Below are 144,179 nucleotides of genomic sequence, written 5' to 3' on the forward strand. Positions count from 1 at the left end.
CTCTCTCTCTCTCTCTCTCTCTCTCTCTCTCTCTCTCTCTCTCTCTCTCTCTCTCTCTCTCTCTCTCTCTCTCTCTCTCTGTAGACATACAGTACTTTCACTTGTGAGTGGCCAGGTCCTGTGGTTGATCCTGCAAGTACTCCATCTCATTTGTCATTGCTGTGGGGCTGAGACAATACTTTAACTTACATAATCTCTTTAAGGACACATATCAAGTAGGTCCTGGAGACCTATCCCAACAGGAAAGGACTGGTGCGTTCTGCACGGGTGAAGACAAAAACGAGCACACTGGATAGACCAGTAACTAAACTTTGCTTGCTTCAAGAAGCTGCAATTTAAAGCTTCTAATTCAGATAATAGTTTTTTGAGTTCTTTTTTATGAATGTATTGGCTCCATTACGTAATTATTATTTTGAATTGTTCCTGGCCTCCTGCCATTCTCAATTAGGGGCTGGTGTGTTGGAGCCAAAAAGCCTTTCTGTTTATTTCGTTTTATTTGTACTCACGGTGCAGAGGTGTGGCATTTTTAGTCACCATGGCAACCACCACAGGGGTTGGTTACCCATTTATACTGATCAGTGGGTGACGAGGCCGAGGTGTGCAAGGGGAATAGCCAAACCGTTTTTGACCGTGTTCGTGTTGATGTGCCGTATAGGTCAGCGTTCAGTGTAATTAGTTAAAGAGTTTTTTGTATTATATCACTTGGTGGAAAAAAGGTCAATAAAAGGATTGGCATATCGAAAATGATACGAGCACTCTGGACATTGAATTCTTCAAGCACAGCAGAAGCCAGCCCACTTGCCCCTCGCAGTAGGCTTATAGGTAAATGCTCTACGCAAGGGACTAAACACGTTTCGCAATTATGCCACATCAATGTGGAACGCCCTACCCAAAGCTGTAAAGCTGTGAATCACTACCCACTTTCAAAACCACTATTTTTTTTTATCTACTTTTTCTCCCCATTTTTCTATTTTTTCTCCTGTCCCCAATTTCGTCCAATTCTACCCTCCCCTGTCTCGAACGTTGTTAGGCCATGCCTCCCACAAGCCGGCTGCAATGTGGACGAAGCCTTGCATCACGTGTCCCCTCTGGTACTCGAGGAGGCAGCCGTCGCATCTTTTCACCTGCACAGCGCAATCTCTCAGCGGCGAGGGTCTGCGTGGGAGGGACACGCCACCCTCGTCGCTTCCTGATTCTACTGCGCAGGCGCACCAACCGACCTGTAGGAGTCGCTGTCGACAACGTCCGATCCCCACCCACCAGCTTCCCACTCCCTAATACTGCCAATTTGTATTAGTATGAACGACCAGCCAAGCTGGTAGCAACGCAGAGAGCTGGGCTCGAACCCTGCATCTCCTGCGTTGGTGACGAGCGCCTTGCCCACTGCGCCACCTAGCCGCCCTTTCAAAACCACTCTCGAAAAACACCTACGGGAGACTGCAATTTGAAACTGGCCCCTGTAAATGTCCTAACCCAACCCCCTACAATGTACAGTAAATGACCAAGTATGGTTGTCAATATTCCAATGTACAGTTTTGCTTGTACAGTTGTACAGTGTCCCCCACCCACCCCTCCTACCCAACCTACCCAACCCCCCCACCCACCTCCAATGTACAGTTTATTTTTTATAAATCAACTCAGTAGATCATCCTCCATGTGTGTGTGGTCTTACAAAGTTTAAACAATTGGAAAGCATTAAACCGATCATCTGTCTAAACTAGGGGTGCACGATATAGATGTTTTGACCCCGATACCGATAACTTTATGCTCCTCAAGCCCGATACCGATACCGATAACCGATATTTATTGTATTATACATATTATAATTTTTTAAAATATATTATATTATTGGAGCTATTAATAACGTTATCGGGTTTATCGGGATGACGTCATAATTGCTGATATCGGCCCGATAATTATCGTGCATCCCTAGTCTAAACCTCGTAACTCTATTCGCCCGCAAATCTGTGTTTGTTTCTTTCATCTCCTGAAAAGTTAGTATAAAAGCAGGTATATTCAGACAGATATGGATAGGCCTATATATATATGCGGTATATAATAAATGTATACGGTAGGGATGGGCGTGAGTAATCGATTCGTAGCTATGAGAAAAATCGAAAAAAATTGAAAAATTAAAATTATATCTATATTTTTTTACATATCTTTTCACATGTATGTGTAAGATTATAACTGTTTGTTGGTTTCCTTAAACATATATACGTGAATGAAAAAAAAAATAAAAAAAAATAAAAAATTTATTTTTTTAAGTTTGTTTTCCCTTTTCGAGTAATACACGATCAATCGAGTATATGTAGCACTTGTGTCACTAACAGTAACAGCTGTTCGCCACGGGCACAGTTCTAGGTTCGAATGAGGAGAGGAGTAATATGTAAGGGATAATGTATAGCTACGAGGTCATTGTCGCAAAATAATTGACCGACACGTAGTTTAAAATACCGAGCCGCCTCGGCGAGGTGTTTTAAACGTCAGTGAAGGTCAATTATTTTGCGATGATGACCGAGTAAAGCTATACATTATCCCGCTTATTACATGGCTAACTTACTAACAATATACCTAATTCATTTGACAAATCGCAGTTCTGTGGCTCTGTCAGCCCAAATAAAGTGATTATTATTATCGCGGGCAGCCTCTGTTCTGGCTCCGCTGTAATCGTCACACACACTCCGCTGTCAGTGCAGCCGCGGCAGGTGTGTCTGATTTGCTGCACTGATGTGGGCTTGATTGCGAACAGCTGCGCACATCGGTCATTATTGTCCCACAGCGGTCATTATTGTGTAATAATGACTGCTGTCGGGGGGCTATTGACCAATCACAAGCAAGCATTTCGACGAATGTGAAAACGCCATGTAATAAGCACAATTAACAGAATAGTAGACCAGAGGCAGAGTTATAACAATAACCGGTGTTTTAATTAAAAGCGCGCTAGCTAAACAGTAATAATACATGCAGACGTAAAGTACAAGTAATGCTTTGAAGTATCCCTTTTAGGTTCTTTCAGTAACCTCTCCTTTCGGGAGGGTTAGTTCGATATCAAGGCCTAGGTCGATTGGATCAACACATTGGGGTTCATTCAGACGTCTCTGAGGTTATCATCGGTAAATCTATATCAGTTTATCAGGGAATGCAAATACCTTATTAGGTGAATTGGCCCTTTAAACCCTCTTTCTTTACAGGAAAACGATCAGGGATTCAGCTATAATCAATATGTCATCTAGAATGGTCTATTATGACATCACCACAAACGTTCTAGAAGTTTCAATGTTCTAGAATGGTCTATTATGACCGCACCCCAACCGTTCTTGAAGGTTCTATGTTCTAGAAGGTTCTATTATGACATCATATGGTGGTTAAGCATTTACCCTCTAATTCCCCCTTCGTATAGGAGAATATCCTTACACGTGGTGATGGGTGGTCTGGACTGCTCCAGGATGCTGGTTGAGACTTGCGGGTTTCAGTCGGTTGGTTAGTCCTGTCCGTCTGGTCGATGTTGCTGGTTCGGATGTCGAGGAGAAAAAAGCTGGCTGTGGGACCCGCCTGTTTTTATAGGAATCCAAGATGTTCCGGAACGTTCTATATGACATCATACGATGACATCACAAAGGTTCCAGAATCTTCTATCATGACATCATACGCTGGTTCTAGAATGTTTTACGTTCTAGAAAGTTCTTACCTAATAGCATTAACTATTTATGTCCCTATGATAGTTATGAATCTGAACCCTGGGTTACATATAGCATGCAATCAATCGATCTGGATTTTTCTTTAAAATGCCCATCCCTAGTATACGGTATACAGCACAGCACTATTGTACATGCTATCATACAGAGTTAGGCTATTATCGCGGGCAGCCTCTGTTCTGGCTCCGCTGTAATCGTCACACACACTCCGCTGTCAGTGCAGCCGCGGCAGGTGATGAGGTAGGTTGTTATGATTATTATGTGTCATGGTTTCGGCCTGTCAGTGCTCCTTCCTCTCTGTTCTCTTCCCACTTCTCCCGCTCTCATTATGGTCAAGTAGATGCAGCTGGTGTGTCAACGAGGCAGCTGATCTGAGGTCTGTGGGCAGAGTATATCAGGGTATATAGACCCGCCCCAGACGTGGAGAAGCTGTCAGATCGTAAACTCTCGTACCATGTTAGTCACGTTCTTATGCTCTTGTTCACTACTCTGATGCTTTAGTTGTTTGCCTGGATCTCTTGTTCATTGACCTTATCCTAACCTGTTTTCTCATCCTCTCTCCTAGCCTGCACGGCGAAGACCTGGAGACACTGACCTGCCGGCTAAGACCTGGAGACACTGGCCTGGCTGCGTGTAGTCTTTTACCAACCCACTTTCAGTTCCGCGTTCGGGTTCGCAATCTGATTGGCCACTGACGTTTCTCTCCGCGCCAATCGCGTTACGCCTAGTTCTGCCTCTAACAGCCTGCTAGCTAGCTAACGCCTAGTTCTATCACTGGTTAAGCTTGGCGACTCTTTCGAAGTTGGTTAAGGTTAGAGTTTGGAATCAGGGCTGGTGGTCTATCGCCAGGGAGCGAAATTAACTTTTTGACTCACCGGCCAGTGGCGGGTAGATGGGAAGAATCTACCCGCCAAGCATATTTCTTACCTGCCAACTTTTTTTTGATTAAAAAAAATAATTATTATTTTATATATTTTTTTTAATAAAATATATATATTATATAATCATACTTGTAGTTGTATTATCTGCGAGACATTGCCGCCTCGCTGTCTGCAAACAGCTCCACTGTCTGTGTGTATACTCGAGTGGCCTCCAGCTCCAGCAAGGATTCTCCGGCGCTGCAGCTGGACCCTAAACTCTACATTCAGCATGAAAGGATTCTCCTGCGCTGCAGCTGGACCCTATTCAGCAGCCCTCATGCGATGTAAGCCAGGGGCTCGAATACACATGTTGTAGGACATTGATGTCAGGAGCTATCTATAGCTACTGCTGGATGGCGTTGGGACAACGCCTCTGAACTATTTAGTTTACTGGGACATTTCGTAGTGACTAGTGAGCTAACGTGGGCTAACATGAGCTACCTAGCCAACGGAGGTATTATGCACTGGACACTTGCTGGAGCAGTTGTTGATGTCGGGAGCTATCAGTAGCTAGCCGGCTGGATAACGTTACACAATGCCTCATGTATTAAACTAAAAGTGAATAGTTGACTGGGTCATTTTGTAACAGTAGCTAACATTAGCTCACGGAGGTCCCTCTGACTAGACTAACGTAACGGTGACTGTCCGAGGTAGGCCTGCCGCGATAAGCAATAAATCGATTAATTGCCGCGATAATTAAAATTAATGCAATGATTTTGACGGGCGCGATTAATTGCTATTTGCGCATTTGTTTTAATGAGGCGGAACCAGTGCCCCTTGTCAGTCACTGTCCGTGTTGGGAGGCGGGCCGCTGGCTTTACTACAGAGCACAGCACAGGAGCTCCGTGGGGCAACGCCACATAGCTTAACTACATTTCTCAATAGTGTTGCTCCTTTTAACCAAGTAGCGTTATTTATAGTGTAACGTTAGCTATTTTTAGACCCAAGTAGTTACTCGCTACTGCCCGGAGAAACTGGACTGCTAAATAAAGATGAAAAATCGAGTGTTGATTCTCATTCAATGCTAACAACATTAGCTAAATAGCTAACAAACGAAATACAACGTATAGCATAGCTACAACACAGAATAACGTTAATACAATTACATGCATCATTGTTTACAATGAACGGGTGGGGCTAGTCAAAGGACTGGACACGGGGACAAGTTAAACATGAATTAATTTATTATAACGTAGTAGGTAGTTTCGAGTCGTGCTGCAGTGCCTACGCACCACAGCTATTCTATTATATACTGCTTTGACGCTTCCTCCTCATCGTTGATTGCCTGTAGTAGCTGCATCTAACGTTAGTAGCTAACGTTAAAACTAACCTAAAGTTAGTTGTTCACCAACAATCTCAATATTTGTTTTATCATTAGCTCAAAAACACAGAACCGGACGAGACAAGTTGTCGGCTCATAGGTTCTGCTAGGATAATCACAACAATACTTCCGGTCCGGTCGGTGGGCTTCAAAATAAAAGTCTAAAACACCGGAAAAGACAGAGCGGTGGGCTTCAAAATAAAAGTTTTGGGAAATAAATTTTTTTTTAAAAATTCTCTAACCGGTCGCAATAATATCGCTTATCGCAATATTTTCGGGGGCAATTAATCGCCCAGCAAAATGTGTTATCGTGGCAGGCCTAGTCCGAGGCAATAGCCTCTGTTTACATGCAGCATACAGAAACAGGTGCGGGAGGGGTAGGAGGAGAAGTGCGCGGTGCGCTGCATGTCTGTGCTGGATCATGATTTTCGGTTTTCACATGACTATTTGATTGCCCGCCACACGGCGGGCAGACCTCTCAGTGGGAGTCGCCAAACGTAAAAACTGACCGCCAATGGCGCTTGGCGGGCTCTAGTTTCGCCCCCTGTCTATCGCCCTGCTCTAAGACAAACTCTAACCATAACCAACTTCAAAAGAGTCACCAAGCTTAACCAGTGATAGAACTAGGCGTAACGCGATTGCCGCTGAGAGAAACGTCAGTGGCCAATCAGATCGCGGAAAACTGAAAGTGGGTTGGTAAAAGACTACACACGGCCTGGCTCACAAAGAACTGCTCTGACCTATGCCCGGTTGACGACACCTGCCCCTGCTCTGACCCCGTCTGTCTGACTCTCCTGCCCCCGTAGATACCCTGGACATTACGAGAAACAACCCTGTGTACAGACCCATGCCTGGACTTTGACCATCCCATTAAATACACCCATATTGGGTTTTATCCAATTCTGCCTACCGTCACTCCTTGTCTGCATTATGGGTTCAATTACACAACCGTGATATTATGATTACTATGATTACAGTGTAGGGCAGTTGTAGACAGTGAAAGCAGTAGGTACCGGTAGGTATAAATTAGGGATGCACGATAATTATCGGGCCGATAATTATCGGGCCGATATCAGCAATTATGACGTCATCCCGATAAACCCGATAACGTTATTGATAGCTCCGATAATATATAATACATTTTTTGGTTAAAAGAAATCCGTTGTGGGTGGATTGGGTTGAAGGGCGCTTGTTTTTATTATAGCCTCCTCCCGTTTTGCCAGTACTGTATTACGACTGATAGCGTGTGGTTTAGGAAGAGGGAGTTTTTCACAAATCCAGCGCTCCCTTTCTTGGCTGTGACGTAGTCAGGTGACATTCAGACTGACTGAGCCGGCAAGATAGTAAAAAAAGATGGCGGCGTCGTCGGACTTTTTCAAAGTTTCAGAGGAAAACAGTTTGCTTGCTATTTTATTTTTAATTTTTTTTATCTTTTTCCCCCTCCATTTTCCTCAGATTTTCTCCCATCCCAATGTTAGTTGTATGCCAATTCCCAAACCCCTTCCTGGTCGCTGCGCACTTACCCCCCCACAGTCAAATCATCTGGGAGAGTGGAGGCTATCACGTGCTTCCTCCGACACACGTCCAGCCAATCAACCGCTTCTTTTCACCTGGCAGCGCGGATCCTCCCCGAGAGGGCGTAGCGTGTGGAAGGATCACACTATCCCACTCAGGTCCTATCCGCGCTTAGCAGGCGCCCCGACCGAACTGTAGGAGTCGCTGTTTACAACGACCCAGACCCACCCCGCCAGCTTCTCCCACCCTCTAATACAGCCAATTGTATTAGTGTGAACGGCCAGCCAAGCTGGTGATAACCCCGGAGCTGTGAGCTGGATTCGAACAGGCGAATCCAGCTCACAGCTCCGGGGTTGGTGACGAACGCAATCTCCGCTACGCCACCTAACCGCTTTGCTTGCCATTTGTAACAAATGCAGAAGTTCCACGAGGAGGAAAAGGGGCAACAAGCGATAACACATCCAACATAATAAGTCACCTGAAACATCACCACCGCTACGATGGTGTATTAAAATCCGACAACGCCGAGCAGCTAAAGGCTAATGCAACGCGGCATAAGCTAATCCAAAACCAGCTGCTGGCGGGAGGTGGGACATTTACCGAGGACCAGCACAAAGTGTGGATATTATGATTTAAAAAGTCTATCTGTCCAGGACGATGACAACATTATTGCAGGTAAGCAGGCAGCCTAGCCGTTTCTAACTACTAACGTTATCACGCTAGCTTGGATGCTAACTAACGTAATTACGCTTGTCATGGTTCATGGTGAGCTGTTTGTGTTATAACGAGACAGCAAATGAATGAATGAAAACTTTATTTAACAGATTGCAGAATGGGTACAGTACAGTACAGCTCAATACATACAATTGTTAAGGGGATGCAGACCAGAGAAAGACTTTCGTCTTGTTTACATCAGGGTCCCCCATTTACAATTCATCATAACATAATGACATACAGATAGACAGTACTGCCTACATCTATACATGACATACCAGATTTGCAAATACAGTACTGTTTGTGATACGAAAAGAGTCCAGAAAAGAGGGTATATACATTTGACGTATTATTATTGTATTGTGATATGTTTTGTTTCATGTTGAATTTTTTTTTTTCTTTTTTTTTTAATGTGATCAAAATATTTTTTTAATAATACAATAAATATCGGTTATCGATATCGGTTATCGGCTTGAGGAGCATAAAGTTATCGGTATCGGTGTCAAAAAATCAATATCGTGCATCCCTAGTATAAATTGAGTATAGGCAACAGAGTTCAATGTTTACAGTATAGGTAACAGAGCCTACTGTACCTAGGGTAGGCCAGGGGTTCTCAAACTTTTTTATACCACGGCACGACCTCATTTTATTTAGGATTTTTTTTTTTACTTGATCATGCATATTTATTAGAAGATTTTATTACAGCACTATGTTATCAATACACATTTATAAAATGAGGCATATTTTGCCAAAATATGTTGCCAGAACATTAAAAAGTTTTTATAAACAAATTGATTATTATTTTAATTATTATTACTAAGCCAATGCGCTGTTACCTACCCACGACCCCACTTTGGGTCATGACCTGTAGTTTGAGAACCGCTGGTATAGGCAATGGAGTTCAGAGTTTATATGGTATTGGGGGGGGGGGGGGGGGGGAGGGGTTGTCATCGTGATACAGAGTTCAGGGAGATGAAAGCTGAGGGAAAGAAGATCGTTTTTGATGAGGGCCCGGCCACAACCGTTGTGTTGTCTGCAAACTTTATAATGGGGACACCGGTTTTCAGGGTGAGGGTGGGGTCTCACCCTGGGGTCTGTTAGTTAGGAAGTCATGTATCCAGTTGCAGACAGAGGGGTTAATGTTGAGGTCCCTGGTTTCCACAAGGTCACCAAGTTTGGAAGTTTGGAGATGAGTTTGAAGGGGATGATGGTGTTGAACGCTGAGCTGAAGTCGATGAATAGCATTGTCACATGGGTGTTGCTCTCATCCAGGTGGGAGAGGACGGAATGTAGCGCTGAGGAGATTAGCGTCCTCTGTGCTCCTGTTCTCACGGTAGGCGATTTTGGTGTCAGTCCAGTGAGGGTGAAAGGTCAGATCTGAGGTGAGCCAGGACCAGCCTCTCAAAGCACTTCATAATGATGAGGGTAAGTGCAACAGGGTGGAAGTCATTGAGGCTCGTGGCAGAGGAGTGTTTCAGAACTGGCACGATGGAGGTGGTTTTAAAGCACACTGGGACAACTGCCTGGGCTAGTGACAGGTTGAAGATGTCAGTTAAGACCTCGGTCAGCTGCTCAGTGCAGTTCCTGAACACTCTGCCGGGGATGCCATCAGGGCCAGCTGCCTTATGTGCATTAGTCTTGCTCAGTGTGCGGTACACAGTACACATTGGTGGGGGAGAGAGTGAGGGGTTGGAGGTTAGCAGGGAGAGCGAGGGCAGTTGTTGGTGGGTTGAGATGTTGGTGGGTTTATAGTCTGTGATGGCCTGGATTCCCTGACACATGTGTTTGGGGTTGGAGTTGAGTTTTTGTGCATTAATGCAATAAACTGCCACATGATAGACCTATCTACTATGACTATGAGAAGTTATTTGTTACCAATTACCATGCCAAATTTATTAACTTAATTTAAGCTGCTGGAGGAGGAAGCACGGCCTATGATGTGAACAAATAACATGAGAAAACAAAACATAATTACTGGCTATAAAGCTCTTACCTCCAGGCCATATTGTGTCATAAAACGTTATTTAAATCTATCATTTCTAGGACATAGATTTCTTTGCAGCACATTAGGCAGTAGGCAATGTTTTGGGGACAAGGACCACTATCTAAGCGTGCCCTGGCTGGTTCCCAGCTATACGCTATGCTTTGCTTGCTTCATATCACAGCCAGACAAATTAACACACAAATGTATTTTTGATTTCTCGGGCAACGGTATGTCATGTCACTCAGAAGCATTTAATATTACCTAAACATAAAATCTGGGCCACTTATTTGTCAAACGCTTACCCTGAAGTTGTCGAAATGGTCCAACTTCTCAAAATGTTAATGGCGAGTCTGTCTGCTTACTGGGCACTGCCACGATGAATAGAAAGCGATTTGGAGTGAAGATAACACATTTACATTCTAATCAAGATGTCAGCCCGAAGTAAACAGACAGACAATGACATTTTGAGATGTCGGACCATTTCAACAACTTCAGAGAGACTGGACCAAAAGATTAAAGGTTTTACTAAAAGATGTGTATGAATTGCGACTGTCGAGGGGAGGGGGGCCCAAAGACATAATAAGAGAGAGAGAAACTACCAATGACAACAGAGACACTCCAATGTACAGTTTCTACGTCAAATGTATATACTCTCTTTTCTGGACTCTTTTCGTATCACAAACAGTACTGTATTTGCAAATCTGGTATGTCATAAATGTATAGATGTAGCAGTACTGTCTATCTGTATGTCATGTATGTCATATATGTTATGATGAATTGAAAATGGGGGACCCTGATGTAAACAAGACGAAAGTCTTTCTCTGGTCTGCATCCCCTTAACAATTGTATGTATTGTGAGCTGTACTGTACTGTACCCATTCTGCAATCTGTTAATAAAGTTTTCAATCAATCAATCAATCAATCAAACACACTCACTGGCAATAACAATACCACTGACTTGGTGGTGCAGTATCTTGCCAACGCACACGCACACACACCTCTAAGAAACAGAGCGTTATATACTTTATCAAGAGATCTAGCTAGATAAGGCACAAACTAGGGCTGGGCAATATGGTAATAAATATTGCATCACAATATTTTTCAGTTTGACATGTTCCTCCTCATAGGATTTATGTGCAGACACTGGCACTGGTGTGTTAAGAGTCGTAATGGCTGACATTGCTGAAACTAGCCTATAGGTAGACAGATTAAAGTAGTGATATAAAAAAAAAAGCACTGAAAGAGGATTTGCTCCAATCATATCTCTAAATAGTAACCATACCTGGGAATATTATTTGTCTGTATTTATTTATGTATCTATGTTGTATGTATGTAAGTAGGTAGGTATGTAAGCCTATCAATGTTATATGTATTGTTTTGTTGTTTGTAGGGCTGTCTTAAATGCTTCGAAGCTTCGAACGTTCGATTCGATGGCACAAGCTTCGAACATAAAAAAAAATCGAAGTTTAAAAAAAAAAAAAAAAAAACATTAATTTTTTTTTCAATTTTTTTTTTTCAAATTTTTTTTTTTACTTTGATTTGTGTGTGTGTAGGTGTGTGTGTGTGTGTGTGTGTGTGTGTGTGTGTGTGTGTGTGTGTGTGTGTGTGTGTGTGTGTGTGTGTGTGTGTGTGTGTGTGTGTGTGTGTGAACTACCCATCCCAGTTAGGACAGCCGAATCCCGTCCAATCTTTCGCCGTCGACTAAAGACTCACTTCTTCAACCATTATCTGAAATGATAAAAAAAAAATAAAAAAATCTAACCGTGACTAACCTTACTGTCATGCACTTGTCCTAATAAACTAACCTACACTGTAACACGCAACACTTTGATGAACATTGTTACTCAGCTGATAGAGTTGTACCCTTCTTGCTGTCTTGTCGTACAGAACTTGTAAGTCGCTTTGGATAAAAGCATCAGCTAAATGACTAAATGTAAGTGTGTGTGTGTGTGTGTGTGTGTGTGTGTGTGTGTGTGTGTGTGTGTGTGTGTGTGTGTGTGTGTGTGTGTGTGTGTGTGTGTGTGTGTGTGTAGGTGTGTGTGTGTGTGTGTGTGTGTGTGTGTGTGTGTGTGTGTGTGTGTAGGTGTGTGTGTGTGTGTGTGCGCGCACCTTGTAGAATTCCACACATAAGAAAGAAAGATACTGGGATGAATAAACAAAATAGGAAATAAAATGTAGAAATGCATGCAATACATAAATAAATATGAATCTCCATATATGAAATATAACATTTAGATAAGGTGCTACTGAGATGTTTTGGTGAGTTCTTTGTTTTTTTGTGGAAGTTGCCCTTCTTAAAAATGCATGAACATTCACTGATAATTGGTCTGTAGTGGAGTCTACAAGGTCTACATTGCCGGACCATGTAGAATCCGGACCTTGTAGACTGACATAATTCTGTGCATAGTTTAGTCTACACAGGCCATATTTCAAATAATCAAAATCTTACTTCATTCATCTTAAACATTCTTGATTTGGGGGATTGGTAGTACTAGTTCCCATGAAATCTGAAGTTGTTCAAACGACAACAGCGATCCACCTTGAATTAAATCACACAGCCGAGTGAAACCTTGTTGGATGCGTCAGTCACGAAAGGGGCTACTTAATTAATTAATCCAACCCATTTTATTTATAGAGCACATTTAAAAACAACAACGTTTACGAAAAAATATAAAAAAAAATATATAAAAAATATATTTTTTTTTTTATTTTTTTTTTGAAGCTTCGAATTAAAATCGAAGCTCGGCCCCGAAGCTTCGATTGCCAAAAACAGCTTCGAAGGTCAGCCCTAGTTGTTTGCCTCTGTTTGTGTTGTGATCAGGCTCCCTCCAAAAGCTTTAAATAGCTTCTTGGGAGACCTGGCACTTGGCACACTACATAATTCCGATGATGATGGTATTCATTGTATTGTATCGCGTGTGTGTGCGTGTGCGTGTGCGTGTGCGTGTGTGTGTGTGTGTGTGTGTGTGTGTGAATAAATTAAAATTAAAATGCAAATATCTGGCATTTTGAGATAATCTGCAACGGCCAATGACCACACCCCGCATGGCCGATTTAAACAAAATGCATGTATGGAGGGTATCATTTGATTAATTCCAGTCTTTCAGTGAAAATGTTTGATTACTAGTTGGCAAATGTAGGCTAATATTTGCAAGTGCAAACCTAGCTGTTATCAACCAGCTAAGCTATAGCTAGCAAATATAGCTAACATTTGACAACTTTATGTCGCAGCAATGTTGTGTCTCATTTGTTATTATTAAATTGTTGTATTTTATCAGATGAAAAAAAAAATTATATCTGCCATCAGCTGCCCTGTTCTCTAAATATCGGTATGGGCATCCAGTCCACCATTGAAAAACCCATATTGGTCGACCACTACTCAAAAGCAAACATCTTCCAGTACTTCCTGGCATCATAATGCAGGCTATCGAATCATTTATAATGACTGTAAATGGTTTAGCTGCCTGCAACTGAAAGCAGGGCTGGGTTTTGATAGTCTATCAGTGAGCTGGATGCAATCCTACCTTGAGGGGAGGGAACAGATGGTGGAGGTAAACGGTACCCTATCCCCCCCCCTCACAGTGAGCTGTGGTGTTCCACAAGGAAGCATACTAGGACCGCTACTGTTCTTAATTTATGCAAATGACATGTCGTCAGCTTGTGACTGCAACTTGTTCCTGTTTGCGGACGACTCAGCCCTGCTGGTCTCTGACAAGAACAAGTTACAGGTTGAAAAAACCCTCAGCTCGGAACTAGGCAGAATCTGCATATGGCTCGCTGATAACAAACTATCATTACACATGGGCAAAACAGAGTCCATTCTCTTCGGTTCAAATAACAAACTCAGCAAGACCGACGGCTTCTCAGTTACAGTGGGTGACAATATTGTCACAAGGAAAGATGAAATTACCTACCTGGGTTCCATCCTAGAGGCTAATCTCTCCTGTGACAAAATGGCATCCAATGTAATAAAAAAAGTCAACCAACGAACTCGATTCTTGTATTGGATCTCCTCTCTGGTAAACAAGAATACCCTGAAGACTCTGGCAGGAGCACTCATTCAGGGGTACTACGACTATGCTTGCACCTCATGGTACCAAAGCACCTCAAAGGCGCTAAAAACAAAATTACAAACATCTCAAAACAAACTGGTCAGACTACTGCTTGACCTTACTCCTAGAACCCACCTCACCCCTGCCCACTTTGACAACCTAGGATGGCTTAGAGTAGACGACAGAGTACAGCAACTTGCAATGGGCCTGGTCTACAAGATACACTACACGACCAAGGTACCCATGTACATGTCAAAATACTTCCCAAAGGTCAGTGAATACCACGATCACAACACCAGAGGGAGCTCCACAAATCATGTTAAACCCAGATTCGGCTCAAATAAGGGACTAAACACGTTTCGCAATTATGCCACATCAATGTGGAACGCCCTACCCAAAGCTGTAAAGGAATGTGGATCACTACCCACTTTCAAAACCTCTCTCAAGGGACACCTACGGGAGACTGCAATTCAAAACTGGCCCCTGTAAATATCCTAAACCAACCCCCTCCAATGTACAGTCATTTTCCTAGTATGGTTTTGTCAATAGTCCAATGTACAATTTTGCTTGTTTGTACAGTGTCTCCCCCCCCCCCCCCCTCAATTGTACAGTTTTGCTTGTTTATACAGTGTTTCTCTCCCCCCCCCCCAACCACCTCCAATGTAAATTACCCAGTATGGTTGTCAATATCCCAATGTACCCCACCCCCCCCCACCCAACCTCCTCCAATGTACAGTTTCTATGTCAAATGTATATACTCCCTTTTCTTGACTCCTTCTGTATCACAAACAGTACTGTATTTGCAAATCTGGTATGTCATAAATGTATAGATGTAGCAGTACTGACTATCTGTATGTCAAGTATGTCATATATGTCCTGATGAATTGAAAATGGGGGACCCTGATGTAAACAAGACGAAAGTCTTTCTCTGGTCTGCATCCCCTTAACAATTGTGTGTATTGAGCTGTACTGTATTGTACCCATTCTGCAATCTGTTAATAAAGTTTTCAATCAATTCAATCAATCAAGTAACATGTAGTAATCTGATTATTACAAACAACTGGTAGGCTAACTGTAATCTGACCACAACTTGTTGTATTACTATTAGAAGCAGGGGTGTAAAAAGCACCCAGAAATGATACTTAAGTGAAAGTATGGTTACCGTCTCAAAATCTTACTCAAGTAAAAGTCAGAGTATCTGGCTAAAAACACACTTGAGTAAAAATCAAAAAGTTTCTACTTTTAAATGTACTTAAGTACTAAATAGTAAAAAGTAAAACCTTTTTTTTTATTCCGGGGCAATGAAATGTTCCGTTTCGTCCTCTTCATCACTCGTACTATGTGGCCATCTTCTGTAGCTTGTCACTCTGACTGTCTATTCTTCTGATAGCAGGTGTTTAATCAAAGATCCCCGCTTTCTAGTCTTGCACAAGGACCAATCAGCATGGGTATGGGCGGGTTCATTTTCTATAGATGGGGATTTGTTTTTAAATAAAGAGCGGCCGCAGGATTAATAACGTTAACGTTAGTTCGGCCAGAGAAACAAATATACTAATTAAAATGGTTGGACCTGCGAGATTTGTACTTTGTAGGTCTGTATTTTAAATGTAAGGAGTAAAAAGTATGTTTTTTTTCTCTGAAATGTAATTGAGTGAAAGTACAAGTATACAAACCTAATAATACTTGAGTAAAGTACAAATCCCCCAAAAACAGTACTTAAGTATTGTAACAAAGTACACTTACTCAAGTACTTTACACCCCTACTAATAAGTATATTCGAAGGTAAAAAGGCAAGAAATATAATTTTATATTTAAAAGGAAATTGAACAGATAACATTATAGAAATTTCAATACATTTAGAATAACATCAAATTAGAATACATGTTCTGTATAGCTTCACATTTGGATGGGGAAATAATTCAAACGTAATCAGATTGTTGGTGTACTGCGGTGAATAACTGATTTGAAAACAAATTAGTAAATCATAAAGCACCTCCTAATCCTGCCTCCACAGCCTGAATTGAAAGAAAACAGAGAAACCTGCCGTTTGCCTAAAATGTCTGAGATGGCGGTAATCGAATAGGTATGAATAGGCTCAAACCAACATCTAAACGAGCCAAACAAAATAGTTATTATGGGCCAGTAAACAGAAATGACAAATAGTCTACCCAAATTCCACCACATAGAGGCGCCATTTACCAAGGCATTGGCTCTTATTTGTCAATACAATTAGATGTGTTTTGTGCCTTAATGCAATAAACTGCCACACATAAACCAGTGAGAGAAGTGTGAACGAACGAATAATTCTGAACGTCAATTTAGGTAACGTAATGCTAGCGAGCGAGTCATTAAGCAGCTGGAGGAGGGAGCTAGCTAGGTATATGAACACATTTACAGTGTAAAAACAAAAGATAATTGTGAGAAAAGAAAACTTACCTCCAGGCCACATTGCGTCATACAACTCTATTTAAATATATGTCTGGGGCATAGACCTTCTTGCAGCACACAGTGTAGCTTAACCCAACATGCACACAAAAGTGACATGTATCCCCCAGTAGGCAAGTTTTGGGGACAAGGACCCCTGTCTGGGCATGCCCCAACGTATTCCGTGGGATCTCCCACTACGCGTCACTACGCAGTTTGCTCTTCATAAATAAACAAACGTAATGACCTTCTCATGCAAAAAATAATAATAATTTGAAAAACATCAGTGTCACACTAAACACAAATGGTACCAAACAGTACCAAAAAGTGGTTATTTGGCTCACAGGGAATCATGGAGAACGCACCCTGGTTCTTTATGATGAGGGGACATATTATGAATGAATTTGTTTGACAGAATAAAATGTATTTTATTTTGACATAATTGTGTAGGCTACTCCTTGCTATGGGCCATGATTTGAAGAACAACATTTTAATTATATCTATATCCACTAGACCAGCAGTCCCGGCGCCATGGGCGGGCATTAGGGGGCCGGGCCCGCCCACTGAGTCAGCTGTGCCCACCCTGGTAAAAAAAAAAAAAAACGTTTTTTTTTTTTTTTTTTTTTAATCAAAGTCAACTATCCAAATCCTTAGTCGGGGACATCCCTAGTGGGCACTGATGTCAACAACAACACTACTGAAGCTAGCACGGCATTCTGTGAGAATTCGTTTTCTACCCTCAAGAACGTCTTTACAGAACATCGCCTTAGTATGCTTCATCGACGCAACTAAGGCCAATTTAATTCAGTTTTAGAAGGACTTAACAAAAAAGTTCAGGAATGAGTGGAGGGGCAGTGTTTTAAGAATATTTCACTCTGTCCCCAAACACCGCTTGCCGCTCTACTTATGATGGTGAGTAGCCTGTGGAGGAATTTTGTTTGCTTTATTATGCACCTTATTTTTGTCAGTTCAGTTCAGTTTGTCAGTGAATTCAGAAGTGTTGAATAAATGGAGACTTTTCAAAGATATAGAATAGAATAGAATAGAATAGAAATGTATTATCCTGACACTGCAAATCACTCAACATTAAACATTTAGACAGAACAAGTCACAAATAAGAATAACAAAACAAATGGCCTAAGAATAGAATAAAATGAAATAGAATAAACATAGAATAAAAGATACAGTAAATAAATACAGTAAAAATATACTGAAGTCTACAGTAGGTGTAATATTGCACAGTGCTGTTTAAAAAGTAAGAGTCCAGGAAGATGGTAATTGTCACTCTGTGCTCAGTGATGCAGTGAGGCACAGTGATGCATTGTATAGTCTGATGGCTGTCGGAATGAAGGACTTCCTGTGCCGTTCAGTGCTGCATTTAGGTAGTGTGAGCCTATAACATGCTCCTCCTGTCAGCCAAGTCTGTGGGAGGGGTTTTCCCTGATGGCCTGGAGCTTAGCAAGGCTCCTCCTCTCCGCCACCCTCGCTAGAGTCCAGCTCCACCCCAACCACGCTTCTGGCCTTCTTGACCATCTTATCCAGCCTGTTTGTGTCCCCTGCTCTCAGTCCGCTGCCCCAGCAGGTCTGTTATATATATCCGTTCAGTCTGTTTTTGTATAAGTGAAAGTTCTTAAGATAGAGAGAAATTAGATTTTTCAATTGCCTCTCTGCTGTTTAGTTCAGCACCGTGGGCAGCGCCAAGCAAGCCACAGCACCGCTGTCCCAGCTGAAACGTATAAAAGGGAACCTGTGTTGAAAAACCATTGTGCCCCCCCGAGAAAATTTTATGCCCCCCCACTCATTTGTTTCTGCAGCCTGGTCTGTAGACCAGTGTGGTTCTCAACTGGTCTAGCCTCGGGACCCAACATTTTCCTTCATTAAGTCGCGACCCAAAATTTTGAACCACTATGATTTATGTAGAAAAAATTAAAGTTTGCAGTAATACGCAATCTTTCAAAACATGAAGTAAACACAAAAAAGTGCAACAAAAGTGCAACTATTGCTAAAAAAAAACAATGAAATAAAATAATAATAAATAATATGCTTCTTAGCAGATTTCTTAGCTTAACATAACAGACCAAAATTTGGGGGAACTAATGGGATAACTGGGGTTGCAACAAAAGTGCAACTAGGGCTAAAAACCCAATGAAATAAAATAATAATAATAATAATAATAATAAATAATTATGCTTCTTAGCAGACTTCTTAGCTTAACATAACAGACCTACACTAAGTTTGGGGGAACTAATGGGATAACTGGGGTTGCAACAAAAGTGCAACTAAAGGCTAAAAACACAGTGAAATAAAATAATAATAATAATAATAATAATAATTTTAATAATAATAATAATAATAATAATAATAATAATAATAATAATAATAATAATAATAATAATAATAATAATAATAATAATAATAATAATAATAATAATAATAATAATAATAATAATAAATAATATATCCTTCTTAGCAGACTTCTTAGCTTAACATCCCAGGGAACTAATGGGATAACTGGGGATGTTGTTTGCTCCTGACAAGAGTCTCAAAGTCTGGGGTGATGGACAAAGCAACTCTGAGGTCATGCTCAATGTCCAATCTGTTCCTCCGCTTTGTCTTCATCTGGACCAGAGCTGAGAAGCCACTTTCACAAAGATAGGTAGTGCAAATTATTATTATTTTTTTCTCCACACACACATCCGCGACCCACTCAAAATGGCCCCGCGACCCACTTTTGGGTCGCGACCCACCAGTTGAGAAACACGGCACTAGACCTTAACCAGGGTATGTCATATCTTAATATTATAAAAAAAACTTTAAAAAAATACTATAGCATTAGTTAAATTGAGTGTTTATGTGTTATTGTTTACAAAAACACTCACCAAATAGGTTAAAAATAACTGGTTCTCTCATTTTCATCTGGTGGATGAATCCAACAGACCAGTTTGAGCTGGTTGTATTGGGAACCAGCCAGAGAACATCTAAAGAACCATACAGGGGCTTAAATGTTCTTTGTAGGCCAGTATAGGCTTTAAATAGTATTTCAAACCACTAAAGAACCAACCTTTTTTCTGTGTAGATTTCCAGAATGTTAGGCTGCTTTGTTTTAATTTCTTGAAAATACCCTATTTTCATGGATTTCTATGATTAACTTGAAAAGAAAAGAGAGTGGTTTGAGGCTATTCAGTTAGATCCCTGTGAGAGCTACATTCTCACATCAACTAAAAGGTTGGTACAAATAGGTGTAGGCTATGTTTATATTCCTTTTAATTAATCCCTCTATCCTGTGACCCCCATCCCTGAGGGCTTGTACCCAAGACTCGAGACTGCTGAAGTGGAATGACTGCATCTCGTGATCTCTCATTCTTGGTAGAGCGGACCTTAAAAGATGCCTTCCTCTCTAGTAATCCCTCTTGCAGCTCGTAGCCATAGTGTAGTGGTAGATGAAGATTTTACAGCCTTTAACCCGCAGGATATTGATGTTTTTAAGGCTTTTATAGAACCCGTCTCATGACTCCCTGTAATAAGTGATACATTTCAACGTTTTGGAACCAAATTACCATGCATACAGCTGCAATTACACACAAGAAGAAGAGAAAAGATTTTATACCTTATTTCCTGGGGCTGGTGTTGGTTTTGTATTGCACTGTTCACCTTGTGTCATTCACCGCAACGGCAGCACAAGAGGGCCGTCCTGCGAGAGTGCGTCGAGCTCTTGGTAAGTTATTATGATGTTGCTGTTACAAAGTGTGAATAATCAATTGCTTGTGGAAACCGTGACAGTGTTTGCACTACTAATGCTTGTGACTTATTGGCATGAATTACCAATAGCCAAACAATAGCCTTATTGATGTGATTCAGCAAGAGGCTGGATATTTGGTGTTTTTTCTCCCTCAATTTAGAAGTTATATGTTGTTATTTCAGAAAACGAGACAGAGTGCATCTCTCCACATTCATCTGAGTTTCCTGACGGCTTCTTCACTGAGCAAGAAAGGAAGGATGGAGGCCTGGTTATATATTTCATGATCATTTTCTACATGTTTTTGGCTGTTGCAATAATATGTGATGATTACTTTCTGCCATCCCTGGAAGTGATCAGCGAACGTAAGTCATTTATCAATATGATGTATATAATATTGTGTGTGTGTTGCTCATATTCATCATTACATATTATTCACACTTGTGTGACCTTCCATGTGTTTCACTCAGGACTGGAGTGGCCCAGCTCTCTCTCTACACATTCTCTCTATCTGATTTGTCACTGGTCGTTTCAGTCTCTGCAACTCACAACAGTGTTTCGTCTGTAAGATATTGGAAGCAGAAATTGTGAGCAAGTAGACGTTTATGGGGACAAACCCATATGTCTATATAAAATATCATATGCAAGTCCTTTTATGTGTAGTGAAAGAGTTCTTTCAGAACCGAAGCTGTTCATGTTCACAAATGCTGATTCTACCTATACCCAGTGTTTTTACAGTGCTTTATACCCAGTCTATGAATGTTTTTACATTTGCTGTTCTTGGTTGTCTAAACACTGATGTCTGGTAGGACATATCTGTTCTAAACACTGATGTCTGGTAGGGCATTCCTGTTCTAAACACTGATGTCTGGTAGGACATATCTGTTCTAAACACTGATGTCTGGTAGGACATATCTGTTCTAAACACTGATGTCTGGTAGGACATATCTGTTCTAAACACTGATGTCTGGTAGGACATTCCTGTTCTAAACACTGATGTCTGGTAGGACATTCCTGTTCTAAACACTGATGTCTGGTAGGACATATCTGTTCTAAACACTGATGTCTGGTATATTTTATATATTTATATTTAGTCATTTAGCTGACGCTTTTATCCAAAGCGACTTACAAGTTCTGTACGACAAGCCATCAGGAAGGGCACAACTCTATCAGCTGAGTAACAATGTTCATCAAAGTGTTGAGTGCTACAGTGTAGGTTAGTTTATTAGGACAAGTGCATGACAGTATGGTTAGTTAGGGTTAGATTTTTTATTTTTTATTTTTTTTATTCAGATAATGGTTGAAGAAGTGCGTCTTTAGTCGACGGCGAAAGATTGGACGTGTTTCGGCTGTCCTAACTGGGGTGGGTAGTTCATTCCACCATTGTGGGGCAAGGACTGAGAAGAGGCGACTTCTCTTTGATGACCCTCCCGGAGCTTGGATAGGAGTAGGTCTGAGGCGGCCAGAAGATGCAGAGCGTAGGGGTCTTGAGGGTGTGTAGTTAGAGACCATTGACCGGAGGTAGGCGGGAGCGGTTCCCTTTGCCGCACGGTATGCTAGGTCGAGGGCCTTGAAGCGGATTCGTGCAGCAATGGGGAGCCAGTGCAGGTCCCTAAGAACTGGGGTGACATGGGCCAACTTCGGTAGGTTTGAGATCAGGCGGGCTGCTGCGTTCTGAATGAGTTGAAGAGGCTTAGTGGCAGTGGCCGGGAGGCGTGTAGCTTTATGCCAAGCAAGCAGTGCAAAAATTTACCGTAGTGGCATGCAGTAATGCGCCTTTCATTTTCCGCCGCCCAGCGCCCAGGTCGCGCGGAAATAGGCTGTCTGCCATTCTCTTTGACAAACTCTAACCTTAACCAGCTCCTTAACAACGCCTAAACTTAACCGTTCTAACCTTAACCAACTCCGAAACAATGCCTAACCTTAACCTTAACCTTAACCATGCCTAACCTTAACCATAGAAATTATATTGCCATTCTCTTTGACAAACTCTAACCTTAACCAGCTCCTTAACAGCGCCTAAACTTAACCGTTCTAACCTTAACCAACTCCGAAACAATGCCTAACCTTAACCTTAACCTTAACCATGCCTAACCTTAACCGGCGAAATAATACACGTTAAAAAAAAATCACGTTAAAAAATATTTTCGATGGGATTCGAACTCGCCAGCAAACAAGCCATAGGATCCACAGCCATGTGTCCTTGCCAATTGAGCTATTGCTAGATACTGAATAAGGGGCGGTGACTTATATATATTGAGCTCCGCTCGTGTCGAACCAAGGCGCATGCGCGGGCACCTCGCGCGAGCACGCCGGCGCACGCACGCACCTGAGCGAGCACGCCGCCGCCGGTGCACGCACGGTAGCATTTGTCTGAAAAGAAGGGCGCTTTACCGCACTAGCGTGCGGTGACGAATGCGGAAGCATTTTTGCACTGCTTGCTTGGCATTAACGTACAGGCGGCCGGGAGGCCAGCGAGCAGTGCGTTGCAGTAGTTGAGGCGGGAGATGACTGTTGATTGGACGAGGAGTTGGGTGGCTTCTTTTGTCAGGAAGGGGCGGATCCTTCTGACGTTGCTCAGAGGAATCGGCAGGTTCTGGTTGTCGCTGCGATGTGAGCAGAGAAGTTCAACTGGTCGTCGAGGACAACACCAAGGTTCTTGGCGGTCGGGGACACGGTCACAGCTGCATTCTCGACTGTGATGGAAAGGTCAGGGGGGAGGATTTGGCCGGCAGGTGGAGCAATTCTGTTTTGCTTAGGTTCAGTTTGAGGTGGTTGGTCGTCATCCAGGCGGAGATGTCAGACAGACAGGCCGAGATCCGCTCAGAGACGTGGATATCTGAGGGAGGAAAGGAGAGGAAGAGTTGAGTATCGTCGGCATAACAATGGTAGGAGAAGCCATGAGACGTGATAATGTTACCCAGTGATTTAGTGTAGAGGGAGAAGAGAAGAGGTCCTAAAACCCAGCCCTGGGGGACACCCGTCCGCAGGGGGCGGGTGGCCGACAGGGTCCCTCTCCATGACACTTGGTAGGAGCGGTCATTGAGGTATGATGACAGCCATGTCAGCGCAGAGCCAGCCACTCCCATTCCTGCGAGGGCCGCGAGGAGGATCTGGTGGTTGACTGTGTCGAAGGCTGCAGATAGATCTAGGAGAATCAGGACAGAGCAGAGGCCTTTCGCTTTTCCTAAGTGAAGTGCCTCTGTGACCGCAATGAGGGCTGTCTCTGTGGAGTGACCAGTCCTGAAGCCTGACTGATTAGGGTCTAGGGCTAGGAGGTCATTCTGTAAGAGGAAGTTGGTTGGATACAGCACGTTCAAGTGTTTTAGAAAGGAAGGAGAGAAGAGACAGGACGGTAGTTGCCTATGACGGTAGGGTTCAGGGATGGTTTTTTTATGAGGGGCGTGACTCTGGCTTGTTTTAGGGAGGTGGGGACCACCCCCGAGTTGAGTGAGGAGTTGATGGTTGCAGTTAGGAATGGGAGGATGTCTGGTGCTATGGTCTGGAGGAGTGGGGAGGGTAGCCGGTCCAGCTGGCATGTAGTCGGACGGTTCGACGTTACCAGTGTCAGGGTCTCGGCTTCTGTAATGGGTGAGAAAGATGACAGAGTGAAGGATGAGGTTCTTGATTCAGCATTTGGAATGGGTGGGGGTTGGGAGAAGGAGATGCGGATGTTCTCCACTTTTTCTGGTAGGACATATCTGTTCTAAACACTGATGTCTGGTAGGACATATCTGTTCTAAACACTGATGTCTGGTAGGACACTGATGTCTGGTAGGACATATCTGTTCTAAACACTGATGTCTGGTAGGACATTCCTGTTCTAAACACTGATGTCTGGTAGGACACACTGTAGCACCCACTCCACACACTTTATAGCACACACCCACTTAAACAAACACACTGTAGCACCCACTCCCCACACTTTATATTTATGGATGAAGGATTGCACTACAACTCGTACACCTTACTGTAAATTGTACCTAAAATTGTACCTCATCCCATTTCTGCTTTGCACTAGATAGTACTGTACATTAGTACACTGCATAGTATTGTGTATTGTATATTATATGGTAACTCAGAACATTGTACATATGTCTATACCGAACACTGTGACCTCATTTTTCTTCTTCTAAATTCATGCTATATTATGTTATTATGTTATTTGATACTATCTTGTCTAGCACAGTCCCTGGAGCGTAACAGTAAGAAGCATTTTGTATGAAAGTATTCTGTACTTCTGTATGACAACTATTAAAGAACTTGACTAGGACATATCTGTTCTAAACACTGATGTCTGGTAGGACATTCCTGTTCTAAACACTGATGTCTGGTAGGACATATCTGTTCTAAACACTGATGTCTGGTAGGACATTCCTGTTCTAAACACTGATGTCTGGTAGGACATTCCTTGGAAAAGGACTGTCAGAGGACTGACTCAGTAGTTAGCATGGGTTTTCAAGATGGAAAGCAAGTCAATACAGTTCAACAAAAGTGCAACAGCACTGATCGCTTATCACCAATAGATGTTGCCAAAACAAACAAAAATGTGGATCTTGCAGATTAGAGAATGGGCTATGAATTCTTAAATTGAGTCATATTCCCCTTTAAGTAGAAGTTGTGCGTTGTACTTCCGCTATTAACTATTACGTCATGTCTGGTTTCTCCTGTCCGTCCTAGGCCTGGGACTGTCTCAAGATGTCGCTGGAGCAACGTTTATGGCTGCTGGGAGTTCTGCACCAGAACTGGTCACAGCCTTTCTGGGTAATAATGCGTTCATGTATTAGAATAACCATTTTTTATTTTCTTAAATCTTTTTAGAAGTTGATGTTTTTGAATTATGAAAAGACTGGAAGTTGTGCTGTTGTGTACATTCATAGTTAAAGATAACAGAGGTGGATCTCAGAAATGGTGTAGTGGGTAAGACCACACCTGGACTTGCGTTAAATCCCCTGGGATTGGACTGCCCTCTCTATAAAAGATAAGAGTTTTACTTTCAGGTGACATTCACACCTTTTATAACTGCAATTTCAGGGGCTGTTCAATGTTGTTGTTTTTTAAATAGCTTATATGGTTCTTCATAGTTACTATAAGAAGGTGTGCCGAACTATGATGGCACCAATCACCTTTGTTGTTATTGTCTTCATGCCCATGAAGATGAAGGTACTCACCGATACTGAGTAGGCCTACCGATACTTGACTTGATAATGACACTTTTTTTACAGCAACCAAACGCAGAGCCCCTATTTCATTTTATAATGTAACTGATTGATAATCCTTTCATTATTATTAATTACCACTGTGCTAGTATCAGTTCTTGTTAATGAACTGTCAATGCAGAGTATTTTAGCTTGGTATTGGGCCAGTATACCTGATACTGATATTGGTATCGGACTATCGGTACACTTCTACTCACTACCATGTGAAAACACAAAGAGACTGTTAATTTATTTTCTCTTTTTTTTTTTTACTAAGGTTTCTTCTTGTCAGCTCCTTGTTCAAATGTGTCTTGTCAGCCTTTACATATATATATATATTTTATGTAGTATCGTTACCTCAGAAACATCGTCTACATATCACTGCTGTTTTCATGCGAGCCGAGTCACATTGTGTTTGTCAGGTGTTTTTGTGACAAAAGGAGACATTGGGGTGAGCACCATAGTAGGATCAGCCGTGTACAACCTCCTGGGAATCTGTGGTGCATGTGGACTCTTGGCCTCTGCGGTATGTATAGGAACACACACACACACACACACATACACACACATACAATATTCTGAGAGATTATCCAACTTTCAGCCAACCATCCATTACAGCAGAGCCTTTTTTTTAGGTCAAGGCGGAAGGATCATTGTGGCTGTCGTATTATGTGAGCGATAAACCATAAAATGCCCCTCTCTTTAAGGCGGGTCGGCTGAGCTGTTGGCCCCTATTCAGGGATTGCCTGGCATATGCCATCAGCGTCTCTGCTGTTATTGCCATCATCGCTGATAGCAAAGTGTACTGGTGAGTGTGTGTGTGTGTGTGTGTGTGTGTGTGTGTGTGTGTGTGTGTGTCTGTGTGTGTGTGTGTGTGTGTGTCTGTGTGTGTGTGTGTGTGTGTGTGTGTGTGTGTGTGTGTGTGTGTGTGTGTGTGTGTGTGTGTGTGCGTGTGTGTGTGTGTGCGTGTGTGTGTGTGTGTGTGCACTGATTGCTCACAGGTATAATGTTTACATGACCTCGTACAGTGCATGGCTACTGTACTAAGCCAGGTGTAAAACAAAATAATATACTACACTTTGTAGTGTGCCTTTACTGTGAGGACAGAAGAGGAAACTAGAACATCATAAACAAAACACATCCTCAATGCAGTACAATAAAACAGTGCAATAGTCAAGTCATAAATGACAGTACAAAGGCTTCCACCATGATACGCTTTCAAGATTGAATTCCTTCCGTATTGGTCATTGCACTGCGAGTGAGGTGTACATGATGAGACGAGGTGTACATGATGAGGTGTACATGATGAGACGAGGTGTACATGATGAGGTGTACATGATGAGACGAGGTGTACATGATGAGGTGTACATGATGAGGTGAGGTGTACATGATGAGGTGTACATGATGAGGTGAGGTGTACATGATGAGGTGAGGTGTACATGATGAGGTGTACATGATGAGGTGAGGTGTACATGATGAGGTGAGGTGTACATGATGAGGTGAGGTGTACATGATGAGGTGAGGTGTACATGATGAGGTGAGGTGTACATGATGAGGTGAGGTGTACATGATGAGGTGAGGTGTACATGATGAGGTGAGGTGTACATGATGAGACTAGGTGTACATCATTACACTCTGATAATGTACACCTCCCAGGACATTACAACATCTTGAACTCTGATAATGTACACCTCCCAGGACATTACAACATGTTGAACTCTGATAATGTACACCTCCCAGGACATTACAACATGTTGAACTCTGATAATGTACACCTCCCAGGACATTACAACATGTTGAACTCTGATAATGTACACCTCCCAGGGCATTACAACATGTTGAACTCTGATAATGTACACCTCCCAGGACATTACAACATGTTGAACTCTGATAATGTACACCTCCCAGGGCATTACAACATGTTGAACTCTGATAATGTACACCTCCCAGGACATTACAACATGTTGAACTCTGATAATGTACACCTCCCAGGACATTACAACATGTTGAACTCTGATAATGTACACCTCCCAGGGCATTACAACATGTTGAACTCTGATAATGTACACCTCCCAGGGCATTATGCCACTCATACCATGGCCAGGTGTCAAAGATTCAAATTTAAAGGGGAATGCCACCCAACTTAGAGCTCCATTCACTGTCCCAACCGACATACCGACAGATCGACTTATACTAGCTGCTTGGTCACAGCTAATAAGCAGTGTTGCAAATTATTTTGCTCTAAATGTCCACCTAGACATACTTTGTCTTGTTTCTTGAGTCAGGATGTATGCCAAAAGCACCATATTTTTCTTAAGACACGTAGCACTTCTTTTGTTGACAGTTCATTTGATTTTCAGGTACGACTCGGCCTGTCTGCTGTTGGTGTACGGCGTCTACATATTGGTTCTATGTTTCGATCTGCAAATCAGTGAGTTTGTCCTGAGGAAGTTCAGCCCATGCTGCGCCTGCACCTGTCTGGGTAAGGGCGATGGGGAGCGCACTGAGACACAGGCTCTGATTGGCTGGAGCGATGGCACCGGTTTGAGAGTCCACAGAGGCTCCAGGACAGACAGTGGAATCTTCCAGGGTGACTCTGGCTACTCACACCTGTCCCTCAGCCTGCACAGCCTCAATGACACTCCTGAAGGTAGATATAAACAGTGACAATGGAGCTACGTTGCTAGGGAACAGCTTGGACTGCAGTTAATATCCTCTTGCCGTGTTCACTAACACCAGCCGCTGACAGGAAATCAAATGTAGTCCATTTAGAATGTTTATGTTGTCAATTTGTTGTCTATAGAGCTCATACATATTATGCAGTAGTGGTGTGCACAGTTCTTCACTATTTTGGACATGGATGTGTTCAGCTTGAGATGCTGTGCCCTGCTATGTACCCATTATAACTAATACACTGAGGTGACACTGAGAGGTCTATCAAGTACATGTCTGTCTGTCTGTCTGTCTGTCTGTCTGTCTGTCTGTCTCGCTGACCAATGTTCCCTCTAAGCCGCCCCTGGTATCATTCCAGATTGGACCCCTGCACACAAGACTTGCTTTTGCCACGCAGACTAGATGACATGCACAGAAATGAACACGAAACACACAATAATTATGTGAACTGTGAATTTGAAAATGTAGGTTTGTTTATAATGTATTCTATGAGTTGATCTCTGTTTTCTATGGCTCCAGTGATGGCAGGTTGTGCCATGTATAGCCTGTTAAAATGTCTTTGAATAAACAAATGTGCTCCTCTGCAATAGGTCTAATACTCTATGCAGAGGTGAATACAATCATCAAAGTTCAAAGTCAGCTTTATTGTCACTTCTCATAATGTGCAAGACAGAGAAATTAAATTACATTTCCCCCTTCCCACGGTGTATATATATATAAAAAATAAAAATAAAAGATCTAATATAAACATAAAGTAACATATAGGACACTATAAAAATAAGTAACATATGGAACACGATGTAGGCTACATACACTATACAGGATTATATATATACAGTATAAACAGTGGTTAAAAAATGAATGTATGATTGAAATAAATGTAGGAGGTAAAAGAGAACTTAGTGCAAATAATTTTTTTAGCAGCAGTGGTACATAGTAAGTATAACTGATAAATAATGGCAGTAGAATACAATAATGGCAGTAAAGTGGCAGTGAGATGAAAATCATAGATTTCAACAGAAATCCAACACATCGAAGCAACATGGACCGTCTCCCCACACTCGCTCTCTCCCTGTTCACACAGATAAGGCAGATACTTGTCAACTGATAATCTCAGTTCAACTAGATCAGTGGTTCTCAAACTACGAGTCGTGACCCAAATTGGGGTCGCGGGTAGGTGACTGCATTGGAAAGTAAAGAAAAAAAGAAAAAGAAATAAAAAAAATGTTCTGGCAACATATTTTGGCTAAATATGCCTAGTTTTATAAATGTGTATTGATAACATAGTGCTGTAATTACATTTTCTAATAAATATGCATGATCAAGTTCAACAACGTGTGCTTTTATTTTGATATTCCTTAATTACACTTTGAAATTACACGATACATTAATGTGGGGTCCCCAAAAAAAGTCCTAAATAAAATGGGGTCACGGTATGAAAAAGTTTGAGAACGCCTGAACTAGATCATGCATATGTGCTGCCTTGCACTAAGTCTAGTCTACTGAATAAAGCGGACTAATCGTTTTGCACATACCAGAAAACAAAAGCCCCTGAAGACATGCCTCCCTTCCCTATGCCCCTACCTCCCTGTCCCATGGAATTGTCTAACCCGCCAGATGGTCTGTCCTTTGAAACGGTTTGGAATAGGGCTGGCACTTAAAAAAAAATAAAAAAAAAAGGCACCTTTGCCCTTAGTTCCTCAAAGGACACTGGTTGGTCCGAACCACTGTGGTTTAGGCACGAGCGCATAACTTGAAGCCTGACAAGATGGATCCTCAAGTGGTCTCACAATGCCAGCTGCTGTGCAATGTTAGGAATTTCCTCCGTCTTCAAAACGGCCACTATGACCACAATCCTGAAAAATATTGGTGTGTGTGTGCGTACACATGCGTAATTACTAATTAGATATGTTTATGGAGAGAACTGTGGTATTGGCCATGATCATGATTTGCAATAGGCCTACTGATGTAGAAAAAGAAAAAAATAGTACAAAATATTGTGTGCTATACATGAAAACGTTCCACTGATGTCTGGAAGAGGGGTTTGTATGGTGAAGGCCCATGCTGCCCATGCTGCTCACACTGCCTAGCACAGCACAGACATTCAGAGTTTTCTCAACAGGTTGAGAAAGTAGAGGTAACATTGCTACCTGTCTTTCTGTCTCTGTCTTAGAGTGTAAAAGTGTGTTTGCAATGCCGGAGCACGACCTGAAGCGGATTATCTGGGTCCTGTCTCTCCCAGCCATCCTTCTGCTATTCTTGACCATCCCGGACTGCAGGAGAAGGTTCTGGAAGCGGTGGTTCATGATAACCTTCCTCATGTCAGCTGTCTGGATCTCAGCCTTCACATATGTGTTGGTGTGGATGGTCACCATAGTTGGTAAATACACCATTTGCTGTGGATGGTCACCATAGTTGGTAAATACACCATTTGCATGAAGAATTCTGGGATTATGTCAATCACATATTACTTTTTGAATGTATTGCCACTCTGGTTTTAAAGGTAATAGTGTAATGGGCCTCATATCTAAACCTGGCATGACCATGAAATGTGTAAGCTGTATGTTTTTCTTTCCCCATCATGAGCTCAACCTTTATCTGAAGCTTCCTCTGAAGAGGAACGCATAACATGTCTTTTATCTATAATTCAGTTGTGATTTGGTATAAATCAGTCAGACACAATGTTATGGAACTTCACTCACAGATTATGAGTTTGAAACTTGTGAGAAAATGTATGATGATGCAGAGCAAAATCACATGTTGGTCTGCTGGCTAATTCCTGACATGCCATTGTCCTGGAAAGAGAAGTGGGGGTCAGAAGGGGGTTAGTGTAGTGTAGATCTAGTGGACCATGTGCACATATCAGCCCTGCCAACCACCGTAGGATTAGCAGTGGTGGAAAGTCAAGAAGTATTTTTACTCAGGTACTGTACATAAGTACAAATTGGAGGTACCTGTACTTTACTTGAGTATTTCGATTTTAGGGAACTTTTTTACTTTTACTCCACTACATTTATCTGAAACCATCAGTTATTAAATACTTGAAGAAAATGATTTTGCAGGGGGAAACATGGCAAAGATGTATGAAAGATAAGATACTTTCAAACTTGAAGCCTGCCAACTTCAACAGGACGTAATCAGAGTAGCATAACTGGACCACATAACACTACCATAACCTTTTAGAGGTCAATCGGTTCTAGGATTAGGGCCTACTTCACCCCCAAGGCAACAGTCATGTGAGCCAAAGCACGTACTGAATAGCCAATAGGCAGTTCCCAGAACAGCTTACCTTCCAAACTGCATCAGAGGAGGAAGCCATGAATCAGAACTCAGCTCCATCATGTGATGGTAGTAGATCCTACTGCAGTATAATGGGATTTATTATCCCATAGTCGTCAGAAAGGCTCATGAGAGAACAGTGAAAGAGTGGGCCTTATGAAGGGGCAGGCACGGGACAGAGCAGGTCAATCCCAGCCCTTTGGGAGATAATGCTGAATAGTGTTGTAGTGTTCCCCAACATCTCTGGTGTACCATCAGCAACACAAGCATGATGCTCATGCAGAGAATAGATGAACAGCACGGGGCAAGAAGTGAAGGGTTCATTTAAAAACCTTTCTTTAATGGTGGGTAGATAACTAGGGCCTAATGATACAGAACTTATACTGAGATGCGGCAAGTGTATTAACTACCACACCAGAATGATGAAGAATTTCTGTTCTTCCCTACCCTCCTTGACTGCTATATTGTGTTTCTGGTCAAATCTGATATCTATGCTTTTAGATTAGTATTCATAAATTGTCTCATTTCATCTTCCTACCAACAGTGCCTACTATTTGAAGGTGGCACCACTGATCTGATTGTGTCCGTTGTGTCTATGCAGGGGAGACACTTGGCATCCCAGACACCGTGATGGGACTGACTCTGCTGGCCGCTGGGACCAGTATACCCGACACCATAGCCAGCGTGATGGTGGCCAGAGAAGGTAACACCCTTAGGGACTGAACAGATTAAAGGAGCCCTTTATGTAAAATCGGAGAATCCCGAAAATGGTAACCATACTTAATTTAAGTTAATGGAGCAGTCATAGATGAAGCAGTCATTTTGTTATTATGCTCATCAAGAAAATTAAGGTCCTTCTTTTGCCTTGTCAGATTTGACTGGGTGGAAGAACTGTTTATTATTTGAACCTTTTATAGGGTAGGTTGACTGAGATATACATACCTGGGAGCTGCCCTGCAGTCTTCAATGAAGCAGTAGGCTGCCAAGCGCCTTGCTCAATGGCACATGGTCAGAAGACAGCACTACTTCTTTGTGGATCTAGCCCAGGGCCGGATTAACGACCGGGCCGTCCGGGCCGCGGCCCGTGGGCCTCTAGTGACGAGGGGCCTGAAAAAAAAATAAAAATAAAAATAAAAGTTTAGAGGCCCCACATTTTTATTTATTTTCTTTTTACTTTAATTTTTTTTGAGGCCCCTCGTCACTAGAGGCCTTTTGGAGGCCCCTCGTCACAAGAGGCCCCAAATTATTATTATTATTATTTTTTTAACTTTTATTTTTTATTTCTTTGGAGGCCCCTCGTCACTCGAGGCCTTTTGGAGGCCCCTCGTCACTAGAGGCCCCAAATAATAATTATTATTTTTTTAACTTTTATTTTTAATATTTTGGAGATCGATGTCATACTGTGACACTGAAATGAAAACATATTTCATCAACTAAAATATTTAGTCAACAAAAATATTTCATCAACTAAAATATACAGTACGTATACAGTACACCCTGCCGTCTGCAAGTGGCTAATCTTGAGTATTTTTTCTCCTCTTCATAAGAGTGAGGTTTTCCATTTGAGGTAAAAACAGCAATAAAAAGTAAAAACTTGCATCTCCACATCCCAGCCCCGACGCCTGAATACTTTTACCAACGGATTTCCAGTTCCACGTTCGCGTTCTGCGCTCTGATTGGCCACTGACGTTTCTGGTAGCGCCAATCGTGTGACGCCTCTTTCTTTCACCGGTTAAGCTTAGGCACTCTTTAGAAGTTGGTTAAGGTTAGAGTTTGTCTTAGAGCAGGGCGATAGAACACCAGCCCTGATTCCATACTCTAACCTTAACCAACTTCGAAAAAGTCGCCTAAGAAACGTCAGTGGCCAATCAGATCGCAGAACGCGAACGCGGAACTGGAAATCCGTTGGTAAAATAATAGACACAGCCCCGACACGAATAAGGCAGATTGGGATCATTATTCATGACAGACAGCAGAGACCCGCCGGTGCTGATAGCGGATATCATCGAGCTCCCTATAGTGACTAGGGGGCATTATTTCTAAACCTAGCCGCATTTCTGGCAGACGCTCTCTGATTGGCCACTGACATGTTTGCCCAATCGCGTGACGAGCTGTGTCTTTGCCCATTACCGCGTCGAACAGCCTGCAAACTACCTGGCGTTCTATCGCCATGCTCTAAGACAAACTCTAACCAACTTCGAAAGAGTGCCTAAGCTTAACCGTCGAAAGAACTTGCCGTCACGCTCTAAGACAAACTCTAACCTTAACCAACTTCGAAAGAGTGCCTAAGCTTAACCAGTGTAGAAACAGGCGTCGGCCAATCCGAGAGCGTCTTGCCAGAAATGCGGCTAGGTTTAGAAATAACACGACTAGGGGCCTCCACTACACACTAGTAAAATAAATAAAAGAGATACGAAAAAATATATATATATAATCAGATCCTCATCCAGCGTTTACTTTCACAGTATCTATAGTGACTACTAGTATCATCTCATCTCTTCTCTGTCTATTTAAAAAAAAAATTGTATTGCAAATAAAAATATGATTGATTGTTTGATAATGAGGGGTGAGAGACGTTGAGTCTACGTGACACTGACGTCCAGGTCCAGGGGTCACTGTCAGGTCAGGTGACCACTGATCGCGAGAATTGCAAGTTGATCAAGTAGGCTAAGACTCGAGTAGTACTGTATGACCATATGACACTAAAAAAACATGGATAAAAAAGTTAAACGGTGGGAAAGCGGAGCTGCCAAGTTAAAATCTAAACAGGAAAGGGACAGAAAGAGCGCGTTACTTCGGCAAAGCATACCAACTATCTCTACTTTTTTCACCCCGTCAGGTGTTCTTTGAGAGTTTTTGAAAGTGGGTAGTGATTCACATTCCTTTACAGCTTTGGGTAGGGCGTTCCACATTGATGTGGCATAATTGCGAAACGTGTTTAGTCCCTTGTTAGAGCCGAATCTGGGTTTAACATGATTTGTGGAGCTCCCTCTGGTGTTGTGATCGTGGTATTCACTGACCTTTGGGAAGTATTTTGACATGTACATGGGTACCTTGGTCGCGTAGTGTATCTTGTAGACCAGGCCCATTGCAAGTTGCTGTACTCCGTCGTCTACTCTAAGCCATCCTAGGTTGTCAAAGTGGGCAGGGGTGATCAAAGTCCTTTTAGCTTGGCCCTCAGAGCCCACCACTTCTAAATATTCTATATATTTTTTAAAGTGACATATAAAACGCCACTGTGCATGCGTGCACGTGTATGTGTGTGTGGGGGGGCCTCCACAAGAATCTGGCCCAGGGGCCTCTGAAGTCTTAATCTGGCCTTGATCTAGCCCACAGTCTGCTAGAGGAGAGAGGTATATACACACAGTCTGATAGAGGAGGAGAGATGTATATACACTAGGGGTGTAATGGTACACAAAAACCACGGTACGGTACGTACCTCGGTTTTGAAGTCAAGGTTCGGTATGAGTTTCTTTTCGGTACAGTGGGGGAAAGTTTGGCTTTCCATGTTCCACTCAGGGGTGATGTAGTGTGCAGTAACTAATTGTCAATTGTCGGGGGCTGTCAACGAATATTCTATATTGAAATTAATAATCAACTTGTAATTATTATTATTATTATAATTATATTAGATCGTGAAAAAAACAGCCCCCGTGGGCGGTCGTTAGTGGTTAACATACCGTTGTATTCGTTCGGTACACTACACAGGCGTTCGGTACGGTACACACTGAAACGGTTCGGTACGGATACGTATAGCTTTACACCCCTAATATACACACAGTCTGCTAGAGGAGAGGTACACACACTAGGGCAGGGGTGTCAAACTCATTTTCACAGAGGGCCACATCAGCATTATGGTTGCCCTCAAAGGGCCAAAGACTGTATAAATGTTAATGTTATGTCAAATAAATGTAGCTACTCATTTACATATTGTTAAACATGTTGTTTCTGTATTTATTACTTATTAAAGTTATACATATTGCATATGCATAGATGTAAAAATATATGTTAGCTTATGTTATTTTAACAGATAATTTTAGTTTATCAGAACCCCATATTACTCCATCAATCAATGATCAAACCATTCAAGTAAATAACAAAGAAGAATATCATCAAATACAAGCTATGACATTAAGTTTGTTCAAAACCTTTTTGTCACAGTCAAGAGGGGCAGAACTAACAACTGTGAGCTGCAAAGAACATGTGGGACAGATGTAGCAGATGTTACAAAAACAAATGGCTGCACACAACCTTGCAGAGGCCATACATCCAACTAATGGAAGATAGTTTAATTAACTTTAATTAACAGATTGCAGAATGGGTACAGTACAGTACAGCTCAATACACACAATTGTTAAGGGGATGCAGACCAGAGAAAGACTTTCGACTTGTTTACATCAGGGTCCCCCATTTTCAATTCGTAATGAAATCGCTATTATGAGTCTGCATGAACACACAACTGTAACTGTACTCAAAAATAACAAAACAAGGGTTGTCTCAGTTCACAACTATATTGGTCAAGTTTTGGGTGGGACTTGTTTGCGTCCCTACAGATTCTTATTCAATTGAGCGAGATGCTCGGTTATGTCACACAGCCAGTTTGCATCCGACAGTTCAGACAATATTTCTTCAACCCTTTGTTACCTATTCCGCCTGGATCTTTTTTGTATTTTGGGCTGTAAAATTGTCAAAGAATGTCTGAGGAGTAAGTGCTTTTGGCTTTTTTCCTTTGTTACTTCATCCATACCTCAGATGTTCAACATACATGTATGTGTAAGAATGTGTAATAACTAAGGCTGTCAAAGTTAAAGCTTTAACGCATTAACCCACAATTATTTTAACGCCGCTATTTTTTAATCCAAGATTAATGTTTAAAAAAAAAATTTAAAAAAAAATTCCAGAGCTCTTGGGGGGCCACATCAAATGACGTGGCGGGCCGCATTTGGCCCACGGGCCATGAGTTTGACACCTATGCACTAGGGGATGTATAAGATATATGATTAGAGCTCTGTAATATGAAAAACTTTTAACACAAATCCCTAATGAATCCCATCATTACACCCCTAAATAACACAAAACGGATTCGAGAAGTGAGGGACTTTAACACTGAAATATGATTGTAACAAAACAAAACGCTAAACACAATAGCACTCAAGTCTTAAGACTTTGATGAACATCGTTACTCAGCTGATAAGAGTTGTACCCTTCCTACTGACTTGTCGTACAAAACTTGTAAGTCACGACTCACTTTGGATAAAAGCGTCAGCTAAATGACTAAATGTAAATGTGCCTTCTCCACTTGTTCTATTAAAAGTCTAACCTGCTGCAACAGAGCTGAACTTTGATCAATGTGGCAAATAAGATGTACTCTTTTAGTAAACCTGCTGTTCATCTATCCCCCTTAGGGAAAGCGGACATGGCCATGTCCAACATTGTGGGCTCCAATGTGTTTGACATGCTGTGTCTGGGCCTGCCCTGGTTCATCATGACCGTGTTCGTGGACACCAGCAAACCTGTAGAGGTCAACAGCACTGGGCTGGTCTTCATATCGGCCACGCTCCTCCTCTCCATCGTCTTCCTCTTTGTGGCCGTCCACGTCAATGGATGGAAGTTGGACTGGAAGCTGGGAATTGTATCGCTCTTCTGCTACATCCTCTTCGCCACCATGTCCATCCTGTATGAGCTGGGTATTATAGGGAACAACCCCATCCGACTGTGCAGTGACTGAGACCTGAATCACATGTATTTAAAATGACTAAACCATGTGTGCAAGAGTCGAAACAGTCATCGTCAAATGTTAGAAAAAGCGATTGTTCAGCTTCCAACTGCCATGTTAGATTCAGCGCCCTGGAAGAGGTGTGCTGGTCACATTATCTCTGAAGGAGGATAAGTCTTCTTTACCGATATATTTGAGCACAAGTGGAGAAAGTACCAAAGACATGCTCTTGTGTGAAACACAATATCCAGAAAACCTTTTATTTATCACAAAATAAGACTGCAGTTCTCAAATTCCTTCTGGACACTCGGCACTCATTTCTCCAAATCTTTAAAAAAGAAAAAGATGAGTGATGTGGGGAATGGAAATGAAACATGGCGCCGTCTACTTGCTGAATGACCCAGAACGTCAAACTAGCCAAACCCAGGAAATAAAGAATGGCATGTTACCTGTGTACAGCCTTGGTTTTTTTGTTGTTGTTTGTTGCAGTGAGTAGGTTAGTTAAAAGGGAGGGGTTTACATCTTAAGTAACTGATAAGCTTTTATGAGCAGTCATTACTTCGTAGGGGAAAGAAAGAGAGCAGACGCCATAAATAGAAACACTAAAAGCCTCAATTTGGCCTCCATTGTTCAACTGACAAAACGATATATTCAGCCCCGACTGGAAGACAGACGTGTATTGAACTGTGCTAAGATCCATTAGGAATATTTCAATACAAGATCTAAAGCTCTTATTGTAATAAAACCATTAGTTATGTTCATAGAGTGCTATAGAAATTATAATTAAACTTCAAGTTACATTGTGCAAACAGTTGGAAACCGATGCCTGATGGTTTTTATGTTCATTCAGGCCTCTCATTTATTATTCCTTTGTAATTTGGTACTGTACTAAAAGAGGGCCTTGCTGCAGCATAATGAGAAGTGATTGTGTTTAATAAGGAGTTACCGTGTGTTCAATGTAACATGGCGAGATGTTAAATAACCTAGACCTTCATGTCAGCAGAATTCAATTAAAACCACCAAATTTAAAAATTAACAAGTTTATTTGTTCGAATAAACTGACCCACAGATTAAAAAGGGTTTACAAAACAAAGTTTAAAAGAGAGAGGGGGGAAAAAATGAAGGGAAAAAAAAACAGGTATGATATAACAAAATGTTGCATGTATTCAGTTGTAAAACAATGAATAAGTGTGTTTTTAAAACAAAACAAAAAGCAAATCATTGGGGAGGGTGGACATTTGAGAGTTGAGTGGACATTGCGGCTAGAGGGGCTGAGGCTCTTAAGCGTTGCGGTCTATACGGACATCCACCTCTCGCCCGCTGATCTTGGTTCCATTCATCATCCTGCAGGCCTGCTCAGCACTCTCTGGAGAGTCGAACCTCACCGTACCACAGCCCTTAGACTTCCCGTTCTCCATCTTGATCTCCGCATACATCACCTGGCCTATAGTACACACACACGGTTAATAGTTAAAACGCTGACAAATCCAACCCTTTCAGATATCCATAGTCCATGTGCTAATGGCAGATGCAGAGGGGACTTTGAGTTAAGTTAAATGTATGGGCAGTAAAGATTGGGATCTTATTGACAAAGAGACTCACCACACTGGCCAAACTTTTCTTTCAGCTTCTGCCAAGTGAGGTCATAGGACAGCTGCAACATAATACAGGAAACTTCATTATATACACAGTACAGTCACTTGTTAAACACCCTGCATTTGAGGCGCAATAAGGTCCAAGCACTTAATGGGCTAGTTAGCCAGAAAGTTACACATCTCGTAACTGAACAAGGCGACTGAAGCACACTTTACTCCACGGTGCACTTCAAGTAGATCTCAGAGAGCTTCAGTCAGCTTTTCACAAACCGGAACCTTTGACTTTGCTTTCATTTGTGGCGACTAGCCGGAGACAATATGAAGGAACAGCATGGATTGTGCAGAGAAAGGACGCCATGTTTTTCTTTTCATTCTAATCTGTTTATTTATTTATTATTATTATGGCTATACACAAAATAGTATTATAAATGTATTATTATGGCTATACACAAATATAGTATTATAAAAGGTAATAATTGGGGATGGAAAGTGACTTCACAACGGTCATACTCAAATAGATCTTCAAATAATAGCTGAATAGTTCCCAGTGACTACCAAATAGCAAGTTTGTACGTTTCTCCCATCCCTGTTTAATCTTTTTTCAGAAGATCAGTCAAAATGTCTCCAGTCCAAGAAAATAAACAAAGCCAAAAGCAGGGGAAACCAGGCGATCACTGTCACTTCATGAAAGTAATTCAGGGGGGGATGTTGTATGTTAAGTACATTGAACTTACATTTCGCACAAAGATTTGACATCCTCCCTTGGCTCCTGAATTTCTGTCAGACATGCCACGCCCCATGTTTCCTCCTCCTCCATTACCGCCTCCTCCGTAGGCTCCAAAGCCCCGGCTCATCTCCATGCCGGCCATGCCCATACGGTCATAGCTGGAGCCCATACGGTCCATAGACATAGTGCCCATCCCACTACCTGGAATCCACACACGCACAGAGAATATAACATTTGTTTTCATTACTAAGCCGGTGAGTTCCTGAGCCGATAACTAGGGGTGATGAATGGGACTTTTAATACTAAGAGACGATGAGTTCAGCGAAGAGAATGAACCACTCTCCGGCCCTCGTGTCGTTCTTAACCAAATCGCACAAAGGCCATTTTCCTTTTCATCTCCTCCCTCTAATTATCCACTGTCAGTCCAGTCCCACATTTATAAACAGCCCCTCTACCTTTATGCAGGCACCCACAACCATCACTTTTACACATAGTCAATAATGGCAGATCAGCAACTGAAGGTGGTACAATGTTCCAGATATTTCAGTTTGACATCTATCTGGCTGAGCCAATGAAAATGCTACATGCATCCCCACCTCACTTAAATATGTAAATAAGGTACTATTCAACCACAGGAAAAAGGCCCTCTGGTTCAAAAGCTCCTATACTTTAGTATATTGTTGTTTTGCTATTTTGAACTAGGAAATATTGGATCAGCTTGAAATGCTTCCTGGCTTTGAAGTCCACATCAAAGTGAAACATAGCTGTAATGATCAGAGTAATCATGCATGACATGGCTGAAGAAATGAGACATAGCATGTTAAATGAAGCTTTGCACGAGATTGGGTTCAGTATGGTATTGGGGAGGGGGGGAAACAGTGATGTGATGTTGATGTACCTAATCCAGACCCCATGCCTCCTCCCATGCCCATGCCTGCTCCAAAACCTCCACCACCTCCTCCTACAGGAGAGAATGCAAGCCAGCACACATTAGACCACAACATCATATAGCTACTAGTGGGGTGTGTGCATGGGGTGATCTATTATATCAAGCATATAAATAATTTTCTGTGATATTCGATCGATACACTGGTGCACCAATATATCAATGCATGAGCACTGATATATCAATGCATGAGCACTGATATTTCAATGCATGAGCATACAATAAAAAGTGTTTTTCCCCTTACAGTTGTACAAAATTGCATTACTTCTAAAAATCCTCTTGGTGGTGCATGTTGACGTAAAAACAAATGACTAAGAACACACACACACACTGAGGCGTTGTTGACAATCTGGAATGAAATTGGTAAAGAAAAAGGAGTGTGAAAAATTGTTGCATTAAATAAATGTCACAGCAAGTGGAGGAGTGCTGTGCAACTCTTATTTTTACCGGTGGCACAGGCTATAATGTAATGCATACTTTTATGAATCCCCTTAGAGAAACCCATCCTCCGCATTAGACAGATCCCAACTAGTTTAGGAGCAGTGGGACAGCCGGGGACCAACTCCAGTTGTGATGCCAGTATGCAAGGACAACGGCAGGATATACTTGGCATGCATGTCTTTTGTGGTGCGGGGGAAACCAGAGTAACCAGAGGAAAACCACGCAAACTCCACACAGAAAGGCCTCCAGCTGGGGTTTGAACCCAGGACCTTCTTGCTGTGAGCAGGGGTGCGTTGGTCATGGGACGGGGTTGCACGCCGAGCAACCGGCTCTGTGAGCAGAAGCACACACATGCGTGCACACAGGAATGCGGTGCACTCTACTGATGCGCCAACTCACCAAGTACCCACCTGGCTACTTGTACCCACCTGGCTACTTTGCATAACAATAGCTCAGGTCGTCAGGTGTGTTCAAATATGTCCTCAGATACATTCACACAACTTGTGAATGAAATGTGTTACATTCCATTCCTAGAGGCAATTAGGCATCGTCTTTAGTCTGTGCACACACGAGGGAACACATGTGCACGTGGCGTCATTAAAACAGTGCAACCAGGTATGAAATAGAATAGCACAGTGATCTTTGGTTGTGGTTTAATAAAACAAATTTGGCCATTTTAACTCATTTCACTTTTGCGATATATCACAATATACAGACTTGCTATATTTATATCACCAAACTCCCTGTATCAGGATACTGTGGTTACCGTGGGGTATCTAGTGATTACCAGCGGAGTGCACTAACACGCTAGAGCAGATACAAACAAATAGTGCCCCCCAACCAAACGAACATGCATTGCGTTGTTATGGCTGATGGGTCATTAGTATGGATGAAACGACATGAAGACACTATTCACATCAACACAGTATACGTACCCATTGCAAATGAATCCCCGAACCCGCGGCTCATTGACATGTCCTGACTGCGGCCGAAGTCCCTGTCCATCCCACCCATCCCTGCCCGGTACATGTCTGCAGACAAGAGGAGATACAAAACGTACCAGACAATTTTATCTCTATATACAATTCATACAGGATACAGTCGACACAGGGTAACTTCTTGTAACGTAAACATGGTGCATGTGGGGGGAAATAATCACAAGGTTGATGTTGAGAAGTTATCTGCACACCATGGCATTGAGAGCGATTTCTTACCTCCCATCCTGTTCATTGGTGCCATGTCTCTACCTCCAAAGCCGCCCATGTTGGCCATGTTGTCCATCCCACCAAAACCTCCACCCATACCTGTAGAATAACCAGACACGGGCACAGATTAATACACATTTCTTTCTGGTGTGCAGGTAAAACATGGGAAGGTGTTGCTAGGTTACAAGGGCATTATCAGGACATGTTTGAACTCGTTAGAATCTAGCTAAGCCAATCATAATGGGATGGCTAAATCAACCGTGGGATATAATGTCACATGATGTGACACGTGACGAATGCTTTAATCCAAAGCACCTTGAAGTACAGCGATTGAATGACACTTTTCTATGTGGCCACAGTGAGAACTGGAGACCCTGGCAGTGTTTGTGCCACGGTGAGAACTGGAGACCCTGGCAGTGTTTGTGCCACGGTGAGAACTGGAGACCCTGGCAGTGTTTGTGCCACACTCAGAAAGCTCAAGGTGGTTCCACCGCTCCATTAATGCATAGAGAGAGAGAGAGGTCTACCTCCTCCTCCTGCTCGGTTCATTCCACCGTAACCTGGACCATCCATACCTCCAGCAGACACAGCAAAGCAGTTCATCTGCATCAACTATGAGGTCAGTGTGTCCAGGTCTGTCCACACAACCTGCTCGGTCCATCTATGATAATGGGTACATGGATGTTTACGTAACTAAGACACAGACAAGGCATATAACCTAAGAGGCCATTATGACAATCTGTCAGCCAGTCAATAAAAGGTACATCCATGTTAATAGGTACATACTCTGTGGATGTCTACATCACTAAAGACAAGGGATATAACCTATGAGATAACCCAGTCAGTATGTCAGTCTATAAAACCCATTGGTCATGCCGACATCATACTGTATATGGATGTTTATGTAACCAAGACACACAGACAACACAAGTTACTTGTGAGGTAACAATGTCAGCCAGTTGGTCATTGCATAAAACCCAGTGGTCCATCCATGCCAATAGCTACATATGGATATTTACATAACAAGACATAAAGACACGACTAATCTCTGGGGTATCTGTGTCAAGTCAGTTGGACAGTCCATAGGTGAGGGCCAGTAATTGTGCGTTGTTTTGCAACTTTGCTTTTCAAATCATTGTGATCTCATCACTGCAGTGGGGTCATGGAATGAGCCAGGTTAAGTGTGGCGGTGCCAAGAGCTGATGCAAAATTAAAAATGTATTTACTGGAGCGCCATTGGACGTTTTTTGATTGCAATGTACAGTACTGTGCAAAAGTCTTATGCCAACTGTTGAGGTCTATTGAGGTCACATTAAGGAAAAACTCCCTTTTCAGTGCTTGCAGTCCTCGTCCTTTTGCACAGTGCTGTATAATGAATGTTGATCTCATCTTTATGGTATGTGATGTTGTGCATTATGCCCTGGGAAGGTTAACAAACCTCCAGGCCCCATGGAGCCCATGCCGCCGCCGCCTCCTCCTCCTCCACCACCACCTCCTCCTCCTCCAATACGGTTAGTGTTGATGGGCTGTCCCCCTGGTCCCAAGCCCAAACCAATGCCCCCAAGGCCCCCTACACAAGAAAAAAAAAAGTTAGACCATCTAACAACCCTAGTAATAGAGCAATGTGTCGAGACTAAACTCTTCATTGGAAGAGATTGAAAAGCAGTTTTTAAACATTTTCCGTTTAACCTCCTAAGCCCGAGTGGTCCGGTACCGGTACGAGAATGACATCACTCCATAAATCCATCTCTACAGAATGTATGAATTAATGTTGCGTTTTTCTTCTTCTTCCAAAACAGCAGTCAGTGTATATTTTCAGCACTATGTTTGTTTACCAAGGATTTTAAGTGTTAGTGAAATATCAGTTTATAGAAATCTCAGGGCATAGAGTGGGAGAAAGGCAAGGCTTGACGAGAGGATTTGGTGTAACCCAACTTGTCTTTTGAGAGAAGAGACCCAGGGCTTTCGATTTTCTAAAAAATACACTTCCCAGCTCAAGCCAGCCCCTGTCAATCATCAGACTTCTTTTTCAGTTTTTTTTCTCTTTATTTTCGGAGTCATATCTCACAGGTCGAACGAACGTTATTGCCATAAATTAGAACGCAGTTAGTTTCTCTACCTTTCTGTTAAGTGAACGTCTAGCAAAAAAATTACGTTGCAATCCGATGGAAAATGGCGGAGAATGTACATTATAAAAGAGTAGATTTCATTCACGGTTTTTGCTGCATGCCTGGTGATACTAAATCCAGATTGATCTTTGCCATTGGAAAGGGGAGATTTGGCCCGATCCATAGATGTGCGACTTGGCCATAATACAGTCATTTATAGGCCTGATAGTCTATAATCATATTTCAAATTGCATGTGTCCGGATGGCAGAATTCAGTACTGTATCTACAAAACTCTCTGCCCTTTATTAATTTGCTTAGATTTTTTGTACACGTGATCTCAAGGTGCTGAATGAGCTCACGTCTGGTCAATTTAATTTGAGCATGGTGTTATTCATGGTAAAAAAAAAAGTATATTCTCCTTTGGTTCACTTCAATTTACTCAAGCCTAGTAACAGACACAATATTTCTGACACTGGGAATATTTCCCCCTGAGATCCATAGATGTCCCTAGATACCAAGAACATGCAAGAGCATGAACTAACCAAATAATGGCAAACAATTGGAAATGTTAGTTTTGGGAGAATGAAAAATTGTACATGAAGGTTCGCACTCCATTTCAAGCTTATTGATAAAAGCACTTATTGACAAGTACACATGCATATCTAAAGTATGGCTAGTACTACATGCTGTTCACATGTATCCCCCCCCCCCCCAATACGGTTCAGTTAATCCAATATGCCCCTCACAGACTTCCATGACCATGCTACATACAAATGTTTGCATTTTCTGCTTCCAATATATCAGAAACACTGGGGGAAATGTTTTTTGGTTGAACGGAAAGGACTCCGATTGTTAATACAAAAGAAAGACTAAAGAGCAATGGTACCATTCATTAGCAGCCTGGACATCTTCCCACATCATTACAATAATTTGTATATTTCAAAATAAAAAAAGGCTGTAGACCATTTCATGTGATGATCTACAAATCTATGAGGCACATTGTGAATTTAATTAATTCTAGAAATGTATACCTCTGCAGAGCGCCATGTCAAACCCATTGGATCATCATAGACATGCGTTAAGTATGAATCAATGACAGGGGGAGGACACTGTACTCACTTGGCAACTGAGGTGCTTTTTCTTGACGGAAATCATCAGGTGGAAAAGACTTTTCATCCTGTAACACAACAGAAAATAGGTAAAAGGGTATATAAAAAAAGAAATCACATTCAGCACTACAGGTGAAGAATAATAATAGTGCCCCCCCCCCCCAAAGCACAACATACCATCTTAACATGCATCTGTCTGTCGTACAGCGTCTGACCGTTGAACATGGCTGAAAACAAAGTCAAGGGGAAAGAGAGTGCAAAAACTGGAAACCATAAGAATGTGTGTTCGTGTGTATATACACATGCTGCGTTTTTATATGCAATCATCAACTCTGTAGGATACATATGGCCTGTACAGACTCAAGCGCCTGCTCAAAGGTAACAGTTCCCATCCCTCTGCTCTTCCCGTCCTTGTCCTCCTTCACGTCGGCACGCTTCACCACGCCTGCCATGCCAAACACCTCCTTCAGCTTCTTCCAGCCCACCTTGAAATCTAACTGCAAAACAAAAAAGCAGAACAGCAACGTTTACACTCAACAAGAATGAAATAATGTAGGGTAACATTCGTTAGGCACAGATAGTTGGTTTTCACGCAAGGTGTATGGATATGCATTAATTTGCTGGCACTACCCTGAGGTGACCCCGTCTTGGAGAGGGTCCCACTTAGGGATGCACCGATATGAAAATTTGCCACCGATACAGATTGTTCAACTAACACAATCGGCCGATACCGATGTTTTATTTTTATTTTTTGAAACTACTGTATATTTGTCTTACAAATTGTGCTCACCGATATGAACATAGGCCTCTTTACTTACTTAAAAAAAGGAAACAAGAAATAGCACTATCTCTCTCCCAGTATGTTCTGCAGGGCTGCAGCTAGATACTAGTTCTCCCAGCATGGTCTACCTGCTGGGCTGCAGCAAGATACTATTGTCTCAACCAATGACATTTTGATTGACAGTCGATTCTGCCAATTACGTCACACACCGCTTGCACCCGCCTCTGCTGTTACCACCAATCGGCAAGCGTGTTGCATTTTTTACTCCTGCTTTTGTCCGCCATTGATTTTGACGACAGAGGTTTTCTAGAACACGGCGCGGCCGACGTTTAGCTCCGCAGGATGACTTAAATGAGGCATAATGATTTTACTGCAACTAATGTTATAATAAAACAAAGCCTTTCTATACATGTGTCTGATTGAAAACGTTATTAACAAATTGCAGAATGGGTAAAACTCAGGGCTCTGTGAGCAACGGAAGGAACTGAGCTAGTATGAACGCTTGCTACGTTCGGGTAAATATGCTGATGTTATGAACGTGTAACACTAACTATATAATGTCAATGCCACAAAACGAATGCCTTGTTAATCATAAGTAGTAACTTTGATGGAGTAGCTTGTGTGTGGGCCGGGGGCGGCGTTGTGCAGGTAGGTCACGAGTGAACTTTTTTTTGTCTTGACGCTACACAAATTGATGGATATTTATAGGCTATTGCCATCGGCACATTCGAGCTTATCGGCCGATTGCAGTCAACAAGGCACTTATCGGCCGATACAGATACCCGACAGATACATCGGTGCACCCCTAGTCCCACTACTTTAAAACAAAGCGGGGCTCGCAACTCACTTGATGCTTCAAGGTGTTTTAATTGACAAAATAATAGCAGTGGATACAACGTTTCGACCGACCTTTCCGGTCTTTTTCAAGTATATTATACTTGAATTTTTTTTATTTAGATATGGGATAGAATATTCGAATTTTCTAATATTCAATCCCATCCCTACTAACTATCAGTTGTCATATGAAACAATGAACAATGGCTGACCCAGCGTTTCCGTTAGCCGGTAATTACCGGCATTTGACCGGCAAAATCTGTTGAAGTCCGACATATTTAATCTCTCCGGTCATAGTGTCCGGTGAAAATAGTTCCCTCTGGGCACAGTTTGATTATTTGAATTGTATTTGGATGGGCTGGAGTTGGGTGGCCTATGCGATGAACGAAACAATCATTGCGTTTGTTGTCGTTGCTTCGCTCAGCGAGAGCTTGCTGCTGGATTTGCGGAAGGCATGCAGCTGCAGACCCACAGAACCCACCAGCTTTGCTGGCACAGTGCGGTCCCCAGACCTGGAAAGCTGCTCTGCGGGTCTGCAGCTGGATGCTTCTTGCAAACTAACTGCGGCCGGCTCGCGCTGATAACAGCTTTCATTGTTGGACCGGCTGCTTGGTGGAGCAACGATGAAACGAATGTAATGAATCGTTCGTCGCATGGGCTATTTAATTTTGGCCTGTTTTGGTACGGTTCGGGTGGTCAAGTTGTGCTTGGAGGGAGTTGTTTTCACCGGACATTATGACCAGCACCAAGTCGTTGGGAGGTGGAGATATACATCACGCAAACCCACGATAATGTTGCCGTCTCTCTCTGCAAAATTTCTCAGTTCTTCGCTTGATATAATTAATACAAATGTCCAATATAACGGAATTCGTTAGCTCATAAAAATGTGATTATAACAGACTGCTGTTTAGTGTCGGACCGACTGCCCACATACGCGGTCTATTTTATTTCAAGTCAGCAGCAGCACGGAGTATCGAGGGACTTATTTTATTTGGAATATATTAATGACTGTATACGCAAAAGTAGCCTATAGTTTTAAGTAATAATATTATAAATCTACATGCCTTGAGGATGACATTCTTTATTCAATTGTTTTAAAGCTCAATAAACTATGACCGGAATTAATCTCATTTGTCCGGTAGATTGAAATCTTGCAGGTCACGGAGACCGGCAACAATTTTTTCTAACGGAAACCCTGGGCTGACCACATGGTATATATGCATTATGTCCAATTAAAATAATATGCAACGTGAGAAGACGCAAAAAAAAATATATAAACTGGCTCCACATGTGATTTGGAGGTTACTGTTCTATCTCAGCTGTGCCGTTACCAGCTAGGTCTCCACATCAAAAGCCTAGAGAAAGCTTCTGGAGCAGAGGAGCAGGGTCCTACTCGCTCCAGAATAGACATGTCACGGCGCTCCAGCACCCTGTGTGACCCCGGCATAACTGATCAAATCAAATCTGGACCCTGTGAATCACAATAAAATAGTGAGTGCAGAGACCTCACCCATCCCTAGTCCCTTTATATTCCTGGCAATGGCAGGATACCCCAGGGCATATGTGGCACACCACAGTATGGTGGCAGGACACCACAGGAAAGTAGCAGAAAAGGACGACAAGGGGACCAGACAATGGTCCCAGTATGAAACCTAAGACAGAAAGTCCCAGGGCCCTCATTTATCAATAATGCGTAGAAAGTGTTCCATTTTTGTTCCTACGCAAGGAATTTAGAATTGTCTCTACGCACAGAAAAATCGGGATTTATCAACTGTGCGTGCACAGGTCATACGCACACTCCGTGTTGATAGATACCATTGTTCTTACGGTCTATGCTCGTGCATGATTATCCATATAGGTAATGAAACACCCCCATGGGATGTGAAATAATGGACTAAGCCGAGCGAACTATGAGAAACTTCAGAGCGCGATTGATCACGGAGGTGTAACCAACTAATTGAACGTAGGCTATATAGCAACTAAAGATTGGTAAGAAATCAGTCATATGGGACGACTGGATTAAAAGGGGGATACATGTACTAGGTGATATAGCCGGGGAAGATGGGGTTTTACCTTTTGAGGATATTAAAGAGGATTTTGGTATAGATAATAAAAACTTCTATAAATTCCTACAGATTAGACATTGTATATCATCATCAATGGGAGGGCCAAAGTGTGGCCCGATTACTGCAATTCAAGAAATATTTTATAAAGGATGGCGTAGGAAAGGCGGTGCGTCAAGATTCTATGATGTTATAAGAGAATACAATGCGCCCAAGTTGGCGGGTCTGAGGCTGAGCTGGGAGAACGATGTACGTGAGGATATTACTGAGGAAATGTGGGAGAAGCTGGTGTCCAAATGGGGTAAATTCTCTCCGGAGGCGCAATCACAACTTAAGTGTTGAACAGAAGCTATTGGACGCGTAGTAAACTGGCCAGACTGAAATTAAGGGACAGTGACATCTGCTGGAGATGTGAGAAGGAGACAGGCACTTTACTACACATGCTATACGAATGTGAGAAGGTCCGGAAAATGTGGGATCAAATTGTGATATTCCTAAGTAAGGTTCTGAATGTGAAGATAAATAACACCCCAATGGCATGTGTTTTGGGTATAGTACCGAAAGGGATTAAACTGCCTAAATACCGGGGAATGTGGTATAGAATGGCCATGATATCAGGATGTAGAATTGCATTACGACATTGGAAATCACCTGTTGATATTACTTTTAAAGAATGGATGGAACTAATGTTCCGGACAGCATCATATGAAAGGGTGACATATAGAGTCGCAGGAAGAGAGGATATCTTCGCTGAGGTATGGGACAGTTTTCTACACCTGACTGAACGGTCTGGGGACGAATGATTAAGGTGGGGTTTCAGTATTATCAATGATGAATGTGAAAAATGGGATCTGACCTGATGGTACCTATACTTTATATTGTATTATGTATGTATATGCATTAACGTATATGCATCTTGGTTATATATGCACATATAGTAATGTTTTTTTTTGTAAGTATTTTTTATAATTTCCATGTCTGTTTTTGGTATGTCTGTATAAGTCTTTTGTATGTTTTATATGTCTATATGAAAAAGAAAATCTTGGAATTTGCATATTATGCTGTTGAAAGATATCTTTGAATATTTGTAAGATTTGTGCAAAAATATCAAAAAAAAAAAAAAAAAATATGAGGCCTATAAATTACCTTATTATAGCCAACTCGCACATCTATGGATCGGGCCAAATCTCCTCTTTCAAATGGCAGAGTTCAATTTGGATTGAGTATCACCAGGTGTGCATCGAGAATGAAAAATGAAATCTACTGTATGTACAGTTCGATTCTTAAGAGTGGATATGGCTCCGCCATTTTGGATTGGATTTCAACACGGATGGTTGCTAAATATTCATTTTGGATTGGATTTCAAGACAAATGGTTGCTAAATGTTCATTTTGGATTGGATTTCAACACAGATGGTTGCTAAATGTTCATTTTGGATTAGATTTCAACACAGATGGTTGCTAAATGTTCACAGAAGGTAGACACACTAACTGCGCTCCAATCTATGCCAATAACGTTCAGTTTTGTGATAGAGTATAGAGAAAAAATAAAATAAAATCATACACAAGTCATTTGCTTGCAGGAAGCTAGAATTCGCTGGGTACTGTAGTTTTGCGAATTTTCAACGCTCATTGAGATGCCCTGTGCTCATACGACTGTAACGACTCTAAAGCATTATCATTCGGCGACGTCGCTAATTCAAAATGGCGGATCTCAGAGAAAATATCACATTTCAAAAACTAAAATCACTAATAACACTTTACCCTATTGGTAAACAAACGTATTTCTGAAAATATACACTACGACTGCTGTTGTGACATGGTTAGGATGTTTACTCTTGGATACATTAGGAAAGAAAACGCAACATTATGTCATAGTCTAGACAGATTGATTTATGACGTGATGTCATTTTGGGACTGGTACCGACGCCGTCGAGCTTAAGACATTCTTCATACTTTTGTCCAGCAAGCCGAATAATTTCTACTTAAGTTTAGGAGGCAATAAGTTATGCGTATCCTCACATTGGCCACAAACACTGTGGTGCCCAGTCGTCCGGCCTGCAGCAAGTTGATGACCTCGGGAGGGATGTTGGGGTTGTTGGCAATGGACGGGGGAACGTTCATCCCCCCTGGCCCGCCTTCCTGTCCCCGACCTCCCTGCTGCACACCACCCATACGCAGCAGCACGCGCCGAGCATGATCACCGTCAGGGTCCTAGAGGAAGAAGCATGTTACAAATTATCTCAAATAAAATGTTTTAAAAAATCTGCAACAGACTTCGTTAAAGAAATTTCTCTTTTCTTGTTAACAGCTTGCGTATTGGTTAATCACATTTCAAACTAAACAATTTTTATCTACTTTTTCTCCCATCCCAATTTCGCATCGTCCAATTCTACCCTCCCATGTCTCGAACGCTGTTAGACCATGCCTCCCACAGGCCGGCTGCAATGTGGACCAAGCCTTGCATCATGTGTCCCCTCCGGTACACGAGGAGGCAGCTGTCGCATCTTTTCACCTGTACAGCGCGATCTCTCAGCGGCGAGGGTCTGCGTGGGAGGGACACGCCGCCCCCGTCGCTTCCTGATTCTACTGCGCAGGCGCACCAACAGACCCGTAGGAGTCGCTGTCCACAACGTCCGATGCCCGCCCACCCACCAGCTTCCCACCCCTAACACTGCCAATTGCGTTAGTATGAACGACCAGCCAAGCTGGTAGCAATGCCAAGAGCTGGGCTCGAACCCTGCATTAGAGGCGAGCGCCTTGCCCACTGGGCCACTTAGCCAGCCAAAAAAACGAAAGTTCTCTTTTTTTGTGATCAAATTTTTTTTATTTTCCATTTTCAAGCATGAAACATCACAACTCACAACACAATAATACGTAAAAGACATCCAAAAACAAACTAACCCAACAAACAATGATTAGACAATAAATTAGACAGATTATACGTTTGCATACATATCCAGCTCAAGTAAGCTGTCACAAAGTATAAGTAAAATAAAACATGAAAGTTTTAATCAAGCTCACAAAGAGAGATAAACAGCTGACAGCGGATAGTACAGGTACAAATACAATAAAACAGCAGGTGGGGGCTGTTGTGTAAACCTTGTACTCTTTAGTTCACATATAATAAGAGATGGAGTGTTTGTTTACTAGTCTGTACACTGTAAGCCAGGAAGTACCGTGGTGGTGCAACATACAAATGTGTCCGTGTAGCAACACAAGCCAATACCTTATAGGACAGGGGCCCGGGGAGGGAGCTGTGTGTGTGTGTGTGTGAGACAGAAGTCAGAGGAATAACGACCCGTTATTCAATAGATTAAATTAGTTTAAGAATAAAAAAATAAATACATTTTAAGAGAATCTCAAATACATTATTTTATTTAAGTGTAGGCTATAGTTAATGTTTTATTTTTTACAGTTTTTGTATTTTTCTGACATGGGAGCTCAACAATAAATGACAATCAGAAATGTCAAGTTGCATGTTGTTATTCTAACCAGCTTAGACCACTACGCTCTGCATCTTCTGGCCGCCTCAGACCTACTCCTATCCAAGCTCCGGGAGGGTCATCAAAGAGAAGTCGCCTATTCTCAGTCCTTGCCCCACAATGGTGGAATGAACTACCCACCAGCGTTTCCGTTAGCCGGTAATTACCGGTATTTGACCGGCAAAATCTGTTGAAGTCCTACATATTTAATCTCTCCGGTCTTAATGTCCGGTGAAAATAATTCCCCGAGTCTAAGCACAATTTTATTATTTGAATTATTAAAATAGGCTAAAATTAAATAGCCTATGCGATGAACGAAACAATCATTACATGATTTGTTTCATCGTTGCTTCTAATAATGACAACGACGTTGTCAGCGAGAGCTTAGTGCTGGGTGTGCGAACTTTTGTGAAGCTGCAGAGCCGGAGCAACAGCAGCACAATGCAGTACTCCAGCAGTACTCCAATTCAGCCATTTTCAATTCAATGTTGGGTGGGGGGCGCTGTTGTGCGGTTCCCAGAAAAGAGCCAATAACAGCTGAATCTGCTGCTCTGCAGCGCCATACTCTCGCAAATAAGTCATTGGGAGGTGGAGAGAGAGAGTCGTCACTAGGGCTGTCTTAAATGCTTCGAACGTTCGATTCGATGGCACAAGCTTCGAACATTAAAAAAAAAAGCGAAGTTAAAAAAAAAAAAAAAAAAAAAAATCAATTTTTTTTTTACTTCGATTTGTGTGTGTGTGTAGGTGTGTGTGTAGGTGTGTAGGTGTGTAGGTGTGTGTGTGTGTGTGTGTGTGTGCGCGCGCGCACCTTGTAGAATTCCACACATAAGAAAGAAAGATACTGGGATGAATAAACAAAATAGGAAATAAAATGTAGAAATGCATGCAATACATAAATAAATATGAATCTCCATATATGAAATATAACATTTAGATAAGGTGCTACTGAGATGTTTTGGTGAGTTCTTTGTTTTTTTGTGGAAGTTGCCCTTCTTAAAAATGCATGAACATTCACTGATAATTGGTCTGTAGTGGAGTCTACAAGGTCTACATTGCCGGACCATGTAGAATCCGGACCTTGTAGACTGACATAATTCTGTGCATAGTTTAGTCTACACAGGCCATATTTCAAATAATCAAAATCTTACTTCATTCATCTTAAACATTCTTGATTTGGGGGATTGGTAGTTCCCATGAAATCTGAAGTTGTTCAAACGACAACAGCGATCCACCTTGAATTAAATCACACAGCCGAGTGAAACCTTGTTGGATGCGTCAGTCACGAAAGGGGCTACTTAATTAATTAATCCAACCCACTTTATTTATAGAGCACATTTAAAAACAACAACGTTTACGAAAGTGCTGTACAAGTCCCACAACATAAGAAAAAAAAAAAAATATATAAAAAAATCTTAAAAAAAAAATCCATTTTTTTTCCGAAGCTTCGAATTAAAATCGAAGCTCGGCCCTGAAGCTTCGATTGCCAAAAAAAGCTTCGAAGGTCAGCCCTAGTGGTCACGCAGACCGACGATAATGTTGCCGTCTCTCTCTGCCAAATTTCTCAGTTCTTCGCTTGATATAATTAATACAAATGTCCAATATAACGGAATTCGTTAGCTCATAAAAATGTGATTATAACAGACTGTTTATTAATGTCGGGTGACTGCCCACAGACACCTATTTGATTTAAAGTCGGCAGCAGCACGAGTCTCGGGACTTATTTTATTTGGAATATAATGACTTTATACGCAAAAGTAGCCTAGTTTTAAGTAAAAATATTATAAATCTACATGCCTTGATGTCATTCTTTTGCCTATCAATTGTTTTTAAGCTCAATAAACTCTGACCGGAATGTCTCTCATTTGACCGGTAGATTGAAAACTACCGTACACTGAGGCCGGCAACAATTTTTTCTAACAGAAACCCTGCTACCCACCCCAGTTAGGACAGCCGAATCACGTCCAATCTTTCGCCGTAGACTAAAGATGCACTTCTTCAACCATTATCTGAATAAAAAAAAATCTAACCCTAACTAACCGTACTGTCATGCACTTGTCCTAATAAACTAACCTACAACACTGTAGCACTCAACACTTGAACATTGTTGCTCAGCTGATAAGAGTTGTGCCCTTCCTGATGGCTTGTCGTACAGAACTTGTAAGTCGCTTTGGATAAAAGCGTCAGCTAAATGACTAAATGTAAATGTAGTTCTGTTGCATTTCCAATTTATTTATGTAAATTATAAATTGATCAGGTATCAATAAGGGAATCGATAAAGAATCGAATCGATAAGCAGAATCGATAATGGAATCGTATCGATAAAATCCTATCAATTCCCATCCCTACTGAGAACTGGAATGTGAGGGGATGTAACACTAAAGATGGCGGCAATAACAAAGAATTTCTGCAAAATAAACATACATCTGTTTATATAAAAATATATATATATATACTTAACAATTTCGATAATTATCGATAGAAATATGATAACATTATCATATCGTTATCGCGATATGATTTTTTTCCATATCGCCCAGCCCTAATTCAGCGCCCTCTACCTCCTCTTAGCCTCCATCACCGCTGAATAGTCGAGATGCCGAGAGCATTGGTCGCATAGATACGACGTCATCAGTCAGTCCCAGAGATATCATATACACAGTCCGCTCCGGATCAGAGTTAGCAGCGAGCAGTGGCTATTGCAAATTAATGTCTATATCAAGTCCATAGCACAATCCCAATATACACAAACATTCATTGTAACAACCTGTTAACTGGTGTCATAATAATAACGTTTAGCTTGACTGGCTTCGGCCGGCAGTGGGGATAGCTGCGATAGCTGGCTAACAAGGCTAGCCGATACCTTCTCCCCGTTTGTTCGATTCCCTCGTTTTCAGATGCCTGGATATATAATCCTCCGCCTCGGATGGGTCGTCGAACGATTTCTGCTCCCCTTTAGGAGATGTGATTTTCAACGTCGCTGGGAACAGCAGACCAAACCTGATATTCAGGCAGCTGTGTAGCATCTCTCTAGCCACCTTGAAGGCCGCGGGTTGTTTCCTTACTGCCATCGTGTAATCTGGGAAGATGTAGATCCGTTTCTTGTTGTGGTGGATGGGTCGTTGAGTCGATGCCTTCCTCAGGATATCCACTTTCTCCTGGAAGTAGTGGAACTTGATCACAATCTGTCGCGGGGGCTCCGCATCCTTTGGCTTGGGTTGCAGACTCCTGTGCGCTCGGTCAATCATCGGGGTGTAATCCAGGTTGAGTGAATCTTGGAGCAGTTTAGCCACCGTTTCTTCCATACGTGCACCTCCAAAACGTTAATCTACTCCAATTATCCGACAATTGTCTCTGCGTTGTCTGGACTCAAGGTCATTTGCTTTGGCCGTTAGTTGTTCGATATCAGATTATCGATTTCACCTCAGTTTCTAGCTCGACGACTCTATCGGAGTATGATTAGCTCCCTCTTCCAACGCTTGTATAGCTGTAGCTTGCTATCTTGGTTAGCCTGATCTATAGCCTTGTGTTGTTCCGAACGCACGGTAGCTTTTTCTCTTCGTAGTTCGTCGGAGAGGTCTCCCATCTTAGCATACAGTTCCGTGGTTATTATAGCCACCGTGCTTTCTATCTTTGACATCACCCGTTGTTCAGAGTCTTTGATGGCTTGCATGATGGAGGTGAAATGCATACCTGGCGAAGCCATTTTGGGCGTGCCGGTCTCAACAGTGCCCGAGGCTTTCGTGTTGATTTAGGCCTGGCCTTGCTAGCCATCTGAGGGTTGATTGTCATTCAAGTTTAACAGATATTTTGCGAAAAAACTGTTTCTTATGTTGTCGAGTGGTTATAGTCCATTTGAGCAAGTTCTAATATACGTCTAAAGGCTTTCGTGCAGAGCTCAAACCGGACGCGTGTTACATGTTGCTGCTCACGAGCGCCCCCCACTAAACAGTTTTCTAAAGTCTACAAGCTGAAAAAAATGTCTACTTCATATTTTTTTGCTCTCACCATGTTTATATCCGATCCGTGTTAACCCTTTATTCGCCAATGACGTGTTACCACGTCATTCTCCGCCATGCGTAATCTGCCAATGACGCCGTAAGGCGTCTTTGAGATCAATATTTCAAAAATCTGTCATGTCAATCATATTTCACCCACAGAGACTTGAGATCTCCTGTTGATCTCCTCTCAACTCTCCAACGGTTCAAGAGCGCCATCTGGTGGCCGATCGTCCAAACAGGAAATGAGTGGCAGGAAGTGGTGCTCATCCATATTCGGTCCGGCCACTCGCGGGACTCGAGCGACACACTGATAGCGATCCGTTGCCAATAACTCGATAAACAACATGATTTGGACGTATATATTATTATACAACCTGGAAATGGATCGCATATATCAACATCCCATAATCGTGAACTTTCTGCTCCACGCTGACCACCCAACGGTCAGAGGAAGCTGCGGTAAGTTTCAGCGTGTTTGCTCATTATGATCCATATAAATTGCTGTGATCTATGCATCGCCCAGACTACATAAATGATTTAACGTCGGCCACGGACTTATAAACCCACCGCCCCCGGTCACCAGCAGATGATTAGGCATGACGATTAGGACCTTGTACAATTAAAAATTTTAATCTGACGTCAATCGGTATCAAACTACATTTGATGATGTAATATGTATTTATGGCTACAAATCACGTTCTGCAGAATGCTGCAGAAAACAATAAAAACATTTTTATACTTTAGACCGTATTTTAGTATGAATATGTCAATAAAAAAGTAGAACGTTGCTACATCCTAAACTATAGATACTTGACGTTGAATGGGCCATAGTAATGTCAATTTAGCAATACAATTTAAAAAGTTATAGCCCTGCAAAGAAGGGGAACATCTCCATAGACTTACAGTACTGGCAGACAGTGGATTAAGATCAGAATAATCCCTGGCAGATAAAGGGTTAAGTTTCACTTGTGCATTTTTTTTTACTGTATGAAGCACTCTCGGGGGCTCATACAGAATCAATTATTTCACCGTAAAGTACATGCATTTTATTGCGACAACTAATAAACAAACTTGAAACTTTTGGCGAAGTTGTAATGAGTCCGGCTTCCTTTGATTGACAAGGCAGTTAGCTTATTCGATTTTGAGGACCAATCCATTTAAGCACAAGGGCATGTTTACATGCCCCCAGTGCACTCTCAGGGATCATCTTTCTCCTACGGTGCGCTATAGCGCCAATTTTAACTAGTGGTAGAAAACTGCCATGGATACTTTTAATTTCCACTGTGTGACGAAACCTTTGAGCTAGCAATCAATGACGCATGCATGGAACGCTTTATTCAGTTGTTCGTTCCTACCTCCTTTATGTTCAATGGTCTTCCACTTAGGTCATGCTTGTTCATGGTATCAACGGCCTTCATCACAAATTCTTCATCTTTGAATTCCACCACACTGAAGAGATAGGAGAGATATGAAATGCAGAGACCATACCAGCTTCTGACTTTAAAAGGATACCAGTTAAAGACGATACGATTCAGCTTCTTACCCACAACCCTGGCCAAGCAGCATCATGAGAATCCAGAAAGCACACGCATTCATAGTAAAGGGAAGAAACAAATAGTTAGAAACAAACAAGACGTGAACACCATTCTAGACATAATATAACCAGCATGCTTAGTATGTTCTGAATCTATACTGCACATTGACAATGTTTGGATGCCATCTTGAACTAGCAGGGCTTTTTGACTATATATGCTTAGAATTTCCACCCTACATTGTGAGGAGCGCAAGCACTATATAAATGTAATGATCATTAATTCATTCATACATGTATATGGTCAAAAAACATAATGACTACATGTTATTGACACTTCGGACTAGAGTGTTTTGAAGGATTACGGGTTTGGTCTACTAATATGATATGATCAGTTGGGGGACAGACAGGTTACGGAGAGTTGACATTATATATACAAACCTGCACTGTGCATTTAAATTAAAACTTGGTTTTAACATTTGGATGATGAACACTTGAAATAATATTAACTCTTTCAGTGCCACTTTATAGGTGGTTGCTAGCCACTCACGAGATTTCTCTGATTTTTTTTTTTTTTTTTGCGATCTGAAAAATTATTGCATCACCCGAGCCTACCCGAGTATAGCCGAGGGGCGCCGACGATCACTGTGGAAAAAAGCGCCCCTGTCGTCTCCCAGATGACATAAGTGATTTTGGAATGGACTCAATGAAAATGAATGGGGAAAAAAATCCGGTACTCCATTTTCCAGTTCACTGATCCAGCCGGGGTTACCAGAGTTCATTCTGGAGCCTCAGATCCCCGCGGATCATAGAGATCTACTGTGTCGCGTTGGATCCATACACGTATCGATTTTTTCGAATGGTGATCAGGAATTGGAATATACCAGTTGGATACCATCTGATGTCAGGTAAGGACTCTATGTTATCAGTGGTAGGATAATCAGAGTAAGTTTGATGAAGTTATAAGCCGTTTTGTGAAATGTCTTCTTTCGGTTTCACTGTAAAACTCCGTGAGGTAATCAACGGAGCGATTATCAGTGCGCGGCCGTAATGTGCTTGCGTGCACGTATAATATTGATCATCTAGCGTTTATTTGAAAACGATTCATAAAAAGGCCGACGAATATCAACGTTGTGGAATATTCCACTAAAAGACGATTTTCATAGAATGCTCCAGAATGAGCTGTTTTTTATATCAAAACAGGGGCTTTTCTAACTGCTCTGAAATGGAAACGACGCGATAAAAAAACAATCTGTCTTCACAGCACTGACTGGAACATAGTCTTTGATAATGCGATGGGCAGATTAGACACATAGCCATAATTTAAAACATAGATTAGGCGATATTAACGTTAACATTGGCGCCGATGGTGGCATTCAAGCGGTAAAACGGAAAACCAGGCGTGGCATTGAAAGAGTTAAGGTAGAAAATCCACAGGTACACTAATACATTCATATACCATGTTAAGATATGTTATGACATAACATATCAAAACAATGTGAGGTAGGTAGGCCAAGCCTATATGTTTTCTTAAACAGCAGGAGAGAGAATAAAGTTATTTTTTCTGGAAGTTCAATAGAAAACATCTACATTATTTTATAGAAAAATTGTTTTGTTCCTTTGAAGAGAGAATTGTGGTATATTAAAAAAACAGAATTGTAATGTCAGGTTTTAGTCAATCAGGATCAATCAATAAGACATCACACAATCCATATTTCCCTTTGGAAAATGGCCAAAACGGACAAACGTTGACACCAATTGAAAAAAGACAACAAAAACAAAGTATATACACTTTCAGATGAGTTCAAGTTTTCCAGAATCAACAAGACATCTCCCTTTCAGATATATATATATCAATCTACAGCCATCTATCAGGCTCTAAACACAACCCACATCCAGTTCAGTAACATATCATTAACAGACCCAGAGGATCAGTACAAGAGCACTTGATGATAAAAAAGACTGCTGAGGGCATTTAAAACCTCGTGCAGCAAGTTGACCACATCACTTACCCTTGACTTTCCTTCTCCATCCTTAAAGAGCTCCACGTATGTAACCTCACCAACTACATGAGACATACAAAGGAAAAAATACCAAGAGAACAAATGGATTTAAGTCGCCAGTCTTCACTTCACCGTCGGCCTTGGCAACGCCGCTACAGATGGAGATGGCCAATTAATGATCAACAGTCAGCCCAGACCAACATCCCACCAGACAACACCATGCCTTTCTGGGCAGCGACTGAGACACCCAAAAGCCAAGGCCAAACGAATTGACACAGCTACGTTCAACCTGGGAAATTCAAAAGACTTCAATATTGAGCAGTTGGTCGACAAGATGCCAGTCATGGTGTCCTCTCACCTTTCAAAAGGCTCTTGAAGAGCTAAAAACCCAATAGTTCAAAAGGCAGTGCATGACAAAACAATAGTTTCATTCATACAATCATGTGTCACCTTACAACAGATGCAACAAAATCATATACAAACATAAGTCAATACTGCTAGTGGTCTGAGGTTACATTTTGGAGCTGACAATACCATAAAAACTCATCTTTACTCACATAACTCCAAACTAAATTGGTGTCCACCATAGAAAAGTTAAATAATTCCAGTAAACTAATATCACAGAGCTCTACTTTCTACCATCTGCAATAATGCATCCAATAAGAACATCTAATGACTGCTTACAGCAGGGTGTTCCATTTGGTAACACAGGAAGAGAGGTCAAGGACTCCCGATCAGCTAAAGAGAAAGAGGGGTGAAGAGGAACCATCTTAGCCGCTGGGGAAATTACCTTTCTCACGCATTAGATCTTTAATCGCCTGCCACTTCATATCATAGGGGATATTGCTAATGAACACCCGGTTCCTGTGAACGCCCTTCTTGTCTCCCGCGCCACCACCAAGTTTGTCTTTGTAGGGGTGGTAGCGGTTCCCTCTTCTGCTCAAGGACTTGTCTTTGAGATCAGCCTTCTCTTTGGGGTCCGAGGTCTTGTCAGCCGCTGAGCTCTCATCGCCGTCTGGGGTATCAGCTGATGCTGGAGTCCCATCGATATCTGGGGTCTCTTCTGCGTCTGGGGTCCCTTCAGCATCTGGGGTCTCTTCTTCTGCCTCTTGGGTTTCATCAACGGGATCATCAACATCTCTAATGAATGAAAACTTTATTTAACAGATTGCAGAATGGGTACAATACAGTACGGCTCAATACACACAATTGTTAAGGGGATGCAGACGATAGAAAGACTTTAGTCTTGTTTACATCAGGGTCCCCCATTTTCAATTCATAGTGAGAACGGGATGAACAAAGGATTAAGTTAAAGTAATGCTATACAGGCTAAACAGCTACCGTGTGAGACAAAGAGAATAACCACAACTGGTCATTAGTCGATACCACAACAACCCGAACATGCAGTTTTACAATGTGCAACGTTGCCGCTGCAGGCTGTTTAACTAACGTTAGTCAAATGCAGTATGTTTGTAATATTGACTCTGGTCGGCTGATCAGGCTGGTCTGCGGCCTGCTGCTAGAGCTAGCTTAAATGATAGCGTTAGCTCAAGTAACACACCGCGCACCACGTTAACCCACACAATGCTAGCTAGCGATCGAAGTAGCAGAGCTGACGAATATCGAATGAAATACAATCAAAAGGGGGAAATTACGATGGCCAAGAAAAACGCCACTGCACGTATTAGCACAATGATACCGGATGTTAGCCAGCGCAAGTTATATAGGTTACAAGTACAAAATCATTATTCGTAGCTTAGCTAGCTAACGTTAACCGCCAAAGTAGTGTCGGCCTAGTCTTGTTAGCTAACGTCGACTAAGCTAGCTGCGTCCATTTTAGCTTAGCTCATGCTAGCTGGCCGGTGGCGCCGCACAGGCGAGGAGGAAGAACAATACAACGTTTTCAATTTACTTATCAACGCCATTGGTGTTCATCGCTTGAGCTGGTTCTTCGGATTCATCCTCGACGGGAGGTGGGTCATCAATTTCATCCTCGACCAAGTACCCATCGTCGATAGCTTCATCGTCTAATAACTTTGTATCGTCTTCCAGAATTGTAACGTCTTCCATCTTCAATGTTATAAGCCGCCTCACACGGTACAACAAGATGCCCCCGTCGGTCGCGAGATGCGCAGTTTAAAATCTGCAGCTCGGCTCAGGCTACAATAAGACTTCCGGTACGAAATACACTGACATCCGGTTTGGGCGTTTAACCTTCAAAATAAATGCGTGGACATTTATGTTTAGAGAAAAAAACATACATTTCACATAGTTTTCTTTTATTTAACAATGAAACCCAACTAATGAACAGTCAGATTAATATTTGTTTAATAATTACCATAAATATATAAACATGTTTCACTACTTAGGCTGTCACAAGTAGAAAAAAGGGTAGGGACCGCACTCAAGGAATATTGTAACGCACAAAACGTTTTCGACCATCTGGCCTTCATCAGTGTGCATAGGCTGTACACATGAGTACAGCCATTTGCAGCCTGTATTGGACAATGTACAGTTCTATGGAACGACAACGGGTTCTCTTTTACTCCCATACGCGTCTACTGGTTTAATGGCTGTATATTTTATATGTCTGCACTTTATGTGTTCATTTTATGCCCGTCTTTTTTCTGTTGTGAAGCACTTTGAGCTGCAGTTTCTGTATGAAAGGTGCTATATAAATAAAGTTTATTATTATTATTATTATTATTTATATGACACATGTCCACAGACCCAGGAGGACCTCCACTTTCACATCCCACTGTTATCTAAGCTGCAGCTGTGTAGCAGAAATTGTAGTTGGCTCTCAAAGCCACCACAAAAACTACACTGAAAGTGCCATTTGCAGAAGATGCAGACCAATGTGCTGAAAATTTCTGAGCATCAGAGCAACCTACAATGCAGCAACCTTTTTCTTTTTTGCTTCAAGTTTTTCTTAGAAGTTAAAGGTGACATGCATTATAAATGTCATTTTCAGTCTCTAGCATTGTATTATAGTAATAGGAGTTAGTATCAATGTGTTTTTGTGTCTAAATACCATATTGGCGGATTGCTCTGATTCAGCTCAGATAATTTCCTGCTCCAGTAAATTAGGCCATCCTGATTTGAAGGCCTGAGTGACGTTACTCAGGCTCTGGGTAGTGGACAGTGATGTGATTGGCTCTGTGGTTGTAGCTAATGCCCGCCCACAATCTACCTAGACTAGACAGCGAGTGGAAACCACTTCCTCATACTGCGGCAGAGTGACACCTCTGCATACACTCTGGAGGGAGAGAGAGAGAGAGATAGAGAGGGAGAGAGAGAGGGAGAGACAGAGAGAGAGAGAGAGGGAGACAGAGAGAGAGAGACCACTGTGCAAACACACACGCAGGTCCCCCCCCCCCCCCCCCCCCCCCCCCCCCATTCGGGAGCACAAGCTGCTGCGCGTGAAAGAAAGAAAAAAAGAAGAAAGAGAGAGAGGGAGGGAGAGGGGGCCTTATCAATAACGGCCTGTCTTGCAAACACTCCGCGCGCAGGTCCCCCCCCCCCCCCCCATTTGGGAGCACAAGCTACCGCGAGGTGAAAGAAAGAAAAAAAAAAGAAAGGGAGAGAGGGAGGGAGCCTTATCAATAACGGCCTGTCTTCTCTCTCTCTCTCTCTCTCTCTCTCTCTCTCTCTCTCTCTCTCTCTCTCTCTCTCTCTCTCTCTCCTCTCTCTCTCTCTCTATCATTCTCTATCATTCTCTCTCTCTCTCTCTTTCTCTATCATTCTGTGTGTGTCTCTCTCTCTCTCTCTCTCTCTCTCTCTCTCTCTCAATTCAATTTCAATTCAATTCAATTCAATTCTCTCTCTCTCTCTCTCTCAAATCTCTCTCTCTCTCTCTCTCTCTCTCTCTCTCTCTCTCTCTCTCTGTCTACCAGTCGCAGACTGTGTGGGCTGACTGTCACTCAAAGTGTTTATGGGCGGAGCCAGGCCATAACAGCTTGAAATCCTGAGGCTGAAAAATTATGGTTTTGAGTACTTGATTATAAATATAAAACAATGCATTTTTTTTTAAAAGAAACCTTACAGATGTCTTCAATAGACTCACAGGAATTGTGTAAAGTTGCCCAAATAGTGCTAGGAATAGCAACGCATGTCCCCTTTAATGTTTTTACCAGCCCATCAATGATTCCTATCCCATCTTACAATTCCTGTTAAATAGGCAAAACTTTAAATATTATGAAATTCCAACAGCAGCAGACCCTGCAGGTGCACAAAATTAGATATGATATGATATGATATTTGCATTTATAATGCGCCCCCCCCCCAGCCAATTTTTACATCGGTCCGGGGGGGAAACCCGGGGAAAACAAGAATACAAATAAATGGACAGGACAAAGAAAACAGGGAACCAGGCAGACGGACAGACAGAGAACATAAGAACACCTCAGACACACAACACAACAGCAAAGTAGCTCAGTGATCATCCAAAGCGAAAAGGTGGGTTTTAAGCAAGGCCTTGAATGTCTGTACGGTGTTGGCAGACTTGATGTTGAGAGGGAGCTTATTCCACAGTGTCGGTGCCATCACTGCAAAGACCCGGAAACCCTTTGTCACCAGTTTGGTGCCTGAGACCAGCCTGGCAGCAGCATTTTGAACATGCAGGAGGGGGAGGATGGTTTTGTCCGAGAGACCAGAGTAGAGGGAATTGCAGTAGTCCAGTCGTGAGAAAATGAGCATGATGATGACTTTATGAAGGGGGAGAGGAAGGACTTGGTTTTTGAAATGATGCGCAGTTGGAAGAAACAGGACTGTACTACTGATCTTACTTGCTTGTGGAAATTAAGATCTGAGTCAAATAAGACCCCAAGGTTTCTCACATTGGGTTTCACCAAGGAGGAGAGGCTTCCCATGTTTCTGGAGCTCTGAGTGACTGAGTTGGGGGTGCCAAACAGAATGATCTCCCCCTTGCTCTCGTTTTTAATTGCAGGTGGTTTTGTGACATCCACTCCTTTATATTGCCTAGGCAGGTCTTCAGGCGGTCTAGGCTGGTGGAGTCAGCTGTTGTGAGTGGGAGATATATCTGAGTATCATCGACATTTACATTTACATTTAGTCATTTAGCTGACGCTTTTATCCAAAGCGACTTACAAGTTCTGTACGACAAGACAGCAAGAAGGGTGCAACTCTATCAGCTGAGTAACAATGTTCATCAAGTGTTGCATGTTACAGTGTAGGTTAGTTTATTAGGACAAGTGCATGACAGTAAGGTTAGTCAGGGTTAGATTTTTTTATTTTATTTTTTTATCATTTCAGATAGTGGTTGAAGAAGTGAGTCTTTAGTCGACGGCGAAAGATTGGATGGGATTCGGCTGTCCTAACTGGGATGGGTAGTTCATTCCACCATTGTGGGGCAAGGACTGAGAATAGGCGGCTTCTCTTTGATGACCCTCCGGGAGCTTGGATAGGAGTAGGTCTGAGGCGGCCAGAAGATGCAGAGCGTAGGGGTCTTGAGGGTGTGTAGTTAGAGACCATTGACCGGAGGTAGGCGGGAGCGGTTCCCTTTGCTGCACGGTATGCTAGGTCGAGGGCCTTGAAGCGGATACGTGCAGCAATGGGGAGCCAGTGCAGGTCCCTAAGAAGTGGGGTGACATGGGCCGACTTCGGTAGGTTTGATATCAGGCGGGCCGCTGCGTTTTGAATGAGTTGAAGAGGCTTGGTGGCAGTGGCCGGGAGGCCAGCTAGCAGTGCGTTGCAGTAGTCGAGGCGGGAGATGACTGTTGATTGGACGAGGAGTTGGGTGGCTTCTTTTGTCAGGAAGGGGCGTATCCTTCTGACGTTGCTCAGGAGGAATCTGCAGGTTCTGGTTGTCGCTGCGATGTGAGCAGAGAAGTTCAACTGGTCGTCAAGGACAACACCAAGGTTCTTGGCGGTCGGGGACACGGTCACAGCTGCATTCTCGACTGTGATGGAGAGGTCGGTCAGGGGGGAGGATTTGGCCGGCAGGTGGAACAATTCTGTTTTGCTTAGGTTCAGTTTGAGGTGGTTGGTCGTCATCCAGGCGGAGATGTCGGACAGACAGGCCGAGATCCGCTCAGAGACGTGGATATCTGAGGGAGGGAAGGAGAGGAAGAGTTGAGTATCATCGGCATAACAATGATATGAGAAGCCATGAGACGTGATAATGTTACCCAGTGATTTAGTGTAGAGGGAGAAGAGAAGGGGTCCTAGGACCGAGCCCTGGGGGACACCCGTCCGGAGGGGGCGGGTGGCCGACAGAGTCCCTCTCCATGACACTTGGTAGGAGCGGTCGTTGAGGTATGATGTCAGCCATGTCAGCGCAGATCCAGCCACTCCCATTCCTGCGAGGGCCGTGAGGAGGATCTGATGGTTGACTGTGTCGAAGGCTGCAGATAGATCTAGGAGAATCAGGACAGAGGAGAGGCCTTTCGCTTTTGCTAAGTGAAGTGCCTCTGTGACCACAATGAGGGCCGTTTCTGTGGAGTGGCCAGTCCGGAAGCCAGACTGATTGGGGTCTAGGAGGTCATTCTGTAAGAGATAAGCAGTAAGTTGGTTGGATACAGCACGTTCAAGTGTTTTAGAAAGAAAGGAGAGAAGAGAGACAGGACGATAGTTGGCTATGACGGTGGGGTTCAGGGTTGGTTTTTTTATGAGGGGCGTGACTCTGGCTTGTTTTAGGGAGGTGGGGACCACCCCCGAGTTGAGTGAGGAGTTGATGGTTGCAGTTAGGAATGGGAGGATGTCCGGTGCTATGGTCTGGAGGAGTGGGGAGGGTAGCTGGTCCAGCTGGCATGTAGTCGGACGGTTCGACGTTACCAGTGTCAGGGTCTCGGCTTCTGTAATGGGAGAGAAAGATGACAGAGTGAAGGATGAGGTTCTCGATTCAGCGTTTGGAATGGGTGGGGGTTGGGAGAAGGAGCTGCGGATGTTCTCCACTTTTTCCTCAAAGAAGATCGCAAAGTCTTCGGCAGAAAAAGATGAGGGAGGAGGGGGTGGGGGGGGGGGGGGGGAGTGAGAAGGGAGGACATGGTAGCATGCAGTTTGCGAAGATTCTTGGCAGAGGCCTCGATCCTATGGTGAAAGAAAGAAGCTTTGGCATTAGTAATGGTTTTGGAGAATGTTAACAAGAGGTTGTGATATGTGTCGATGTCAGCAGTGAGGCGTGATTTTCTATACTTCCTCTCAGCCGCTCTCAGGACCTGTCTTTGTTCTCTCACTGCATCCGTCAGCCATGGACTGGGTGGGGAACGGCGGGCAGGTTTCTCAACGAGGGGACAGAGCTTGTCAAAGGAGGTTGCAAGGGCTGAGAGGAGGGTGGAGGTTGCCATCTCTGTGGGGAGAGCAGAGAACGTGTCACTCAAAGGTAGAGCGGATATTATGTCAGAGGAGAGGGTGGAGGGGGATAGGGAGGCCAGGTTACGTCTGAGTGAGACGGTTTGAGTTGGGGTGAAGACCTTTCGGTTAAGCATGAGAGTTAGTGAGAAGGATATGAAGGAATGGTCAGATACATGTAGGGGAGTTACCGTGGTGTTAATGATGCTGGAGTTACGGGAAAATATGAGATCCAAGGAGTTGCCTGCTTTGTGGGTGGGAGGCATGGCAGTGGGAGTCAGGTCAAATTGTTGTAGGAGGGAGACCACTGGGACCGACTGAGATGAGTCAGGCAGGTTGAAGTCGCCCAATAGAAGGAGCGGGGTACCATCTTCCGGTAAGGAGCTTAGAAGCATGTCCAGCTCATCTATGAAGTGATCGAGGGGACCTGGAGGGCGATAGAGTGTAACAATGGTGAGATTGAAAGGATTAGAGACAGATATTGCATGATATTCGAGGGAGGAGAGTGACAGTTCTGGGAGTTGTGTTAGGTTTGTAGCCCATGAAGGAGATGTCATGAGGCCAGTGCCTCCATCGACGTAGCAGTGGAAGGAGATGTTGTGCCGATTGATGATTTGACTGAGGGGGATTGAAGAGGATGGGTGCCAGGATTGAACCCTGTGGGACCCCGCAGGTGAGGTTGGCTTGCTGGGAGGAGAACTTGGCTAGACTCACCGAGTAGGTTCTATTGTTTAGGCAGGATCTGAACCAGGAGAGGGCGGTGTTGGTGATGCCAACCTGTTGGAGGCGGTCAGTGAGGATGGAGTGGTCCACTGTGTCAAATGCTGCACTCAGAAGCAGCAGTGCAGCACATTTCCCAGTGTCCACGGTGAGGAGGAGGTCATTGAGGACCTTCAAGAGGGCGGACTCAGTGCTGTGTTCTGCCCTAAACCCGACTGAAATTTCTCCAGGATGTTGTTCCTCTTGAGGTAGGGCATCAGCTGACTGATGAAAGCCTTGTCCCTTTTCCGATAGAATATTAGTGTTACAGCCACAGCCAGGGCCTTCCTCTCCACTGTCTGGAAGCAGGTCTCCACGCCATTATATGGGCTGCTTCCTGTCTCCTCATCACCACTCTGTCTACCTGGGCTGTCCTACACACCTGAGACTCATCACGTCATCACCGAGCCTGGATACAAGGCCTGCATTCCTGCCACTCCTCGTCCGAGTGTTGCTTCACCTGCCGTGGTACTAGGACTCTATTCTGTATACTTCCACTATCTCTGTACCTGCCTTGTTCTAACCCTGCTCTTCTGTGTGTAGGATTGCACACCCCCGGCCTACGCCTCACCCGTGGACGTCACCAGCCTGGACGTTGCCTGGGATCACATGGAGTGACCTTCCGCACCTCTGTACATTTACTATCTGCCTTGTCATTTGCCGGGTGTCAAATTAAATAAATACCCTAAACCGCCTCATTCTCCTGTGCCTTGTGTTCTGCTCTTGGGTTCCAAACTAGACGCCACCCTAACAGAATACTCTGACCATGTCGGACCCAGCACCCCAGGACTCAGGAGAATTGGACCGGATCCAGCGTGCCCTCACCAGCCAAGGAGGATTGGTAAACCAGCACACACACATGCTCCAGGAGCTTTCTGCCTCACTCCACGCACCCGCTACCAGCTCCGTTCACCAAGACAATCAATTAAGTCTGATCGCCGCTCACCTCTCTGCCTCGCCAGCCCAGGCCCACACACCGGCACCTGCCCCCGACCCGCCAGCTCCACCAACCCCACCCCAGTCTCTATATAGGGAGCCGCATGTTCTAGCACCCGAACGTTATGACGGGGACGTCACAAAGTGTCGCTCTTTTCTTTTTCAATGCGCACTCGTTTTTGAACAACAGCCCCTCACCTACCAAACTGATGAATCTAAAATCGCTTACCTGATCGGCCTGCTCAAAGGAGATGCATTAGCGTGGGCATCAGCGCTCTGTCACAGTAGGTCACCCCTCTGTTCATCTTTTGTCAATTTTACCGCTGAGCTGCAAAAAGTTTTTGACCATCCCTTCGGTGGGACCGCTGGGTCTGCTGGACTCTTAGCCATCCATCAGGGCCACCGCAGTGTTAGCGAATACTCCATTGAATTCCGTACATTCCATTTCCCAAGCCCGAATTAGCACCAAATCGCTGGCCATACCCCTCGACGCCAATGCCCTGAATGGGAGCCTACTTGCGCGTGTGACTCATTGCACCAAACCGCTCCGCCTATTACTTTCGGGTAATCACAGCGAAATCATCCAGTTCCACGTCATCCTCTCCGCCCATACACCGATAGTCCTCGGCCAGCCCTGGTTAAGACTACACAATCCCATCATTAACTGGCCAACTTGTTCAGTCCCTAGTTGGAGTCCTCACTGTCACGCCGCCTGTCTGCAGTCTGCTCACCCCCCAGACCCCAGTAAAGGTTGCCGATTCTCACGTTTCTAATGAACCCCTTGACCTCTCCACTATCCCTCCTGTTTATCACGATTTAGAAGCCGTTTTTAGTAAACAACATGCCCTCTCCCTGCCACCCCATAATTTGTACGACTGTGCCATTGAGCTGCTCCTGGGAGCCCCTCTCCCCTCTAGTTGTCTGTTCAATCTCTCGCGTCCGGGGGGAGAGTTCATGGAAAAATACATCCACGAGTCCCTGGCCACGGGCATTATCACTCCCTCCTCCTCTCCTGTCGGCGCTGGTTTCTTTTTTGTCTCTAAAAAAGATGGTTCACTTAGGGCTGGGCGATATAACAATAACGATAAATATCGCGATATATTTTAATAATCGATATCGAATATCGAAATTTAAAAAGAAATCGAAAAATCGTTTTTCTTTTTTTTTTAGTTTTTTTTTTTTTTACCTGCAACAGGGCAGTTTTAAAACCAGAGACAGTGGACAGACTTGTCTTTCTTGCCTGCAACTTAAAGTAATGGCTGTGCTTGTCCAAATGACAATACTGACCAAATTCAGATTTCTTTTTATCTTGTCCATTTATTTTGTTTGCTTTCTAATTTAAAATACATTTTGAAACCGTCTGTACACAGTAGGCTATGTGTGCTAGCAGAACTAGACTCCAGTCACGAGTCACAGTGCACATGTGCGGTGGTTTGTCCACCAAAAAAGCGCCAAAAGATTGAAAATAAACTAGCAGAGCCAGAACTGTTCAACTCCTCTGGAGCCACAGCCAGCAGAGAAGCCGGTTTACTTTAGCTTTTAAACCAGCTGCAGCCTGAGAACTGGAGTGTGAGGGGATGTAACACTAAAGATGGCGGCAATGACAAAGAATTGCTGCAAAATAAACATACATCTGTTGTTAAAAAAAAAAAAAAAAAAAAAAAAAAATTATACTTATAACAATTCGATAATTATCGATATCGAGAAATAAAATAAAATTATCATATCGTTATCGCAATATGATTTTTTTCCATATCGCCCAGCCCTAGGTTCACTTCGCCCCTGTATAGACTACCGTGGCCTCAATAATATTACAGTCAAGAACAAATACCCCCTGCCTTTGATAAATTCTGCCTCTAAACCCCTATAAGGAGCCTCCATCTTCACAAAACTGGACCTGAGCAATGCCTATCACCTGGTCCGAGTCCGAAAGGTGGACGAATGGAAGACAGCCTTCAACACGCCACTCGGTCACTTCGAGTACAAGGTAATGCCTTTCGGGTCAGACCTCCTGTTTGCTCCTGCATGCGGTAGAACAAAGGCCTTGTCTCAGCCGAGAGGATTTCTCATAAATGACCAAAGTGTCGCGCATTTCAGAAATCGGTCAAAATAGAGAAATGGCATTTTTGAGTGCTTTGAACTGTTGTATATCTGTTTCCTTATTTGCTAAACTTAATACGACTTGTAAATAGGTTTAATTCTTGCTAGATGGTATGGCTGTAATTATCCTGGTTTTCCAGAGAACTACATTGCTTCACATAAATGCACGTGCACACACACTCAGAGACAGAGCGGTGTGAGGTGTTAGACCCCCGCAGAGACTCCAGCTTGTAGCACTGCACGACAGATTCTAAACAACACATTGGCTTTCATAATATGTACAGTATCATATGAATTATCTCGCAATAATATCCACAGGACTCGACTTTTTGCAGAGTCGTTGCGCGAGTTGGACGTTTTATTTATTTGATCACTATAGGCTCATGACAGCAACGATAGTGCTGTTGGTTGAAACGTGATTCCAGAGTGATACCTTTTTTTTTTTTTATCCAATTTTTCTCCCATTTTCTATATTTTCTCCCATCCCAATTTCGTATCATCCAATTCAACCCTCCCCTGTCACGAACGCTGTTTCTTGCCTCCCACAAGTCGGCTGCAATGTGGACTAAGTCATACATAGCACAAGTCCCCTCCGGTACTTGAGGTAACAGCAGTCGCATCTTTTCACCTGCGCAGCTCGATCTCTCAGTGGCGAGGAGTAACGCGTGGGAGGCTCACGCTGCCCCGACACTTCCTGATTCTACTGCGCAGGCGCACCAACTGACCTGTAGGAGTCGCTGTCCACAACGCCCGATCCCCACCCTTCAGTTTCCCTCCCCGTAATACGGCCAATGTGTATTACTGCGGACGACCAGCTAAACTGAAAACAATGTGGAGAGCTGGATTCGAACACGCGAACCCAGCGTCTCCACATTGGTGGCGAGTGCCTTGCCCACTACACCACCTAGCCGCCCCGATTCCGGAGTGATACCTAAATGCATTCCGTTTCATTCAGAGAGAGAGGGGGGGAGGCAGAGTGTGTCTGTGTGTGTGTGAGCAGCTCATGTGAGCCGCAGTGTTTCTTTGTGCTCACGAAGTCTGTCGGTCCACTGTCAGGAACCGAGGCAGTATAGGGTCGCCGTTCCGTCTGGATGCGCCCAAGAGGATCCGGGGGCTGGGGAAACTCTGGCGAAAGTCCAACATTCTTCAATTTCTCCGTTCACTTCATAATAACGTTCCACTGGTTGAAAGTGCATATGAACAATCTCACGCTTGGAAAAAGATAAGGAAGGGTGTAAGCGTGACCACTTCCTGTGTTTTGTAGGAACGCACGGGAGTAGGCGTGGTCACGTGCAAGTGACATAACTGAGTCATATATATTCTGATAGCCCAGGTTGTTCTGAAAATAAATATGTACATCACTTCATTGTACAATACATTGTTTAGGTTTTACAAGCAGTTTATCAAAGTTGACCGTGAACTTGAATTTGGTATAAAAATACAGATTGGGGTGCTTATCAACTTCCCTAAGCTTTCCACTGAGGAGCAGAAACAGCAGTGTGCAGCACTAAGTAACTCCCTCACCCTCAATGGCAAGTCAGACCTGGATGGAAAAGAACTTGCATATGAAAAAGGGTGAATAATAAAATACTAACTAGGTCAATAAACAGAGTAAATATATATCTTATACAAATAATAATATATAAGGTATAGAAAATAACATTTCTAATGACTCTGCACCCTAGCACCCTAAAGACAGTAATTGGAATAACAAAGGAACGACAGACTGGAAGCTGGGCCTTTGTTACCAGGTGTGAATTGGAGTGACATTGATTACATTGAAATCTGGGAGTGTAGTCCTTTCATCAAATGGCTGAATTGTCTTTCATTCTTTCAAAGCCCTGAACTAAGATTTGGTTAGAATGTTACCAGAATGTTTCATAGGACATTGATTGAAAACTATAGACAAAAATTTTACAATTGATGGCTTATTTTGAAGGTATTTTTTTTCAAAAAAAATCTGAAAATCCCCAGAAAGGGGGAGGTGAAAAACGCCCAGACTCCCAAGGGTTTTTAATAACCAACGCGCCAGCTGTCTTCCAAAACATTTTCAACTATGTACTTAACCGCAAAATGTTTGGATGATATTCAGATTTTTTCCTGCTCGGTTGACGAACACATCCAGCATGTCCGCCAGGTCCTACAATGACTACTGGAAAACAAGTTATTCATCAAAACTGAGAAGTGTGAATTCCTTGTCAACTCCATCGGGTTCCTGGGCTACATAATCGAGAGCGGGTAGATCCGGGCGGATCCTGAGAAGATCAAGGCGGTGGCAGACTGGCCCAAACCTTCAAATGTCAAGCAGCTCCAGCGTTTCCTCGGATTCGCAAACTTCTACCGGCGTTTCATCAGGGACTACAGCCGGGTTTCCGCGCCCCTCACCCAACTCACATCACCCTCCGTTCCCTTCTCCTGGACCGCTAAGGCAGAGTCTGCCTTCTCTGAGCTGCGTAGGCGCTTCACATCCGCTCCCATCCTCGTCCAGCCGGACACATCCCGCCAGTTTGTGGTGGAGGTGGATGCCTCCAATACCGGTGTGGCAGCGGTCCTCTCTCAGCGTTCCATGTCCGACCAGAAACTCCACCCCTGCACTTTCCTCTCACACTGCCTGTCCCCGGTGGAGGTGAACTACGACATTGGGAACCGGGAACTCTTGGCGGTCAAGCTGGCCCTGGAGGAGTGGAGACACTGGCTGGAGGGTTCCGAACTCCCTTTCCTCGTGTGGACTGACCACAAGAACCTCGCCTACATCCAGACAGCCAAACGTCTGAACTCCTGCCAGGCCCGGTGCGCGCTGTTTTTCGGTCGCTTCAACTCCACCTTAACCTACAGACCCAGCTCCAAAAATCTCCCCCTTTTGTAGAGAACATGGCCCGGACATGTCAGTGGTGTTAGTCAGCTTATATTACATTGGGCTCGAGTTGATTTCCTCAGTTCGTGTGCGTCCATGACCACAAGTAAGTGCTAAATATGTGTATAATGAGGATGCTTAGTTATTCTTGGTGATTTATATAGTAATAATATATTATAATTCTACCAGCTGTTTAGGAAGCAATTTAACAGTATGTTTATAGTGATAACCTATAGCCTATTGGGTATAATCTATGTTGTGGATTATAGTAATTAGTATATGTAAAGCACTGTTTATCCCTGTTGTTATCCCACTCATGAGGTTTATGTTACTTATAGCAATAGTATAGACGGAATAATATAACATTGATGCCTTTGTTTCCTCCCCATTTAGAACCACACACTCCCACAGTGTTAATGGGAAATAGCATAACAGTAACTAGTGCCTGTGCATCTGTGTATCTACCATTCATAATAAAACTCCTCAAAGGACATTCCTGCCTCCCGTGTCCTGACTAGACACCCCATTTTGTTGACTACATTTCCTAACCACCAAGAGCTTCAATACATGCCCTCTCCCGTCAATTTATCCCCGAAGAGGGTCCTGTTCATCCCGACACCATCCTCCCTCCCACCTGTGTGGTGGCCTCTGCTACCTGGGAGATTGAGTCTGTCATCAGGGAGGCCCAACGTATCCAGCCAGACCCAGGTAACGGTCCTCCTAACCAGCTTTTTGTCCCCGACATTGTCCGCTCTCAGGTCCTCCAGTGGATCTACACCTCCCGGTTCGCCTGTCACCCTGGGATCAACCGAACCCTGTCCCCGCTGAAGCGACATTTCTGGTGGTCCACCATGAAGGAGAATACCCACGCCTTCGTCCTGGCCTGCACTGTCTGTGCTCATGGTAAATCCTCCCACTGACCTCCTGCCGGGCTACTCCGTCCACTACCAGTCCCAGGGCGACCATGGTCTCACATCACCCTGGACTTCGTCACCGGGCTTCCCCCCTCACACGGTAACACAGTCATTATAACCATAGTTGACAGATTCTCCAAGGCTGTCCATTTTGTTGCTCTCCCCAAACTTCAAGTTTCAAGTTCAAGTTTCTTTATTAGTTGTCATACAGAAGTACAGAATACTTTTATACAAAATGCTTCTTTCTGTTACGCTCCAGAGACTGTGCTATAAAAATAAGGAAGTTCCAGGCACTCTTCTTGTATATAAAAAAGGCTTTAATAAATAGCTCTCTGGGCCTCTTGGGTCAAAAGACAGTAATTGGAATAACAAAGGAACGACAGACTGGAAGAGCAAATTGAGCTATGAGCCAGTCCCAACACTAGACTCCATGGCTCCTGAGGAGCTACTGCAGTTCACAAGCTGCAACTGTGACAGAGATTGCAGCAACCGGTGGTGCAGCTGCAAGAGGAATGGCGTTAAGTGCATCTCAGCATGTGGAGCTATTTTCGAATTTAAATATAAGAGTGGGCGTGGCCTTTTTTCAACCAAGTAATGATTTTAGTGAAAAATACATGATTGAAATACATGATCAACTCAGAACCCCGAAAAAACCCTAGTTTGACCCCTCACAAGTTACCCAATGCCAAACAGAAAACGTTTGATTTTTCGAAAATCGGTATTCAGTACTTCAACTTTGAGCAGTTGTTACGAAAAAACATACAGGATTTAAATTCAACTTTTTAATACATCTTACTACACACCTTTACAAACACATTAGTGAAGAAATTGATTGGTAAGGATTTAGTTTGCAGATTTTCATATATTTCCCTTACTATAAGGTGTAATGAGGTATGGGTTGTAGTGCAAATTCTTTACCAATAAATATAAAGTGTGTTTCGGTGTTCTAAAGTGTGTAAAGTGGGTGCTGCAGTGAGTTGTTTGTTTAAAGTGAGTGTGTGCGTGTGGATGTGTGTGCTGTGAGTGCATTTGATGGTTGTTACATAGTGTTATTGTTCGTTGAGCATCCTGATGGCCTGGGGATAGAAGCTTCAGAGTGATGATAAACTTCCCTCTGCTTCAAAGACCGTGGACCTAATGGTGGTCCATATCTTCCGTCTTCACGGGATCCCGGCGGACATCGTTTCCGACAGAGGTCCCCAGTTCATCTCCCAGGTCTGTAAGGCTTTCTGTCAAGCCCTGGGGGCCTCTGTCAGTCTCTCCTCTGGGTACCACCCGCAGACCAATGGGCAAACTCAGTGTAGCAATGTCAGAGGAGCAGGAGGATATTGATCACCGCATCACATATCTCTTCAATCAAGGCCTGACACAGGCTGAAATAGCTTTATGCCTTGCTGTTACACATAATAATACACATTAGTGTGCGTCATCTAAGAAGACGGCTAGCACACACAAGGGGGGGTATTTCACAAAGGTTACTAACTGAGTAAGCCTGACTTCTGCACTGAGTAAACCCCGGAACGGCTCTTTTTACTTTAGTCCATGTTCCAGATTTGAAGAGGTTCCAGGTTTTACTCAGTGCAGAAGTCAGGCTTACTCAGTTAGCCAGCTTCGTGAAATACCCTCGGTTGTCTGATTGTAAGCATGTTGTAGCTATTAAATGTTCGCTAAAGAAGCACAGAATCAGATCTTTTAATTAAATCCACCTTATGTCGTTCTGTGCTTCTGATGACTGTTTTTTTTTGGTCTGTCGCGCCTCGCTATGTCTCGCTCTATATTCGAGATAATGACATAAATAACTCGAGATCTCGAGAAAACAAATTAAATTAACTCGTTATCACGGGAAAACGGAGTAAATAAAATGTATGAATGTATGCCCTCTTAGGGCTTCCGTACATTAACAATTATGTTTTACATTTATAGTCAATCATGACTCAACGAACCATGTCCGAAAATAAATAAATAAATAGGAACTAAACCCAATTGCCGCGGATATAGCTACTGTAAAGTGGAATAGACTGTATATTAATATGCCATATACCGTCTTGTTCTCCATGATATTATTTATTGTTGGTTTTATTTATTTATATTGCTTAGAAATATATAAATGCGTGGAGAAACGGCTGGGTGAGGCAGGTGTGTGTGTGTGTGTGTGTGTGTGTGTGTGTGTGTGCGTGCGTGTGCGCGCGTGCGCGTGTGTATGTGTGTGTGTGCGTGCGTGCGTGCGTGTGTGTGTGTGTGTGTGTGTGTGTGTGTGTGTGTGTGTGTGTGTGTGCGTGCGTGTGTGTGTGTGCGCGCGCTGAGCCTGCCTCACCCAGCCATTTCTCCATGCATAAAAATAACAGTTTTATAAGCAGGATCCTGTCAACCTGTGACACTCTGGTTTCTCTTGTCCCATTTCTGTAGGCTATTTATACTACATCATCATCGCAGACATTTTGGTATAGGCAACAGGTGATTTTAATAATGATTCATTATTATATAATCTGTGATTATTATTATTATTATCGATAATAATAATAATAAATAAGAACAGTGGGAACAGTGTTTATAACATTGCGCCATATTGGTAGGATATGTGTGACAGGCCATGAGAATATAACAGGCTATATGTGGCCTCTAAAAATATTTACTTTCTATGATTTTTGGGGTCCAATATTCATTTTGCCTTTCTATTACATCACCATATACCAGCTGCATTATACAGGCAGTGGTTTTATTCGTAAAACTATAGGCTCTATACATCACATTTGTCTGACCCTCCTTGAAACCATGTCAGCTGGGAGTCTGACTCCATTAAATTTGTCCTCACATATATTACTGTATAATGAGAACTCCAAGTCAATACATTTCCTCTATACACATTATTTGACGGGTAATGTTTATTAGTGGCATACAGCTAGTACTGCACTAATCAAAATGAGTGATGTCACAGGGATGTTGAAAGCCAGAAAAGTAGCATACACATAATGCATGTGTATAGTTCAATGTCATACTGAAGTGTGGTGAAATATATCTATTACTTTTGTAATAACCCAGTATTAAAATGAATTTCAGAGTCCAAAACAATCATCCAACAAATTAAGTTGTTCTCAGTAGGTCGATTTATTACACAGCATTAATAAATCGAGCTGGTCCATAGAACAGACTGAAGTGAGTGCCTCTTGCTATCTGTATAGTATAACCCCCCCTAAAACAATGCTCTATACCCCCATGTTAGTTTCATAAAATATGCATTTGAAGTTACTCCTTTATCAAGGGTCAGGCATTACAACTAGGGTTGGTGGCTGCTCACTGCTCGCAATTAGTTAGGATGTGTTAGATGCTGTTATGTACCATGACCTTGTTTGCTCCTGTGTCACTGGGCATGCAGGTGAGGGCTGCTAATTAGCTAATTAGTGCTGATTGGTTACCTGCTGGCAGCTTTAAAACCAGCCCTTGAGTCACACATGCAGGGTCTGTGGTTAGAGGAGTGTGGTTTAACAGAGAGTTATCACGTTCTTCTATTCTTGTTTCTTTAGTTAATATCAGTATTTCATTGTTAAAGTAGGCTTTTTGGGTTAAACACAGGTTTTGGTGTCGGTTTTGAACATAGGTTGCGTGCCTTTGAGCCAGGGTCGTAACAGTTGGGCGCTCGTCCGGGATCTTTACCCCTAGAAATTGTTTGGTGGTTTTTTTTTTGGGTTTTGCATGGTGTGTCATGGTGCTATGGTGGGGTGGTGTTCGTTACATATTGTGTAACGTGGGGGCTGGAGCCGTTCATCAAACAGGTGAGTATGCCCTTATTTGTTTGTAATTTGATGTGACTACTTAATGCTGTTAAAATATATAGTTTAGTGCACACCACATGTAGATAGGGACATTATTTTCTGGTTGTTGGTTAGCTTCCTGTGCACCACATACTCCTGGGGCAGTCAGAGAAGTGATTAGTACCATCTGCTTGTCTTGTACCATACCATGTACTTGACGGGTGGATGGTCAAATATGATCTCTGGCTGGTAGCAGGTGTGGTTGAAGAGGGTTAGGTCTACAGGGCATTAGTTTAAGGGTAGGTAGGATAGGGGGCCAGAAAACACAGGTAGTGTGGTAGGGCCTGATTTAGTGTTTTTTTTAGGGTAGACATGTGGTGGGCCGTTTTGACTGCAGTTTAGATGTAGAAGCTCTAAGAAGTCATATCAGGTTATAAGGGGCACCTGTTTGAATTTGTTTGTGTTATGTACTAGAGGCCTGATCACTCCTGTGTCACCGGGCATGCAGGTGAGGCCTGCCAATTAGCCAATTAGTGCTGATTGGTTACCTGCTGGGGAGCTTTAAAGGCAGACCTAGTAACACACATGCAGAGTCTGTGCTTGGAGACAGAGCTGTTACATTCTTCTAGTCCTTGTCCGTTGGGTTGCATTAGTACTTTAGTTTACAGTTACCTTAGTAGTTCCTTGAGATAGTAGCACTTTGAGTTAGAGCACGGGGTTTTGGTGTTGGTTTACACATAGGTTGCGTACCCATGAGCCAGGGTCGTAACAGTTGGGCGCTGGTCCGGGATCTTTTACCCCTAGAACTTTGTTTGGTGTTTTTTTTGTGTTGCACGGGGTGTCATCGTATTATGGTTTGGGTGGTGTTCGTTACATATGGTGTAACGTGGGGGCTGAGCCATTTCATCAAACAGGTGAGTATGCCGTATTTGTTTGTAATTTGATGTGACTACTTATGCTGTTAAAATATATAGTTTAGTAGGCACCACATGTAGATAGGGACATTATTTTCTGGTTGTTGGTTAGCGTCCTGTGCACCACGTACTCCTGGGGCGGTCAATGAAATGATTGGCAGGGGTGCAGTGCTGGGCACACGCGGTCAAACGACGTTTGGGCTTCGAAGTGCGCGCATCCTATTATTATGCAAAGTCTAGGTGATAAGTGCCTAGACTTTGCATAATAATAGGATACCGTTTGGCCTTTGCCCATATTACGACTGCACCCCTGATGATTGGTATATGATCTTTGACTGGTAGCAGGTGTGGTTGAAGAAAGTTAGGTCTACAGGGCATTAGTTTAAGGGTAGGTAGATTAGGGCGGCCAGAAAACACAGGTAGTGTGGTAGGGCTTGATTTAGTGTTTCTTAGGGTAGACATGTGGTGGGCCGGTTTTTTCTGCAGTTTAGACGTAGAAGCATATGTAGTCATATCAGGTTAGAAGGCGCACCTGTTTGGAATTGTTTGTTGGATTTATTTTGTTTGTTTGAGTGTTTGGTGAGCATACCTGGTAGCACCTAACACCCTGAGTGTATGACACGTCTATTTGGGGTGGGTGTGGTTTTTTTTAATGTTTTTTTTTGCGTCCTTGAAATGTGCGCTCCGTAGCACACATTGCCACCGCGTCCCTTTATGGTTATTTTTAGTGGCTTTGGCATTCTGTATGGTTCTTCAGTGGTTCGTCGTGGTTCTTTAGTCGTTCTTCAGTGGTTCTTTAGTGTTCTTTGGTGGCTCTTTAGGTGGATTGTGTGTGTACTAGGGTGCTTTTGGCAGCTTTTTGGTGACTCTAAAGTGAACGGGTTGTGGCGCTGGTGCAGAAAAGATGGCTTCCGTTAGGGATTTTGTGGATCACCCTTCACATGACATATTGGAGAGGTTTTCAAAAGAACAGCTTCTCGAGCTTGCTGTGCACTACAAGGTCGAGCTTACTCCCAGTGAGAAACGGTTGAAACCATCTGCCTTGGGTGCTTTGAGGGTTTTGCTCATTAGGGAACAGGTGCTTGAGGAGAGGGTGGAGGAGCCTCCTTCGTCTGGCGCATCTCCGCTATTACCTGGTGTAGAGGGTGACTGGAGGATAAGGGAGTTGGAGTTTAAGGAAAGGCAGCTACAGCACGAGCGTGAGGAGAGGAGAGAGGAGCGTGAGTTTAAAGAGAAAGAAATGTTGTTGGAGCACGAGCGTGCACAGAAGGAGCTTGAATATAAGCATGCTGCCTTGCAGGCGGGTGCTCTGCATCCAGAGTCACGTTCCGGGTTTGATGTAGGCAGGAATATTAGGATGGTGCCACCATTTTTTGAGAAAGACGTGGAAAGATATTTTCCCCTTTTTGAACGGGTGGCAACCACATTGAAGTGGCCTGATACCGCCTGGACACTGCTGCTGCAATGTGTTTTGGTTGGTAGGGCACGAGAAATGTCAAAGGACAAAAGTGATGTTGTTGATACTTCGACTTGGGACATTACACTTAGTGACACATTCTTTGTTGAATTAAAATGTGTACCTGTTGAGAATTTTGGAAAGCACACTGTGGATGTACCTCTGCATAATGATTCTCTTGATTGTGGTTTTGTGTTAGGCCCGGTGGTGAAACCAGAGTTGACATGCGTGCCGGAGAAGCATGTGACAGGAGATGATATGGCAGCGCAGTGTCTCAAGGTCTTCCCAGCCTGTACGGTGGCTGAGGCCACGAACGAATTGGAGGATGAGTGTGGGAAGGATGCTATGAGAGGTGCTGTTGTTTCATGTGACACCGTTCTAGTTGGAGAGGCTACTAAGCTTGACTTAGGCTGCCAGCCTTCCCACAGTAGCTCTATTGTCCCTAATGTTTCACTTGTGGGCAGGGATGGTCCCAGTATGTCAGTTGATGATTCTGACATTGATCCACATGTCCACACTGATTCTCTGCCATGCACTAGGTGTGATGGTCAACCTAGTTACCTGTGTCCTGTGGAGCAGGAGCCGCCTTCGCGACCTGGTCTGTTGAGTGGCAGCCATTTTGATTTTGATCAGGACAATGTTATTTTGGGTGACGCCATTTTAGATGGTGTTCCAGACGTTATTGTGACTGTCGTACTGCCATGTTCCCGGTACACTGGGGCTGTACCTGAGGCGGTACAGCCTACTCTGGATGTTCACGGTGTGCAGTATCCTGAACTGCCAGTGCCAGGTGGGATGGATATGGGTGCGGTGGTGGTATCAGTGATCTATGGTTTTGTTGTGCTGTGTTCTGTTCTGTTAAGCGCAGTTCTCAGGTTGATTTTGGTTTGCAGTATAATTTTGACAGATCGGTATCGGTGGTCGTGTTCGACAGGGGCCGACCCGGTTCTTGCCTTGAACCATTTTGATGTTTACGTTGGATCCTCCAGTTTACCCCTTGTTGTGTATACAGACCATAACCCTTTGGTTTTTCTTCGCAGCATGGTGAACTCGAACCATCGTTTGATGCGATGGAGTTTGTTCCTCCAGGCGTATAACTTGGATATTCGCCACATCGTGGGAGGGACAACGTGCTAGCAGACGCCCTCTCACGATCATGGTACCGGTGTTTGTACCCGTTATCGCTGTTGTGGTAGTGGCCCTGATAACTAAGGGGTCACAGTTGTTTTTTGTTTTGTTTATGGGTTGTTGTGTAGTGGTTGCCTCTTGGGCAACCAGTTTGGTGGGGGAGGTGTTATGTACTAGAGGCCTGATCACTCCTGTGTCACCGGGTATGCAGGTGAGGCCTGCCAATTAGCCAATTAGTGCTGATTGGTTACCTGCTGGGGAGCTTTAAAGGCAGACCTAGTAACACACATGCAGAGTCTGTGCTTGGAGACAGAGCTGTTACATTCTTCTAGTCCTTGTCCGTTGGGTTGCATTAGTACTTTAGTTTACAGTTACCTTAGTAGTTCCTTGAGATAGTAGCACTTTGAGTTAGAGCACAGGGTTTTGGTGTTGGTTTACACATAGGTTGCGTACCCATGAGCCAGGGTCGTAACAGTTTGTTGTATTTATTTTGTTTGTTTTGAGTGTTTGGATAGCCTACCTGTTAGCACCTGACCTCCTGCGCGTATGACACATCTATTTATTTCAGGGTGGTTGTTTTTTTTATTTATTTTTTTGCAAACTAGAAAGGTGTGCTCAGTAGAGCACACATTTCCACCGCGTCTCCTTATGGTTATTGGTATTGGCATTAGCATTCTTTATGGTTCTTCAGTGGTTCTTCAGTGGTTCTGTAGTGTTTCTTCAGTGGCTCTTTAGTGGTTCTTCAGTGGTTCTTCGTGGTTCTTCAGTGGTTCTTTGGTGGTTCTTCAGTGGTTCTTTAGTGGTTCTTCAGTGGTTCTTCGTGGTTCTTCGGTGGTTCTCAGGTAAATTGTGTGTATGCTAGGGTGCTTTTGGTGACTCTAAAGTGAGCAGGTTGTGGCGCTGGTGCAGTAAAGATGGCTTCCATTAAGGATTTTGTTGATCGCCCTTCGCATGACATGTTGGAGAGGTTTTCCAAAGAACAGCTTCTGGAGCTTGCTGTGCACTACAAGGTAGAGCTTACTGCCAGTGAAAAACGTTTGAAACCAACTGCCTTGAGTGCTTTGAGGGTTTTTGTGAGGTTTTGTCCGCTGCTCACCTACTCGCTCTGTTCCTTTAAGCCTACTCGCTCTGTTCCTTTAGTTTTCTGTTAATCAATTGCATTCTCCTATTCACACGCTTCTTCCCGTAGACGCCGTTTGATTGGTGCTTCCCCAACCACACGCTTGTCAATCTCATCCCGCAGCTGTCACAGCTTGTCATTAAGCATTCCTCTGATTATATATACCCCGATTCCCCATCAAGTGTTGTTGGATCGTTTTGATATATTATCAGCTTTTGCTGTTCCTTCCTTGCCTGCTGTTTTTCCCTGTGCTTTGCCTCCCAGGATATTCAAGAAGTATTCCGCTTGGACAACCCGTTCCCCGTGGCGACGCGCTCGCCCTGTTTGATCCTGCTCTCTTTACGCACAGCGCCTGGGTGAGTTTGGCAAGACTGTCTTTGACCCTATCGTTTTTCGTGTGTGTTAAACACTGAAGAGATCCTGCTTTTTGTCAGACTGTCACTCACCCTGTGCCTGTATTTTGGATTGTTCATTTTGGATAATATTTGCTTGAACATCGCTCACTGTGTGTATTCACACCGAAGATATTATCACTTGGATTATTATTGGGACTTCGCTCACTGTGTGTATTCACACCGAAGATATTATCACTTGGATTATTATTGGGACTTCGCTCACTGTGTGTATTAGCACCGAAGATTCTATCACGTGGATTGTTGTTGGGACGTTGCTCACAGTGTGTATTTACACCGAAGATTCTGTCACTGGATTATCTGTTTTGGGACAAGTCACTTCTCCTGTCACCTGCTCTGTTCCCAACTGTACTCTGAGCTAACCCGCTCTCTCTCTCCCTCTCTGTCACCACCTCGGGGAGCTGCCGAGAGGAATCTGCAGAGCGGCTCTGACGTCACAGTCTAATCCTCGGACGAACCATCCCGGGAGAAGCTGCAGAGCAGCAACATTCGTCTATGCTTGTATCCCAGTCTTTGTTTGTTCTCAACCAAGTTATTGCTGCTATTTTGTGAAATAAAACAAGCCCTAGTTTTTGGCAACTCTGAAACAACTCTCTTTGTGTCGTTAGCATTTGGGGTCGGTGTCAAACCATAACATTACGATCCAACCAAAATGACGACCCCAGCCGACACAGAGAGAGTCAGAACAGCACTAGCTAATCAGATCGAGTTGACCAAGGATCACAGTCACCAACTAGAGAGGGCTGCGGCTGCGGTGCATGATCTCAGGGAACAGGTCCAGCCTATTCATGGGTCCCTGGCCGCTCTGGCAGGACAACAGTCAAGTATACTCCTTCATCTTCACACGCTGAGCGACACCGTTAACACTTTAATTGTATCCCCACTTCCTTCAGGAGCATCCCCCGCAGCCCCAGCAGGGCCCACGCTTCCCGATCCCGCACCTCGGGAACCCCGTCTCTCCGTCCCACGGCTGTTCGACGGCAATCCCGAGGAGTGTGCCACATTCATCATGCAATGTGAGTTGGTTTTCCGTCATCAACCCAGTCGATTCACTTCTAGAGGAGCCCAAGTGGCCTATATGACAAACTTGCTCTCAGGCCGGGCTGCCCAGTGGGTCACTTCCTCCTGGGCAATGGATGCAGATTTTTGTTTCTCCTATCCAGACTTCGTGGCTGAGCTCCGCAGGGTGTTCCACCACCCAGCCCGTGGTCTGGATCCTGGAGCCCGGTTGGGTACCTTCCGACAGGGGAGCGGCGGGGTAACAGACTACGTCCTGGAGTTTCGACTGGCGGCGGTGGAGAGTGGTTGGAACGACCCAGCACTTCGCCTAACCTTCATGAGGGGGCTCAGTGACGCAGTCAGGGACCAGCTCGCGACCCGGGAGGAGCCTGACTCCCTCGAGGACCTGTTCAGCCTCGCCATCCGCATCGACGGACGCCTCCAGGAGAGAAGGCGTGAGAGGACCCGACTGGTACCTCCTGAGGGACCCCGGACCCCCCGTACTCATGACGTTTCTACTGGTCGCCCTGCCCTCAACACGACTGGTGGTAGCGTACCCTCCCGTTCGGTTCGCGAGGAGGAACCCATGCAGCTGGGACGCTCTCATCTGAGCCAGGCTGAACGTGAGGCGAGGTTCAGGTCCGGTCTCTGCCTCTACTGCGGTCGGGAGGGACACCGAATCGCCAACTGCCCCACCCGGCCAAAAGATCAGGCTCGCCGAGACCCCGGGAAATCCTGGTGAGCCGTTTTTCCCATTCCCAGAGCCGCGCACCACCTGGCCATCTGATGAGCGTCACCCTGGCCTGGGCGGACCAACGGGCCACGGTGGAGGCACTCATCGACTCTGGGGCAGACGAGAGTTTCCTCGACTTCGAGTTTGCTACCCGGGCCAACATTCCTCTTGAGGACCTTGTGAGGCCTTTGGAGATCTTTGCATTGGACCAACACCGCCTGGCCGACATCTCTCAACGCACCTGCCCAGTCGTGCTGACCATCGCTGGGAACCACGTTGAGAGAATCCAGTTCCTTATCACCCGATCCCCTCTCGTCCCGGTGGTCCTGGGTAGGCCCTGGCTCGCGCTGCACGAGCCCCACATCGCCTGGTCCTCCGGTACCATCAAGGGCTGGAGCTCCTCCTGTCACGCCCAGTGTCTACAGGCGGCGTCCTGTCCCCCGCCCCGGAGGCCCGCTGGTGAGTCGCCTCCGGACTCTTCATCCATACCTCCCGAGTACCACGACCTCTTGGAGGTTTTCAGTAAGTCCAGGGCTCAGGCCCTTCCACCCCACCGCCCTTACGACTGCGCCATCGACCTCCGCCAAGGGGCTCCCCTTCCCGGCAGCCGCCTCTACAGTCTGACCGTTCCGGAGAAGAAGGCGATGGATCAGTACATCTCTGAGTCCTTGGAAGCAGGACTCATTCGGCCTTCCTCCTCCCCGGTGGCGGCCGGTTTCTTCTTTGTTGGGAAGAAGGACGGGGACCTTCGACCCTGCATCGACTATCGCCAGCTCAACGAGATCACCATCAAGAACAAGTACCCTCTTCCTCTCATGAACTCCACCTTCGAGCCTCTCACCCAGGCCACCGTCTTTACCAAGCTGGACCTCCGGAGTGCCTACCATCTTGTCCGTATCCGTGAGGGCGATGAATGGAAGACCGCCTTCAAGACCCCCAGGGGCCACTACGAGTACCTGGTGATGCCGTTCGGCCTCACCAACGCCCCGGCGGTATTCCAGGCACTCATGAACGACGTCCTTCGTGACATGCTGGAGGTGTTTGTGGTGGTGTACCTGGACGACATCCTCATCTTCTCCAGGACCCTCGAGGAGCACATCCAGCATGTCCGCCGTGTGCTAGAGCGCCTCCTCCACAATCGGCTCTTCGTCAAGGCGGAGAAGTGCCGTTTCCACTCCGACTCCGTCGACTACCTGGGCTTCATCGTTGAGAAGGGCTTGACCCGAGCGGATCCTCGCAAGATCCAAGCTGTGGAGGAATGGCCTGAACCCACCACTCGGAAGGAGTTACAGAGTTTCCTCGGGTTCGCCAACTTCTACCGAAGGTTCATCCGGAACTACAGTCAAGTGGCGGAGCCACTTACCAGACTGACCTCTCCCGCTCTGCCGTTCGACTGGTCCCCAGCGGCATGTGCTGCGTTCCGCTCCCTCAAGAAGAAGTTCACTTCCGCCCCGATCTTGCTCCACCCTGACCCCAAGAGACAGTTCATTGTAGAGGTGGACGCCTCGGATACTGGACTGGGGGCTGTCTTATCCCAGCGTTCGGCAACGGACCAGAAGGTACATCCTTGCGCCTTCTACTCGCGTCGGTTCCTCCCTGCCGAGAGGAACTACGACACCGGCAATCGGGAGCTGCTGGCGGTCGTGGCTGCGTTGGAGGAGTGGCGTCATTGGCTTGAGGGGGCCGAGGAGCCATTTACCATCTGGACGGACCACAAGAACCTGACGTTCATCCGCGCTTCCAAGCGCCTCAACGGTCGGCAGGCAAGATGGGCCAGCTTCCTCAGTCGGTTCGACTTCTCGCTGACTTTTCGTCCTGGTTCCCGCAACACGAAGGCCGACTCCCTGTCCCGGTTACACTCCAAGGGGGCTCCACCCTCTGAGGATCCGACTCCCATCCTCCCGGAGGCCAGGGTGGTTGGAGCCATCACCTTGGGCATCGAGGGGGTGGTTAGACGTGCCCTTCGCTTCCAGCGTGCTCCAAGCAACGTTCCGATTCATCGTCTCTTCGTCCCCGACTCTGTCCGGTCCCGGGTGCTGCTATGGGGCCATACCAGCCGGTTCGCCTGCCACCCGGGCGTTCATCGCACGTTCTCCTTCCTGGCTCGTCGTTTCTGGTGGCCCACCATGCGGAACGACGTCAAGGAGTTCGTATTGGCCTGCGCGGTCTGTGCCCGCAGCAAGGCCTCGCACCAGGCACCCTCCGGGCTTTTACAGCCACTTCCCGTTCCGAGCCGTCCTTGGTCACATGTGGCGCTAGACTTCGTCACAGGTCTTCCCTCCTCCCAGGGGAACACTTGCCTTCTGACCGTGGTGGATCGATTCAGCAAGGGGGTTCACCTCGTGGCCCTTTCCAAGCTCCCCTCGGCGGCCGAGACGGCGGACCTCCTGACTCACCACGTGTTCCGCCTTCATGGTATTCCCCAGGACATCGTCTCTGACCGGGGGCCCCAGTTCACCTCCCAGGTATGGCGGGCTTTTTGCAAGGGATTGGGGGCGACGGTCAGTCTTTCCTCTGGTTATCATCCCCAGACTAACGGACAAACGGAGAGGATGAACCAGAGCGTGGAGTCTGCTCTTCGGTGTGTGGCAGCCGAGAGACCAGCTTCCTGGAGCCGTTTCCTTCCCTGGGTCGAGTACTCCATCAATTCCATGGTCAGTTCCGCCACCGGCCTCTCACCATTTGAGGTTTCCCTGGGCTACCAACCGCCTCTTTTCCCCGCACAGGAGACGGAGGTGGCAGTTCCCTCCGTGCAGGTCCACCTCGACCGCTGCCGACGGGTCTGGGAGATCACCAGGACCGCGCTGCTCCGGACATCTGAGCGTGCCTGTCGTGGGGCCGACCGGCGCCGGGTTCCCGCGCCGACTTACCACCCTGGGCAGAGGGTGTGGCTTTCCGCGAAGGACCTCCCGCTTCGGTCCTCGGCCAAGAAGCTTAACCCCCGTTTCGTCGGACCTTTCGAGGTTCTGAAGGTACTCAGTCCGGCGGCCCTGCGTCTTAAACTTCCTGCGTCCATGCACATTCACCCCGTTTTCCATGTCTCCCGGGTTAAGCCCGTCTCCCTCAGTCCCCTGATGCCTCCAGCTCCTGATCCTCCGCCTCCCGAGATGGTGGATGGTCACCCCCAGTGGCAGGTCCGCCGGTTGATGGGCGTTCGACGGCGGGGTCGGGGGTTCCAGTACCTGGTGGACTGGGAGGGTTACGGCCCGGAAGAGCGGAGCTGGGTCTCCCGACAGCTCATCGTGGATCCCGGCTTGATCACTGACTTCCATCGTGCCCATCCTGACGAGCCGGGTCGGCCTGGTCGCCGGGTGGCTCCCGTGGAGGGGGGGGTACTGTGAGGTTTTGTCCGCTGCTCACCTACTCGCTCTGTTCCTTTAAGCCTACTCGCTCTGTTCCTTTAGTTTTCTGTTAATCAATTGCATTCTCCTATTCACACGCTTCTTCCCGTAGACGCCGTTTGATTGGTGCTTCCCCAACCACACGCTTGTCAATCTCATCCCGCAGCTGTCACAGCTTGTCATTAAGCATTCCTCTGATTATATATACCCCGATTCCCCATCAAGTGTTGTTGGATCGTTTTGATATATTATCAGCTTTTGCTGTTCCTTCCTTGCCTGCTGTTTTTCCCTGTGCTTTGCCTCCCAGGATATTCAAGAAGTATTCCGCTTGGACAACCCGTTCCCCGTGGCGACGCGCTCGCCCTGTTTGATCCTGCTCTCTTTACGCACAGCGCCTGGGTGAGTTTGGCAAGACTGTCTTTGACCCTATCGTTTTTCGTGTGTGTTAAACACTGAAGAGATCCTGCTTTTTGTCAGACTGTCACTCACCCTGTGCCTGTATTTTGGATTGTTCATTTTGGATAATATTTGCTTGAACATCGCTCACTGTGTGTATTCACACCGAAGATATTATCACTTGGATTATTATTGGGACTTCGCTCACTGTGTGTATTCACACCGAAGATATTATCACTTGGATTATTATTGGGACTTCGCTCACTGTGTGTATTAGCACCGAAGATTCTATCACGTGGATTGTTGTTGGGACGTTGCTCACAGTGTGTATTTACACCGAAGATTCTGTCACTGGATTATCTGTTTTGGGACAAGTCACTTCTCCTGTCACCTGCTCTGTTCCCAACTGTACTCTGAGCTAACCCGCTCTCTCTCTCCCTCTCTGTCACCACCTCGGGGAGCTGCCGAGAGGAATCTGCAGAGCGGCTCTGACGTCACAGTCTAATCCTCGGACGAACCATCCCGGGAGAAGCTGCAGAGCAGCAACATTCGTCTATGCTTGTATCCCAGTCTTTGTTTGTTCTCAACCAAGTTATTGCTGCTATTTTGTGAAATAAAACAAGCCCTAGTTTTTGGCAACTCTGAAACAACTCTCTTTGTGTCGTTAGCATTTGGGGTCGGTGTCAAACCATAACAGTTTTGCTCGTTAGGGAGCAGGTGCTTGTGGCGAGGGTGGAGGAGCCTACTTTGTCTGACGCGTCTCCGCTGCTATCTGGTGCGGAGGGTGAGTGGAGGCTTAGAGAGTTGGAGTTTAAGGAAAGACAGCTGCTACAGGAGCGTGAGGAGAGGAGAGAGGAGCGTGAGCTTAAGGAGAGGAGAGAGGAGCGTGAGCATGAGCGTGAGCTTAAGGAGAGAGAGAGGAGAGAGGAGCATGAGCTTAAAGAGAGGAGAGAGGAGCGTGAGCATGAGCGTGAGCTTAAGGAGAGAGAGAGGAAAGAGGAGCGTGAGCTTAAGGAGAAACACATGTTGCTGGAGCACGAGCGTGTGCGCAGAAGGACCTTGAATTTAAGCATGCTGCCTTACAGGCGGGGGCTCTGCAGTCAGAGTCGCGTTCCGGTTTTGATGTAGGCAGGAATATTAGGATGGTACCTCCTTTTTTTGAGAAAGAGGTGGAAAGATATTTTCCCCTTTTTGAACGGGTGGCAACCACATTGAAGTGGCCTGATACAGCCTGGACACTGCTGCTGCAATGTGTTCTTGTTGGTAGGGCTCAAGAAGCCTATACTGCTCTGTCCCTTGAACAAAGCGCTGACTATGAGCTAGTTAAAGCTTCCATATTGAGGGCTTATGAGTTGGTCCCCGAGGCCTATCATCAGCATTTTAGAGCATAGTCTTATGTTGAATTTGGAAGAGAGAAGGAGAACCTGTTTGACAGGTGGTGCACTTCTCAGAAAGCAGAGTCAAGAGAACAGCTTAGACAGTTGATTCTCCTAGAGGAATTTAAAAGATGTGTTCCTGATACCGTTTCCACTCATCTAAACGAGCGTAGGGTATCGAAGATAGGTGACGCCGCTGTCTTCGCTGATGAGTTTGTGTTGACACACAAGTCCGTTTTTTTGGAGGACTACCGTGTTGAGTCCAGGGATAGGCGTCCTGTTCAGGGGGGCCGTTTCCCAAAACCTGTGTCTGCTGGTCAGTTAACTTCACCTCCTAGGCGGGGTGGTTCTGCTAGTGCATTCCCAGAAGGGATTATCTGTTTCTACTGTAAAGAACCTGGTCATATTGTTGCTGGGTGCCCGGTGCTTGAGCAGAAACATTTCAGAACGGTGGCTCTGGTAGAAACCATATGCAGAACACCTATGCCAACGTTAGATGGTGATGGGGAAAGTATCAAACATGTGGACAAAGAGCTCGAGGGTTCCTCAATATTTATGATGGATGGATTTGTTTCCCTGACTAATGCACTAGAGTCCAAACAGGCTATAACAATTTGGAGAGATACCGGTGCTTTTCAGTCCCTCATTCTGGAGGGGGTTTTGCCGTTTTCAGAAAACTCTTCTTTGCATTCCGGTGTCGTTGTTCGGGGCTTTGGGGGTGGATTTGTGGATGCACCTTTGCATGAGGTCACGCTCAATTCTCCCTTAGTATCGGGCAATGTTGTTGTGGGGGTATGTTCTTACATTCCCATAAGGGGGGTGTCCTTCATTCTAGGGAATGATTTGGCTTGTTAAAGTAGGCTTTTTGGGTTAAACACAGGTTTTGGTGTCGGTTTTGCACATAGGTTGCGTGCCTTTGAGCCAGGGTCATAACAGATGCTGATAACAGGCTTTGTGAGGGTGCTCACGGACATGTATGTAGAGTTTAGCACTAGTATCTCTGTAACACACACAGCACACACACACAGACACGTTAGCATTTTCATAGCATTAGCATATCCCTAATAATGTCATGATAAAATATAAATAAAATATTTCACATAAGGTGCTCCAGGTAGAAATTTGAAGTGGAACGTGAATGATTTCCTGTCTCATGTTATATGAGTGTCATGGTTCCAGCCTGCCAGTGCTCCTCCCTCTCTCTGTCTCTCTTCCCCCTTCTCCCGCTCTCATTATGGTCAAGTAGGTACAGCTGTGGTGTCAACGAGGCAGCTGATCTGAGGTCTGTTGGCAGAGTACATCATGGTATATAACCCCGCCCCAGACGTGGAGAAGCTGTCAGATCGTAAACTCTCGTTACCAGTTAGTCATGTTATATTGCTCGTGTTCATTATTCTGTTACTTCTAGTTGTTCGCCTGGATCTCTTGTTCTTTGACCTTGTCTAACTGCATTCTCATCCTCTCTCCTAGCCTGCACGGTGTAGGATAATAACATTTAGATAGGAATAGAGTCAAATGACTTACTCACTTAGTGGATCCAGTTAGTAAGGTTTATTAACCAGATCAATCAAATCATTACAACAATAGAGAATATGGCTGGAGATCTCACCTAAACAGACCAGCTCCGTCAGTCAGTTAAAAAGATCCCGCTCCCCAGTTGGGGGAGCGAATAAGTACCAGGTGAACAAAGGGGGGAGAAGGGAGAGGTTTGGAAGGGAGGGGGCATTGTTTACAAACAGGTTTAGAGGTCTTGGCGATATATTCCACACCTAGCCTGCACAGCGAAGACCTGGAGACACTGATCTGCCCGGCTAAGACCTGGAGACACTGGCCTGGCTCACAAGGAACTGCTCTGACTCATGCCCGGTTGCCGGTTGACGGTTCTGTCTCTGTCTACATATTGGGTTCAATACTACATCCGTGACAATGAGATGTCAGAGAGAAAATTATCTGACCACACTTCGCAGATGAAACTATAATAAGAATGTCTCAGCACAGTCCTTGTCCAAACTGCTGGGTAGATCTCAGTATAGGTCTGATTCCTCTGTGAGTCAAACTATTACAGCAGGCCTTTCTTGTAATGGTTCCCTGGGATACAGAAAAAGAAAAAGTTTATTAAATTCATCACAAAATGCACCAGGGTGTCAGCAAGAGTTAACGACAAGACATGGACCTCTTTTGACAAAGATTGATAAAGGATAGTAAGAGAAAGATATAGGGCTAAAGAAAAGAAACCAAAGCTTTGTCTCAATTCAAGTCAGGCTGTGATGTATGATTTTCAACCATCTCTCATCACTCCCTCCCATGCATTGGCTATTGCAATATCTGCTTCCTGTCCAACTTAATTTGAATTGATAATGCAATATTTCCTATGGGATTCAAATATGCTACAGTTATCCTTTTGGGGTTGTGAATAAGGCACAGTTATTGTTCTATCTACAATTCCAATCACCAACCCTTTTTTCAGTATAGCACATGGTGAACTGAAGAGCAAAGACATAGCTACTTGCTAGTAGCTACTAAAGTAAGTGTCGTAACTTATGTAAACATATTAGGTTAGTTACAGTATACACAGTTTGCTGAATGGAGAGAAGAATGGTGTAATAGGCTTTCCCCCCAAATGAGTTGATAGTCCACAATAGATATTGAATTAACCCATTGCTTTATTTAGTGAAGAGGATTGCACACATACAGGGATTAATCATTTAACAAATATGAATACATGGTTTCCAATTCGCTGGTCTATTAGAATGACCTCACAGACTTAAACAAAGCAGAATAGTACTCACATTTAGTCATTTTTGTCATCTGAAGAATGGTGGTGGAGGAGGACGGACTGGGTGTCTGACCTCCCTCCTAATACTTTTAGATTTGGTTTTTATACTCAATATGACACCACACACTGCCTGGCCTTGTCTGGTCAATCAAAAGTTACATCCAAAACATTGTCTCCACCCTGGGCCGGTCTTTCCAAATACGGTCATGTCATTTCACACCATGGCTTCCTGCTCACAGCCACTGTCCTGCTCACAGCTGGATTGATGTCTTTACAATAAAACATTTCTAAGGCGTATCTTTAGTGTAATGAATTATATATATCCAGAATTAAAACAATGTATTTGTTACCTATAGTTCAATACCAGATAATCTATATAAGATAACACAAAACCTGTATTTACCAGACTGAACCTTATTGATACTGAGATTTCCATACTATTTATATAATCATTTTAACAGAGAAGTAGCAGAACATGTTCTATTATCTTCATAGACAGTTGAAATTCTAATGACATTCAAATATCCCTTTTTATCTAATAAGTCAGATTAATGTAATATAGTTGTGTTAAATAATACAGCATGTTCAAGTGTTTTAGAAAGGAAGGAGAGAAGAGAGACAGGATGATAGTTGCCTATGACGGTGGGGTTCAGGGTTGGTTTTTTTATGAGCAGTTTGACTCTGGCTTGTTTTAGGGAGGTGGGGACAACCCCCGAGTTGAGAGAGGAGTTGATGGCTGCAGTTGGGAGGATGTCTGGTGCTATGGTCTGGAGGAGTGGGGAGGGTAGCTGATCCAGCTGGCATGTAGTCGGACGGTTCGACGTTACCAGTGTCCCCACATAGGCTACAATGAAACAGGGTAAACTTCATATTTACATTTAGTGCAGTCATTTGGAATATTGGGATGTCTTGCTGTAAGTCATGTTTCCATGCCTCTAGGCATGATAGGGAGTTTAATTTTAAATAGTTGTCCTCTGCCATGTAGATGTTTTACTGTGAGTCGTTCAATGGTAGGGTATCGACATAGTTTTAATTTTGGAATATATGAAGCTTCTGATTTGTAGATATTTAAAGAAATGGTTCATGGGAAGGTCATATCCATCTACAGTTGTTGAAATTACATTAGGGTCCTGTCATTGTATAGATTTACATTTTTACATTTACATTTAGTCATTTAGCTGACGCTTTTATCCAAAGTGACTTACAAGTTCTGTACGACAAGTCATCAGGAAGGGCACAAATCTATCAGCTGAGTAACAATGTTCATCAAAGTGTTGAGTGCTACAGTGTATGTTAGTATATTAGGACAAGTGCATGCCAATAAGGTTAGTTAGGGTTAGATTATTATTATTATTATTATTATTATTATTATTATTATTATTATTATTATTATTATTATTATTATTATTATTATTATTATTATTATTATTATTATTATTATTATTATTATTATTATATATTTTTAGATCTTCTATTTTACTTATTCCCTTATCCATAGCCAATTTTTTTTGCTAGGTAGGTATAGGGTCATTCACAAAGGTATGTGTCGCATGCCAGGTTAGTATAGTATTTTTGAGGAGTGGATTATGTGTATGTTTTATAAGCATTTTGGTTTGTGCTGAATAAAGATGTAAGTTCAGTGGTAGTTCCCGTGTGTATCTATCCAAGCTGGTATCTCATTGGTTAAAAAAGAGTACATGGCTGCTCTATGTTGGGCTGCCAAGTAATAGAGCGTCATGTTAGGTAATCTAAACCCTCCATATTTTCAAGTGATGATCCAGCGCTCTAATCTGCAGGTTCTGGTTGTGGCTGCGATGTGAACAGAGAAGTTCAACTGGTCGTCGAGGACAACACCAAGGTTCTTGGCGGTCGGGGACGCGGTCACAGCTGCATTCTCGACTGTGATGGAAAGGTCGTCAGGTGGGAGGATTTGGCCGGCAGGTGGAGCAATTCTGTTTTGCTTAGGTTCAGTTTGAGGTGGTTGGTTGTCATCCAGGCGGAGATGTCGGACAGACAGGCAGAGATCCGCTCAGAGACGTGGATATCTGAGGGAGGGAAGGAGAGGAAGAGTTGAGTATCATCGGCATAACAATGATACGAGAAGGCATGAGACGTGATAATGTTACCCAGTGATTTAGTGTAGAGGGAGAAGAGAAGGGGTCCTAGGGCCGAGCCCTGGGGGACACCCGTCTGCAGGGGGCGGGTGGCCGACAGGGTCCCTCTCCATGACACTTGGTAGGAGCGGTCATTGAGGTATGATGACAGCCATGTCAGCGCAGAGCCAGCCACTCCCATTCCTGCGAGAGCCATGAGGAGGATCTGATGGTTGACTGTGTCGAAGGCTGCAGATAGATCTAGGAGAATCAGGACAGAGGAGAGGCCTTTCGCTTTTGCTAAGTGAAGTGCCTCTGTGACCGCAATGAGGGCAGTTTCTGTTGAGTGGCCAGTCCGGAAGCCTGACTGATTAGGGTCTAGGTCTAGGAGGTAATTCTGTAAGAGATAAGAACCATCGAGAGCCGTTCTTCTGATTGACTTTGCACTTGGCAGGTGTGTTGCTGAGCACCCAAGGGAGTGCAGTGTCAAATGTGATGCCATTTGGACAGATGGTGGCATAATAATTCTATGTTTCACACATTCCACACAGGCAGGTAGTCCGAGTGGGCACATTTTGAACGTGACGCTGCAAGCAGAACTTCCGGGGGCCATGCAATCGGCCAGTTTCTGAGCGGACACTAGCGCCAAACGTCACAGCCGTGACACAAGTGGTTGCCATGCAGCAGGAGCCAGCGAGGAAAAAGAGAGGGAAAGAGCTGCTGATTCTTTGAGAAGAAACAGAAACATAGCTATGGCTGGATCAGTGGCTATGTGTTTGTGTGAGTTCTGCAATAGAATCACCAGCAACAGGTCTATGAGGATGCAGGGGAAACAACGGTGAGATGCTGCCTGCTATCCCTTTACACAACCACATCACAGCATCTCTCAATGCACTCTCTCTCTCTCTCTCTCTCTCTCTCTCTCTCTCTCTCTCTCTCTCTCTCTCTCTCTCTCTCTCTCTCTCTCTCTCTCTCTCTCTCTCTCTCTCTCTCTCTCTCTCTCTCTCTCTCTCTCTCTCTCTCTCTTTCTGGCGAATGCCCGTTCGTTGGAGGGTAGGATGGATGACCTGAGAGCGAGGGTCTGCTTCCAACGGGAGATGAGAGACATCAACATCATGTGTTTCACGGAAACATGGCTCACGTCGGCGACTCCGGACAAAAGCGTCTCTCCCTCGGACGCCTTCACAGTATTACGTGCAGATCGAACGGCAGCCTCAGGAAAGAGTATCGGCGGCGGGGTCTGCATCCTCACGAACAATTCCTGGGTTAATCCCGAAGGGGTGCATGTTCTCTCGAGCTTGTGTTCCCCGGACATGGAACACCTTTCTATCCTGTGCCGTCCGTTCCACCTCCCCCGGGAGTTTACCGCGGTCATCATGACCGCCGTATATATTCCCCCACGGGCGAATACTGGCAAAGCGCTGGGAGAACTACATGATCACCTGAACAGACACCAGATAAAACATCCAGATGCGGCGATGATAGTGGCTGGCGATTTCAACCAGGCGAACCTGAAGAAAGTGATGCCGTCCTTCTTTCAGCACATCGCCTGCTCCACGAGAGGGAGGAACATGCTAGACCACTGTTATTCCCCGTTCAGAGCCGGCTACAAGGCAGTAGCCGCTCCGCCATTAACGGGGTCTTCAAGCGTGAGTGATCACGACTCCATATTGTTATTCCCCGCATATCAACAAAGATCACGTGACGCCGTCGTGTCACGTGAGACAAAGAAGTGGACTGACGAATCAGAGGCCACGCTCCAGGACGTGTTAGCAGACACGGATTGGGATATGTTCCAAGGCAGCGCCAGTGACGTCAGCGAGCTCGCAGACACAGTGGTGAGCTATATAACAACAATAGCTGATAGTATCGTCCTCACGAAAAAGGTGCAGGTTTTCCCAAACCAGAAACCGTGGGTGGACAGTACTATTAGAGCAGCTCTGAACTCTCGCACCACCGCTTACAACCTGGGTAGAGAGTCAGGAAACATGGAGGAGTATAAGTGTTACAAAGGGTCAGATTAAACCGAATATATATATTTATTACTTGAGATATATTGTATAATATTTGTATATCGTCTGATATCCCTTGTATATTCTTTGTACATATACACGGAATATCCCTTTACCTAGGTACAGGCCAGACCATAATATTCGTTCTCCTATTGGACAGCGACCCCTAGGCGCCAACGGCCATACCCCCAATGTCGAGTTCAAAGCCACCGCTAAGACATGTCTCAACATGCCCAGGTTTGCGCAGTGTGGTATAATATGTCCTCATGTAAATATATCCCCCTCCCCTGTGTTCCCTTTACCTGTGCCCCCCCCCCCTCTCTGTGGAATAAGACACCCCCCTCCCCTGTGTCCCCCAAACCTGTACCCCCTCCCCCCCATCTGACCTATCAAATGGGACCACACACCCCCTTTGTTGAACTATAAAGGGCTCCTCCCGACCACAATAGGGGCTTCTTACCTGGGTAATTTCAGCTGATCACCTGGGGCGAGAGCCTCAGCCATTCTCTCTATGTATTCTATCTGTTTGGTTAATAAACCTTGTTATTATCCAAGCCTCGGTTGACTGAGACATTCTTCATCAGGATATCCACAAATATCCCACAATTGGCGTCTACGAACTTGTGACGGACTTTTTGCGTCCTCCCGGCATGCTGTATCGTTTCATCTATACAGAGAAAAGTGAGTATATAGACTGGTCGACCAAAAAAAAAAAAAAAAATTTATGGAAAGGAATTAAAACCTTCCTGCTTTTCTCTGTGCCAGGTGAATATTACAGAATGTTGTCAAATATTGAGATCATGGCTGAGTAAGAATAATGTGCATTAATATATCTGATCTGTATTGAGAATCGTTACCAGGGCGCGCGTGCACCTGGGTCCTTTATCAGGCGGTTCTGAGAGGATGGGTTATAGTGCTATTCCCAAAAGTTTAGGCACAAAGGTTGAAGTGCTATTCCTGGTCGAGTCGGAGCCGACCAAAAAGCTAAGGCACACACAGGTTGTTGGATTGCTACCCCTAGTCTAGCTGATGCAGACTAAAAATATAGGCAACAAAATAGATACGTGAGCTTATTATGATGTGATATCCTTGGAAAACGCTACTCTGTTAAAAACGTTCTGTGATTCCTTTGCAAAGAGGCGGGAAGTAGGACCGAGAAGCTGATAGAATCATAATTAGAAATTACCAGAGTAGCGTCATAATATTCATTGTTTCAACCTCAAACTAAGCTCACAATCTCTTCCATTTCCTGAAAACGATGTATTTTGGATTAAATTAACCAATTGATCAATACAGATAGCGGGAAGATGATCACGCGATGTCCTAGTTAGTACATGATTACGCGATGTCCCGGGAGTACGTAAATGTACATTAAACGGGACATCAGTCGCGGAAAGTACATTAAACAGGACGTTAGTCGCGGGTTAAGAGGCCGAGAGTATGATTAAAAGGTATATATAATCTAATATATCGCTGGTAAATTTCGAAGTCAGGTTCGGTCGTTATGATTTTAATAACGATGTGTAGTTATATATCAAGGGTATGAATGCCTTGTCGCAACAGATGTTGGTCGACTAAACGTACAGCGATCCAATACAGTCAGATATACACACACGTTAACTTATATGTATTAATGTTTGTTTGTCTGTTTTAAGTCTCGTTTGTATGTGCACAAGTATTATAGGACCCGTCGCGTTGCTTTATTGAGTCAAGAACCGGCTGCGGATAGCGCGACGAGCATTGAGAGACGAGTTACCGTTATACAAAGAATAACATTGAAGTGCAGTTCACGGGAACAAACTAGGATAGTAATTTCCGGATTCCGCAGAACACCGGCCCACGGGAACGGCCATTTGGGGAAGTATAGTTTTATCGTTTCAGTTTGTTTACGTTTCACATATGCACAGACGCGTTCATTCGGTAACAAAACGCTGGTATAGGAATTCCAGGCTATTGAGAGCTTGTGGAAAAAAAATACTGTATGAATTGCAAAGCGTTATTTCCGAGGCGAATGAGAACACACGAACGTCGCATGGAGCGATGACGTCACGCTATGCGCGCCGTGAAGTTATTATTTTATATTAAACTATCCATAAGCGAACGTAAAGTGTAATGTGCCCAAGGCCAAGGGTGCGTGAAATCCACGTGTAGTATATGTTTTATTTGTATATATATGTGCGCGCTGCCATTGGAAAATGTTGAGTTGCAGTGGCGAGATGCAGGTTGCACCATCCCAGACCACCGGAGAAACGAACCGAACATTGCAGCTTTCCCCGGTGAGTATGAAAATCATAAATATAGATGCTTTGATTGATTGATTGAAAACTTTATTACCAGATTGCAGAATGGGTACAATACAGTACAGCTCAATACACACAATTGTTAAGGGGATGCAGACCAGAGAGAGACTTTAGTCTTGTTTACATCAGGGTCCCCCATTTTCAATTTATCAGGACATATTATGACATACATGACATACAGATAGTCAGTACTGCTACATCTGTACATTTATGACATACCAGATTTGAAAATTCAGTACTGGTTGTGATAAAAAAATAGTCAAGAAAAGGGAGTCATTTGACGTAGAAACTATCATCTCAGTTACAGTAAATTACAACTATCTCAGATCACTTGAGTGTTTATGTTGCTTTAATTTACACATTATAAGTCACATAAAGCTAATTACAATGTCTGTTTCAGAATTATAATACATCTGTGGGCGTACCTTGTAGTCCACATAAACAGCGTTAGATTAGACTTTATAAGCTTTCAATGTTGAAAAACTTGGGCACAAACAACATAGATCATGTTTAAAAGTAAGATGTTTAGGTTATATTCACTTGAGTTAATGTGTTTATCTAAAGAACCAATGAAAGATAACTAGCCCTTTCCATTGTAAGACATTTTAAACATGATTCAAAATGTGTGGGTCCACATTCATATGATGCTTGTGTACATATGCGATATGATTGATAAATGATAACACTATCATTACATCCAAGAACGGGATGGATGAGATCTAGCTAATGTTTGTTGAGCACACAAACAGTCAAAGAGGATTCACCCAGGTCTTAGAAAAGAGTGGAAAATTAACATGTGTTTGTATTTACAGATCTGGCTCTGAGGCGAGATGCAAAACAGTGAATGACTACACCCAAATTGTATCACAAAAGACAGAAAATCCAACAATTTGCATGTCAACCGAGAGACAGTGCAGAGCTGAGAGACAATCGATTGACCATTTGGAACAAATCTACATCCAAAACACCCACATGTAAATTTCTTCAGAGTGGGCACTTGGGAGACAAAGCAATGCAAATGCCTGCACTCGTGACCACAGACTTGATGAACTCACCTGGCGGTGGATGGCAACAGAGAACCACTTAATTAACATGAAATTAGTTACAGATGATGAATTTGCAGTTATGAAAATCTACCTAACTCCCATACTAACAATAACTAACCAGTCGTTTTCATCATCTCTTTTCAAAAGGCACATGAATTAGAGAAGTGCCCGAGATGAAAGATTAATGATGAAAACAACTACTTACAATCCCCTCCTTCTATTCTCTGTTTATAACCAATAACATGCATGACTTTCCTTAGACTATTCTTTTAACAACTAATACTTTCCATGACTGCAAAATTATCAACCACCAAAATTGCAGCACAATTATCTAAATGTACAAGATATCAACAACATTGATCATTTAGCTGACACTTTTATCCAAAGCGACTCACAGGTTCTGTACGACAGGACATCAGGCAAGGCACACCTCTATCAGCTGAGTAACAATGGTCATCAAAGTGTTGAGTGCTACAGTGTAGATTAGTTTATTAGGACAAATGCATGACAGTAAGGTTAGTTAGGGTTAGATGATAAGAAATGATTGTTTTTCATGCAAAATTAACTGGCTACCTAGATTTTATGTTTTTTCCCCATGCTATGCTATGATGAGCCACACTGAGATGTGAAGAACAACCGAGAAGTCATGGCGAGGTAAGTATCTTGAAGAAGCACACCATCGTACGCGGCCTGAGGTAAGATCAACTTCAATTTAAGACCATCAGAATATGAAGACAAGGAGCTATTTTATCTGATTCAAAACTTTGGCCATTCATTTACAAATTTTATTTAAAGCCTAATGCTGTAAGATCTAGTTAGATACAAAATCTGATAAAATTGTAGTGAATGTGACCTTCTTGACGTAAAGAATCACTGCTAATGCAATTGGCTTGCATTTCCTATTGTCAATTAAGTGATTTTATTTACAATGAATTGAATTAATCCCAAAATGATTTTCCACTTTAGCAGAAAGGCGTTGAATCATTTATGTGAGGAGTTTTCTAAGGCAGTGTTTATCACCCTCAGATCACGAATTGGTGAGAGGACAGGACGAGTGAGACGACGCGTGACCTGAACCACGAAGCTGCGGACACAACCAGAGGCGACGACAACAACCGTGGGAGAACCATCCAACCCAGCCCACAGACATCCCCAAGAAAGTGGAGCAGAGGACCACGAAGGAGACTGACCAAGGAGACACTGACGAAGAGGAGATCAACCTTTTGACGGCCTCCACCCCGGCACTGCAGACCACGACAGACCGAGATCAAGACGGAGTCTAACATGGCTCTGTCGGACCACGGCGGGGAGCTGATCGTGGAGTCGGACAGCGGGATGGTGATCCACGAGACCCACGGCCTGGAGTGCAGCGAGTGCGGCGAGATCTTTGGCAGCATCGCCGACCTCCACCAGCACTTTGAGATCCACAAGGACATCAATCCGTACATCTGTGTCCACTGTGGCGAGAGCTTCGCCGTGGAGACCAGCCTCAAGCAGCACATGAAAATCCACACGAAAGAAAAGGCGTACGCCCCCACCGGGGTCGAGATGGTCGGCAAGGGCGTCATCGACGCCTTCAACCTCAAGTCTCACCAGATGCCGGAGAAGCCCCATCAGTGCTCCGAGTGTAGCAAGAGCTTCGCGGCGGCCATCTCTCTCAGAGAACACATGAAGATGCACTCGGATGACAAGCCGTACAAGTGCACCCAGTGTAGGAAGAGCTTTGTACGCAGGAGGCATCTGAAGAAGCACCAGGAGCTCCACACACGCGAGAAGCCGTACACCTGTGGCCAGTGCAGTAAAGGCTTCACCACATCCTCCAACCTGAAGCAGCACCAGAAGACCCACGACGCGGGGGCCGGGGACAAGCCCCGTCGTAAAGGCTTCGCCACCGCGTCCAGCCCCAAGCAACACCAGAAGACCCACGCCGTGGGGGTAGTAGGGGACAAGCCCCATCGATGCACAGAGTGCGAAGTGCTTTGCAACCGCGGCTAACTTGAAGGAGCACCAGAGGGGGGTCCACTCGGGAGAGAAGCCGTACAAATGCAACATGTGCCGGAAGAGTTTCGTTCGCAAGCGCCACCTGAAGAAGCAAACCCATCACCTGCAAACGGGAACTGAAGTCCCCGACCATCAAGGTGGATTCCCATGACAAGATTGTCATCCGTGTGAGAAAGAGCGTCCTACTGACTAGCCACTACACCGGCGGGCCCTCGCCCTCCATCAAGTGGTACCGCAATGACGAGGAGAGGACAGCGAAACCAGCACAACACATTCAAAAACGCCCGCCCCCTCGCCCCTCTAGTACCGCGATGACGAGGAACGGGGGGGACCAACCACCACGTTCAAGAACGCCCTGACCACCATGTCTCTAGGCCCGATAGGGGCCAAGCGTGAGCACAGTGGCAGACATGTAATGGTGGTGGAGAACAACATAGGCTGCAGGAAAAGACCACTATAGTTGACTGCTACCGGTGACCCTTGACAAGGTACACAGGGAGCGGACGGCGACCTCCTGTAGGCCCCCTCTGAATGAACGACGACCAGTGAATGTTCCCGACTGCATCGTCAAGAAGAGACATCATCAGAGACCTGTAGAACAAGATACTTCTGAACACACATTGTCCACATTGTTATGTATGTATTGGCCCTGCCACACGACAGACCGAGAACAGATGATCAACACTTCACAGCAACTGTCAGATTCACAAACAAGAACTGTTTCACAGAGTTCATATGTATCTGGAAAATTATTGACTAGGAATATGATGAAATACAATCAGTAAGATTGCATTAACCAATTTTATAATGACAATGAGAAATGATCACAGAGTCACATTGCAAAATGGTATTGTTAAACAGGGCAGAACCAGTTGGATTGTTCCAAGACACCAAGTTGTTTTGACCATTGATAGTATGCACCACAGAACAATGCATAACGATTATCATAATCACCTTTTATATTAACCACTAGGTTAACGGTTTTCAATTTTATTTTGACACATTAGCCACTAAGGTAATGTCTATTGTATATATTTATTTAATTTTTATGTGTTACTGTTTGGCCCTGCCACACGACCGACAGAGAACACCTTGTCAACAACGACGCAACATCATTCAGATTAATACCTTCACAAGCAGGAAACTTTTCACACAATTGTATGTATCTGCAAAACGATGAACTAGGGATGTGATGAAAAGAAATCAATGAGAAAACATTAACAATGGTTAGTAATAATGAGCTAAAATGTATTGCTGAAGGAAGAAGTGACCACATGATCACATTACATCACATTAGAATTACTTAGGTTACAAAATTGTATTGTCAGACAAGAAATAATCAGTTGTTTTATTCTCTCATAGAAGAGGACATGCAACGTTGTTTTGCACCTGTATGGTGAACCATTGATAGTATATGCACTAGAATTACATACAGAAGCGATGCATAAGACGTTTTATCTCCTCATTTATAGAGAAGAAATGGAGAAAATTGCCTGATTCTAAGTAAAAACCAACAAAGCTGAGGCAATCACAGATGAAAGTGACACTCAAACTCAGATTAAATACAACTGGATCCTAAGTAATTTCATCAAGAATCATCACAAAATGTGCAAATATATATATATATATTTGTGAACAATTTCCCATAATCAATCATGTTAGTTTTATTAACCACCAGGTTAACGGTTGTTAAAATGTTTTTGTACACATTAGCCTTATGTGTAAATCCGATTCCTAATAATTATGAACACAATTTTGTTTTTTCACCTTGTGCACTCTGACCACACAGACAGTGCATGTATTTAATTGGTTTATTACGATGCCTGTATGCACAACGATCACATTAGCTCCCCAGAGTCACGACATGAACGACTGAAGGTATGCCAAGATATTTGCACAGCGATAGCTTCTAATGATTATGTTAATTGTTGTTTGATATCAGAGATGAGGACCACTCATTGATATAGGTATTTTGAGCGATTAATAAAAGAAAAGGGTGATATCTATTCCCACATCTCTGATATCAAAATAACACAGACCGCAGTCCAGTCGATCATGTCATGAATCATGTATGTAAATAATTCTATTAATCATGTATGTAAATAATTCTATTTTTAAACTATTATCCCCACTTTTACCTGTTCCAAACAATCCTGGTATATTATACATTAATCTCACCCACATTATAAGAAAGAAAAGTGAGTATTGTGGTATAATATGTCCTCATGTAAATATATCCCCCTCCCCTGTGTTCCCTTTACCTGTGCCCCCCCCCCTCTCTGTGGAATAAGACACCCCCCTCCCCTGTGTCCCCCAAACCTGTACCCCCTCCCCCCCATCTGACCTATCAAATGGGACCACACACCCCCTTTGTTGAACTATAAAGGGCTCCTCCCGACCACAATAGGGGCTTCTTACCTGGGTAATTTCAGCTGATCACCTGGGGCGAGAGCCTCAGCCATTCTCTCTATGTATTCTATCTGTTTGGTTAATAAACCTTGTTATTATCCAAGCCTCGGTTGACTGAGACATTCTTCATCAGGATATCCACAAATATCCCACAGCAGTAATACGAGACAGAACTGAGGTTGGCACTAGATTATTCACCTTACGTATAAATACGTCGCAGGTGGATACAGCAGTTAGTTAACCCAACAAGTTGAAGCCTTCACCACGATACAACGTGCTGTGAAGTGGGCCCTTTTTGCCCCTAAATAGAGCCTTGAGAACCGCGTGCGAATTGATAGCTAAAGTGTCAGAGTTTAACGCTGTATCGTCGAGTTCGACCTATTCTATTATAAAGTAATAGTCTATTATTTATAGTGTATCGTGCGGCTACCGTTCTACAGTGACCAGCATTACCACCGGTTCGTCGTACCGAGCTAGTGCACTTATCCAGGCTGGGCGGCCTAACCTCGTGCCGCCATCCGAGGAGTCCTAGACGAGAACCGTGTGGATATGTACACCGGAGAACCTACACCGACGAATGCAGAGCCTTTTCCGGCTGGATTATATTGCTTTGGTACTGTGGCTGCTGGAGCAGAGAACCGTCTACCCCACTGCTGTGTGGGATCTACCCTGTGAGGAGCACCGTCGAGCCCGCCTCTAGGACCCACAGAGGCTGGCTAGCTTTCATCCATGCTGCCATGCATACCGGAGTATAGCTGTTGCTTTGTCTACGGACCAAGGGATTATTGCACCGTCTCCTGTATCTGGAGTCTCTTTATTCCTCATTGATCCAGACTTTTGCTCCCGACAATTCCTCTCCCCTGCTGGCTTACAACCGGAGGGAACCCCCTTAGTATCTCCAGCTGACTACGAGTGTGCCTTATATAATTCTTATGCTACAGGTGGTATTAATTATACCCATCTTAATATGCTCATGGACTTACGCTCTTGACCTACTTAAGTGTTCTTCGCCATATAAGCGCAACTCATAATTCTCAATATTGTAACCTACTATTGCTGCTCTGCTAATAAATACTTCTAAATATGACTTTCTTTGTTAAGCCGTATTATTGTGTGGGTGTTCACCATATATACCGTATACTGTATGGCCAGTAATTAAAGTACATAACTAAGTAGTGGTTTAATGATACCATACTCTCAATACAGTCAGGGAATTGTACCCCTCAGTTACAATAAGGCTTCAGTCTATACTCTACGCAAGGCTGTTAAACTTGCTAAGAGGACATATGCTGACAAACTGGAGACACAAATGGCACAAAACGACACAAGAGGATTATGGCAGGGACTGAAGACAATAACTGACTACAAAGTCAGCGCCCCCTCAATGGGGAGCGACGACGCCTCCCTCGCGGACAAGCTCAAGTCTTTCTATGCCCGGTTTGGTGTAGACAGTGGCGCTGCTGGCTCTCCGGCTAGTGACGTCACTGGCGCGCGGCTGTTGTGGAGGGGGGGGGGCAACCGCGGGGACGCTCTCTCGTTGTCGGAACACAGTGTGAGAAGAGCATTTATGCAGGTGAACACCAGGAAGGCTGCTGGCCCAGATGGTATAACAGGACGCATACTTAAGTCCTGTGCCAACCAGCTGGCCCCGGTGTTCACCGCCATATTTAATCAATCCCTGGCGGAGTCAGTGGTCCCTGCCTGCTTCAAGATGTCTACCATCATCCCTGTACCGAAGAAACCCTCCCCAACATGTCCAAATGACTACAGACCGGTGGCACTCACCTCTGTGGTCATGAAATGTTTCGAGAGGCTGGTCAAGGACCACATTTGTGCCTCCCTCCCCAGTGATATGGACCCTATGCAATTTGCATACAGGACAAACAGGTCCACTGACGACGTGGTCTCCCAGGTACTGCACAGCACCCTCTCTCACCTTGACCGTCAGAAGGGGGGCTATGTGAGACTGTTGTTCATTGACTACAGCTCAGCGTTCAACACCATAGTCCCCACCAGACTGGTGGACAAGCTGATCGAGCTGGGTCTGAGCTCCGCCCTGAGCGCCTGGGTACTGGACTTTCTGAGTGAAAGACCCCAGGCGGTCAGGGTGGGGGGTCAGACCTCCAACACCATCACCCTGAGCATCGGGTCCCCCCAGGGCTGTGTTCTGAGCCCCCTGCTGTACTCACTCTACACACACGATTGTGTGGCCAAGTTCAGCTCCAACTCCATAGTGAAGTTCGCAGACGACACGGTGGTGGTGGGGCTGATCTCGGACAACGACGAGAAGGCCTACCGGGAGGAGGTTGAGGTACTGGAACGCTGGTGCCAGGACAACAGCCTGCTCCTGAACATTGGTAAAACCAAGGAGCTGATCAGCCGAGCGCACCACGGGTATTGCACTACCTCCCCTGCAGGTTCTATACAACAAGAGGTGCAAATCCAGAGCCTGCAGAATAATGAAAGACCCCCACCACCCCAATAACAGCCTGTTTCAGCTGCTGAGGTCAGGCAGACGCCTGCGAACCCCAGCTACTAGGACAGAGAGGCTTAGGCTCAGCTTCTTCCCCCAGGCCATCAGAGTCTTGAACGATGAACATTGAGTACCACAGAACACTGAACTATCCACACATAAGCACACATGAGCACACACACGACACGCACGCTGTGCACGCTCACACACTAGCAGCCACTTAACACTTTAACATGAGCGGGCACACACTCATGCCGCACACACGCACACTTATGGCCAAAAGGAAAGGCCACTTTAAATTAGTATAACAGGAACAGTGTATTGCACTACCAAAGCTACCAGCATGTCCTATATGCTCTGTAAATAACTATGTACAGATACCGAGATGTCACACCATGTTACCTGTTACCTGTTTATTGCACAATGTTTTTTCTTTTTATTCGATTCTAGTATATGTTGTACCACCCGCATTTCATTGTATACTTGTATGCTGTGACAATTAAAACTCTTGACTTGACTCTTGACTTGACTCTCTCTCTCTCTCTCTCTCTCTCTCTCTCTCTCTCTCTCTCTCTCTCTCTCTCTCTCTCTCTCTATCACTCTGTCCCTCTCTCTCTCTCTCTCTCTCTCTCTCTCTCTCTCTCTATCGCTCTGTCCCTCCTCCTCACCCCCCACCTCTCTCTCTCTCTCTCTCTCTCTCTCTCTCTCTCTCTCTCTCAGACACACACAAATACATTCATTCATGTGTGCACATGCAGTCTCTCACCTCATTTTATTTCTACCCTCTCCTCCCTCCCTCTCTCGCTCTCTCTCGCTCTCTCCCTCTCTCTCTCTGTTCTATTACTTTTATTCTCCTAATGTAGCATCCCACTATCCTCCCCCTTCCTCCCCCCTCCCCTCTAGCCACCTGCTGCTCAGACAAGCTTGATATGAAAGATTTGGGAGAGAGACTTAGAGAAGCTCTCCGTGACCACAGCATCTCTGTCATGATGTCTGCCTGCCTGTCTATTGGAATTACACTGTCTGCCAGGCATCTGCACTGGAGCAACAGGTAGAGGGGCTTTCTTCATATCCAAATGCACATGAATGTTTTTGGGATGTGATTTTTTCTTTCCATTCAATCCAGTGTCATATATCTTCCACTTGTATGCATTACAGTGGGTTATGTGGTGCATGTGACTGTAATTGTGGTTGGGCTTAAATCAAAGGAATTATCTCCTGTATTTTACAGTACTGTTGTGCAGATACTGTAATATCCTCATTCATGTTGTAACTGAACCCATATGTGTGCACTCTCTCGCTGTCCGTTTATAGTGTTTTATGCTTCTGTGGAATTCCCGCAGGGAACGACATTGTGTGTGGGTGTGTGTGTGTGTGTGTGTGTGTGTGTGTGTGTGTGAGTGAGTGAGTGAGTGAGTGAGTGAGTGAGTGTGTGAGTGTGTGAGTGTGTGAGTGAGAGAGAGAGAGAGAGAGAGAGAGAGAGAGAGAGAGAGAGAGAGAGAGAGAGAGAGAGAGAGAGAGAGAGAGAGAGAGAGAGAGAGAGAGAGATGTGGGTCTCATCTGTTTGATACCTTATTCAAGATAAACGATTTATAGACAACTATCCCTTAATGCTTTATGGTCAGTTCATTTACTACCGATTTCCAGTTTTTGATATTTATACCATATAGATAGACGGTCCATTTGTCCTACAGCATATGCACCATTGTTGTTAGGGTGAATATTGAAATAGATTCATGTTAAGTGATTCCTTGTCCGCAGCGCATGACAGCACTAATCTCAAACCTATGATCCCTGTCCAGGTAACATGCAGACACAATGAGCCCCTGACCCGATCGGAGCAGAGATGAGGCGTCCGGGTGTTGGTTGACCATGTGCAGTGTCCACTACGACCACTCCCTCGCTGCTAGGACCGGGAATGACATGATGGCACACTCTCTGACCCTGGAGCAGAAGACAGCGTTTGCCTTTGTGGGGATGCTGCTGGTGTTCCTTGGGTTGCTGATCGTCAGGTGTTTCAGGATCCTGCTGGACCCCTACAGCAGTATGCCCTCCTCCACCTGGGCTGACGGGATCGAGGGGCTGGAGAAGGGGACGTTTGAGTACGCCCTCACCTAACACAGGGGGAGACCCTCACCTAACACAGGGGGAGACCCTCACCTAACACAGGGGGAGACCCTCACCTAACACAGGGGGAGACCCTCACCTAACACAGGGGGAGACCCTCACCTAACACAGGGGGAGACCCTCACCTAACACAGGGGGATACTCGTAGGCTGACGTACACACACACACACACACACACACACACACACACACACACACACACACACACACACACACACACACACACACACACACACACACACACACACACACACACACACACACACACACACACAGGACCATGCAAACACACACACACACACAGGACCACGCAAAGACACACACAGACACAGGACGGACCACGCAAAGACACACACACACAGGACCACACACACACACACACACAGGACCACATTCAGGGGGCTTTCACACTAGCCATCGGGGTCGAATCAGAGCGCGATCGCACCAAAATATCGTGTGATGAGAACGCTCCCCCCCCGTCCCCAGGGACGCTGATTCGCTCCAAACCTGGACCGCTGGAATAGGTGGTCTCGGGGTGCGAACCAGCGTCCCCGACGAGGAGAGGGGCGTGGTGTGCAAGCTTACTGTAATGCTTATGCTTGCTTGATAAAAACATATGGTAAATGGTAAATGGCTTCTTTTTTATATAGCGCTTTTATCCAAAGCGCTTTACAATTTGTTACTCACATTTTACCCATTCACTCACACATTCACTCACACATTCACTCACACATTCACTCACACATTCACACACCGACGGCGGAGGCAACCATGCAAGGTGCCAACCTGCTCATCGGGAGCAATTAGGGGTTAAGTGTCTTGCTCAAGGACACATCGACACGCTGCCCGGGAGGAGCGGGAATCAAACTGGGAACCTCCGGATTGCCAGACGACTGCTCTACCTCCCGAGCCACTGTCGCCCCATACAGCAACAACTGGACAATACCCACAAAAACGATATTTATGGGCAATTTGGCGAGTTCAGACCTCAACCAAACAAGCATGTTGAGCCTCACGGCTCAGTGGATGAAAACTTTGAGATGAAGCCACGTTACAAGCCCAAGACTTCCCTGGCTCACATTAGGCCTGGCAATTATTTTGCCATTGCTATGTCTATACATTGGTTTCTTGTTCGAATGCATTTATTTCTATAGACCAGTGGTGCCCAACCAGTCGGCCGTGATTGACCGGTAGATTGCAGGCTGATTTTCAAGTAGACCGCGAGATTATTTTTATATAACATCGAGTATGTTGTCACGTCGCTGCTGAGATGAGACTTGCTTTAGCGCAGAGCATTCCTCTCATTTCATTATAGACACAGACCAGCGCGGACCTTCAATGACATGCAATTGTAATTTCATTAGACACAGACCAGCGCGGACCTTCAATGACATGCAATATAATAATTGACGCGAGCAATGGGCTAACGTTAGCTGCTAACTAAGTTATCCCATGACTAGGCTAAGCTAACTAGCGTTAGCCGCTAACCCTGGAAAACGCTCAAAGCGGACGCCACGACACCAGTTCCATTCGTGAGAAAAGGGGGTGGGTTATATTGACAAGGCTTGACAACAGAGTTTCAAAGATAACTTCATATTTATTGGTTATTCGTTTGAATCGTTTCTTTGTATCGGGCATCCAGTTTCCATCACCGTGTGTTCAACTCTTCCTGTGCTGACGTTCGAGTGTGACATCATCGCCTACGGCAGCTTACACGCTCAAAACGTAAACCGTAAACAAAACCCGAAGCGAACCAAGACTGCAGTGTGTACACAAAGCAGAGGGGGGAGAGGGAGGGGGGTAGTTCGCACTCAGGGACGGAGCGAGGATGGAGCGGAGCACCCGTTCCTAATGAGAAAGCCCCCAAAGACACACAGGACCACGCAAAGACACACACACACACCTTTGCCGAATGTCTTCCCCCTCTATCCTCCCATACTTCCTCTCTCTCTCTACCGGACTGCCCGGTAAAAACCAATAAAATATCTACCAAAAAAATACATAATTTAAAGACACACACACACAGGACCACGCAAAGACACACACATACACACACAGGACCACACAGACACAGGACCACGCAAAGACACACACACACACAGGACCACGCAGACACAGACACACACCCACACACACACAGGACCACACAAACACACACACACAGGACCATGCACGCACACACGCACATATAACGGAGGTCCGTGAGTAATATCCACAGTCACGATGGACTGTGTTGTGAAGTGACTGTGGTGTGGCAGTAAGACACATAGACACATTACCAAGCAGTGAATTCACCTCTTGGTATAGTGGTCTGTGCTGTTGCACGCGGTGCGGCCGACCCGGGTTCGATACTCCCTCGGGGCATCGAAAAACGAACACAACGCAGAAGGTGACACGTACGATCGGTCACACACACACACACACACACACACACACACAACCCAAAATCTCACCCACAGCTCTATGTAGATGTTGTGCCTGACGCTCAGACACCATTCAAACATCTCTGTGATTTATCAAGCGAAGAGACTGAAGCTGTGTACTGTATGTTGTTCAATGTGTGCGTACGCTGTTAGTACAGAGTGTACACATAATGGTATATATGTGACCATGTGAATGATGTTATGTGCCTGGTTTGAATGTTTGAAACCGATTTCTGTTTTAGGTTAGTGGAGCATGAAGTCTCCACTGAGATTAATGTTATGGTTATGGGGTTAGGTTTTAAAAACAACTTTTTTGATGGAAATTCTGATTATGACAATATCCGGCATTGCTGATTGGCCAAGTGCACAGACTACTAGAGTGTCGGCGGAAAAACAGATTGTGTGTCCTCCCGACCCTTCTGCCCATGAGTGTGCATTTCCATGCACTGATCTACATGGAAACCCCTTTAACCCCTTTAACCCCTACCTAAAGATAGGGAGAGATAAACACACAGATTTAGGATATATATCTTTTAATGAATGTTATATTTTGGCCAGAGTTTATTTCCTGGTGTAGTGTTTGCTAATACAGGAACTGACAGGAAATACCCAAGATGTTGCCCAACGGAATTCTATAAGGTCTATATAGGATGATTATACAGACGGAGCAGGAAGTCTCAGGGAAAAGATCTATTATGTGAAGTCAGAAAGGGAAACGGTCTCACCTCTACACAGCGCGGCTGTTCTGCACAAGTATTATGTATATGAGATGGATACAGGGTATTAAGGCAAACTAGAGCTTAGGGAACTGGTCGATTGCAATCTGGTCGGTGGGCCAAAGGGGTTACTACTGCTGCTACTGTGAGTGTGTGTGTGCGTGGGCGCGCGCGTGCGTGCGTGTGTGCCGGATCATACTGGGTCTGCGTTGTGTTTGATGTTAAATGAGAATGTCCCGAGGGAGTTGAACAGGGGGCTCCCGCGTCCGCGGGCGACGACACAGGCCGCTGCACTAAGAAGTGAATTCACTCCTAACTACCGTACCTATGCGTCTGTTAACCCTGTTATGGGGAAGTGAGTTTAATTTACCAGCCCGCACTGCCACAGTCACTCGTCAACACACCTGTTTCCGTGACTGTGGACATACCCACGGGCTTCCCCGTTACACGTGTGTGCGTGCGTGCACAGGTCTGTGCGTACAGACCTGTGTGGGCACACAGAGTGAGAGGCGACAGAACAAACTGTGATTTACTGTACATAATGGTGTTTCTAATAACGATGCTAAAACAGCTCTGAGAGTTTGTACCGACACTGTCTGTGAGTGATGGTATTACTGTACGTTGACACAATTACCTGTTTCAGCTGATGATTCACATACAATGTTTACTTTTTCCTCCTCTGCACACCAGTATCTGTCTCAAAACATGACAGCGTTAATCACAGACTAATTAACAGCTGAGATCAGCTAGATGGGTCAGAAGAACTCTTGACAGGATGTGTAACAATGACTGGGATCCAGGAAGGACGTGTCATCTTAGCGCCGCTAGTTTTCTGATGACAAGGGGAATCTCTGGACTTTTGTTAGTTATGAAGTACTTATTCATACTCACTTTAACCCTTTTACTACCACACTACAGAAAGTTAACCTTTCACTACCACACTACAGACGGTTAACCCTTTGTCGTGTGGCAGTGAAAGGGTTAACCTTCTGTATTGTCGCAGTGAAGGGTTAACCATTTGGTAGTGTGGCAGTGAAAGGGTTAACAGCTGAGATCAGCTAGATGGGTCAGAAGAACTCTTGACAGGATGTGTAACAATGACTGGGATCCAGGAAGGACGTGTCATCTTAGCGCCGCTAAGTTTTCTGATGACAAGGGGAATCTGTCACTGCAGCTGTCCACAGGGGGAAAGGTCACACGGAGAACGGGGATGGAGTGGCTATCAGCACTGCACACTACAAAAAATAGCCATCTTAGCAAAGTAATCTTACCTAGCGTTGAGTCTTAAAATTGTGTTTTCTTATAACCCCTTGGCAGGGGCCCCCTAAGCTGCCATTTGAGCCTTTTTTTATATATATATCCTGTAGGGATGTAACAAATGATCAGCTTAAAATATTTAACCAATAGCCTACTGCTTATGACCGCAAGTGGGCGTTTATATATATATATATATATATATATATATATATATATATATATATATATATATATATATATATATATATATATATATATATATATATATATATATATATATATATATGTATAAAGTTAAAGTTATTTTATTTATTTTATTAAATATATTACAATATTGAAATTTAAATGGAACTATTTAAGATAAAGTTAAAGTTAAAGTTATTTAACTTTATCTTAAATAGTTCCATTTAAATTTCAATATTGTAATATATTTAATATTACATTTAAGGAAAAAAGATATACACGTTTTTCACGGATCTAGCCTCTTTTCCTCTTAACTCATTCACTGCCAGCTATTATCCCTATCCCGTACTCACTGGGCCACGCTAAAAGATAGGCATTTTCACTGTGCGTCACGATGTTTGCATAGCTATATCTATATTATAGCTATGGAGACAATACTATGGCTCATTTGACAGTAACTATCTATCGTCCAACATGCAAAAAGGAGTAAATCTTTTCATGTATACGTGCATTATCTCGGGGTGAATATTGTATAGTTTCAGAGAGATCCGAGCTAATTCATGAAAACTGGGTTATGGAGCGCTATGTGAATTTAGCCTGGACACGCTACTGTTTCCAAATCAAAGGTATATAATAGGTATTATGTTTCATCATGAATGCATCAAAGGGGGGGGGGGGGTCGCTTTTTGATGCTCTGATCGCCAGCAACGGCATTCGTTTTGAATACTACATACGTTGATCGGCTGGATTGATGTGAAATCATTGTATGATCAAGGTGGAATTGAAGTCATATAGTCCTTACCTTTGATCGGGGTTATTCCAAAAAGAATATTCCAATTGTCTGATTGCGATTTCTAGTATTTATGTCCATCGGGTCCCCGACATAATCTGGCACAACACATGCATAGAGTGTCCTGGATGCGTTCCAATGTGCTTGCATGAACCGCTAGACTTGCCTGGGCCAAAATTATCCGCCCGGACGACATTAGATGTGACACACAGTCTGGAACAGGGTTTCAAACGGTGGGCGATACTGTCACCTAGCAGGATCTGGCCGGTATTGCACTCTCAGGTTCTCAGTATGGCTTTTAACGGTAACATAGAGGTCCGTGAGACTGCATAGAATATTAAAATCGAAAAAAAGGAAAACCGACCAAATAACGTATATATACATGAATGGCACAGAATGAGTTAATGTACACCAAATTGATGCATTTAAATGTTAAATGCATGACCACCTTAGAGGGGGAATCCCCCCACCATAGTTTCAGAAAATAGGGGCCCCCAAACAAAATTTTGCATAGGGCCCCCAAAAAGCTAGAAACGGCCCTGCCCTTTGGAACCGAATGATGCACCGGCGCATTGTCCATCGTTATTGTCTTTCAGAGGTTGTAGCAGCTCATTTTGACAGCGGGGGAAATGGGCATTATGGTTGTAAAGTTTCATGGTGCTGTGATTAGCCAAGAGAGCACAATAAATAGATCATTTTATACAGGGAGGTCAAGTAAAAAACAAAATGGTGTACTCACATTGAGCTACTGTGAAATGATGTAACATCATCACGTATGAATGCAGTTGGTCTTTTTGAAGAGTCACAGCTTTAGAGCCATGTCCAATTCATGCAATTGCAAGACTGTTTGGTAGGGTTGGGTATTGTTTAGATATTTTAGATTCCAATTCCAAAACGATGCTTTAAAATGATGCTGGTTCCTTTATTACCTAAATTAATTACCTATATTTATTACCTATATTTATTGTTTTTATATTACCCTGCCCAGACCTATACATCCCCTCCCCCTCCTCTGTACTGCTATGACACCTGAATTTCCCCAAGGGGATCAATAAAGGAATACCTTATATCTTATCTTATCTTGTCTAAATGGTCTGCCAAAATCGATACTTTTCTTTTAAAAATAAATATATAATAATAATTTAATACCATGCAAACACTGAATAACCAATTTCAACTTGGTGAATGTCATCTCCCAAGAACCAACATCTCAGATGGAACTATGGCTGCAACACACTGCTTACAATTAGTATAACAAAAATAAAAGATAATCATTATTGAATATGCTCAAATGATTAAAGTCCTGAGTGTTTATTCTCTCATTTCTATATCTATAACTTAGTGCTGTAAATCTGCCTTACTGTGAGTGACCTTGGGTTTATGTGCCTGTGTGTGTGTGTGTGTGTGTGTGTGTGTGTGTGTGCGTGCGTGCGTGCGCGTGTGTGTGTGTGTGTGTGTGTGTGTGTGTGTGTGTGTGTGTGTGTGTGTGTGTGTGCATGCATGAGTGTGTGTGTGCATGCGTGTGTGTGTGTGCGCGTGCATGCGTAACATATCACAATGATCCGGATTTAGTGACCTGTTGCTTTCTCGGCTAAAGAGTCATTAATCATTAATATAGATTTGATTCAATCATGTAAAATAAATAGCATTTCACTTTAAAGTCTGCAGTGGAGTCTACTTTTTGTGTCATTGCGTCATTGCCATCTAAGGACTAGAGAATAATGATACCTGCTGACTGTAATGACTCTAATAAACTACACCCCCGCCAGAACACTGCGATCATCAGATGCAGTAAACAAGACGAAAGTCTTTCTCTTGTCTGCATCCCCTTAACACTTGTGTGTATTGAGCCGTACTGTACCCATTCTGCAATCTGTTAATAAAACGTTCATTCAATCAATCAATCTGCACAGTGATTGATTGAATGAAAATCTTATTAACAGATTGCAGAATGGGTACAATACAGTACGGCTCAATACACACAATTGTTAAGGGGATGCAGACCAGAGAAAGACTTTCGTCTTGTTTACATCAGGGTCCCCCATTTTCAATTCATAATGCATTGTAAGTAAGGGTGCAACTTGCTCCGTGCAATCCATTCTTTGTGGATTTAGCCTTATTATTTATTATAATTTGTATTGCACTGCACTATTTTACTCTGCCTATTGCTTTTTATTACAGGTTCGAAACTGTCCGGTATTAAACTGTGTGGGTATCAAGCAAGAAAGACTGTCAGGCTTTAAAACTGAGTAAGACCCAGGCCTAGAACCGCGCCCTGCGAGAGGGTACTGCGCCCCGAGAGGGAGGTTTGCCCTGAGTGGGAGGTTCGAAGGGTCAAAATGGATACCAAACAGAAGGTAAAGACGACTTTGAAACTGTTAAACCGTAATCCAGAACAATTTTATTGCACTGTAAAAAAAACTGTGATTTTCTTGTGTTCACTTTATGTGCTCATTTCAGCATTCATATATTTTCTATTCTACTAAAACGGAATCAAACCATAAACAAGGTGGCCTGTTGGGATGTTAGATCTTAATGTGAAAAACTGTGATTTTATATGTCTGCTCATTTTATCCTTGCTATTATTTTACTTATTTTTACTTTTATCTCTACGCCCCACTATCCGCTGGGTGCATACTCTGACCGTTATCATGTTTTGTAACAGATTACAGAAGCCTATTGAAACGTGAGGTTCTGATATGATTTGATTAATATATCTGCATTATTTTATCCCACTTTATGCTTTGCTCTTGCTGCTTGTTTTACACTGATTTTATGTCTTATTTCTTACTGATGTAAAGCACTTTTAACCGCAATCCCCTGTATGAAAGGTGCTATACAAATAAAGTTATTATTATTACTACTATATAACTAAATGTTCACCTATATTTTGAGGAATGTCAACACAGGAAGGTTAAGCAGACTTAGAACACAGGAGTACTGACCAGTTGAGTAGCCTACTTGTGTAGTGTCCTGAGCAGACAGATTCTTTATTATCTACTTAATAGATCATTTATATAGCGCTTTTCTAGACACTCAAAGCGCTCCCCACAATGTAGGGTGGAAATTGCTTCCTTCACCACCACTGGTAGCACCCAACTTTGGGCTACGCAGGCTCAATGGCTGCCATACACTGGCACCAGGCACACATCAGACTACACAATGGCTGAACGGTTCAGGAGACAGGGATTGATACCAGCCAATTAAGGGGGAGGGATGATTAGGTGGCCTTGATGTCAGAGACCTGATTGGTAATTTGGCGAGGAACATCGGGGAACCCCCTACTCTATTATTATTATTATTATTATTATTATTATTATTATTATTATTATTATTATTATTATTATTATTATTATTATTATTATTATTATTATTATTATTATTATTATTATTATTATTATTATTATTATTATTATTATTATTATTATTATTATTATTATTATTATTATTATTATTATTATTATTATTATTATTATTATTATTATTATTATTATTATTATTATTATTATTATTATTATTATCTACTTGTTTTTTCCAATACTTTGTTTCATTAGTTCCCTTTATTTTTAATAGTTGAATTTATTTAAAATAACATTCCGCCCAGAGTCACACACTCATGCACACAGGAAAACACCCACTCATACAGATGCTGAGAACAACCGACGTCACGAATCATAGGGGAGCTGGGTGAGCCATGGCTCCCCTATCAGACATCAGCTCCCCTGAAAACATGATTTGTGAATTTTTGGGGGGTCTCTAAAATACTGACAATAAATGCTATTTTTGCCATGCATTTCAAATTTTTCTGTAATTTTCTGTATCGTCATCATCGTGTATAATAATAAAATTAGGCTATTTTGATGTATGATTAATGATTTGCGCACTAATTCACCGTAATAGACAATAGCATAAACTACTCGTAATATGCATGCAACATGCATGCTATTCTTGCGTTTACCATTCGGAGCGTGGCGGCGCTGCACTGCAGTCTGCAGGCACAAATCAAACTTCACCCGCCGTTTAAAATAAATAAATACAGGTATCCAGGATAATGTCGAAAGTTAAACGAAATATCAAAGAAGTAAGCCTTCTAACCAATTTTGGTTTTACAAAGAATGCGAAGCAGCCTGCTGCGGGGACTACTTCTGTGACATGCAGATTTTGAGAATTGGGCAGATCTTCACCATCAGGACAGGTGGGTGGCGATTATGTTGAATTTTTTTGCCTACTATAATAATGTTAGACTCGATGTGTTTGGTCGTGGACTTGTTGTTCGGTATTGGTTCATCCGTGTGTTTATGTGTAAATAGGACTGTTGTGTGTGAATTTTAGTGTTGGATCAGAGGGGTTAATCTGAGGCATAGCATGTGTATTTAGACACCTGTGTGGTGTGGACTATGTGTGGTTCTGTAATACTCATACCTATAGCCTATGGCCTGTGTCGACCGGGGACGTTTTATGAGTTGTCAGCTCCTTTCTGTCATTCATTTCAATGCTAGAGACGCGACAGGCGCGCTCCTTTTCCCAGCGTCGCACCTCGCGTTTATGCGCTCTCGGCGGCAGCGTTAAACTAGTTCAACTTTTGGAGAGGAGCGCGCTCATCAAGGTAACTCTTTTCGACCGACCAATCAACATCGAGGAAGTGGCTGAGCCGCGGCAGTCGCGAGACTCAGGAAAAGCTCTGAGCTTTTTTTTTTATATTATTGATTGATTGATTGATTGAAAAGTTTATTAACAGATTGCAGAATGGGTACAGTACAGTACAGCTCAATACATACAATTGTTAAGGGGATGCAGACCAGAGAAAGACTTTCGTCTTGTTTACATCAGGGTCCCCCATTTTCAATTCATCATAACATATATGACATACATGACATACAGATAGACAGTACTGCTACATCTATACATTTATGACATATCAGATTTGCAAATACAGTACTGTTTGTGATACAAATGTGTCCAGAAAAGGAGTGTATATACATTTGGCATAGAAACTGTACATTGGAGGAGGTTGGTTGGGTGGGGTGGGGTTGGGTGGGTTGGGTGAGGGCTGTACAGTGTACATTGGAGGTGGGGGGGGGGGTTGGGTAGGGGACACACACACATTTTACACTGTACATTGGAATATTGACAAAGCCTTACTTGGTAATTTACTGTACAACTAGGTTAGGACATTTGTAGGGGCCAGTTTCGAATTGCAGTCTCACGTAGGTGTTTTTTGAGAGTGTTTTTGAAGGTGGGTAGTGATTCACATTCCTTTACAGCTTTAGGTAGGGCGTTCCACATTGATGTGGCATAATTGCGAAACGTGTTTAGTCCCTTGTTTGAGCCGAATCTGGGTTTTACATGATTTGTGGAGCTCCCTCTGGTGTTGTGATCGTGGTATTCACTGACCTTTGGGAAGTATTTTGACATGTACATGGGTACCTTGGACCTTAACCATTAAATAAAGGTTGTAATTTGTAAATGTATTTGATTTGACTGTAATTTGAAATTTTTTTATTTGAAAACCGTTGCTGCCAGACATTTACCGTTATTTTTTACAGTCTTCTCAGTGCAGCTCTGTTAGTACAGGCTCCAAATCATCAAGAAATGTCAATATCTCTCATCCTGTGCTGCTAACTCTCACTAGCTATATCTATCTGTCCGACCGGTCTCAGAGTATCCCTGCAGCAGCAGAGACAGAGGGAGGGAGAGAGTTCCCGGAGAGACACTGAGAAACAAATAGATATAGAAAAAGTAGGAACCAAAAAAATAGGAGGATGTGTGTGTGTGTGTGTGTGCGTGTGCGTGTGCGTGTGCGTGCGTGCGTGCGTGCGTGTGTGTGTGTGTGTGTGTGTGTGTGTGTGTGTGTGTGTGTGTGTGTGTGTGTGTGTGTGTGTGTGTGTGTGTGTGTGCAGGCCCGGACTGGCTATCGGGAGCACCGGGAGTTTTCCCGGTGGCCTGGCCTGCATGCGTGAATACTTTCGACAACAAATGTTTGTTTCCGCGTTTGAGTTTTGCGCTCTGATTGGCCACTGACCCTACGCTATTACGCCCCCCTTATCGCCGCCAGTTATCTGACGCTCTACAGCTCTTTCCGTGACTTCCTCGCAGAACAGCTGTTTCCGCATAATAATAATAATGCGAGAGCCCTCGCACACACGCAGGTTTTGCCGGTAGATAATAATAATAATAATAATGCGAGAGCCCTCGCACACACGCAGGTTTTGCCGGTAGATAATAATAATGCGAGAGCCCTCGCACACACACAGGTTTTGCCAGTAGATAATAATAATAATAATAATGCGAGAGCCCTTGCACACACGCAGGTTTTGCCGGTAGATAATAATAATAATAATAATAATAATAATAATAATAATAATAATAATAATAATAATAATAATAATAATAATAATAATAATAATAATAATAATAATAATAATAATAATAATAATAATAATAATAATAATAATAATAATAATAATAATAATAATAATAATAATAATGCGAGAGCCCTCGCACACACGCAGTGTAAATTATGCATTCGTCACTCAGTTTTAACATTGATGCACTTAGCTCAACTCGTTCGTCAGCTTGCTGTGGTCACAAGTTCAAATCACTCTAAGTTCAATTTTTTTTTATGTTTAATTAATTTATCATCTCTCTATATTAACGTAACTAGCTATTCATACCAATCGAAATAACGTTCATCTCTCTATATTAACGTAACTAGCTATTCATATCAATTGAAATAACGTATTGTATTGTTTTCATCTCTCTATATTAATGTGATTCCATCAACACTGTGGCTGAATAATGAAGCCCAAGGTCGCATCACGCGCAAGAGCATATTACCTATGTGTTGATGGAATCACGTTAATATAGAGAGATGAAAACAATACAATACGTTATTTCAATTGATATGAATAGCTAGTTACGGTAATATAGAGAGATGAGCGTTATTTCGATTGATATGAATAGCTAGTTACGTTAATATAGAGAGATGATAAATGAACTAAACGTAAAAAAAAAAAAAAAAAAATTAACTACGAGTGATTTGAACTTGTGACCATAGGCTCCACAGCGAGCTGACGAACGAGTTGAGCTAAGTGCATGAATATTAAAACTGAGTGACGAATGCATAATTTACACCGTGTGTGCGAGGGCTCTCGCATTATTATTATTATTATCTACCGGCAAAACCTGCGTGTGTGCGAGGGCTCTCGCATTATTATTATTATGCGGAAACAGCTGTTCTGTGAGGAAGTCACGGAAAGAGCTGTAGAGCGTCAGATAACTGGCGGCGATAAGGGGGGCGTAATAGCGTAGGGTCAGTGGCAGTGGCGGCCGGCCGATAATGGCCGCTAGAGCGCCGCCCTCCCTGGTTAAAAGAAGACGATTTTTTTTTATTTAATTTTTTTTGGGCCCTAGAAATAAAATAAACTTTAAAATATTTACTCATTTTAAGTATGTTTGTGTTTCCAATGCACAATATAACGTTAATATATCAAATATAAATAATTGTTTTCATTAACAGGAAGTGACTGCTGATAGAAAATAATACCGCGTCTATACTTTCCGTAGCCACATTTCTCTCGGGCTAGACGCAATAGCGCTTACAGTGGGTGTGCACTGGTTTCATCACTGTATCCGTCGCAGCCAATCAGTGCGTAACACGCTGTGCGTTGAAATATGATGTATTATGATGGAAGCCGGGCGCGTTTTCAAGCGGTCTATATCATCTAAGCAAGCAGCGTCTATACTTTCCGTAGCCGCATTCCTCGGAGACGCTCTCTGATTTGCCGACGACAGTTTCTATACTGGTTAAGTGTAGCCACTCTTCGAAGTAGGTTAAGGTTAGAATTTGTCTTAGACTGAGCGTGACGGCAAGTTCTTTCGACGGTTAAGCTTAGGCACTCTTTCAAAGTTGGTTAAGGTTAGAGTTTGTCTTAGAGCAGGGCGATAGAACGCCAGGTAGTTTGCAGGCTGTTCGACGCGGAAATGGGCAAAGACAGTCTGTAAGACACAGCTCATCAGTACTTGTGTTGTGCTAATAAGCTATTTAGATAAGCTAATAAGCTAGCTGGATGCGGTCTGGACAGTGGATATACATCAACAGTCTGGGACAGTGGACATATACACTTTATCAAGCCCTTCTGCTCCTGGACCACGTTTCAACTAAACAGTGAGTTAATGCGGTCTCTCTCTCTCTCTCTCTCTCTCTCTCTCTCTCTCTCTCTCTCTCTCTCTCTCTCTCTCTCTCTCTCGCTCTCTCTCTCTCGCTCGCTCTCGTTCTCTCTCTCTCGCTCTCTCAACACAGCGTGTGTTGTTGTTAATTTCGCAGCGGGTGATGCATAATGAATGAATGAATGAATGTAACTTGTTTAAAATGACAAGATATATATATGTGTTCATTATTGCATTGATCATACGTGTACTATAGCCCCTTTCGTGACTGTGGTTTGCAAGTCAGCTGTCCACTTGGTCAGCTGTCCGCTTCACCCCCTCCCACGCGCCCACCCAAATGTAGTTCACACCGGCCGCCACTGGTCAGTGGCCAATCAGAGCGCAAAACTCGAATGCAGAAACAAACATTTGTTGTCGAAAGTATTCACGCGGCCTGCACAGATAAAAAAAAAAGTATATAAAAAAGAAAATTATTAAAAAAAAAATTATTATTATTTTTTCTTAATTTTTTGCCAGGCCATTGTTTCTAGTTGTGGCGGCGCGATAGTTAGATAACCTAGGTGGGTGGGGAACAACCAGGATTTCACTGTCTGCGACAGAGTTGGAGAACTATCTGACTCTCCCTCTCGCGGATCACACACACACAAATGGAGCCGTGCTGCCGCATGTGATTGGTAGAGCGAAAGTCAATTAACGTTGATGTCAAGATGGACAGTGCATGGAAGAAAGAGAAAGGGTGGATAAAACAAAGAAAAAGAAAGGCCCTTACAGGAGATGCTGCTAAATCCGGCAACATTTATCAAATGTTTTCTTGCACCAAGGTCAAGGAACCAGCAGGTTAGTCAGTGATAAAAATAAACATGTGGATGTTAGCTAGCTAACGTTACCATGCAATGCATCATCTCCCCTGTCAAAAGCCCAATGTTAAATCTGCCAAGAAACAAATAAATAATTTAACCCTTGTGTCTGAAAACTAAAGTGTTATACTCTTACCATATTAGGGGACTAAATTGAAAAACACCATAAAACATTACATGTTGAAATAATTTCCCACTTTCTTTTTCCATAAATATTTTATTCAACTTCAGATAAAAAATGAAATACTCCCACTTTTCTGAAAGGAGTTGTTAAATCTGACATTACAAAAAACAATATGTGGTTATGATCGGGGCTGAAGTTGAATAAACAATTTATGAAAGAGAAAGTCAAAATAATTCAAAGATAATTCAAAGATTACACACCTTTGCCACATATATTGGCTACAAACATGCATAATCACTGCAAAGTTATCAAAAAAAATAAGAATCTGATCAGACACAAGGGTTAAGTTGTTGTTCCCTTTCTAATTTCCTCAAAAACATCTAGTCTAGTTAATGTGTTCAATATTATTTGACAATTGATGCTTTTTGTTGGAAATCTCAGTCAGTGAGCTCATACTTTGAGCAAATTTTATAGTTAAAATGATTGAGACAATGCAATCTTCTGTCTTCGTTGTGCATACATGCGTGTGCTCACCGCACGCGATACATGTGTCACTATTCTGGCAGTGGCTACTGTTATTATAGTTATGTAATGAAAGGTCTGTTATTTAATGTTTGTGTAAAGGGCTATTTTAACTGTTGATGGGTAGTGCATCAGTAAAGTGAATATGGTATTGTGCTCTTGCTCTGTTTGAATAGGTGGAGAGAGTGGTTAACTGTATTATAATAGTAAATTGACAAATATGTTGTGCTCTTGCTTTTTTCTTTTTGAAGGTGGAGAGAGTAGCATTGCTAGTGCCACAAAAGTTTTATTTGAGGTTCATAACAGTACATTGTACTAAGCAATTGTTGGCTTATTAGTTTGTGATTCACATGCACAAAAATTCACCAGAATGCAGGAAATTAAGTCTTTGTAACTAAAATGTTCCTGGTGGGGGACCCCCAGACCCCCCGCTTAAAAAGTGGCCTGACTGGAGCTATATTTCGCGATATATCTCCCGGTATGAATTATTTCCCCAGTCCGGCCCTGTGTGTGTGACGTGTGTGTGTGTGTGTGTGTGTGTGTGTGTGTGTGTGTGTGTGTGTGTGTGTGTGTGTGTGTGTGTGTGTGTGTGTGTGTGTGTGTGTGTGTGTGTGTGTGTGTGTGTGTGTGTGTGTGTGTGTGTGTGTGTGTGTGTGTGTGTGTGTGTGTGTGTGTGTGTGTGTGTGTGTGTGTGTGTGTGTGTGTGTGTGTGTGTGTGTGTGTGTGTGTGAGAGAGATAGAGGTGGGAGAGAAAGAGAGAAATATACTGTATATTGATATATAGAGAGAGCATTCCATGATAGTCAAGTCAAGTCAAGAGTTTTATTTGTCACGGCATACAAGTATACAATGAAATGCGGGTGGTCTTGCCCGCAACGATGTGCAATACAGTAGTACAACATATAATGGAATCCAATAAACAATAAACAACATTGTGCAATAAACAGGTAACATAGTGGGACATCACGGTATTTGTACATAGTTATTTACAGAGCATGAAGGACATAGGTCCCTTGGTAGTGCAATACACTGTTACTATACTATTTTTAAAGTGACCTTTCCTTTGTGGCCATAAGTGTGGGCGTGTGCAGCATGAGTGAGTGCTTTCTCATGTTAAAGTGGCTGCTAGTGTGCGAGCGTGCACAGCGTGCGTGTCGTGTGTGTGCTAATGTGTGCTTGTGTGTGGAGAGTTCAGTGTTCTGTGACCCTCAGTGTTCATTGTTCAAGGCTCTGATGGCCTGGGGGAAGAAGCTGAGCCGAAGCCTCTCTGTCCTAGTAGCTGGTGTTCGCAGGCGTCTGCCTGACCTCAGCAGCTGGAACAGGCTGTTATTGGGGTGGTGAGGGTCTTTCATTATTCTGCAGGCGCTGGATTTGCACCTCTTGTTGTATAGAGCCTGCAGGGGAGGTAGTGCAATACCCGTGGTACGCTCGGCAGAGCGCACCACTCTCTGTAGGGCCTTCTTGTCCTGTACCGTGCTGTTTCCATACCAGGCAGTGATGTTTCCAGTCAAGATGCTCTCTACAGCTCCGGCGTAGAAGGACTGGAGTATCTTCCCCGATACTCTGAACTTCCTTAACTGTCTCAGGTGGTAGAGGCGCTGCTTCGCCTTTTTTACGACTGTGTCTATGTGTGTTGACCATGTCAGATCCTCTAAGATGTGGACCCCCAGGTACTTAAAGCTGCTCACCCTGTCCACGGTGGCCCCGTTTATCCTCAGTGGTGTGTGTGTCTCCTGCTGTCCTCTCCTATAATCCACGATCAGATCCTTGGTTTTACCAATGTTCAGGAGCAGGCTGTTGTCCTGGCACCAGCGTCCCAGTACCTCAACCTCCTCCCGGTATGCCTTCTCGTCGTTGTCCGAGATCAGCCCCACCACCACCGTGTTGTCTGCAAACTTCACTATGGAGTTGGAGCTGAACTTGGCCACACAGTCGTGTGTGTATAGTGAGTACAGCAGGGGGCTCAGAACACAGCCCTGCGGGGACCCGATGCTCAGGGTGATGGTGTTGGAGGTCTGACCCCCCACCCTGACCGCCTGGGGTCTTTCACTCAGAAAGTCCAGTATCCAGGCGCTCAGAGCGGAGCTCAGACCCAGCTCGATCAGCTTGTCCACCAGTCTGGTGGGGACTATGGTGTTGAACGCTGAGCTGTAGTCAATGAACAACAGTCTCACATAGCCCCCCTTCTGACGGTCCAGGTGAGAGAGGGTGCTGTGCAGTACTTGGGAGACCACATCATCAGTGGACCTGTTTGGCCTGTATGCAAATTGCATAGGGTCCATATCTCTGGGGAGGGAGGCACAAATGTGATCCTTGACCAGCCTCTCGAAACATTTCATGGCCACAGAGGTGAGTGCCACCGGTCTGTAGTCATTGAGACCTGCTGGGGAGGGTTTCTTTGGTACCGGGATAATGGTAGACATCTTGAAGCAGGCAGGGACCACTGACTCCTTCAGGGATCGATTAAATATGGTGGTGAACACAGGGGCTAGCTGGTTAGCACAGATTTAAGTATGCGTCCTGTTATTCCATCTGGGCCAGCCGCCTTCCTGGTGTTCACCTGCATAAATGCTCTTCTCACACTGTGTACCGTCAATGAGAGAGCGTCCCCGCCCCCCCGCGGATGCCCCCTCCCCTCCACAACAGCCGGCGCACCAGTGACGTCACTAGCCATTGAGCTAGCAGCGCCACTGTTTGCACCAAACCGTGCGTAGAAGGTGTTGAGCTGGTCCGCAAGGGAGGCGTCGTCGCTCCCCATTGAGGGGGCGCTGACTTTGTAGTCAGTTATAGTCCTCAGTCCCTGCCATAAGCCTCTTGTGTCATTCTGTGCCATTTGTCGTATGACGTCCCCGCCAGTGATGTTGCAGACCCGGCGCCATGGGCGGGAATTAGGGGGCCGGGCCCGCCCACTGAGTCAGCTGTGCCCACCCTGCCAATTTTTTTATTTTTTTTTTCAATCAAAGTCGACTATCCAAATCCTTAGTCGGGGACGCCTGTAGCTGTTCCGCAACCGTTCCTACTTCCGGGGTAGGCCTGATTGGCCCCGACAGGCACGTGACCCGCCGCGGCCACGCCCCGCGGCAGCCCCAGGAGCAAGCGCGCTACTGCTGGAGTTCGCTTCGCCTTTCACATCGCTGCCGTTGGCGAAAGCTGGATGAGAGCAGGATGAGAGGCGAGAGCGTAGATTTCGCTGTGTATCATTTAATCATTTAACATTTGAAAGGCATACATTGTTGTCATACAGAAGTACAGAATACTTTTATCCAAAATGCTTCTTACTGTTACACTGTTAGAGACTGTGCAGTGCACGGCTTTAGTCTCACTCGAGTGAGGAAGACCGCTGGTTCTCCAACATACAGCGGTGTGCTCTTCAGAATGTACCGGGAGAAACGTTTACTGTACCCCGCAGACATAAGCGTCTCACAGGGCTGAGCTGTGCACGGCGCCAGTCTCACTCGAGTGAGGAAGACCGCTGGTTCTCCAACATACAGCCCGCTGGTTCTCCAACATACAGCGGTGTGCTCTTCAGAATGTACCGGGAGAAACGTTTACTGTACCCCACAGACATAAGCGTCTCACAGGGCTGAGCTGTGCACGGCGCCAGTCTCACTCGAGTGAGGAAGACCGCTGGTTCTCCAACATACAGCCCGCTGGTTCTCCAACATACAGCCCGCTGGTTCTCCAATATACAGCGGTGTGCTCTTCAGAATGTACCGGGAGAAACGTTTACTGTACCCCGCAGACATAATCGTCTCACAGGGCTGAGCTGTGCACGGCGCCAGTCTCACTCGAGTGAGGAAGACCGCTGGTTCTCCAACATACAGCCCGCTGGTTCTCCAACATACAGCGGTGTGCTCTTCAGAATGTACCGGGAGAAACGTTTACTGTACCCTGCAGACATAAGCGTCTCACAGGGCTGAGCTGTGCACGGCGCCAGTCTCACTCGAGTGAGGAAGACCGCTGGTTCTCCAACATACAGCCCGCTGGTTCTCCAACATACAGCGGTGTGCTCTTCAGAATGTACCGGGAGAAAAGTTTACTGTACCCCGCAGACATAATAAGCATATAAGCAGTGCTTACTAACGTTATTAGTTACGTTATTTCTGACCGAATTAGTCATTAATTTGTCTGCTTTCGCCAACGGCAGCGATGTGAAAGGCGAAGCGAACTCCAGCAGTAGCACGCTTGCTCCTGGGGCTGCCGCGGGGCGTGGCCGCGGCGGGTCACGTGCCTGTCGGGGCCAATCAGGCCTACCCCGGAAGTAGGAACGGTTGCGGAACAGCTACAGGTGTCGGGGACAGCCCTAGTGGGCACTGATGTCAACAACAACACTACTGAAGCTAGCACGGCACTCTGTGAGAATTCGTTTTCTACCCTCAAGAACGTCTTTACAGAACATCGCCTTAGTATGCTTCAGGACTTAACAAAAAAGTTCAGGAATGAGTGGAGGGACAGTGTTTTAAGAAGATTTCACTCTGTCCCCAAATGCCGCTTGCCGCTCTACTAATGATGGTGAGTAGCCTGTGGAGGAATTTTGTTTGCTTTTTTATGCACCTTATTTTTGTCAGTTCAGTTTGTCAGTGAATTCAGAAGTGTTGAACAAATGGAGACTTTTCAAAGATATAGAATAGAATAAAATAGAAATGTATTATCCTGAGGGAAATTTGACACTGCAAATCACTCAACATTAAACAGAACAAGTCACGAATAAGAATAACAAAACAAATGGCCTAAGAATAGAATAAAATGAAATAGAATAAAATAGAATAAAAGTAAACAATATATACTGAAGTCTACAGTAGGTGTAATATTGCACAGTGCTGGAAGATGATAACTGTCACTCTGTGCTCAGTGATGCAGTGAGGCACAGTGATGCATTGTATAGTCTGATGGCTGTCGGAATGAAGGACTTCCTGTGCCGTTCAGTGCTGCATTTAGGTAGTGTGAGCCTATAACATGCTCCTCCTGTCAGCCAAGTCTGTGTATAGTGGGTGGGAGGGGTTTTCCCTGATGGCCTGGAGCTTAGCAAGGCTCCTCCTCTTCGCCACCCTCGCTAGAGTCCAGCTCCACCCCAACCACGCTACTGGTCTTCCTGACCATCTTATCCAGCCTGTTTGTGTCCCCTGCTCTCAGTCCGCTGCCCCAGCAGGTCTGTTATATATATCCGTTCAGTCTGTTTTTGTATAAGTGAATGTTCTTAAGATAGAGAGAAATTTGATTTTTCAATTGCCTCTCTGCTGTTTAGTTCAGCACCGTGGGCAGCGCCAAGCAAGCCACAGTGCCGTTGTTCCAGCTGAAACGTATAAAAGGGAACTTGTGTTGAAAAGCCATTGTGCCCCCCCCCGAGAACATTTTATGCCCCCCCACTAATTTGTTTCTGCAGCCTGGTCTGAACGGTTGTGACATTGTCACCTTAAACTTCGATGCCCCGAGGGAGTTTTTAACCTGTGGTCACCCACACCGCGGGCAACAGCACAGACCTCTATACCAAGAGGTGAACTCACTGCTTTGTAACGTGTCTATGTGTCTTTTGAGGGTGAGAGTGAGTTTAACCCATAGCACCGTCATCAGCTTGTGACTGGAAATTGTTCCTGTTCGCGGACGACTCAGCCCTGCTGGTCTCTGACAAGAACAAATTACAGGTTGAACAAACCCTCAGCTCAGAACTCGACAGAATCTGCACCTGGCTCGCTGATAACAAACTATCATTACACCTGGGTAAAACAGCATTCAGACATTCATTTGTAGAATGTGGGAAACATATTTAAATAAAAAAAATTGTTTGTCAATAAAATAACAAAATGTGTTAGTGAAGGATAGCTCTCATTGTAACTAAATGGAACCGTAACAAAATCAAAAGGAAAAGAATGTTTCTCCTCAAGTAAGAAGAAGCGATGGGTTTCAGCATCACATCCAGTAAAAAATATTGTACTGTGAGAATTCCAGTGCAGTCAGCACTTTCAGTGATAAGTGTTACAACATGCCACTGTGTGCACCAGACTCTCTATTCTGACTGTGTATGAAGATACTTTGCCATCTTTTTTACAAGTCCTAAATGGAAACATACTACCCTCATGCATCATAGATATTAAGAACATAAAAAATAGCTTTTTACTTCCAGCCTCAGTGGATACTGTTAGAATGCATGTACTGTATCACATGTACTGTATACACATATGATATGAATGCATTAATTAATTAATTGATTAATTAATTAATAGTACATTTTGAACAATATGAAATAATCAAGAAATAACAATATAAATACAAAGATAATTTGCTGTGAGAGAAAAACATATAAAATAAGTTAAATAACATAAAAAGAGAAAATGTCTTCCAACTAAATCATCAACAAACAATCACTTAATACTTTAATCTATCAAATTAATATACAATCACTAATGTTAATGAATAATAAGTTATGTGCAACTGTCCATCCAGTATCTTTAGAAAGAAGAAAAAGCTATATGCTGACTAGATCAGAACAAAAACCCAAACCAAAAAGTAAATAATTTCATTAATTAATTAGTTACAACCTCCCTCCTCTTTACTGTACCTTTCAAGAATCACTCTTTTGTATTTATATTATGATATATTATGATGATATTCTTGAGCGAAAAGCTTGTGCAACTAGAAAGATGTGTCCAGTAGAGCACAAATCTCCATTTCCAGTTTATGCTGGATTAGCCATGTAATGTTATATTGTCCTGTCTTAGAGCTGTATATAAAACAGGGAAACCACAATAGTCACATTGCATGTTTTTAGCATAATGTTACTACAATACACCCAGACATTCTACCATGCTGTAATGTTTGTTTGACTGAATAACAAGCCACAATCGTTTTACTTTGGCATGCATCCAAACGGAAGCAGCTGGTAGTTCTATGCCAGTGAGCCTGCAGGCTATTGTCTCTCTTGCGTTCACTATCATCCTATTGTGTTTAAAAGGTGCAATATAACCACTTCGTGCACGTGCACTGAACAGGCCACGTGAGCGGATCGGCGCGGCCGAGAAATCCGCTCTTCGCTCTTTAAAGCTTGGTCCGCTCCGCTAATCGCTCATGTTGACCCCGCCCCCAAGTCGCTCTCCGCTCGCTCCCCGCTCACCTTGAATCGAGCGCTCCCCGCTCCCCGCGCCAGATCGCTCGGCAGATTTTTTTTTTTTTTTTTTGGAGCATGGTGTAAATTAGCTCAAACTACAACAGTCTACACCCCCTGGGCCCCTTAACAATTGTTTGTATTGAGCCGCATTGTAATTGTACCCATTCTGCAATGTTAAATAACATTGTTTATCCATTCACTAGCTCTATTAAGCGATGATAGGCTAGCCGAGCCACAATGCTATGGTCGCTGCCATTAACGTTAGCATGTAAGCTAACGACAACAACAATGGTGTCGATACTTTTTCTAACAGGAGTGAGTGACAAAGCCTGAACAGGATATCACAGGTTCACCCTTCTCATTGGTTGAAAATGGCCTTCATGTTTGTACATCGCCATCTGTTGCTTTGGCATTGTACTGCATGTATATATTACATCAACAGTGTTAAACCACTGTGAGCGGCCTGGAGTGGATTGGAGCGGAGGAGAACTCTCGCTCCGGACGTCGCGCCGACTCATTTTAAAACCCACTCCTCGCTCACGTCAAAACCGCCCGCTCCGCGCCCCGCGCCGCTCACGCGCCGCGCCGCTCACATGGCCTGGCACTGAATAAAAAATTCCACCATGTACCTTTACATCCCAACATTCGTCTGGCCACACCCCCATCCGCTTACCTTCATAAGCAGGTGTGTGGTCACCTACTCGCCTCCTTCTTCACTTTCACCACAAGGAAGTGCCTTCGGTAGATCCCCACTTGACGAGGTTGTTAGTAGAAGAAAGTTGGAAAACAAGAGATACGTTGACATCATATCTTTATTTTCTCTCTCACTATTTTCGAGAAAATACGGCGATATTGTCTTCGTTACTGGAGTGTCTGGAAGATGATGATCATTCTAAACCTCCACCGGTTTTTTCGTATTAGGAGCTCACGCCGCTGACATGCTTCCCAACTATAATCCTCCTTGCTGCGGCTGGATGGGGTAAAGACCCTCCAGCAACACAGCTGGACTGTAGGACGCACCGACTGTTGTGAGAAGCGGTGGTTTCCAGGTTGGGTATGTACTGTTGGCTTGCAAGCTCTGGTTGTTGTTGATGCTATGGGGGTTAGCTAACAATTTACGAAACGCCGACCCCAGGCTAGGGTCCTCTGCTCGGCTTAAAACGGCGATCGGAGGATCTTGGCCTGACGCCCATGATGGCTAATCTAGTGGCCCGCGCTAGGTTCTGGTGATCCCAGGATTCTAGAGCGGATGCTTCTGTCACCGTGTAGGCCCCATCTTTCATATACAAATGAGAGTATACCCTAACAAGGAAATGTGGGCATGGATGTTCATTATCGGAAGATCGGCTGCAGCCCAGATGGGACTTGTGCTGGCTCCGCCGGATGTCTGGTAAAATCACCGTTGTAAACTGTGTTGACATCTCTTTTTCTCTTCTCTCTTAAAGGATGAGGAGGGTTTCAGATGGCGGCCTGTCTGAAGTGTGGCTTGTTATGTCATTGTATACAGTTCAGGTGATAGCTGCTTAAGCTTGCGTGCTAGTTGTGGAATACTGTTTTTAGCCAGTCAGCTGTTAGCTGCGCAGCTGTTAGCTGCGGCGTTAGCTCGCTGTGTTTACCAGGCTGGTATACGTTAGCTTGTTGCTATCAGCCGGTCGGCTGTTAGCTTAATGCTACACTGTTGAACGTTCTGTGACTATAACATGCCTTAAACACTCTGACTACGACATCATCTTTGACAGAGGATGTTAGTCGAACCTACCGGGAGCCCGGCCGGCGAGGACTGCGTCAACATGGGGAACCGTAGTGGCCGGGTGGCGCAGCGACGCTGCACTTGTCGTCAACACAGGAATGCTGTGTTTACTGTCGGTGCCCCGTTAGCCAGACTGCAGTTCGCTTGGCCTGCGCTCACGGTAGGAAGGTCCCGACCAGACCTTAAACACGTCTTCTTCCTTCCCTTCTAAATGTTTTGTAATAACGATGTTTTCCAAAACGGGTGTTGCTGCAATACATTGAGGATACGACGCGTGTTGTGTGTGAATTGTCTTGTCACTGGTATAGCTTCTCCATACAAATCGGGTTGTTATTACATGTGTAAAAATGATCTGGTTAGTTGTGTTGAGAAACATCATGTGTGTTCATGTACCGTGTACTCACAACTAAGGGGGTTAATTAACCTATAAAGCTATGCTTAGTGACATATGAGTGAAGAGTGAATTCTTTTCTCAGCCTGTAATGACAATGAACAGTGTGTTCACATATTAACAGGTTTACCTGTTCAACTGGGCCGTATCAAGGGTAAGGTAGGAGGGGTGTTCCCCCCGGTTCCCTGGGGCTTCCCCACCCTCCTCTCAGACACGTTGTTTACAATATATTGTGTCACTGTGTTGTGGGGATACGATGTAGCCCTTAGCTTAGTTGCTGGGGTTGTGCTAAACCGCTTGAGAAACTATATTTTCCTAAAGAAAAGATTGTTTGGTCACTTTTCGTGTGTGCTTAGCAAGGCCTGTGGCCGATACTAATCGATAATTATGTATTCTCTCGTTATGAAAAACGGCGTTCCTCTGTAGCAAGAGTGTACTTGCCATTTTTTTGTGGTGATAAAGGGTTGTGTGTGTCTTGTGATCTATAACTGGGTTAGGTTGGCCACAGAAGCACATGTGTAAGTCTGGTACCGGGGCTCTTAAGGGGGCCCTCTCTATTCTGTGTTTTTTTTCCTTAGTAAAAATCAGATAGCAGGTTAGCACATGAGCTGTGTGAAGCTGTTAGATACTTCATGTAGCTGACTTTGACTGTGTCATGCTCTTTTTTGTCATTACATCGTATCATGGGTGTGGGGTCGTAAAGGGGTGAACTGGTAATCCTTTCCTCCCCTTTTGATGGGCAGGGGTTAAAACCTCCTGTCCTTCAAGGTTCCTGTCACGTTGCTGTTCGGCACGTTACAGGGTAAGAGGGGGGGGGGGGGGGGTTCCTGGTCCCACGCCCTGGAAGATTGGGCGTGTGCACCGCAGAAATCCCCCCGCCATAGAGTACGTCACTGTGCGCGTCTCTGTTGGTAAGACTTCCGTGAGTTGTTCAGGTCCATATTATGGATCTGTTTCAGGGAGTGGTCAGGGCTCCTCCTCACGAAGCTCCTACTCGGGCCTTCTGTGAGTTAGGACTCTCCTTCCCTGTGAGGGAGCCTCCTCAGAGTTCAGAGCCGCCTCCTCCTCAGATTGTCAAGGTGAGTAGAACTTCAAAAAGGAGTCCTGCTCTATTGTGTGTGTATTCGATTCAATTCGATTATTGAGTGTGTATTGGTCCAGTGCCTCCTCCTCGGAGAGCCCTAACCCAAATTTTACATGGCTCAATGTTGCAATATATTCTTTTCAATCTATACAGCTCGCGTGGGAAGTCTCTCTGGGGATTTCCGTCTCCTCCCTATGGGAGGGTGGTGGGATGTAAAAATGTAAAAAAAAATTACCCTCAGCGGCGTCACGAGGGATTCATGTCAGTCTGTGTTCTTTCTTTTTTGAATAAAAAGAGGAAGGTACATGAAGCACGACGGCTCCGTGTCGTTCTCCCAGGCGACTTGGAAGAACAATGTTTGGTGTCTTGCTAGACTATCCATTGATGTGTTTACTAGGTTGTCTCGATGAATTCTCGTTCATATCTGGGGGATGTTAACGGAATAGATCAGAACATAGGTAGAGGGGTCTCGCGCCCTTGGGGTGGGCCACTGAGCACGGTCCAAATGGGACCGTCTGGGTGGCGCCCTCTTTTCATGTTTTAGATCGACACGCATACCTACCCCCTCTCCTGGAGTGGGCATGTCGGCATGGTTAGGACACGGGACTGGTCTGGTCACGCTGGTCCAGGTCAGTTAACCCGTTGTCCGCTGGGGATGCAGATCTGCTGTTCTGGTACCCTGAAGGACTTGTGCTTTTTTCGGGGGGAAAAATGCCGGGTCGGTCCGGGTGTCACAGGGTTAGGCATTATGGAGACCCTATGTTGGGTACATGTTGTACTCTGCACTATCGTAATGGCTTACGGCCATACCAACCTGTCCACGCCCGATCTCGTCCGATCTCGGTAGCTAGAGCAGGTTCGGTCCTGGTTAGTACTTGGTTGGGAGACCGCCTGGGAATACCAAGTGCGGTGTGCTTAGGGCTGGTTCTCCATTATTTTCGCTCCTCTCTCACGCGTGGCGAAGAGAGGGCTGTTGGGGTGGTCTTGGACCTCCTCTGGTAATCCTGTGCTTCCCGTGCCGCCGGGCCCGGTCCGAAGTAAAGTTTCGTTGATACCGGAGGCCTGGGATAACCCTTTTTTGAAAACTGAAACACTTGTACTGCGGTGTAGCCAGTGTATACCCGCAGGTGTGTTTTGGAGTTTTTTCTTGAGGGGTTATAGGAACAACCACCGCATCTGGTAACGACAGGGTGGTTGGTTCCCTGGTGTGTTGGAGCAGAGTCAACTCCCGGGTTACCCGGTTGAGTGTGCCCCTGCACGTTCATGACGTCTGCCAATCATGTCAGCCTTCTCTGCCTCAACCCCTCTGGGTGGTTTTTTTTTAATGGAGGCTTTGTCATGGTGATCAACAACGCCAGCATACGCCCCTTCCGCCGGGGCGGCTGTTTTCAGCTGACTCCTTTGGCACCTGTCTCGTCCACAGTGCTCCAGGCTCAGGTTACAGCCTGTTGCCTGGTTTCCCCGGTGCGCTGCCTGCTTCCGTTGGTTGACCTTTTGTGTGCTTACGGCCATGCTGACTGCCTGTTCTGCAGGGTCAGTGTGCCAGACGGTGTGCTATTGGGGGGAAAGGGCCCGCTCTTGGAGGGGCCTTATCCGAATACACTGGCGATGTGGGGGGCGGTGTCACTAAGTGACCACCTGGTGGGGTCTTGATGCCTGGCGTCATTGACCTCTCCGGGCCCCCTCCCTTCAGTGGGTCTGGGTCTTCCTTCGCGCTCCGCTGCTACGGTCTTGCCACGGGGTTGGGTTTTCTCTTGACCCCGTGATTCTGGGGGCAGTAACGAGGTTGTTCCTTCCGTTCGTTCCCGGGTGGCATGCGGGTTGTGCGTGTGTGTAGTCGTGGGGTCAAGCCACAGTCTGCTCACCCTGTGCGTTGAGTTGCTTGAGTGCCTCTTCGCACGGTCAGATCCGTCTCCCTCCCGTAAGCCTCCAATAGGGAGGGTATCCTCCATTAGGGAGGGTCGGGGGGCTCGGCCCTCCCCGATCTGATGGTTGTGGGGGGCCTCAGCGGGGTACATTTGTCGGGCTATGGCTCTCGCTCAGCCTCCCTTGTGCAAGTGTGATGCTGAGCGAGATCCATTACGAAATAGAACGTTAGGTTATGGCTATAACCAAGTTCTATGAGTAATGGTGACGCTCAGCATCAGACGCCGCTGCGGCCCTTGATCTCGCCTTGTGGTGAAAGTTTGGGAAGGAGGCGAGTAGGTGACCACACACCTGCTTATGAAGGTAAGCGGATGGGGGTGTGGCCAGACGAATGTTGGGATGTAAAGGTACATGGTGGAATTTTTTATTCAGTGCACGTGCACGAAGTGAAGTACAGTGCAAGTGTGATGCTGAGCGTCACCATTACTCATAGAACTTGGTTATAGCCATAACCTAACATTATGCATTAGCAAGCAGCGTTGCTATGTTGGATTGTACTATTTGGTTGTGTTCCATTCCATTCCATGGTGATGATGATGACATATTGTGCAATGGAGCTCAGTGATACCCTAAGCCCCTCACAACAGCTCTGCTGGGTGAACAATGCTATGGTTTAGTCCATCTTCTGTACTATGGACCTTATCTATTACTGATTATCAATCATTATTATTATTACCTCTGGTCTTCGGACTTCACAAGGCATGTCCTTGATTTTACATGATAAGAATAGCTCTATCGCTTGTTCAGTTAAGTTCTCAACATAGGCAAAAATAAGCATGTGCTTCAGCCTATTCCGTTTTTCGGTCATTGAGTTTGGATTTTGTGTGTGAGCTTACTTTGAATATGTACATTTGTGATTTTTTCTTTTTTTCTTTTCCTTTTGAAAGTCTCCACATGTGTGTTTTTGATTGATCTGTAAACAAAGACCGAAAATAAAACTATTCATTCATTCATTCATTCATTCATTCATTCATTCATTCATTCATTCATTCATTCATTCATTCATTCATTCATTCATTCATTCATTCATTCACATAGTCCATAAATCATTTTATTAGCTTGTATTACTATTTCTATGCACTTGGACACAAATTTAGGTAGAATGTCTCCTGGTTAACTGACTGCAATACAAAAAATTCCATAAAACAGTGATAATATCATGGCTGCTTGATGCATGTTTGAGTATGTTTTATAAATGTGTCATTTGTTTGATTTACTTACTTTTTTTAACGATTATTTTAATCAGGCATTTATGGGAGACAGGCATTTGTTTAAATCTACATTTAAATATATTTGTAATCACATGAGAATTGGGTCAACATTCTTTTATTTAGTAAAAATTGTAGGCTGACGGAACCGATCAACTTTAAAAATTAAAATCTATCAACTATGATACATATAATGTTGACATTGTTGACACGGTATGACATTTACCAAATCAACCAGCAGGTAATTATTAACTATGATGAAATGTTTTATAACATTTATGGTTAATAATTGATAATAAGTGACTTCCTATACATGTTATAAAAATGCACTTTTAGCATGAATCTGTGTGAATCTTGACTTGCCTTGATACAAAAATCAAGACACTGTTCTTTTTTCATAATCTTTACCGTTACTGAACATATTTTAAGTTATTTTCTGCTGAGTCACCACTGCCATAGGTTTCTTCTGTTGTATCTGAAAATTAATGAATGTTTAAGACACATTTTCAGATACATTGGGAGTAGTGGCGAATTGGCAGAAAATAACTACCACATGTTTCAGTAATGGTAAAAGAAAATAAGGGTGCCTTGATTTTTGTATAAAGGCAAGAATGAATTGGAACAAAAACACTGGTATGGTCCTTTACCACCATATTATCCTGTTTAATAGTGCATATTATGTACTATGTTACTATCATTATACTACTATGCACTCAGAGTGTAACACTGAAGTTCAACACTATTTGACGAAAAATGCCACTTACCCTTAGCTGCCAGAAATGTAACTTTGGATAAAAACAGCTAAATGACTAAATGTAAATGTAAGATGTTAAGATCTGTTATACAATTAAGAGGGAGAATCCACTTTAAGAGCACCAATTTACATTGTGATATTCCAACGATTTTGGACAATTAAATCAATATGTTTTAATTTATGTCTATTTTGTGTCTAGTTCAAGTTTCAAGTCACAATAAAATACACATACTTTACGGTGAAATGCTTGGTTCTGTATGAGCCCATGAGAGTGTGCTTCATACAGTAAAAAAAAAAGTAAGTAAGAAAGTAAGTAAAAAGTAAGTAAAAAATACAGTACAATATACAATCTAAAGTACAACCTAGGTACAATCTAAGTACAGTGAGTAAAATGAGTAAACAGTGAGGTACAATGCAGAAAATTAGGTACAAAACTTTAAGGTAAGGTGTCTTCACTGCTGTGAAGAAAACAAATAAAATGTATTATTATTATTATTATTATTATTAGTATTATATAAGAAATCTACTCACCATATCACCATGGGCAATGTCATAGTGTCCTAGGAGTTGTTCCACTATTCACTGTCTATGGAGCAACTCCAGGAGTATTACGGTGTTATAGAAATAACCATGTGAATTCTATTGTAGGGTGGAATTTCTTATTTCAAATACATCAACAACCTTCTTATTTATGGGAACCAATTTTAGCTGTGGGCAATACGCCCTGCTTTTCACTTGTAATCATACAAGTATATTCCATCAAATAACTCGTCTCTGAATCAACGAGATGGACTCTGATTGGCTTCTTGCCATTGCTTGTTTATCTCTTCTTACCCTGCTGTTAAAGACACGTGCAGAAGATTTGTTGTTTCTTTCCACTCTCCCTCTCTGCGTTTCTGAATTAGCCAAGGTCAGATATGGAGTCATTAGGCTGCCATTCACTCAGGGAACATAAATCACTGACATGCAGCAGTAATAAGGACGTTTGCCTGCTAAGAGGTCTTTTCAAGGCACTTCAGGAGTCATGTGGCTGGAGAGAAGTGCCTCCAGCCTGTTCCCCACGGTCTCATATTAACTCTCACTTTTTACTTTAATAATGTCCAAACCTACTGTACCAGTCAACCGTTCCCTCTCAATGCATTACATAGAATGGTGAATATAATTATGATTATGATGTTCACAATTTGTCTTTTCGCATATCCCTCCTAGTTATACACACATATGCATTTCTTCAGAGAGGTCAAAGCCGAGGGTCGACCGCAGTGCAGTGCCCCTGGAGTAGTTTGGGGGGGGTCAGTGCCTTGCTCAAGGGCGTTTAAGCAGAGAAGGTTGGCACCATCGATGTAATTGCAGCCACCCTCTAATCGCTAGCTCACAAGTACACCCTCCTGTCTGTTCCGGGGATCGACCAGCGACCTTGTGGTTACTGTTCGGCCTCATTACCTCTAGACCCCTGAGTTCATGATACTCATAATAAGATGTTTCTAAATGAATTGTGTAACCTTTATGGTGCCAATATGTCAGTTAGCATGACCCCGGCTACAGCGGTCCCATAGTGCAATATATCAGTGCTGCATCCGTTACAAAGTTAGAATGTTTTACTGCCCACCATAAGAATGAGTCCTTATTGACATACTTTGGGCCTCAGTCACAACACATATCTCTGTGTTTAACCTTGGAACCTTTCCTAGTTGGTCATTGTGACATTTCCTAAATTGTAAACTTCCATGCGGACACCAGTTGTCCAGGAAGTTCCCTCATGATTCATCCCAAGAGAATACTAACCACAGCCCAATAAACCCCCCACAGAACAAAATGTGCTCTGCCCTGCACTTCAGACAATAATATTAGTAATCAATTCTCCAAACTCCAGCAATGAGGGCCTTTATCTCTCCTTTGGCGTTTATGACTTGGTTAATCGTTAAGCAATGCCTTTGTGTCCCCTGGGATGGAACAAGGACATATCTGACACCCCTCGCTCAGTTTTCTGAGGTAGATCCAGAGGGTTAACCAATAGCTGGTTGCCGATGTGTGGCCCTGGGACTCAGAGGGTATAAAGGTAGGGCATCAGGGCCAAACTCAATCTATAAATGACAGGCTGAGGGTAGTAGAGGACAGCTACTGAGCTACTACCTATTATGTTTTAGCAGATAAACCAGTCTATGGTACGAGAGTGTATAAGACCAACAATACCAGTCCATACATTCTTATGTGGTCGTCTGGTCTTTTATAACATTATTGAATGACTGAAGACTAAGCGCTGCTTAATTTTGACCTGTCGGATCTGAGAATTTCCTCTAGCATTCCTGATGGAGAGGTTTAAGTCTAGCGGTGGGGAGAACGTCAACCCAGCCTATAACAGGTCTGGAGACGAGCCCCCAAACTATGAGGAGACCTCCTTCTCTGCGACCACCGGTAACGGCTACTCCGATGGGGAACACCGGGATGTTCGGCCGTCGGTGGTCAGCGCCTTCGGCCATGACACCCTGGACCGGGTGCCCAACATCGACTTCTATCGCAACGCCGGCAGTGTGAGTGGTCACCGCGCAGTCCGGCCATCTCTGCAGGAGCTCCACAATGTCTTTCAGAAGGTGAGGAAGTGTGTGTGTGTGCGTGCGCGTGGTTGTGTATGTGTGTGTGTGTGTATGTGTGCAGAGAGTGTGCAGAAAATGAATCTGTGTGAGTAGTGAGTACGTATGCGTGCTTCGTGTGTACATTAGAAACTATTTATGTATTTGTAATTATACATGACTATGGCCAAGGATAAGTCAATTATATCAAGGTTCTTTAGCCACATTAACTGAATTTGGAAGGCATTATTGGCTTATAAGGGGCAGTTTGATCAAAACCAGTCACAGATATGTGAGAAATGGGACAATTATTTGAGATATTATATGATATTACATGATATTGATATTATTTGGTCTAAACTGTAGCCTATTTCTCTTCAACTCTTTATCCATTGTTCTAAGGCATTTTTTGCACCCATAATCCCAATTATAAGGATGTTTGCCCCTAAACTCCCATTAATTTCTTTCTGCACTACGTTCTCACACATCGCTTTCCCTTTCTTCTCTGTAAATACACAGGGTTGAATGGACTGTATGTACTGTGCTCGTGTCCCTTAGTACTGTCAGTCTCGGCCATCGTCGCCCGTTTACACGTGGACGTGTGTGGGACAAGGATTCAGCTCGTTGACCCCTTCACCTCATCTTTGTCCTAACACACACACTCAGGTTAAAGACAGACGACAGGAAGATAGCCATGGCAAGGGACGTGTGTTTTATAGTTGTCTTGTAATGATTCATGTGTCAGTTGAGACATACTATACTTTCATCAACCACAACCCATCAGCACCGCAGCTCATTACGTCGTCACATAAACACTTGAAACTTGAAAGACAATGAGATGAGTCACTAAATATACACAGTAATTGACACAGTTAGGTGATTTTTTAGTGCCTTATTTTTTACAACCTTGTACTGCTCTGGGTTGCAAAATAAAATAGGTTATAGGTCTTGGTGGTTTACCAAAATAGGTTAGGTTATAGAGGTCTTGGGTGCCTTAAACTAGGCCTGATTAGATTATGGAACAAAAGAGCATTATTCAACATACCTCAACAATGCTTTGCAAACTTTCCTCACATATTTTGGTAGTTTGGGAATATGCACAAGGAAGGCAAGGTTTTTGTATCACGGTTTTATGCCACCTAGTCTATAATCATTACAACACCTTGACAGAAACACCTCTTACAGCCATGTTTTATTTAGGGGTGGGAACCAATGGTTGGTCACAGGGAGTTCCCAAATTATCACTAAATTGGCATTCAAAGATGCTGCCTATACCATGTTGCAGAAGCATTCTGAAGTACCTATAAAACAAACTGTAGCCCTGATAAACTACCGTGGCCTTGTCTAAAGTCTTCTAAAGTATTGTTCATTGATTGCAAAAAACCTATGTCTGTTTAATCTTTTCATTTACCCAGGGTAGGTTTGCTCTTTTTAAAAATGTTCACGGATGCTCTTTTTCAGCAATGCCCTGCTTCACATTCACACAGTTACATACATTCACACCTGGGAGCTGCCCAGTACAACCACAGTCTGACACTGTTGGCCACTGAGCAACTCCACTTCAGCAGTTGGTATTTAAGGACGGGAGAGCGTTATTTATTCCCACCCAGAGTTTTGCTGCCGGGCCAGGGGATCGAACTGGTCAGCAGTACCTGGCTAACTGCTTGGCCTTCCTTTTGGGGAGACCGGCTATTTGTAGGCCCCTCACAACCAACTTGTGCACATGCCCTAGGCTGCCAAAGATAAAAAAACTAGGAGTTTACATCTGTAGCCTAGCTGTGAGATGGTCTGCTGTAATGGTATTTTCAGCATTTTGGTTAGGAAGGCTTCTTCTAAGCTGTAGTCAAAAGTACAGCCAACCTCAAGAATGGACACCTCCCTAAGGTGTTCATTTACCACAAATACATCAGGGGTGTTAGCTGTAATATTAGAGAACATGGAATTATCATTGCACAGGTTGAACATGCTTGGCTTCACAGTAGAATGCTTAAACAGCGTGATGGAGGACCTAAAAATAACACACACACACACACACACACACACACACACACACACACACACACACACACACACACACACACACACACACACACACACACACACACACACACACACATAAATCCGTGTGCTCTGTAAAGACTGTTTTCCTCCTTCATGCCAAATTGACATCTTAGCCCCCTCTTCTTCATTCCAGAATGGAGCGATCTCTGTGCCAGACACTGTGGAGGACGATGGAGAGGGGAGCGGGGGGACCCCCTCTGATGACCTGGAGTCTGCCGCCCCCATCGAGAACCAAGGAGGAGGAGTAAAGTTCGGATGGATAAAAGGTGTCCTGGTGAGTGAGGTGGGGCCACGATGGCCTCCTGCTGCTTTATAGGAGCAGGGTCTCTCTGGGTTACTGTCGCCTCGCCAGCGGAGGCTCTCCCTGTCCACTTCTTACACAACAGGGCTTTACAAGTAGGCTTTATAAAACCAAAGCCAGTGTATTGGACACAGGTTTGTCTGGTAGCGTGGCTACATGGGTAGGGTTCCGGGCCCATGATCGGAAAGTTGCGGGTTTG

General features: G+C 44.1%; 4 protein-coding genes across 4 annotated transcripts in view; 3 read left to right on the forward strand and 1 right to left on the reverse strand.

The window, feature by feature from the left end:
* Positions 1-20,053: 20,053 nt before the first annotated feature.
* slc24a5 (solute carrier family 24 member 5) lies at positions 20,054-38,101 on the forward strand. The gene is made up of 9 exons (XM_084337376.1): positions 20,054-20,343; positions 20,550-20,729; positions 25,045-25,128; positions 25,985-26,088; positions 26,270-26,370; positions 27,923-28,212; positions 30,409-30,615; positions 32,116-32,217; positions 36,920-38,101. Exons 1-9 carry the CDS (start codon positions 20,187-20,189, stop codon positions 37,240-37,242), a joined length of 1,548 nt encoding a protein of 515 aa, XP_084193502.1. The 5' UTR covers positions 20,054-20,186; the 3' UTR covers positions 37,243-38,101.
* A 153-nt stretch (positions 38,102-38,254) lies between these two features.
* Positions 38,255-62,208, reverse strand: myef2 (myelin expression factor 2). The gene is made up of 16 exons (XM_084337377.1): positions 61,969-62,208; positions 60,847-61,196; positions 60,066-60,118; positions 58,066-58,073; positions 57,878-57,971; positions 51,062-51,253; positions 45,706-45,859; positions 45,540-45,589; positions 45,373-45,430; positions 43,583-43,714; positions 42,154-42,243; positions 41,875-41,970; positions 40,451-40,513; positions 39,560-39,753; positions 38,833-38,884; positions 38,255-38,674 (listed from the first exon to the last, which is right to left on the reverse strand). The coding sequence occupies exons 1-16, from the start codon at positions 62,124-62,126 to the stop codon at positions 38,511-38,513; spliced, it is 1,908 nt and encodes a 635-aa protein (XP_084193503.1). The 5' UTR covers positions 62,127-62,208; the 3' UTR covers positions 38,255-38,510.
* A 47,329-nt stretch (positions 62,209-109,537) lies between these two features.
* On the forward strand, positions 109,538-109,783 carry ctxn2 (cortexin 2; the record flags this gene model as incomplete). Its single annotated transcript, XM_084337625.1, has 1 exon — positions 109,538-109,783. The coding sequence occupies one exon, from the start codon at positions 109,538-109,540 to the stop codon at positions 109,781-109,783; it is 246 nt and encodes an 81-aa protein (XP_084193751.1).
* A 31,574-nt stretch (positions 109,784-141,357) lies between these two features.
* The window catches only part of slc12a1 (solute carrier family 12 member 1), a gene marked incomplete at both ends in the record, with an annotated part of 35,729 nt that continues 32,907 nt past the window's right edge, over positions 141,358-144,179 (forward strand). The window contains 2 exons of the mRNA XM_084337750.1: positions 141,358-141,639; positions 143,813-143,953. Of these exons, the coding sequence (XP_084193876.1) occupies positions 141,358-141,639; positions 143,813-143,953 (423 nt within the window). The remainder of the gene's footprint in view (positions 141,640-143,812; positions 143,954-144,179) is intronic.

This window comes from Notolepis coatsorum (genome assembly GCF_963971535.1).
Source record: "Notolepis coatsorum genome assembly, chromosome: 20".
In the NCBI taxonomy this organism is placed as follows: Eukaryota; Metazoa; Chordata; class Actinopteri; order Aulopiformes; family Paralepididae; genus Notolepis; species Notolepis coatsorum.

Excerpts from the sequence above, each read along its gene's own strand:
- slc24a5 (XM_084337376.1), top strand. The coding sequence starts at position 20,187 with ATGCATACAGCTGCAATTACACACAAGAAGAAGAGAAAAGATTTTATA. Across the intron at positions 20,344-20,549 it reads GAGAGTGCGTCGAGCTCTTG|AAAACGAGACAGAGTGCATC; the intron begins GTAAGTTATTAT and ends TTGTTATTTCAG. Across the intron at positions 20,730-25,044 it reads CCTGGAAGTGATCAGCGAAC|GCCTGGGACTGTCTCAAGAT; the intron begins GTAAGTCATTTA and ends TGTCCGTCCTAG.
- myef2 (XM_084337377.1), bottom strand. The coding sequence starts at position 62,126 with ATGGAAGACGTTACAATTCTGGAAGACGATACAAAGTTATTAGACGAT. Across the intron at positions 60,119-60,846 it reads AGATCTAATGCGTGAGAAAG|TTGGTGAGGTTACATACGTG; the intron begins GTAATTTCCCCA and ends TGTCTCATGTAG. Across the intron at positions 40,514-41,874 it reads CGGGGATTCATTTGCAATGG|GAGGAGGTGGTGGAGGTTTT; the intron begins GTACGTATACTG and ends TCTCTCCTGTAG.